The 133,928-nt window shown below is 38.0% G+C and overlaps 1 protein-coding gene across 1 annotated transcript; it reads right to left on the reverse strand.

The window, feature by feature from the left end:
* Window positions 1–21,805: 21,805 nt before the first annotated feature.
* TTC27 (tetratricopeptide repeat domain 27) lies at window positions 21,806–118,578 on the reverse strand. The gene is made up of 20 exons (XM_058164227.1): window positions 117,847–118,578; window positions 116,316–116,496; window positions 114,125–114,254; window positions 109,199–109,339; window positions 108,209–108,311; window positions 100,798–100,962; window positions 89,961–90,097; window positions 88,615–88,727; window positions 87,785–87,851; window positions 73,356–73,469; window positions 64,618–64,713; window positions 60,124–60,246; window positions 52,992–53,219; window positions 48,950–49,048; window positions 47,291–47,343; window positions 42,604–42,769; window positions 40,952–41,149; window positions 29,997–30,108; window positions 27,493–27,593; window positions 21,806–25,491 (listed from the first exon to the last, which is right to left on the reverse strand). Exons 1-20 carry the CDS (start codon window positions 117,935–117,937, stop codon window positions 25,369–25,371), a joined length of 2,541 nt encoding a protein of 846 aa, XP_058020210.1. The 5' UTR covers window positions 117,938–118,578; the 3' UTR covers window positions 21,806–25,368.
* Between the last annotated feature and the right edge of the window lie 15,350 nt (window positions 118,579–133,928).

Below are 133,928 nucleotides of genomic sequence, written 5' to 3' on the forward strand. Positions count from 1 at the left end.
TATTGGAAAGACTTACTTTCTCTATATCATCCTCAATATCAACCTTCCAGCTATGAAACTTACTGGCAACCATGTGTCACTCATCCTATTTCAGCCTATCTTATGCATGAGGTTGTTTTGAACAAAACAGAGGATGAAAATGAGAATCAGACATGCCCAACCAAGTTTCATAAATAAATAGAGGGAGTAGGAATATAATAAATAAATGCATATGGTTTAAACAAAAAATGCTTCAGATCTTTAGCAAGTAATGGAACCTGCAAGCAGCCAAGCTATTTTTTTTCTACTTTCTTGCCAGTAAGACTATTTTCCAGCAGAGAATAAACACTGTCTTTTCCTCATAACATAAGAACCTGAATCCCAGTGGTCATGCAAGGCCAAAAATTAACACGACATACCATTTATTGGCATTGAAAGATTCAGCAATGTTACACTAGTGGCCTAGGCTGGGATACAATTCAGTTGTTTCAAATGACCAAAAGTTTCTAGGAGAGACACAAAAAGAGGAAGGGCAACTGTCTTCCAGTTTGAAAAAACAGGGTAGTGGACCTCAGATCTTCTATTAACAGATACATTAATCAGGACCTCTTTGCCTCCTGGCCATATTGTTGTAGTATATAAAAAGCAGAACAGCTGTGAATATAGAGAAAAGCTATAGAGAAAAAATTAAGTGGTCCCAATACTTCATTGGTATTTGAAGTTTTATTTTAAAAACAATTGTACTACATCAAGTTAGGGTAAAACGTAAATATTTCCAGTCTGATATGTTTGAAGAGCCATAATCCCTGTCAAAATAGAAAGCATTCAAAAGATCTGTATTTATATCTCAGTTATTTCTGGGTTCTAGTTGCATAACCGATAAAGAAGTCAAGGGTTTGGTCTTATATTTTCAGATACAGTAAGGTTCAGAAAAAGAAGTATGTAACTATTAGATTACAGTGACCAGCATAAGTATTATAAATTACCACATGTATCTGGGGTAGGTGGCAAAATGCACATCATGATATTATGACATAAAAATTGTGACTTTTGTCAGCCTTGGGACACAATTACCTAAGATGGGATTTGCACCTTGTGTTATTCTGCATGTATCTCATCTGTTTGACATACTGCAATTGCTCTTTGCTGCAGACATTTATGTAAACTTCAAATTTCCTGATTGCTTAACTGTAGCCTAAGACTATTGTTAAGTGTTGTAAGTGTTGTACCTTGATGAAGGTATATTTTATGTATACTGAGAGCATATGCACCAAGACAAATTCCTTGTGTGTCCAATCACACTTGGCCAATAAAACATTCTATTCTATTCTAAAAAAAAAATCATCACCAAACTCCAGTGATAAATGTGCATGTATCTGTAAAGCATAAGCCTTATTTTCTTTGCTAGCACATAAAGATATAATTGAAGACAATAAATGAAATTTTATTTTATAGAAAAGGAAATAGACTGCCTATTCATCTTCCAGCAAAATGGAACTTTAAAGTACAACTTTATCAAAAAATGCCTGATCACTTAACCCATGACCAACACATATATATATAACACTTATATATTAAAGGGATAGATTGCCATACATCACAAACATCTCACAAACAATGAACACTCTGTTTTAATCACATGACATTATAGGACACTAAAATCCTCCAAACTAAAATCCTCCAACTAAAACCTTCCAAAACTTCTTAAGTAAACCAAAGGACCCAGTAGCCCAAGAAGAAAAAACACTATTTATCTACAACATATAGTGTGAGGACTGTAACAACCACTATGGATCCAGAAGACACCATAAAAGCACCTTAATCACATGACAGATGGACAGACTCAACAACAGTTTCAACTGGGAAACTGAGAGCATGTTGGACCCAAAGTATTAGGAAATTCCTGGAAGCTTGGCATTCAGACAAATCAGCCATCGATAGACACACAGAAATAAACTAGATTTATACAGCATTTAAAAGACACAACATAAATCTAAGAAGGAAACAAAGCAAGAAAAGACCAGAACACATCCTCTCCAGCAGCCAAGACACCCCTATATGCATGGATTAAATCTAGACAAACAATCAAGAAGAAAACAATACCCTAATTAAGGAACTAACAAGGAGAAAATCATACTTCCGTCAAAACTGGCAAGGCAAGGCTACTGTATATAAACAGGATGCAAATGCCACACTCACTAGCACTGATGATATTAACTTGTTGGATAACAAAGCATCTGCAAGCAAAATAAAAACCAAGTTCAGAGAACATGAAGGACTGCTCAGTTCAACCTTGAGCTACATATATTCTCTTCTGTTGTTAGTGCACTTTTAATTATATATATATTTGTTTTCTGAGGTTTTCACGGGTGTTTGTATATAGGTCTTTGGTTGTTCGGGTTTTCTCCCGTGTAAAATTGGAAGTGTCTTGGCGACGTTTCAACGAAGTCTCATTCGTCATCTTCAGGCTTCAAGTGCTTCTGGGAGCAATGCTCCCAGAAGCACGAAGCTGAAGCCTGAAGATGACATCAAGACAGCATCAAGACAGCATTCTGCACAAACAGAAAAATATCCACCATCCTAAGAAACCCCAAAGACAAAATTGAGTTAGAAAATCAAGGAGTATATGAAATCCCATGCACCGCCTGCCCCACCACATACATTGGACAAACCAACAGAAGAATAAGTGCACGCATTGAAGAACACAAGAACTCATTCAAAAAAGAGGAACCAACTTCTTCCCTGGTCCAACACTTTAAAGTCACAGGACATGATATTGACTTTAAAAAGACCAGAACTATCGCCAAAACTGAACACTTTAACAACAGAATAATCAGAGAAGCCATTGAGATAGAAATACGCCCACACAGCATGAACAAACGAGATGACACCTCCCGCCTACCAGCCATTTGGAAACCCGCCTTATTGACAAACGAGTCCCTAACACGAGGAATGACACCAGACCCACACTCACAAGGTCCACACAGGATGTCACCACCGCACATCCACCCAGAAAGCAGACCCAAACCCACACTGATCATGAAGCACGACCAAGGACCAGAAGCCAGACCGCAGCTGCAACATTAGCCATTTCAAACCCCTCCAATCCATTCATGCAGCAGACTGACACCCACTATGAAGATGTAGCACGACCACAAAGCCAAACAACAGCTATGCAGCTCACCAGCTCAAATCCCCCTGCAGCACAGACTAGACTGAGCACAACCAAGCCCCCACCAACACAGGACACACCCCAGCCAATCAGAGCACAGAAAACCCCATCCAATCAGAGCACAGCCAAGCTCCCACCCAATCAGTTCAAACCCCACTAGCAGTTAAAAGGAAGAAACAGCTGCGATCACACATTGCTCCCAGAAGCACGAAGCTGAAGCCTGATGATGACGAATGGGATTTCATCGAAACGTCGCCAAGACACTTCCAATTTTACACGGAGAAAACCCGAACAACCAAAGACCTATATATATATATATATATATATATATATATATATATATATATATATATATATATATATATATATATATATATATATATATATATATATATATAAAATTCTTTATTGTTATTATATATATGTTGTTTCTGCATCTTACTTTTTACCACCTAGGGTCCATATGGATCTGGGCCCATTCGTGTCAGAAGCACCAAGATATTCCGAGTTGAAAGGATTAGTCAGTGACAACGCCAGTTGCCTGGGAAGCCCGGTTTGGGGCTCCTTTCATGTCTCTCTTAATGTGCCTGAGTATGCATGCTTTCAAACTGCTAGGTGGGGAGGAGCTGGAGCAAATTATGGGAACTCACCCCATCACATAGCAGCACTTGGGTTTTTTGATTGTAAATCCAACATTCTAATCAAGTGAGGCACTGCACTCCTCTCCATTATGGCTTGGGTCAGCATATAAATATTGTGAAATAAATAAAATTAAGAAACATGGCTCAGTCAATTCAAATCTTCTAAATAAACATCAGACTGTATAGGTTCATAAACCCTTAGGACATAGATCCTTTTTAAAAATTTAACATGGAGTTCACATATTTCTTTTCAATCAAAATGTTATAATCTTGGAATTGGAAAAATTGGAATGTCACCACATGAATGTACATAATTTACACAGACTACTAGTATTGTTGAAATATTTATTGGCTCAGAAATGTTTATATTTGAGTAATGTTGCTTTCCAGATGTGTATTCAAAATACATGGGCTAAATTGTAAGCTTTTTTAAAAAGCATAGAATGATGTGCAACTATGATAAAATGAAAGTGTTAGGATGTTGATATTGACTAGTTATAGACTGATCTGTATATTCAAGTCTGCAATTATCTTGAAACCCATTAAATCCTGATGTCCCAAAGATTCCCTTGGCATAGATCCTGAAATTCCCAGAATAGTCCAAGTTGATTGTGTCCACAAGATCTGCAAGATCACTTCTATGAGATGAAGTTATTGGGCTAAGGATTTAACTGAGATTACAACTCTGTCTTCCTATCTCTTTACTATCACTTTATTATATTTATATATTTAGGACAAGGTCTTTCAATATGGGAGTATAAACAAGATTAAATGCAATCACTGACATGGAGAAAATGGCAATCAATAAACCTGTACTATGAACTAAAATTGTTCTATTTCAAGTTGACACAATAGGACAAGAAGTATACTAAGAAAGTTAGGAATTAAAAATCAACAGAGTAATGACAGCAAACAATACAGCCAAACTCTGATCCAGTGTTCAAAACAATAAGGTTCAGTATCAGTAGTAAATTATCAAGTCTTATTAAATATCCAGTTTTCCAAGATTTTACAAGGCACAGCATTAAAGCATACTTTTTTTTTTGTTTACATTTGACTGCTTTCCAGTAGCAGCTTATATATTGGCAGCTCCATACTTAAATACAGATGGTACTAATCAGAGCTGATTGCAAAAATTAGCCTACTTTGAGTGGTAATCTACTCCTGGATTGAATGTAATTTCAGAATAGGCCATTTTCCTAAAATGCCTTTCCAAACAATTTTGCATTCCCTAATCTTTCTTTCTCTTGGCTCTCAATTTTGAGGTCAACTTGGAGAATGTCCTTTTGTGTAACCATGTGCAAGGTTAGAGAATTGGTATAGTGAAGGATGACTCCTTCAGGTTCTCAGTGTTAGGCTCTGGAACCACAGATTCAGCTTTTTCCTGCTGTTGCTTCATCTCTTGTATATCTTACTTCATCCAAGAAAAGAACTTGTCCAGCAAGCCATGATAACAGTATAGCAAAGTCTACAAGATAAGAACCCAACTACACGTTACAGAAGATTTTAGGTAACACATAGGATTGCCGCCAAAGTTAGTTTGGATGTAATCCTAAGCGTTGCCTAAAAATACATTCAATACAGGTATATTTTCACATAGACATTATGGGATTTTTGTGGGGGGAGGTGCCCTATTTTTAATGAAAGAAAACCAGTCATTAAATGCTATCGGGTATCAGTTTGAGCAGAAAATGACGCAAACAAGAGCAAATACATTTCCCCTTCCTGTCATGCGCGGAGCTTTCTCAAAAATCAATAATTAGTTAAAAAAATAATATGTGTATAGAAGACGGACAAACTGAGAGCCAAAACAGTAGTTTCAGCAATGGAGTAGCACACATCCAATGACTGTTATTTTACAAGGACAAACTTAGAAGCACAAGCATAACTCAGGCAGTTAGTGTTCCCTGCAAATATTGCTCTATCCTACTCTAGTGATGCAATGATCTATATGTGATAAAGCTAAAGCAGCAGTCCTCAATCTTTCCAGTTCCATGGACCAACAGTGGCGGTGGCAGCCGGGAGGAGGGGATGGTTTCACACACACAAAGTGGAACTTTGTGCGCTCATCTGCCACTTGCGCGGCCCAGTTCCCAACATGCCACGGACTAGTACTGGTCTGTGGACCAGGGGTTGGGGACATCTAAGCTAAAGGATATGTCACTATGACCATGCTACTGTTTTGATCAGTTCAAGAAAAATCCATATTTGTTAACTATCTACTGTGGTTCCCTGAGCCACTCAGTGTTGTCCCTTACCTTTATGCCTCACTGGGCTGTGTGCCACTCATTATTCTTCTTTTCAATGTTCAGTTGTTACAGTAATGGCAAAATGTTCTGCACATAATAATTGAATCTTTCTTGACGGTGGATGCAACTGATAAGAAAAGTATTATTTTGTACTGGAACATTCTAATTGTTTGAGACTTTTTTCTTTTTATAACTTTGATTTTTTTTGGTTATATTTCCCCCCATCCAGCAACAGCCAGTATGCTGAATAACAGAATAACAGAGTTGGAAGGGACTTTGGAGGTCTTCTAGTCCAACCCCCTGCTTGGACAGAAAACCCTAAACCATTTCAGACAAATTGTTGTCTAATCTCTTCTTAAAAACTTTCAGTGTTGGAGCGTTCACAACTTCTGGAGGCAAGTTGTTCCACTAATTAATTTTTCCATCTGGAAATTTCTCCTTAGTTCTAAGTTGTTTCTCTCCTTGATTAGTTTCCATCCATTGCTTCTTGCCTTGCCTTCAGGTGCTTTGGAAAATAGCTTGACTCCCTCTTCTTTGTAGTAACCCCTGAGATATTGGAACACTGCTATCATGTCACCCCTAGTCCTTTTCTTTTCATTAAACTAGACATACCCAATTCCAGCAATCGTTCTTTATATGGTTTAGTCTCTGGTCCCCTAATCATCTTTGCTGCTTTTCTCTGCACTCTTTCTAGAGTCTCAACATCTTTTTTACATTGTGGCAACCAAATCTGGATGCAGTATTCCAAATGTGGTCTCACCAAGGCCACATTTAAAGTGGTATTAACACTTCACGTGATCTTGACTCTATCCCTCTGTTAATGCAGCCTAGAAATGTGTTGGCTTTTTTGGCAGCTGCAGCATACTGCTGGCTCTTATTTAAGTCATTGTCCATTAGGACTCCAAGATCCCTCTCACAGTTATTACCATTGAGCCAGGTACCACCTATACTATACCTGTGCAATTGGTTTTTCTTGCCTAAATGTAGAAACTTACTTTTCTCACCATTGAATTTCATTTTGTTAGAAAGCATCCAATGTTCAAGTCTGTCAAGATCCCTCTGGCTGAGGATTATTGCAGCAGCAATCCCAACACATGTAAAAGATTCTAGCTTGAGGAACATCTCATCAAACAGCTATCAGTATAAGCTATGGGTGTCAAACTCGATCGTGTGACCTATTGTGACATTTTTTGCCTTTGCAGAGCTGGGGCAGGCGTGGCCTGCACGTGACACATCCGGCCGGTGGGCCACCAGTTTGACACCCCTGGTATAAGCCTTCTGACTACATGAAACCACATTCTAGCAAAATCAAATAAGCTTTGAGAACTTATTGTCCTGCAGAAATTGTTAAAGAACTGGTCAGTCTGGAGTGGGAAGAAAAGGAAAAAACCCAGAGACATTTCAATTTCATTTATTATTACAGTTCTTACATATTTTAGGTGTCCATTAAAACAGAACTTGTAAAATACGTACTTCATATTTCATCCCATTGGTTGGTTGGTTGGTTGGTTGGTTGGTTGGTTTGTAGTTACAATGAATAGTACATGCTTAAAATGTTGTAGTGAATTTGCAGACATTTGCAGCAAAATTTGCAATCTGATTAACCAAACAGTTTTGGGAGATAATCATTATCCTATTGAAGCCATAGGAGAATTTTCATCAGAACCCCAATCTTTTCAAATGAATTGAGTAGTGAACTGAGGCATTATCAATAAGGAGTACAAAGCTGATATGAAATTAATAACATCATTCACTTATGAAGAACTAATTAAACACCAGTAATTCTCCATCATTTCTAACCAGTAATTTTTCTTCCCCCTATCCTTCAGCAGTTCCTAAGGTTTTAACTTAAATGAGTTGACATGGGTGTGGTGACTATTTAGAATGACTAAATAAACAGAAAAGGCCAAGTTACAACTCTAAACAGAAATGTAACTTAACATTCAAAAATGCTAAAAGAGTCCTCTTTGTAGTCAAATCAACAGAAAATACATGCTGAGACTCAATATTTCATCCAGGACTCAGGGGAATTCCTCACAACTCAAGTTCTAACGCTTGATTCAGAAAACAAACAAAAAGTGGTTTGAAAAATAATATTAGAGTCGTTATAACTCTATTGAATAACATCAATTCTGATTATCTTGCTATACCTCACAGATGTGACAATTTCCTCTATTTGCTTCTCAGTCTGGAAGCCATACGCTTGTGCTCTCTTCCCACATTACAAGTAATATAATGTGTGTGTCTTAGAACAACACAAACAAAAGTGTGTTAAAATATCTGAGGGCAACAGCTTGGTAGGCTGTGTCCAGATTTCCCATCTTTCCATCACTTCCTCTGCTGAATTCTCCCAGAAGCTAATGCTGCGCAAACTATAGCAAGGCTAATTGTCATGATATGACATTGTACCCAAAGACAAAAGGTCTTTCCTAAATGCCAGCTTCCCAATGGCACTCTACGGCCTAGTGACCTACTTCATTGGTACAGTAATTAATTTGTGTCTTATATCAGCAACAAATCCCAGCCAGGCTGTAACTTCTCTCAAAGCAGGAGAGCCAGCCATTCTGATTCTGCTGGGAGCTTCATGCAATTCGGATTTCCATTGGGGATCAGCTTGAACAACCATGAGGAAAATTGGCAGAAAATAGGAACAACTGTGTGAGTTTCTGGTCTGTCTGTTTTAAATGTCCTTTTTTTTCTCTACAGGAGGAGAACCCAGGAAGACGATTCAGACATGCAGTAATTTTGGCACCTATAACTGCAGAAGAAGACGACTCTAATAGTTCCAGTGGGATTTCTTTCCTCCCTCCCTACTTCGACTAAATTTTCTTGCCACCAGGGATGGAGCCTGTGGTAAGTTTCCCTCCAGAAGGGCCTGGTAATGAGCCTAAAATTTAAGGTAGAAATAGCCTGAGGAAAATAGGCCAGGCCCAATAACCAGCCATAAATCTCTGAACAATTGGTTCCTCATGTTTGAACATGGTTCCAAATTTTGTCCTATTATAAACATTCTCTCTTTGGTTGTTCTTTCTCCCGTCTTCCTTTAATCTAGTGCTGTAACTGATCCAAGGCTATTATCTGTTCTTTGGCAAATTAGAAAAACTGAAAAGAGTTTAGAGGAGAGTATTAGCTCTGCCAAAGCAACTCCAAACCCAACTTCTTACAAGCTAACACCCATCTCTTACAGATTTCAGAACTAGCAAAGCAGTTGTGATCGGTAAGGCCAACCAACGATTGGATTTGAACAGCAATATGTTGGTCTGAAATACTGTACCGGGTATATTATATTCTGCAGTGAACTGCTTTATGAACAGACACCAGCAAACTGGTTAAACTGACATTTTCCAACCTCAGCAAGTTCAAAATGAGTGGACCATATGCTGCCTGGGGAATTCTGAGAGTTGAAATCCACCCATCTCAAAATTGCTGAGATTAGATTACTGAGATCCAATGGGTTGTTGTCCAAAAGGTGTGACTGCAACAAAGGGGAAACAGGTCACATACCCTCAGGAACATGGACCAAAAGAGGTTAAAGTTTAGCTTTCATAAGCAGTTATTTGATACAGAGCTTTCTGATTAAGCTTCATCCCAGGCAGGGAATTCCATGGATCAGTCCCAGCAGTATGTAAATAAAATGTCTTAAATGGAACGTTCTACACCTGGCCTCAAATTGTTTATGTCAGGCTATGTCCTCCCACTAGGGTACAAGTATTTTTAACAAGTCATGTTGTGATAAATACAGTAGTCAAAATACACCTTATATTTAACTCAGCCAGTTGTTTTCTATATACAAACATCCAATGGAACACCCGCTTGGAGATGAGTGTGCTGCACAGCTAGGCCTGCTACTATTCCAGCCTCTCCTATTTTTGCACAAGCAAAACATTTCAGTTTCCATAGCTACAGTTCACTGGTGAGTGGTGGCAGGGATCTAGAATGCATACCCAAAGCACAAGTTACCTTATTGCTGTTATACTGCATCTTACAAACCTCTAAGTCTCTTTTCAGAGTTTGCAATAGGGCTGGGAAGCTTTGCTCAGGGCAGAAGAAGTTTTAATCTGAAACACCTAATAAATCATAATAAAAGCAGGAACATATTCTTTCAAGAATAAGAAAATGTTGGATCACCATCTGACTGAGATGGTGTAGGGTTTCCTGCCTGGGCAGGGGGTTGGACTAGAAGGCCTCCAAGGTCCCTTCCAACTCTGTTGTGATATTATATCAGAAGCACATATATCTGAATGGAAAGGAAATTACATAAGTCTATGTTGGTTTAGGTAATGTGACAGGAAAAATATTCTTAAAGTGGACTTTGCACGGTTACCAAAGACCACTAGGTAACGTTGAAAACAAAACACAAGGAAGTTTCAGAAGCTTGTTTTCCCCCATTTAGACTCTTACAAACTCCAGGCAGTGAGAAAGGCACTGGGGAAGCATTGTTTGTTTGGCTCATATGCAACCAGTGGTAGATTTCAATTTTTTTTACTATCTGTTCTGTGGGTGTGGCTTGGAGGCTGTGGCTTGGCTTGGTGGGCGTGGCTTGGTGGCATGGCAGGGGAAAGATACTGTAAAATGTCCAACCTGCTGAAACCCACCTCTGTGTGATACTCACCCCATGTTACAGATGACATCCCCTCAGTAGCTTCATGTAGATAAGGACTGGAGAGTTGGAGTTCGACTCTCAGAATTCCCGAGCCAGCAAGGTTGTAAAGATGCCGTAGTCACCGATCCCAGATGTTATATAGAAGCAAGGAGAGAATCAAGTCCTGAGATACCCCACAACACTGTCTGGAACTATACCTGGAGAAAGGAGGAGAATCATCATAACAAGGTATCTCCTGCTCCTGACCCCTGGACCATCCCAGAAGACCATGAGTGGTGCTGTTAAAACTTGCTGAGAGATCAAGGAGGACCAGGAAAGATGCTGTGCCCCAGTGGTGGGTTTCAAAAAATTTTACTACCAGTTCTCTGTGTGTGGCTTGGTGGGTGTGGCTTGGTGGGCGTGGCAGGGGAAGGATACTGTAAAATCTCCATTCCGTCCCAACTCCAGGGGAAGGTTACTGCAAAATCCCCATTTCCTCCCGATCAGCTGCGAATTGGGAGGCAGAGAATAGATGGGGGTGGGGCCAGTCAGAATTTTTACTACTGGTTCTCCGAAGTGGTCAGGACCTGCTGCAACTCACCTCTGCTGTGGCCCCATCTGAGCCCCACCAGAAGTCATTTGGCAAGCAGGATCAATTCTCTTGATGTGTTATAACCATGCTTGAAAAGAGTGCAAGGCAGTTTACTTCTTCCTCTAGCCCTCTGGAGCTAGATGCCAATCCCCCTCCTCAATCACATTCCCTTAAAAAGGGAAGGGTGAAGGCTGGACAAAAATTGTACAAATCTGTTTTATTAAGGAGGGAGCTACAATTACTATTATAAAAGTTTGGAAATGCTTTATAGTCATTTCGTTAAAAGTGGGTAAAAATGAGATACTGATTTCAGGGTTTATTGGTTAAAGCTCTGTTTACGGGAAGAATGGAACTATGATATAGTATGCAATAGGCATACTGCAAGGGTTCCCAAGTGGGGGTGCAAAATGATATTCCAGGGAGTGTGAAAACTTGATTTTAGAATTGTTTCAAAATTATAGTTTATATGTATAATTATATGCATATAATTATTTTTACGGGGTGCAAGACAGTGGTGGGATTCAAATGTTTTTACTACCAGTTCTGTGGGCGTGGCATGGTGGGCGTGGTGTGGCTTGGTGGGCATGGCAGGGGAAGGATACTGTAAAATCTCCATTCCCTCCCGATCAGCTGGGACGGGAGGCAGAGAATAGATGGGGATGGGGCCAGTCAGAGGTGGCGTTTACCGGTTTTCCGAACTACTCAAAATTTCCGCTACCGTTTCTCCAGGACAGGTCAGAACCTGCTGAATACCACCTCTGGTGTGAGAATATATCAGAAGTGTTCTAGGGGTGAAGGGTATAGAAAAGGTTGGGACCCCTGCAATAGGGGAAGGTGGAGATGGTAATTACTGCTTTTTTTTATTTATTTGCCTTTATATCCCTCTCTTCTATGAAGACTCAGGGCGGCTTACACTTGTAACTGTTGCAAATAAGATTGGAAGTCACTTCTTTAGATAGCTTTCTTTTTCTTTTTCTTTTTTTCTGTTATTACTCACTTTTTCACCCTTTTATAATCTTTTTCTGTTTCTTCTATTCTTCTGTGTTAAAGCATCTATGTATAATCTATGATGAAGATTGGGTATCTGCAGTTAAATATGTAAGCATCAGAAACTGTATTACTAAGTGTCACAGCATTTTGAAAATTGCCTGTGGAACACTTAGATCTCGACAGCTTTTCTGCAGTGATCTGAAAAATAGAGAGTCATGTGCACCAACTAGTAGATTTTGAAAAGCTAGGGAAAGGAAATGTGGTGTAAATTGATATATGCCTAAAAGAAGCAGCCAAAAGCATGGGTTGATAAACCAAATCAAATGTTGAAAATATGGGTTTTGAACAGGAAACACTGAGCCACGTTTATAATAAAAGAAAAAAATAATAGAAGTTGAATGAACAGCCTGTTACTTTTTGATTTAACTGTACATGCAGAAGACAAAAAAGATAGCTTAGAAATAATGAACAATCAAAATAAAGAAATGGAAGTAAAACATCTTGGAAATATTAGCTTCTGTTTTGGAACTGATTTTTTAAAAAGGGAGAGTATTTGTTCAATCAAACCTAAAAGTTAATAGACTTAATAAAGTCTGCAGATGTAGCTTCTAGGCAAAGGAATCAAAGGAAGGTGAAGGATCCTGTAGAAATTGGATATTTAAACAAAGGAAGAAATCAAAGCATGTTAGCAGGTATGAGCAGAAGCTGTAGAAAAGCTACTATATATTATAACTGTGAGTAGACTTGACATAGTGAATGCAATTGGGCTGCTAGATAGAAAGGTCAGTAAATTAACACGAGGATTGGGCAGGTGTAAAAAGATTAGGCAGATGGTTAACAGGGACTATGGACTTTAATTTAAAACTGTCTGTAACTAATCCTCCAAAACATTTCAGATATAACATCAAAAGCATCATCAAAAAAGGACAACAAAGAATGTTCTTTCTGCGCCAACTCAGAAAGCTCAAATTGCCCAAGGAGCTGCTGATCCAATTCTACAGAGGAATTATTGAGTCTGTCATTTGCACCTCTATAACTGTATGGTTTGGTTCTGCAACCCAACAAGAAAGACACAGACTTCAGAGGATAATTAGAACTGCAGAAAAAATAATTGCTATCAACCTGCCTTCCATTGAGGACCTGTATACTGCATGAATCAAGAAGAGGGCTGTGAAAATATTTACAGATCCCTCACATCCTGGACGTAAACTGTTTCAACTCCTACCCTCAAAATGACGCTATAGAGCACTGCACACCAGAACAACTAGACACAAGAACAGTTTTTTCCCGAAGGCCATCACTCTGCTAAACAAATAATTCCCTCAACACTGTCAAACTATTTACTAAATCTGCACTACTATTAATCTTCTCATCGTTCCCATCACCAATCTCTTTCCACTTATGACTGTATGACTGTAACTTAGTTGCTGGTAATCCTTATGATTTATATTGATATTGATTGTTCCTGATTGCTTATTTGTACTCTATGATTATCATTAAGTGTTGTATCATTAAGTGTTAAATTGTACCCTATGACCACCATTTGTGTTGTAAATGTTGTACCTTAATGAAGGTATCTTTTCTTTTATGTACACTGAAAGCATATGCTCCAAGACAAATTCCTTGTGTGTCCAATCACACTTGGCCAATAAATTCTATTCTATTCTATTCTATTCTATTCTATTCTATTCTATTCTATTCTATTCTATTCTATTTTATATACTGTATGGTGGAAAATTATTTTATTGAGTTGCACCCATTGCCTGACATAGCAAGAAACAAAGCATGGTAGTCTTATCTACAAAGGCTAAATATTGCCTGGCAGAATCAGCATGCAGGGAGTTATTATTAGACTCCAAATAATTCCGCCTCTTATGGTCACATCTACCTGACCCACCAGAGCAGGGAGGCAGGGAATGTTGCGAGTCCCATCCCCTAGGGAGATATACCTGGTGGGACCCAGAAGAAGAGCCTTCTCCATGGTGGTTCCCTCTCTCTGGAACATCATTCCCCCAGAGATTAGAATGGCCCCCACTCTTAATACTCTTCTGGAAGGCACTGAAGACCTGGTTCTGCCAGCGGGCCTGGGGAACCCAGAGCGGGATGGAGCCCATTAAATGCTCATGTGATGTGCTGTCACCAGGGCACTGGGTGGGGGTGGGGTGGGGGGATGATTTTATTATATTAATTTATTTGATCCTTTTTTATTAGTTTTATTGTTTTAAATTAGGTTTTATATCCTTTAAACCACCTTGAGCCGCCATGTGTGAATAGGCGGAAATATAAATTCAATAAACAAACAACCTAGTTCCAACCATATTATTGAAAGACGAAATGTATATTTTAAAACTGCAGACACAAAGCACTCCAGACCCAATATGAAGCCTTCAGACGTTAATCTGCATTATGAGAAGGACACACATAAAAAGGGGCAAGAAATATGGACAGATTGCTCAATTAACAATAAAGGAGAAATGCACTTACCAAACCACTTCTAAGGGACCACTTTCTCAGGTTCAGACAGTCAGTTAAGTGTTGTATCTTATGATTCTTGATGAATGTATCTTTTCTTTTATGTACTCCGAGAGCGTATGCCCCAAGACAAATTCCTTGTGTGTCCAATCACATTTGGCCAATAAAAAATTCTATTCTATTCTGTTCTGTTCTGTTCTGCTCTATTCTCTATTCATTTAGTGCCTGAAAAAATACAGGATGATCTGACCCAGATGATGCACAATTTGGGCAGAGCTGATGAGAAAGAAAATGTTGACTATGTCATCCCCATCCACCAACTTTTTTCCTTCATGGTACAGAACAGAGGCAAGATCACCTAGGTTCTTACTTTCCATTTCTGATCAGCTTCACTGGGTACATAAGAAGGGATAACCAAAGGCCACATCAGACTATCTATTTCAGACTATCCATGATAATTAACTTCAGTATTGTTTCCAGTGATTTTGGAAAGCTCCGGGCCTTCTGACATATAGTGATATATAGATGCTATTTATTGTTGTATCTTGTTCCTGTCCCTCTTGCTCTCCCTCTCCCCCTCTATACACAGACACAAGCAAACACAGACACATACGCTGGCAGTGCTAGGTGCAAACTAAAAATTCCCATAGTACTTTTCCAAGAGTACAAACATGAGATCATTTCTTTTGGGGACAATTGTCTCGATGAGCTGGATAGTGATCTACAGAAGAAAAAGACTGATTTTTATCCAGTCCAAGATGAAAACACCATTTTATTCCATTTTTTAAGGTGAGGCCTCCCTTGAGTATTGCAGGAAAAAAGCCAACATTCTTGTAGAATGTTCAAGAATAATAGCACTAAAATCATTTTTTTTATTTCAACATGATTTCTGGTAATTTCATGGATTCATCCATTAAATTTTCTTGGCAACAATATTTTTAATATTAATATTTATTATTTTTAAGAATAACTTAAGGTAGAAAAGATATCTAATACTCCCCCTCCTTTCTCCTATTTTCCTCACAAAAACCACCTTGTGAGGGGTGTTGGGGAAAGTAACTGGCCCCAAATCACCCAGCCGGCTTTCATGTCTAGGATGGGATGAGATCGCAGTCTCCTAGTTTCTAGCTTGATGCCTTAGCCTGGGTGTCAGTAACGTGCGGCTCCCGACCCACATGCAGCTCTTTCATCCCGCTGCTGTGGCTCCTTGATGGCTGAGAAGGTAAGGGCGACGGCGGGGATGGAGACTCACACCATATTCCAGAGTGGGAGGGAAGTGCCCCTGTACTTGCCTCTCATCTTGCGCGCTTCTTGGTGTTGCGCACACCTTGGTCACACCTTGGTCACTCAGGGAGATGAGCGACTTTCTCTCCGTCCTGAAACACTGGCCGAGTCCTGCTGCGGCCGATGCTCTGCATCGTAATGGGCTCCAGGAGGAGGATGGGACGCCATCTCCCCCATTGTGAAGCACGCTAAATTTAAGTGTGCAAGGTGCTGAGAAAGCAGTGAGCAGGCCATGGAGGCAACAAAAGCAAATTGCAAGTCTAGCGCACTGGCCCGCCTCAACTGTCTGATGCCGCAGCTCTCGCCCAACCATGGCAGACCCCTGCCTTAGCTACTATGGAATATGAGAATAGGGAAATGGTTTGCTATTATCTGCTTTCAGATTTTTAAAAATGTACTACTTTGTTGTATAGAATTCCCAATAGATTACCAACGAAATCAGCTTTGATTGGTTGGCTTCCAACAGATAGACACATAGATATAGACATATATACTACAGGTAGTCCTTGATTTGCAAAAGTCGTTTTAGTGACCATTCAAAATTATAACAGCCCTGAAAAAAGTGACTTATGACTGCTTTTCACACTTACGACCGTTGCCACAGTCCCATGGCCATGTGATCAAAATTCAGATGTATGGCAACTGGTTTATATTTATAACGGCTGCAGTATCCCAGGATCATCAGATCCCCTTTTGAGACCTTTTGACAAGCAAAGTCAATGGGGAAACCAGATTCGCTTAACAACCATGTTGCTAATTTAAAAACTGCCATGATTCACTTCACAACTTTGGCAGGAAAAGTCTTCAATTGGGGCAAAATTCACTTAATGGCGACAGAAATGTTGGGCTCAATTGTACTCGTAAGTAGAGAACTACCTGCAGTATGAATCAAAAATAAATAAATGAAAAGTACAAATATTTGCAACACTTGCTTCTTTCTCTTGATTACCTCTGAGAACTCAACTTCCTCTCTGTGAAAAAAAATGGAATTGATAGGGCAATTATTTTTTAACTTCAGTAAAATTAATGTATATTGCAGAACCACAACACAGGAATGTCTCTATAGAATTCAATCTACTTTTCTTTTTTTCAGAGTAAAATATTTGGGAATAACCCCACATAGAAATGGTGGAGAATTGATCAGAAGCCATACATTTTACTATTACACACAAAAACTGTGAGTGAAAAAACAATGGAATACTACTGAAAAGAGCCAAACAGAACAAGGTAGATTTTCACCAATATAATAAGCAACAATATTCTTTGGAAATGAACATAACCTTTCACATCAAACATATTCACTGGATCTTCATTTTGCCTGGAAATCTTAAATTCTGTAAACCCTGAGATTATTTAGAGATAATCTAAACCATTTTCTCAGCCTTGGTTTCCTTTATCTTCAAAAGAATCCATGCTGGACATAAATTTCTACAAATCCTATTATGCAACCTAAGTGTTTATTCAAGAACCCTACATGTTTTAGAAAATGTGAAGGAGAAACTAATGCAGGTAGCAAAGCCTCAAAGGAGTCTGGGAATTCAGTACAGTATGGAAATCCATGTCCATAGCTATATAAACTTTGCTTTATAGCTCCTGTTGTAGTTGGAAGGGCCTATTGGAAAAGGAAGAGAAGAAATCTACACAGGAACTCTAGGTTGTGTCTCATTTGTAAAGGTCTGCAAAAGAAGTCCTGTAAATTTTAAGGCATGTTCACCATGGTGGAAAACTATAACCATTTCCGGTAGATTGCCAAAAAAGCCAAGTTTTCATTCATCCTCTTGGTTTGATGAAGGCTGTTTCCAACAGCCATCTCCAACAGCCATCTCTGAGCATGTACATACACACATGTATGATAAAAAGTGCAGGATATTTGCAACAGTAGCTTGCATATTGCAATTTAACAATGCACTATGTTACAATCTACAGCAGATTTGCTAAATTCAATACTTTGTGGACACCGCATCCAGAACAAGCACAAAGATAGGTATACCGTTGCTAATAGAACATCTCCGTCAGCATCGAGCAGTACCTGTGAATTTGCCAATAATGGAAGAAAATTGGGAATACTCGCATTGCTACCAAAATTGCTGAAAGCACTGTAGCTAAGCTAGCTAAGTTTGACAAGTATATCAGGTCATAAGACTATTATGGAACCATTTTCCAAAGCACGACCTAAGGAACATTTTCACCATAATGACCCATTCTATGTGCTTATCCTCATATCGCCCTTTCAGTTAGTTTACAAGCAGTGCTTTTCCACTTCTCCCAATACAGAAATAGAAATTTTCCTGGAAATAACATATGAAGCTTCATGGAGTAGTCTGGTGATGACAGAGTTTCTGGGCCCTACCCAGCTAGTACTGGCCAAAACCATTCCAGGTTTGGAAATGCATCTTTTTTGAAACATTGGACTACTCTTCCAGGCATCGTTGTGATCTTAAGAGATGTCATCTGCGAGAGCAGCACTGGCACAAATAATAAAAATAGATGCTCAGTCATAAATCTTTGTGAAAAGACATATATTTCTCCCTTAAATTCTTACTGAACATTTTGTTTTCTTCAAGCGAATGGGTAAAAGCACTCCTGTTTGCCTAAATAACTGGTCCCATCCCAAACACTTAATAGTTTGTACGGAAACACAGTTTCCTAGAGCAAATAAATACCATTTGTCTTTCTTTTCCTTGTTCTTGGTCCCAGAAAAAGAATTAAATTAGGCTAGGACTGGCATCTTCTTCTCTGGCAGTATGTGGTAGGAAACACTGACAAGTTTCCAAAGCTAAACTACAGCTTTTTTGGAGAAACATAAACTATAAAGTTCCCCTCTTCAGTCTTCCGTAATGCACACAACACCCAGAATTAGTCTGAGATCAACGGGAAGAACCAAAGAAGAAAATTAACAAGCGAAGGATGCTCTTAGGCCCTAACTACCCAGACAGTGTTAGCTTAACTTCACGCAAGACTGGATTTAGGGCTAAATTTAGTCCAAGTGACTAGAAAAATTAACACTTGGGGGGAGCAGAGGTTTCTCATAATATACTAAATCCTGCTCTGTATTGGCTTTATTAAGCATTCTATAGGAATTGGGCATAAAATTATGAATACACTAGTTAAGTCAGAATCCTTTACCTTTATATTGGATGTTGAACAAAATCTTGGTTTGCAGTGGATGAAAAAGGATTTGTTCTCTTTCTGATATTGGCTAGATTACAACTTGTCAAGCTTCAGAACTAGGAATACATTGAAACAAATCCTTAATTTCCTCGAGTATCCCATATGTGAAATTATTCACTTATATTACGGAAATTCTCTACTGCCCCACCCTGGGTGGGTAATTGTAAGTGCCAGTGTGTATTTGTGTGACCAAGGAGTTCAAAAACATCTATCAACCCATGTTGGATCAGCATGGCACTTTATGGTCTACACCCTTCAATAAGGCCTTCATCTTTGGGGCAGCTTCTTTTCAAAATAACAGCTGAAACAATGGCAATGCTTCCAGATAGATGATATAATTTCCTTCAGTTTGGGGGAGGTCTAATTTATTTTTGGAGGTGCTGGCGAATGCACTTTTCCTATGTTTTAGCCTCTAAAGGCTACAGCTACTGCTTTATATTGATTTTTGGGAAAATGACAAATAGAACATGAGCCTCAGGAGACCTAGTCATATAAATCTTCCCACCTGTTTTTTTTAATTGGCTCCTTGGGTACATAGCATAACAGTTGCCACAAAAGACCATCATAATCAGGAATAAAATTATGTGGGCTGGTAGGAAGCAAATGAGAGAGTAATGAATACAGGAGCCATAGGAAAACCCAAAGTTAGTTGTATGTATCCTGTGATTGAATATTTAATTCATTGGGAGGTGGAAGATGATAATTCTAATTCCAATAGTTACCCAATACTAATTCCCCTGCTCTTTTAATAAAACTGTTAAGTTTTAGCAGTGATGCCAATAAATAGTCCAAATCTCTTTTATGTGAGAGAAGGTAGCTATATAAATTGGAGAAATAAGTAAATCTGTACTGGCTGTTGCAGTATTTTGGCTGCCATCGTTTTACAGTGCTCATGGTGTTGTTTTTTGGAGCAAAGGATGGTATAAATGACTCAGGCTTGCAGCTCAGAAGAGTTTCCTCTAAACTGGAGAAAAGGGTGCACTGCATGCCACTGTAACATCTTTTGTGATGATGGAGGCAAAGAAATTATATTTGGGTGGCAAGAAACTAAAACCCAGAGAAAATCTTTGCAACTGGCAAGCAAAAGGCAGCAATCCATTTTAGTATAAGTATAAGTAGGGCACAGATTTATTCAATTTAAAACATTATGAAGTCAAAGATGGAGCACAAAGGGATTTGTCCCCTTGTTTACCAGAGGATCTGGCCTGGCTGAGTTTTCTATTATGGGAGGCCCTAACTCTGATTTTACACTGGGGATGAATTGTGGTTCACAAAACTAGCTGAAAAAGTCAAGGTAATCCCAGCATCTGCTAAGGTACTCACAGATATACAGTAATTTCATATGTGTGTCTATTAATTTGAATGAATCGAACACTGACAAAACAAAAGAGGAGTTTACAGTGGACATTAAAATAGCTAAGTTATTTTTCTTGTTGAAAATATTCTGTCCAACTGCAACAGGGGATGATCAGGAACTAATAATCAAACGCTATGAAATGACTCAAGGGACTAGGAAATGTTTAGCTTTCAGAAAATTCTGGGGGATATGATAGCACTCCTCAAATACTGGATTTCATACACAAATCTCTATTGTTCCGTAGTATAGAACATAAAACAGTGGAATAAAGACAACTATTTCATAAAGCAATTCAAGTGAAACTGATTTGTTGGCTACATTCAAGTAAAATTTAGACAGACATTAGTTGGATATGCTTTGCTTTAGATATGTGAGCATTGGGTAGAGTTTCGACTCAGTAGCACCAATGAGCCAGTTCAGTTCTATGATATCCCAAGGAACACAAAACAAAGTTTATTTTGTAATATTTATAACCCATCCAATCTTAACAGATCCTGAGTTGTACTTCATTTTCTAACAGAAAATTAATCTTCAGCCAGTCTGGATGGCATTAAAAAAGTAATTCTTGTCTCCAAAGGAATGGATATTGGAATAATCCCATGATTTCAACAAAGGGTTGGGTAGTTCAGCTAACTGCAGTCAAGATACGTATGATTAGGCTTTATATCAGTGATAATGAACAATAAATACAACAATAACATCAACAATGAATGAAGGGTCACGGATTTCCTGTCTTTGTCCTAAACTGAATTCACCAAATCACATTGTTATTATGAAGTAGCTCTGGAAATGGAAAAATCCGAGTATAGTAAGATTTTGAGCCAGGATGATGTCCTAGGATGAGAAGGATAAAGTCTTTCGCATCTCAGGAACTTGAACCCCTAGGTACCATAACTTCCTCCTTTTTGCTTTGTACCCACCCCTAGGACCTTCGTTAGAAATTCAGAATGCAAACTGTGCAGCGCTAGAAAACATAGGTTTGCAAAGCAATTAAACAAGCAATAGAACCAAACATATACAGCATTTTAAGAGCTCCCTGATCTCAGTTCGAAGAACAAACTCAGACATAGTAAATATTTGCAGTAGTGAGACAATTCTGTTATGTTTTTCAAAATTGAATGAATGAGTTTCCCCACACCTACTGTCAAATTGAGGAGCTGGTAGGCAAACTTATACTGCTATTAGTATAAAGCTCCGATAGTAAATATTGCCTTATCTGTCCATTGCTTTGGTTTTCCAACCAACACAATATAAGACTTTTTTTTTCATATAAAGACAAATGCAAAAAAATACATTCATACATTCTCTTAAACATATTCATGATAAATGAATCCTTTTATTTATTTGTATCCTGCCTTTATTATTTTTGCAAATATATACAACACACCTTTCTTCTCCTATTTTCCCCACAATAACCCTGGGAGGTGAGTTGGTCTGAGAGAGAATGACTGGCTCAGGTGACTTTCATGGGTAAGGCAGGGCTGGAACTCAGGGTCTCAAACCTCATTGACAAACAGCTATTCAACAGTTTAGGATATTTCATTTGCAGAAGAAAAAAATCACCATGTTCTGCAGATTTCAAGTATGGAGTAATTAATGGCAATCTTTCAATAAATTATTTTGCCCGTTTAAATTGCCCTTATTAGGATTAAATTACATCATGAAGGAATGCCATATACATTCAATTAAATTCATTTTGTGGGTCAATTTCTTCACCAATACTCTTTTGTACAACTACTTTTATTCATGGATGTCTTTTTAAAATATAAACATAAAATTAAAAAAAAAAGTCAATGCCTTATTTTTGCACATTTTTCCACTTCCCCTTTAAAACATGTAAGATAATGTTTGAGCATCAAAGCTCTGCCAACTATCTATCATGCTCAATGTCTATTCTTGGCAGAGATGTGAAAGATTTAAAACCATTATATCACAATAAAAAGGAAATGATCCTGCTTCCTTTGTAGACTTGTGTAACACATATTTCTATTGTTGGAACCTTACTAAAAATGAGTTCACCAATGATAATGTAACATAATCATTCTTGCAAACGACAATCAGGAATGTTTGCACACTGCGCCTAGCCTAACTTTATCTAAAGGTGAATTATTTATCAAGAGATCCATCACCAGATAAAGAAAATTAAGGTAGCTCCATTTAGAAGGGGACCATTCACCTCCTTTCTCACACCTTGTGACTTCATTTCTTTGTTCTGTTATCTGGAAGCCAAAAGAGTCAGTCACACTGAAAGAAAATGCAGTTCAGACAATTCAGGATTTTAACCAGAAAAGTAATTTTGCAATTAATATTGAGTATAAAAAATATTTCATATTTTTGCCTTAATTGTATTCTGTTGTATTGTTTTTCTGGTCACCTGTTAATGCTTAGACTACTGTTCTATTTAACAAAAAGTTCCAAAAGTTTTATGAAACTAATCTACCTTTCTAAGAATTAACAACTAAAAAGATGCCCATTTGGCATCCTATTCAACAAACTAAATTATAGAAATATTTGCTCAAAATCTAAATTGAACAATTATGATTAGCCCTATAGAATAGGTGCTGAATGAAAAATAGAATTATAGTATTTCTAACTTTTTATTAGTATCATAAGGAATGATTAGCAAAAATGTTTCTATAGTGAGTAGTACTGCAGCATTTGAATCATGCCTGAATTTCTTATCGATTGAAGCAACTATTTATATATCATTCTAAGTATTTATGGAGAAAGTTTCCTATATTTTATAGTATGACAGCTTGGGCTGTTTGATTTCAGCTATTCAAATTTTGTAGTACTCGTCTAAATTCTTCATTTAAGGAGAAGAGCATAAAGTGAAGAATATTCTATGTATTTTCTACTGGTTTTCATTAAAAGTAAGACAAGTCTCTATTATATGCCAAGTATCACTCTTTGGCCAGCCAATCTCCACAACGATGGAGATGGAGAAGATACAAATGAACAATTCAGTACTACAATCAATAAAAATTGTGGGCTTTGATCTATGAAAGAAAAAAGCAACTGAGCTGGAATGGAATATATGAATACAAAATTTGGAACAAACCACAAATTTAGGACGAATATAAAAATTACTTATTTGTACAATGTAAACCCAAGTTACAGAATTGATCACACAAATGCCAATATATTTTTGTAAACAAAGAGGTTACATTAATGGCTGTTAATTACAATAGCATAAAATTTTCCCATTCAGCAGCAAATACAGTTAGAAGATCAATTGTTAGAAATAAACAAAGAGAATCAATGTATCATGCCAAGCATGGAAAAGCTTTCCTACCAAGCCAGAGAGGCAGAAATTACAGCTTGTTGATTGAAGCAACTATTTACAGATCCCACAGATTTCCAGATCAGATTTGTTTCTTGGCATGGGGCAAGATTTTGCCCTTAAAATAGCTACTAGCTATCAGCTCTGACCTGATCCACTTTTGAGGGAAGTTGCAAAATGTACTTGTTACGTAAGTTAGAATTGATTTGGTACATACCACATATTAAGCTAACCCATGGCAACTATATTAAGGCTGAATGTGGTGAACCAGTCTAACAAAGGAGACCTTATTGTCCATTTTGAGATGACTGAAGATACAAAGCTAGTATCCAACTCCAGCCCAGGCAAAGCTACTGGTATTGGTGTTGCTAGGTCCGTGCTTGTGTTCTCTCTGTCTCTCACACAAATACACACATACACACCTAGCTTATGGAAATGAAGCTATAGGTGGTCTTGTATAGGTAGTCCTCAAGTTACAATAGTTCATTTAGTGCAGGGGTCTCCAACCTTGGCAACTTTAAGACTTGTGGACTTCAACTCCCAGAAGTCCTCAGCCAGCTTTGCTGGCTGAGGAACTCTGGGAGTTGAAGTCCACAAGTCTTAAAGTTGCCAAGGTTGGAGACCCCTGGTTTAGTGATTGTTCAAAGTTACATCGGCACTGAAAAAAGTGACTTATAGCCCTTTTCCACACTTATGACCAGTGCAGCATCCCATGGTCACATGAACAATTCAGACTCACATAATCAAAATTCAGATGCTTGGCAACTGACTCATTTTTATCACGGTTGCAGTTGTCACCTTTTCCAACCTTCTGACAAGCTAACTTGTCAGGGGAAGCCAGATTCACTTAACAATCTTCTTACTAACTTAATAACTGCAGTGATTCACTTAACAAATGTGGCAAGAGAGGTCGTAAAATGGAGCAACACTCCCTTAAGAAATGTCTCACTTAGCAACATAAATTTTGAGCTCAATTGTGGCCATAAGTTGAGGGCTACCTGTATTCCTAAACCTGTGTTTTGAAAATGATTAGTGCTAACATTCTTGGCAAGTGTTACTTTGTGTGTGAATACTTGCATTTGAAAAGCCTAAGCTAAGAAAAATACAACTGGGTCCTCTTGCTTTAAAAATCCTTTAAAAATCCCAGAAGACAGTTGTTTCCATTTTTTATTCCCCCTTCCCTATTTGCAGGTTCCTGTTGACACAATCAAATCAAATAGCCCTTTCCTTCCCACTTCCACCACGAACAGAACTGTTCATAGCCAATTGTTTATAGCCATAAAGTGCACAACTATGGACAGAAGCCAATTACTTTTGCAGAGGGGCAGATCTAATCTTAAAGAAAAAAGGATCCTAAATAAAAAAGCAGGCATAATTTGTTCCATAAAATCCAAGCCAACATAAATCACACATAACTGAGAAAGAAGAAATATTACCAGAAAAACTTGTAAGCAAATAGTAATGGTTGTATGGTATGGAGAAATATTTATTTAAAGATGCCTTTGATTTACTGAATGCTCATCAGTACAAGCTAAAACTGGTGAAGCGTGCCAGCCTTGCCCGTCCTTCTTTCCAAGAAATCGGATCTTCTTTTTCTCAAGTCTGATTCCTTAGCTGGTTGTTAAGTTCTTGCAATTCCATCATCAAATTCTCCATTGCTGCCATTTCTTCAGCGAGGTCACTGGAAACTTCATCACTTACAGCGTCTGCAAAATTTTGCTACACAAGAAAGTTGAAAGCAATTTTTACGGGAAACCTTAGTCTAAGTAAGGCACAAGGTTAAAAAAAAAATAATTCTAACCACAATCGTTTCCATAAGTTCTGTGATCTCATTTCTTTATGGCATCTACACAAGATTACTCCCATTCCAAAGGCAGCATGCTGGTGTTCCTCTGTGGATAACAGATGAGGAATATCTCCAGTGATGGGTTTCAAATTTTTTTACTACTGGTTCTGTTGTGTGGCTTGGTGGGCGTGGCAGGGGAAGGATACTGTAAAATCTCCATTCCCTCCCCAATCCAGGGGATGGATACTGCAAAATCCTCATTTTCTCCCGATCAGCTGGGACTCAGGAGACAGAGAATAGATGGGAGCAGGCCAGTCAGAATTTTTACTACCGGTTCTCCGAATTACTCAAATTTCCGCTACCGGTTCCCAGAACTGATCAGAACCTGCTGAAACCCACCTCTGAATATCTCCCTATGCAATGTTAACCTGTTAGTTTTCAATCTGCAAGGAAGCAGATTCTAACATTTGTGTCAAAATTCTAAAATAAAAAATAAAAAATGGGGAAAAGAGCAGAACTCTTAATTGCAAGGCACAGTACAACCAGCTTTCAAAACAGATTCTTGAGAGATTTCAGTGCTAAGTCTTGGGCAAGAAAATCTTCTTGATGCACTTTGGATAAAATTCAGGATTTTTATTGCCTAGCAATCTGTTTCATAAAGGAGGTTGGAAAACTGCTTTCTAGGTTTAAGGTCTCGCATAACTTTGAAGTGCTTATCATGGGCTTTGCTATAAAAACAATAGCAAGGCCAGGGCAAACATTAATGTTCAAAATTAAATTAAATTTACTCTCTATAGTTAATAAGATTTGTTCTACAGCAAATTAATAATTAGTTCACTCCTACTATCAATTACACCTTGCTGACAACTTTAGGAGAATTCTGAGGACCTTACCAAAGCCACTGGAGACTAGAAAAATAGTCCTGGGTCTACACATTTTTATAAAGTCCTTGCGTATGCAATCACTGTTTTTGTCAACTGTTCAGTAACCATGCTCTGAACACTGACATCAATGAAAGACAACATATTTTTAAAAATAACAGAATTGGGCATCAAAAGATCCCAATAATGGAAATGCTGGACAAGAAGTAAATCTTATCAATGGTAGAAACATATCTCATCCACTTGGGATTGAAGTGAGAATCCGGCATTCTCTTGGACTGGTAGATAAAAAGGAACATGGGCAACAGTGAAGGGCAGAAACTATGACAAGCTTCAGAGGTGTCATTTCTCTTCTGTTGTAACTTTAGATTGCAGGTCACCTGCTTCTGCTGCTGATAAAATTTGAAAAGTAGGCAAGAATGGATGGGATGAATGTACTATGAGATGACCAATGAACAAATGGAAAAATGCTGCACTCGTGATTTTTTTTTTTTTTGCCATGGAAGGCCACAGTAAGAGATATGCTCCTAAGGGAGCAGTGCCAGAAGTTCTTCCAACTCCTGTGATCCCACCTCTTCTCTTTAAAACTGTCAAATACTGCATTCCTACTCTACTGTATCACTGGAAGAAAACGTCATAATGCAGAAGTCATTCAAAACTGCTTTCTTAAGAAGCAATCAGTTCTTTAAAGATGTACAATAGAAAGGCATTTATAGCTATTGAGTCCAATACAATTCTCACAACTAATTCCGTATTACAAACAGGGATACCTCTCCACCCCACCTTTCAGTGTAATGAAGAGGTAATACAATTCTTCCCATCCTAATGCCTTCCAGATGTGCTATAATGCAGCTCCAATTTCCTAGCCAGTCATTGGCCATCTGATTAGAAATCCTGGGATTCTTATTCTTAAAGTATCTGGGGTGCAAGAGGTTGAGAAAAGTTGAATTAACAAAACCAATAGCTCTTGAAAACATCAGCTGTAGCTCCTGGATCAATCTCTCTCTGTCTCTCTGTTCCAAAGAACCTTTTAATGAAGTCTATCAGCCTTACCTTTGCTTTGGCAACCAAACCACGCAAGTTGAGTCGGGCAGAAGACAGTATTGGCAAGGCTTCTTGGTAATTAGTTTTCATTTTGCTGCATTTCATTGCGACTGGAGTTTTAAAAGGCAAAACAAAGTTGAGTGAGTTCCACAAAAATAACATGGTTGTTATAAATTACTACTCAGCTCTCAGTTAACTTCGATCTGGGGAGAAAAAGCTCCTAATTCATTAAAAGGATAAACATTAAGCATAAGGCAATAATCTGCAATGGTTATTACGAAAGTAATTACTGCCACTACAGCAATAATTTTATTCCCTCTAAAATACGTTGACTTTACATGTAGTCCAGAAGTATCACTGGAATGTAGAACTTTGTGATGTCGTTTAGGGTTGCAGCCTAAGTTGCTGACTTGCAAGAATAGTTTTTTATATATCTTATTTAATAATGCATACAAGTAGATTGCTTGTAACAAAACCTTGCAATGGTCCTATTCAGAATGCCAGCTATAGATAGATCTGTGATCTATCAGCCAATACTGATTGCTCTCCAAATGTGTTTCCTGTCTTTTAACAAAATGTGCCAACTATCATGCCAGTTAATACTTCTCTGTTGTTTGTAAATGAAGCTATTTTGTCTACCTAAGTGTCAGAGCCACAGTATTGGAATCTGCAAGCAAATGTTGCTGTGTGGAATAATCCATGTTATTCTCCCAGTCAGCCATGTTGTTTTTCATAATATTTCATTGTCCTTCTCACCCCATGTTGGTTTTTACTCTTAGCTAGTTAAACTTACAATCAAATGTAAAATGTGTTCAAGGCCTGAGATTATTTATATCTAGCTCTGCTATGGTGTAAAACTAATCTCCCTTCTTCCATCCATCCACTGCGACTTAATACAGCTTGGAAGTGCACATTTCCGTGCTCTCTCTTCTAGGAGGTGTTTGGGATTTTCAATTGTTTGCTTTTTGTACACATCCATGCAAATGCAGAATATAAAATAAGATGCAAGCAATGTGCTTTCTTTCTATTTTTCATTTCATGGAGTTAAGGACATTTTGATTATTGCAGGACCTCTGGTATCTTGAACCAAGAAAGACATACCATATTTTTCGGCCTATAAGATACACTGGAGTATAAGACACACCAGGTTTTCGAAGAGGTAATCAAGGGGGGGAAAAGTTTTTGCCCTCCCCAGCCCCCAGGAGCACTCTGCAGGCCTCCCAAACCCTCTGCATGTCCTGTTTTTGTGAAAAACGGGCTTGTTTTTGGTAAAAATGGAACGTATGGGGCAGGGTTTTGGGAGGCCAAAAATGGCTGTATTCAGTGTAAAAGATGCACTAACATTTCCACCCTCTTTTAGGGGGGAGGTGCGTCTTATACTCGGAAAAGTACAGTATTTTATTTTGTTCTCAATATTTCGAAGTTAGAAAGGATGATGGTACCCAATTCTAAGTAGCATGACTATCCAATTTTTTATGGCTGGCCTATACCATCTACCATTTCATTCACTGTAGGGTAGCCCAATGTTTTGTGATTCTGCATTCTTAATAAATATCAATGGCTTCCAATGGTTGGAAGTGTCATCAGAGGCATCTGTAATTATGATGTCCACTTATCTACTTTATCAGGACTCATGACTATCATGTTGCATCATGGCATTATGTTTTAATATAAAGTCTTATAAATGAGACGAGAAAACCAAATGTAATGCAATCATTTTCGGAATCAGATGGCCATTTAAACATCTACTATGTGCCCTAGAAACACTAGAATCTTTTAAGTTCATTGTCATTTCCCCCTTTTTAAAAAATGAGATTTGGAACTGATGTTGAAACATGCACATATCAAAATCTCTGTGCTGTGATGTCAATATCCCAACATTTAGCTCTGTGATCACACTAGATTTCAGAGTCTAAAACCTCAGCAAATGCTAGAAACTGTGAAGGGCCTAAGTAAAGAAAATGAAAAAAAAGTTTTAAAAAATAGGATAAAGATTCAATGCCTTGATTCAGCATGCTAGAATAAAAATATATTTTATCCATCCCACCCCACTCCCCACTGTATCTTCTGTTCCTAATAACAAGAAAGGACCCAGAACTGTGCTGCTTTCTCAACTTTTTGAGGCCTGGAATCAACTTTTAATTTCAACCTTTTCGTTATTGCTTACTTTCTGAAGTGGTAGAAGAAAAGCAGATAAATCTGCCCTTGAATCAAGCACAACTTATGATGACTACATAGAGAAAATGATGTGGTTTTTATGGCAATGTAAGAAAAGGTTTAGCTGATCTGCTAAGCTTCCAATCACTGACATGGCTGGCCAGTTTTTTATATATATATATATATTTTACTTCAGATAGTGGCTACATCTCCCTTCCCCTTCTCTCAACTATTTCCCCGGAAATTATATTCAGGTATGTGGTCTGCTATGTCCACTGCTTATTGCTTCAATAAAAAGTACTTCAGAAATAGATAATCAGCCATGATTTATGTTAACATTTTCGTATAGGACATACCTTGTGCAACTTCAAGAGCATCTCTGGCTACTTTCTTAAAAGAGGAAGTATCTTTTTCCCAGTCTCCTGATTGGATTTCACATTTGTATGCTTTGGTGAGATACTGCAATGCCTGCAATGACAGAGGTACTGTGAACTTAAAAGTAAAATTGCTTTATTTTATGCGTACATGCAAGTTCCCCCTCTATTAAGCATACTGACTGATAATACTTTATTAGTTCCTCAGCTTTAAAGCAGTCTCTTTCTTTGCAGCTGTAACACAGATGTTTTAGTTGTTGTTTTTTCTCTCAAGTATGACAGACATATAAGTAGCATATGGTTAAGAGACAATTTTTAAGTTAAAAAAATCTGTCTAGACAGATGCATGTGACCCATATTTTGCCGGGTCATCATATTTAAATGTATCTGAAAGTAAAAAAGCACTTGTATTTTCATAATTAGAGCCATTGTACGCCTAAATTTTATTCTGAATTAATTTTGCAATTTGGAAAGAGCAATTTGGACTCTAAGGATAAGTAGAAATGTAAGAGAAAGGTCTAAAACTAAGCAGAAGCACAAATGAAAAAAGTCGCCTTTGGCAAGATGGGCAGCATATAAGTTAAATAAATAAAATAGTAAATAAAAGAACAGCAATAAAATAAGTCTAGCAATTTTCTAAATCTAAACATTTAGTCCCATGATGGCGAACCTATGGCATACGTGCCAGAGGTTGCACACAATGCCTCTCTGATGGCACACAAGCTGTCGCCCCAGTTCAGCTGTGCCATGCATGCACGTGTGTCTTCCGCCGGCTAGCTGGTCTTCAGGTCTCTGCCATGTATGGGGGGGGGCATGTGCGGGGCGGGCATGTATGCATGTGGGTGTGTGTGTGCAGGGAAGCTGTGTGCGCATTGCATTTGGGAGGTTAGGGCGTGGGCACGTGCATTTGGTCCGTAAAATGTTAGCCATCACTGATTTAGTCTCTATGCCAAAAACTTTTTCAAATCCTTCTCGATAATGTTTTCAATTTTGGCAATCTGTTATACACAACAGAATTTGGTATTTGATATCACTGCTGGTTTATGTTAAGTTTTCTTATAATTAATTGAACAGCATGCTGTTCCGATTACTGTGCTACACAAATTGAAAAAAATATGTTTACAGCAAAAGGTTATATCGGTTGAAGGGATTAACTTAGAAAGAAAGTAGGCAAAGGGGAGGCCAGAAAAAGACATATATATCACACAAAATGCAGAAAGTGTGAACAGAGATAATTTTATCTAACTCTCAGTATTAGACCTCCTACTCATTCATCTAAGTTAAATATGAGGAATTTCAGTACGAATAAAAGGAACTTGATTTTTATATCCTGTGCCCAGGTGGTGTTAACTGATGACACAGATAGCGATCACTATGAATTTAATTATGAAAAAAGGGGTGGATTAGGGCACTAATAACCTTGGAAAAAGGCTCTCATCTCTCCATAACTGAAAACACAACAGCAACATGAATTTGAGGGAAATTGACCTGGTTGTGCACTTTATTTATTTATTTATTTATTTATTTATTTATTTATTTATTTAATCACATTTTTATAACGCCCTATCTCCCGAGGGACTCAGGGCGGTTTACAGCCTGATAAAAACATACATATAAATACAAAATAAAACACCAATTTAAAAAACTTATAAAATAAGGCCGAATATTAAAAATTGCGATAAAAATGATAAAACCCCGTTAAAACCAAATTTAAAATTTAAAATTCTAGTCCAGTCCTGCGCAAATAAATAGATGTGTCTTAAGCTCGCGGCGAAAGGTTCGAAGGTCAGGAAGTTGACGAAGACCTGGGGGAAGTTCGTTCCAGAGGGTGGGAGCCCCCACAGAAAAGGCCCTCCCCCTGGGTGTCGCCAGTCGGCACTGCGTGGCTGACGGCACCCTAAGGAGTCCTTCCCTGTGAGAGCACACAGGTCGGTGGGAGGCATTCGGTGGCAGCAGACGGTCCCGTAGGTAACCTGGCCCTATGCTATGGAGCGCTTTGAAGATAGTTACCAAAACCTTGAAGCGCACCCGAAAGGCCACAGGTAGCCAGTGCAGTCTGCGCAGGAGAGGTGTCACATGGGAGCCACGAGGGGCTCCCTCTATCACCTGCGTAGCCGCATTCTGGACCAACTGGAGCCTCCGGGTGCTCTTCAGGGGGAGCCCCATGTAGAGAGCATTGCAGTAATCCAGACGAGATGTCACGAGAGCATGAGTGACCGTGCATAGGGCATCCCGGTCTAGAAAGGGGCGCAACTGGCGAACCAGGCGAACCTGGTAAAAAGCTCTCCTGGAGACGGCTGTCAAATGGTCTTCAAAAGACAGCCGTCCATCCAGGAGAACGCCCAAGTTGCGCACCCTCTCCATTGGGGCCAATGACTCGCCCCCAACAGTCAGCTGCGGCTGCAGCTGACTGTATCGGGGTGCCGGCATCCACAGCCACTCTGTCTTGGAGGGATTGAGCTTGAGCCTGTTCTTCCCCATCCAGACCCGTATGGCCTCCAGACACCGGGACAGCACTTCGATAGCTTCGTTAGACATTAAACTATGAATTGGTAAGTGGTTTTTGTGCTGTTGTTATCTGGTTTGCACACTTTAAAGCACGGGTGTCAAACTCGATCACATCATGTGGTGTATCGCAACATTTTTTTGCCTTTGCTGGTTTGCCTGCGCATCACGCATCCAAACCATGGGCTGCCAGTTTGACACCTGGGTTTTAAAGTATAAAAAAGTATGTTACATTTTTCAGAACCTAGCTAGGTTTTTGACTCCTGCTTATAGGGACATTTAAAAATTCCTGTGGCTCCCCCAAAAATTCCTGAGAAGGAATTTTCCACTGTGAAATGACTTCATGTTCTTCACACTGGGGGTTAAGAATACCAACTTGTTCAGTTTTAGCCTGGCAGTTTCCATCTGGAATGTGACTGCTGACATACCCAAATGAGTCTCTTATTTTATTTCTTTAGCCTTAAGTATGAATAGAAAACTATGGTTTGTATCTTTCCTAATAAGCAGTTTCATAAACCAAGATGAAATCACAACATATGGCTTTGACTTGTTAAGAAAGAAACAAGTCAACAAGTTCCCACTTCATGCATACTTCTAAACATACCATGGTTGGAACATGTCAGCTGTATCTGCTGGCAGGAAGACCCAAGTGGGAGCAACTGGGCAATGTGCACAAACAGCTTACTCATTAGAAATGTCGCACATTGTGATAACTTAATGTAGCCTATTAATTCCATTTCCTGATGTTCTACATGCCATCAATATTTGAGAGATGGAGATGATGGCAGTCAGGATACAGGCATTGGAAAAGCAAACAGTGACACAATCTTGCATCGAAGCAAAACAGAACAAAATCAAACAAAACAAGAACTTACAGTATTATGATGTAAGCCACACAGCCATTTCACACTTTCAGTTGACACATTTTGATGCTCAACTAAATACAGAAACAGTCCGAGTGGCAAAAATAAACCAACCCTTCTTTAACAAAAATAGCTTGGTTCCAGATGCTTCCCTGACTTAAGAAACATAAAATGACATATGACTTTGACTCTTGGGAAATTGTTCCCTGAAATGGAATTTGCAAATCACCACGGAGGGTGTCACTTGGGGGAGGATTAGGCAGATTGGCATAGATCTCTACGAGGAACAGCCGCATGGCGTGATACAGATGAGAAGAAAGAGTTATGTTACCAACATGAAACTATCTGACAGAAGATTTGAATCCAGGTAAAAGATTCAGGATGTGTATAAACAAACACCCATCAGAGCTCATTATTTTGGTGACACAGAAGGGTTTCTCCTCCCCTTCTTATTGCATAATATATTTTATTTTTTTATTTATCAATCATATATAAGATACCAGGTAAAAGTATAAACATAATCTGGATACATGAAAAGAGTAAGTAAAAAAGAAACATTAGGACAGGGACGGTAGGCACACAGGTGCAATTATGCACGCTTCTTACAGACCTCTTAGGAATGGGGTGAGGTCAACAGTAGATAGTTTAAGCTTAAAGTTTTGGGGGTTTGGGGAAGAAACTACAGAGTCAGGTAGTGCATTCCAGGCATTGACCACTTTGTTACTGAAGTCATATTTTCTGCAATCAAGTTTGGAGTGGTTTACCTTGAGTTTGTATCTATTATTTGCTTGTGTATTGTTGTGGTTTAAGCTGAAGTAGTCATTGACAGGTAGGACATTGTGGTAGATAATTTTATGTACTGTGCTTAGGTCAGACTGACGTTTGCAAAGTTCTAAGTTGTCTAAGCCCAAAATTTGGAGTCTGTTGGCATAAGGTATTTTATTGCGAGCAGTAATAACAGATCTTGACGAGCAATTCAGAAATTTTTGCAATTGGATCTAGGGGAACGATTCATGGACTCTTTGAAATGTCATTGAGACATGTTTGCAAGTCACTCAGATCCTCTCTGAAAATAACAGTGATAGCAGAGACCTTCAGAACAATGCCTGCTCCTGCTTTATTACGTTTTCAGTCATTGGTGCCTGAAGATATGGTCAAGGGGGGTTCTGAATGACCACTTATCTCTTCCTGTCCTTTCTCTTGTGCCTTATATTACCGAGGGGATGAAAAACTGATTAAAATGGAAATAGTACAGAGAATGGATCTATTACAAAACATAGCTGCATGATTATTAATGGATATGGAAAATGAGATCAGATTATGGCAGTAAAATTATGCCCTTTCTGGGTTTAATTCAAAGCACTGGCTTTAATCCTTAAAACCTCTTGCAGTTTGGGACCAAATTACCTGAAAAACCAATCCACCCCCACAGATCTGTTGAAACCTTAAGAATCTCTGCTGAGATCGTCATCCAGGCCATCTCATAAATATTTAAGGTGGTTGAGTCCTTCATATTCTCTCACATTTTTAAAAATTATGATTTTAGGGCTGTAAATTTAATCTACAATTTAAAACCTGCCATTTAAAAAAATAATGATATGTAATGAGGGAAGGGGAGAAATCTGCAGTCCTCAAGCTCTTCTTTGTGGTCACCATGGCTGAAAATTGATAGAATTATAACTCATTATGTTAACGAAGGAAGCAATATGAAAACTGCAGCAAAGGTTCTGCAATAGACTTAACTAGGTTTAAAAACATGTCAAAAACAAGGAAAAAGGCCACATTTGCATCCGTGTCCTGCCTTGTGGCCCTTATGATCTTAAAAAATGTTAAGTATGCCCCAGACTATCAAAGCTCACTTTATGATTTGGTTAAGTTTTCCTTAATGCTGCATGCTGTAATGTATTGTTTTTATTGTTTATTTTATTTTGATGGACTTTATTGCCCATCAGTCCTATATAGCCAAACAAAAGAAGAATGATACTTCATTATCTGTCGGTACAGATATTTCTCTTCCCTGTTCTATTGTAATGGAATCAGATAATTTAAACAGTGTTTCTCAACCTTGGCATCTTAAGCTGTGTGGACTTCAACTCCCAGAATTCCTCAGCCAGCACAGCACAATTCTGGGAGCTGAAGTCCATACTGCTTAAAAGGTTGAGAAAAGAGTTAAGTTCCACAATATTTGAACGCTGCAAACATCACTTTACATTCAGTTTAATGCTTCTTTTATATCAAAACTGTGAGGGAGTAACAACTCCCCCCCCACAAGACTTAAGGAAAAATTTGAACATGTCCTGTCAATTTGGTTAGTGGGCAGAGTCTATTAGAACTCAAGAAAATCAGATGTTCAAGGCTCAATTCCCCTTCTCAGGTGGTCTTTGAAAAAGAGAGGAGGAAAATTCAGATTTTACTTTTGATGTTTTGTCTTTCATTCCAAGAATAAAAAGGCTCTCTTCTCAGTCTAATTTCTGCCAAGTATGAAAAGCAGCCCAGCCCAGAGGAAAGTTGGAGAATCATCAGAAAATAGTGACCTAGGAAAATGTGGAGCTAATTCAGATTATGATAATTTTCTTTATGTTACAGATTGATCTGAGCTGTTTCTCTGCATCCTTATTTCTATCTGAATGTTGTGCATGTGTGCATGTCTATTTCTGCCAGGAAGATTAGCCATTGAGTTAAGGTCTGTAGGAGTAATGATAATTTGTCACTTTTCTCCATTGTCTTTAACACTTATTTAGTTCCTTAATCTTAATACTGAACAGGTAATAAAGAACTCTGACTTTACTCAATTAACCTATTCATTCTGAAAGATCTTTAACTTTAGAAATGCCCTGTCAAATTAAGTTCCTGAGAAAAAGTGGGGATGTTTTCCTACTCTGCTGTCTGTAATTCAAATCAAAATAAAGGGGACTTGAACTTGTATAAGGTGGGTAATGACAACAAACCAAAATGGCTCTCCATTTGAAAAAATAGGGGGGGGGGGAACGAAGGAAAAAAATAGATGCAGGAAACTACAGACCCATCAGCCTGATCTCAATACCAGGGAAGATTCTGGAAAAGATAATTAAGCAACAAATCAGCGAACACCTAGAAGCAAACAAAGTAATAACCAAAAGCCAACACGGGTTTGTCAAAAACAGATCATGCCAGACTAATCTTATTTCATTCTTTGACAAAGTGACAAACTAGTGGACCAGAGGAATGCTGTCAATATAGTTTACTTGGACTTCAGTAAAGCATTCGACAAAGTAGACCATAATCTACTAGTTGATAAAAATAGAAAAATGTGGGTTAGACAGCATCACACCAGATGGATTCATAACTGGCTGACCAACTTTACTCAACGTGCAGTGCTCAATGGAACTGCATCTACATGTAGGGAAGTACCCCAGTGGGTTACCCCAGGGCTCTGTTTTAGGCCCAGTACTCTTCAACATATTCATCAATGATTTGGATGAGGGAATAGATGGGGAACTCATCAAATTTGCAGACGACACTAAGCTAGCAGGAATAGTCAACACTCCAGAAGATAGGCTTAAGATACAGAAGGATCCTGACAGACTTGAACATTGGGCACTATCTAACAAAATGAAATTCAATGGTGAAAAAAGTAAGGTTCTACATTTAGGCAAGAAAAACCAAATGCACAAGTACAGTATATGTGTTCCTTGCTCAATAGTGGAGACTAGTGAGAGGGATCTTGGAGTCTTAGTGGACAATCACTTAAATATAAGCAAGCAGTGTGCTGCAGCTGCCAAAAAAGCCAATACAGTGGATTGAACCAAGTTTGTTGTTTACTAATTTGAGGATCTCTATTTCTGAAATAAATAAATAGAAATGACTATTTTAAATTACTAAACTAAATTAATAATTCTCTTGGTTTTATTTCACGGAATATATGTATGAAAAGAATGCTGGAATGGGATTACATGACTGCATCACTTAGCAAAGACAATTTTTTGCAGTTTTGGATGCCAACGTTAAGCATTGACTGTGTGGGTCATTAAGTAAGGACATCACATGATTGGGACTTCTGACTTCCTAACACATTTTTCATTGACTTTGCTTGTGGGAAGCTGGAAGGGAATGTCGGAATTCACAATCAGAAAACCACAGATCATTGCGATGTCATAATCACAAGCTGGTTGCCTGAATGGCGATCAAAACAAATTCCTTGTGTGTCCAATCACACTTGGCCAATAAATTCTATTCTATTCTATTCATGTGACCACAGGGATGCTGCAATAGTTGGAACTCCAAGGACCAGTTATAAGTCCTCTTTGTCCAGCACCACTGCAAGTTGGTATAGTTGCTGAACTATAGTCACTGAATATAATTTGACTACCACCTCTAAAGTCTATTATAGTATTTTTATTGCTGTATCCAAAGCTGGGCTTTATGGTAATACTGAAAGCTAATTATATTTTCAGTAGCTTCAGTAAAGCTACTTATGACTTCATGACTGTAACTTTGTTGCTTGTATCCTTATGATTGATATTGATTGTTTCCTAGTATGATTTGATTGCTTATTTGTACTCTATGACTATCATTAAGTGTTGTACCTTATGATTCTTGTACCTTGTCTTTTTACGTATACTGAGAGCATATGCAACCAAAGACAAATTCCTTGTGTGTCCAATCACACTTGACCAATAAAGAATTCTATTCTATTCTATTCTATTCTATTCTATTCTATTCTATTCTATTCTATTCTATTCTATTCTATAGCAATGGCATTATTGAATGCTTGCAAACACAAAGACAGAGAGACAGCTAAATTGAAAGAACATTAAAACATAATATAGTTTCTATGCAAGAAATCAAGAATAAAACTTTTATCTGTTATTACAAAACACTCCTTCAATAGATTCAAGCTCACTATCTGATGTACTACTGAATACTTCTAGGTGACTTATATACAAGATGGAAATGAACTTTGTTTCCATTCCCAATCTCAGTTTCTGACCCAGATAATATAGCAAGAATGGATAAAGAAAAAGAACGAAAAAGAAAATAAAGAAAAACTTACAAATTTCATTCTCTAGTGGTAATTATGAGAATTCATGCTCAAGATTTCAACCTGTCATTTTCATGTATTGGGCACATGGGCAATGTTAACTTTTAAGATGTCCACTCTTTATTATGGTGGAGTCTACATTCTCACTGCAGATTATGGGGGTTTACTACTAATCCTGTTCTTTGTGTTTTGTGTCTTCTTGCACAAATGTCAAAATAATCTTAAATACAATAAAACATTTTCACAAATCAAGGGTGAACTCTTTTGCTGTTCTCCATAATGGGCCCCCAAGAACTCACAAAACGGATTAAATAATATACACTGTCGGATCAATGATTTCATCGATATTTAGGGAAATATTGCCCAGCATAAACTCATGATCATAAAACAATGTTTTGACAGTGTTGCAGTTCTAAAATTATACAACTGAAGGAAAAGGTTTTTTGGAACCCAAGAGTTGAAATAAGCCATTTAATCCAGCAAATTTCAATGCAAAAATACAAATTAATTTACAAATAAAACATCTTACAAATGCCTATCAAACCTCTGACTGAACATCTCTCACTAAGAGAACCCATTAGCCCATAAAATGAATGTTAATCAGTTATAGGAAAGATAAAACTATAAACCATTATGTCTGTCCACTGCGGAACAACATCTGCCAACAAAATGGATGACTTCTCCTGCTGTTCGCACATATACCTAAATCTTCTCCAGATGGTTGGGAGATTTCTGGAGTTGATTTAGTGGATATTGGAGGATACAGTGGTCGGGTAGGGAGAGAACAATGGAAAAATTATTTTATCAGTAGAAATTCACTTGTGTAACATTGGATATAGGCCACAAGCAGAAACACTCCTTGTTTTAAAATAATATTTATTATTTCCTCTTTTACATGGGGAAGTCTCTTCCAATGGCAATTCTGTTGCCTCAAATGTAGCCTAGGAATGCATTTAAAATGGGAGGGAAAGGGAAATTACAGAGAAAATATAATGAATTTCTAGATTAAGACTTGGTGCAAAAATACCAACTACTAACTTTATTTACTAGGTTATGAAGAGGGAGAAGCTCTACAGTTTGAAAGGGAAACCAATCGGAATAGTGAACAATTTTATTTTCAGATTGTAACCACCCAATGGTTTACCTAAAATCAGGACAATATAGTTGCATGATTGTCACCAGGAGATAAGAAATTACATGGGGAGAAAAAAAATCCTTTCCTTGTGGCAAGTATGTATTCCCCTACCCCCACAAGAAAAGAACAGAAAGGAAAAGACAAAGTAAATATAAATATATGATTGTAAGAGAAACAAAGCAGGGGTGAAATCCAGCAGGTTCTGACAGGTTCTGGAGAACGGATAGCGGAAATTTTGAGTAGTTCAGAGAACCGGAAAATACCACCTCTGGCTGGCCCCAGAGTGGGATGGGAATGGGGATTTTGCAGTATCCTACCCCTGGAGTGGGGTGGGAATGGGGATTTTGCAGTATTCTTCCCCTGGAGTGGGGTGGGAATGGGGATTTTGCAGTATCCTTTTCCTCCCACGCCCACCAAGCCACGCCCACAGAACCAGTAGTAAAAAAATTTGGATTTCACCACTGAGACAAACTAATATAATAAAGAATTGGAAAAAAAATTGTATAGTAAAACACATACAAACCTTTCTTGTCTTTTTCTTTTTCCTGATTAATCTCTTGTCCACCTCCCACACAGGACTCCCATGTCTACCTAGCATTTTTAATGTTATTTATTATATGTTTCCTTTCCATTTTCTGCATTCTGCTAAGCATCTCGTTCTACTCACATGTCTGCTTCTCACTCATCTTTCTTATCTTTGTTCTTTTTTTTCCTATAGTTTTCTCAGTCCTTGCCATATATGGAGGAAAGATGTCTCACACACTAATCGGAGGAAGGTACAGCTGCAGTACAATAGTTATGTGTCGGTAATGCTAAAGGATCAGACTGACCTCATCAAACAGCTTAATAAATGATCCCATACGTGGGACTTCTATTCGCCTTATACTAAATGGTAACAGTTTAATAATTGGAAACATTCTCTTCCGCCAAAGGCTGCTGCATTGAGATAATGATTGAGCTATTGAAATTCCAAAGGAAGCCTGAAATGTATAAATCATTCTGCAGAAGACATATTGTTTAAAAGTGATATTTAGCACTTAGGTACAAACACTAGAATGAAACATTAAAAAACTAGAGAGACCATACCCTCTGTCTTATAAATTCTGTGATTAGTACATCTAAATAAATAATTATCTTAAGCCAGTCTGGAATCACAAGAAATTATTAAAATTCATCTCTGCCTGAATGTGTATTTTTCATGCAAGAGGGAAAAGTCTATTATTTTATCTCGCTGCTCCCTTAATTGTTTTTCTCTTTTTTATCAATCTTTAAAATAAGTAGGCTTGCTAATCAAGTTACCAACAAAGAACCAATCATATTCTCACAAAGGATACATCCAAAACCTTAATATCACCATGAAAACACATGTGTGGCTTTTCTAATACGAGAAGCATATTCTGCCATTAAGGTTTACCTTTTCTATGTCTTCGCAGTTCTCATTCTGCCCATTTTCGTAAAGCCTGGCATATAATCTCCAGATTTCTCCATCACTTGTCACTCGAGAAGTCACTCTGCCAAAGAGGGCCTGCAGTTTTCCCTTTAATCCTTTGGCTGTCTCCCCATTTCGGTCACTTACTCCATCCATGACTACTTTTACCAGAATCTTAAGCACCTTAAAGACAAGTAAATTGTTAGTTATAGTTGGAGTCCCATAAAGTCGAGTGGTGTTTCCAAAATGTTTGCTAATATATCGTTCAATTGATCAGAGCTGGAATGAATATCTTAAATGACTGGATTAATGTATTAAAATAGTAATCTATTTGAAGATGGAACAAGATGTTATAATTGCATTATTTAATTATTTCCTCTGAAGATGCTTGATGAATATTATAACAAATATAATTATAAAACAAAGGAGCTATCTCCTTAGCTGCTGTATTTAACAATATTTAAATCTGAATTCCATGTGTCTCCTTGAGGTACAAAAATATTGAACTGTATGATAGCATAATTGCTCCTTCCTTTGACTTTCCAAAATATTACTGCAGAATTGTTTCTGCAACATTAACATCCCACACTCCCCACACTAACATACTTTTACCCCACTAGAAAAGGCAAAATCAGTATGGAAGCTGGAACGCTATCTATCCATTATGAATGGGGGTGGGAGGACCAAGTACTGGCTTGGCTGATTTCCATCCCCTCCAATGCCTGTACTGTCTAAAGCTGTGATGGTGAACCTATGGCACGTGTGCTGGAAGTGGCACGCACAGCCATCTCTCTGGGCATGTGAGCCTTCACACGTTGCTCTTACGAGTTCTGGCGCACCATCCAGCTGGTCTTCATGTGCATGGGAGCGATAGAAACCAAAAGAGCAACCATCTAGTGCGCATGTGCGCGCCGGGAAGATGATCTTCCGGTTTCTGACACACATGAAGGCCAACTGGCCAGTCAGTGCCGAAAAGGTTTGCCAACACTGGTCTAAAGGAATACACACACACACACACACACACACACACACACACACACACATACACTCTGAGGGTGCTGTAAAAACATGCACTGCACATCTGGTTACTCAGGGCCCACTGCATTGGCTTGCATCTTCAGGGGTTCTTTGTACAGAGGGAAAGGGCATGATGCTACAAACATAGTAGCTGAGGACATCATGTGCATTTGAGGTGACAGCTGAGAGGAATTCCTGGGTAGTAGTACACTGTTACTTTTCAGATCATAGGGCTAAAGGGTCCCCAAAGAAGACAAATACTAAGAAAAGTAAAAAGAAAGAACAAGAAGAAAATAGAAATTTTGCAATTGAGGTGGTTAGTGGAGCTCAGAAGTATATTTGTTTTCTGAGGAAAGCCAGGCTAAACTGGGTAAATTTGCTTACTTCCTCCCATCAAAATGGAGGAGAAAGAAGTATCCACTGTTTATGCTGTAAAAAAGGGTCATTTTTACTAGGTCTTGATACAGCTTGAAAGTTATGGCAGCAGAAAGAGTTATATTTTTAATTGCTTTCTGAGAAATTCTAAGGCAACTTAAGATATTTACCATGCTTTATTATTCTTTGTTAAGAAGCACATTATTTAAAATTAGACACATGAATAAAAAGAATGGGCACTGTACCTGGACATCCTTATACTTTTCTTTTAAGTCCATAAGCCTGTGATAAGCTTTAATGGCTTCCGAAAATTCTCCAATGTCTGTACTGGTTAGAATGTAATTTTCCCAAATCTGCCAATGCTCATAATTACACTTGAGAGCTTCCTGAAGAGTGCGGAATGCTTTAATTCTAGTTTTTTTTTTTTAAAAAGAAAAAATAGCAAGAATTAATTAATCGTAAAATGAACACACTTTGTTTTTCCATTAAAGGCTTCCCCATTTGCTCATTTAGAATCTTTTTATTTTCTTGTCATATTGAAAAGAAAAGTGGTGAAAAAAACTTCTTACTTTGCCACAAAGCCATCATTAACATGGAGTGGGGACTTTTATATATAATTTTATATATAATCAAGTGATGTGAGAAATACTTCATCTAATGTCGTGATGGCGAACCTACGGCACACATGCCACAGGTGGGACGCAGCACCCTCTCTGTGGGCATGCGAGCCATCACCCCAGTTCATTTCTGCTGCGCATGCGCGCGGACCTCCCGCCGGCCAGCTGGTCATCGGCTCTCTGCTGTGCATGCATGGGATATGTGCAGGAGTGCCACGCGCACATGCAGGGGGGCCACGCGCACAATGCAGGGCACATGCACTGGGGCCACGCATGCATTGCATTTTGGGGATTCGGGCATGCACATGCATTCTCATGTGTGTGTGCACGCTTTGGGCACTTGGTCTGGAAAAGATTAGCCATCACTGATCTGGTGGGATCCAATACAGTTGATGAAGCATATCGACAAAATCATTTAAAAGGTGTCCATAACAGAAAACACAATAATTGGACTTCCTCATATGGTGGGATCATTCATATTAAGAACAGGTGGACCCACACCTGCCTTTAGCTGTGAAGGCTCTAACACCTCAGAGGGAAACAACATGATATCAAATTTATCCTTAGCCAAATGGAATTTATCCTTTGCCAAACATTGAATAGAAATGGAAACCAGACTCCTAGCCCAAAAGAGATGGCCATCTCAGCAAGATGTTCTGTATAAATTGGGGGATAGTAAGAGGCACAAAAGCATGAACACTGATTTCACTAATACATAGTCACTGGAATTCTTTCATAATGGCTTAAACTTTTCTAAGATGAATATTTGTCAGAACTTCCTGGGTTATTGCATATCAATTTAATTTGTTTCTCCTCACTTAGCAAAGAGAAACCCAACAGCAGAGCCAATTCATTTTTGCTGTCCTAAAGACCCTAAAATCTTAAACTTCATGCCTGCCAAAAAAGAAACCAACCAAGCAACCATATATAGTTACAAAGCCAGAAAAAAATACTGTCCCAAATCATGCCATCCTGGAATTTGAGACTGATTGGGCGCTAGTTTAGTTATGGTGGTTATGATACTCGCCAAACCAGGAGACTATGAGTTCTAGGCCTCCTTAGGCATGAAATCCAGGGGTATAATTTTGAGCCAGTCACTCTCTCTCAAACCAACCCACCTCACAGGGTTGCTGTTATGTAGAAAATAGGAGGCATGTTTGCTGCCTTGAGTTAACCGAAGATTGTTTTTAAGGCAGGAAATAAAAGAATAGCGACAATGATGATGATGATATGATAATCATAAACATAGTCTTTTGAAATACATTGTCATTGAATCATGGACTTGTGGCACCTGAAGATCTAGAGCTGCAGCCAATGAACTTTTATCCTAACAACTGAACTGAATATCAGATGTGTTCTGTCCCCCCCACAACCACAATCAATTAAAAACGCAAACTGACTAGATGTGCCAGCAATTTAATCTTGCCAAGTCCTCTTATCTATCAGAGCGACTGCAGTCCGAGCTGGAACAATCCCAAAGTTCAGAAGGAAACGAAACCGAATCCAGGAGCCAAAGTACAGCCAACGTTTTCAACAGTCAATTGTTTGTTTGTCACAAGAACTACAGGGCAGCCCCTCCTGCTTTTATATCCTGTGGGGTGCGGCTCCGTGACTCAGCACTCTCTAGGCCTGCCCCACCCTTTCTTTTGATGTTGCCGTCTCTCCTGTCTGCGATACCAGGGGTCCAGCCACGACTGATTGTCAGCAGCTGGGTCTTGAGGCATGGCCTGAGAGGGAGGAGATGCAGGAGACAGAGGCCTTGTCATCTCCTCCACCTGGCCTGCCTCTGGGACTTGGAGCGGAGCCAGAGAAGGAGGCTCCGCAGAGGGAAGCCCTGTTGGCTCTTCCCCCTCGCTCTCTGAGTCACTTTCTGCCAGGAGGCCAGGTTTTGGGGGGGAGGGGCGAAGACACAACAAGATGCTTCCCTGTCATATTCTCAAAGATTATCACAACTGGTTTGGACTCAGCAAATAGAGGCATTGGTTCAAAGATATCTAATGATTATTTCTAAAGAGGTGATTAGCCAGAAAGTTTCTTTAAGCTATTTCTATATTAACATTGAAAGTTGCTGAAAAGGACATTTGTTTCAAGAGGACACTTGAGCATCTTGGAATCTCTTTGCATCTATTTTCTGTTCCCTGCAATCTCTGAGGCAACTGCATCTTTCAGTCTGCTTATTCCATAAATACGTCTAAAGACCTCTTGAACTTATTTATGGCTTTTGGTACAATGCACCCTCTTAGCAATTTGTTTCCTGCGTATACAATACTTTGTAAGCTCCCTACTGGTTTTCTCATTTTTAGTTTCTTTTGAGAAAGCTGATAAATTGTTTTTCATGATGTAAAGGAAAAAAAAAGATAAAAAATACCCTTTAGAGTGTTTTCTGAAGATGCATTCCTTAAAGAAGAAGATTAATGGAACACAGTCTAAGCAGCAAAAATTATCTTGACAAGTGAGTTATGTTTCTGAAAAACTGAAAGCCCTTTTATCAAGAAGATATCCAACCGAATTATTGTTACAAAAATGAAACAACCATACAGAATTAAGATATCAAGTCCACTCATAAGATTTATGAAAGGTACATTTCTAGGAAAATGAAAAGATAACTTAATATTGAACAGCCAATTTTTACAATGTATATTGGAATAACACTGCAGATGCAAATCATCTGTTTAAATCGCCTGTTTAAAACAAGATACAGTCTTGTTTTAGGACAGGATTCTGGTTTAAATAAGAATGGTGCTATGCCTTTAAATATCAGTAGTCAGTAGTCAACTCCTCTTGCCAGCTGCACATTATTTGACCTATTTCCTAGCAAAAATAGGACCATGAAGTACACATTAAACTTCAATAGCAAATAGTCAAATTAATCAGCTAACATGAAATGTAATTACAACAGTTCATTTAGTGACTGTTTGAAGTTACAACAGCACTGAAAAAAGTGACTTCAGGTCAATTTTCACACTTATGACCATTGCAACATCCCCATGATAATATGATCCAAATTCAGATGCTTGGCAACTAGTTCATATTTATGATAGTTGCAGTGTCCCAGGGGTCATATGATCATCTTTTGCGACCTTCTGACAAGCAAACTTAACAACTGTCGTCATTCACTTAACAACTGTGGCAAGAAAGGTGGCAAAATAGGGCAAAATTCACATAATTGTCTTGCTTAGCAACAGAAATTTTGGGCTCAATTGTGATCGTAAATCGAGGACTACCTGCAATGGCAATGGCAATGATAATGTTGTACAGTACAACTAGAAGAGGCATTGGCTCCAGATATGTTGATATGACAAAACATTACTTCCAAATTGGTTATGGGTTGGAACTATGGGAAGTTTAGTGCAACAAATCTGGAAGAAACTATATGGGGTACAGTCCTGAATGTGGGTGCTTCTATAATGCTTTGCTTCCTGGCCGTTTTTTTTTCAGATTTGTTGCACTAGAATTCCCTTAGTTCCCACTCATAGCCAATTTGGAAGTAATGTTTTGTCATATCAGCACATCTGGAGCTAATGCCTCTTCTAGCCTCTTCTATATGTGTGATGTAGACTCTGAGCTTGTCGATCGAAAGGTCGGCAGTTCAGCGGTTCGAATCCCGTAATGGGGTGAACTCCCGTTACTTGTCCCAGCTTCTGCCAACCTAGCAATTTGAAAGCACGTTAAAAAATGCAAGTAGAAAAATAGGGACCACTTTGGTGGGAAGGTAACAGCATTCTGTGCACCTTTGGTGTTTAGTCATGCCGGCCACATGACCACAGAGACGTCTTCGGACAGCACTGGCTCTTCGGCTTTGAAATGGAGATGAGCACTGCCCCCTAGAGTCGGTAACGAGTAGCACATATGTGTGAGGGGAACCTTTACCTTTATGTGTGTGTGTGTGTGTGTGTGTGTGTGTGTGTGTATGTCCATGAATATGTATATGTATATGTATATGTATATGTATACATACATAAAAAACATATGCCGGGTACAGATAGCCCTCCCACTATCAGTTTCACTGTGAACCTGAAATCCTAATTAATTGTACACTGTGCAATAAATTTTTTACTGTAACATTTGTGAGTGCGGTGAGATCTAAAGAGCTGCATTTCTTTTCAAAAGGTTTTTTTCATGATATAATCTCTGACATTCTAATGATATTTATGGTGGGAGGCCAAATGAGAGAGCTTGGGTTTGTGATGATAAAGAGGATCCTGAAGGCAGTATGTTCAGAAGCTGAATGTTATTCCGGAAAGGCCAGAGTGAGGGGAAACCAGGGCTGTTTACTTTGGAAGGAAGAATTACAAAACCACTTTGATGCACTTACTTCTGTTTCAATCTGATATATGCCGTAGATAGATTGTTCCAAGCCTCCGCATTCTACAGTCGGAATACACACAAAAGTGTTAGCATTAAACTTTCACAGAAGGGATAAACATTTAAAAGCAAATACATAAACACACTTTTTTCCACAAGCAATGCTGTGCTAATAGCTGATATTTATGCAAACACCAATAATGAATTTATACCATCCATCAATGTGTGCAAACCAACCATTTATAAGAGGAGAGTTTCAAACATGTATCGCTGACACCTGCTAGGATATGCAAAGCTCAAGTACCCTGAAGGAGTTCCTGATGCAAGCAACAGATATTGATACAAGCACAACAGATCAGTATAAATAATGGCAACATGGCCACAGAATATTTTATCATCATTTCTCAAATAATGATTTTGAGAAGTCTTTTTACAACCGATACCAGGCAAAATGAGGTAGGGGGAGACTATTACCTAGGACTTATGGTGCAATATCATATTTCTTATTTAGAAAGAAAAAAGTCACCTAAAACCAAGGAAGAGCAAGCTTTCAAATAGTGAGCACCATCATGGAATTTCTAGAACACCATAGGCACCAAAATATAAGATTAAAATTTTTTTAAGTAAGTTTTTCAGTTTTAACTGACAAAATCCCATATGAGAACACAGAGTTTTTAAAAAGTTTTGGCTACCCTGTGAGCATTTGGCAGTTTTAAATTTGTCCATTACACAGGTGTATGTTGTACATGCATATACAGTGCATCTGCACATAATTAGGGCACAGGTAATAACATTCTGTAACATATATGCACTATGTAGTTGGGTAGGTACAGTGAAACCTGAAGAACTCAACTGAACTCTACAGCTAGTCCTTGACTTACGACCACAACTGAGCCCCAAAGTGAGTTTTGTCCCATATTATGACCTTTCTTGCTACATCTGTTAAGTGAATCACTGCAGTTGTTAAGTTAGTAACACTTGTTAAGTGAATCTGGCTTTCCCACTGACTCTGACTCTGTTGGTCAGAAAGTTACAAAATGTAAATCACATAACCCCAGGAGACTGCAAATATCATAAATGTGACACTTGCCAAGCATCTGAAGTGAGCATAGGGATTGCAATGATTGTAAGTGTACAAAATGGTCATAAGTTACTATCTTCACTGCCATTGTAACTTCAAATGACTGTATGACTGTGACCTTGTTGCTGGTATCCTTAAGATTTATATTGACTATGACTATGACCCTATGACTATCATTAAGTATTGTACCTTATGATTCTTGATGAACGTATCTTTTCTTTTATGTACTATGAGAGCATATACACCAAAGACAAATTCCTTGTGTGTCCAATCACACTTGGCCAATAAAGAATTCTATTCTATTCTATTCTATTCTATTCTATTCTATTCTATTCTATTCTATTCTATTCTATTCTATTCCAAATGGTCACTAAACAAATGGTTGTAAGTTGAGGACTATCTCTACAACAATTCCTCCATGGTTGTTAACTGCTGCTTTTTTTCTGCAATGAACCTTTTTCTGACTCTCAGACATAAATTCATAGAGAAATCCACTAACTTTACATACGCCATACAATGTAGGAAATGATAATAAAAGGCTATTTAATCAAAGCACACCTAAGTGCTGCTTTTCCTTCATTTACTTACATCAGGTTCCAAGATCACACAGCGCTGAAAAGCCCGGGAAGCACCTTCATAGTCTTCCAATGCTAAATAGGCACAACCTAAGGAAAACCACACCCCCAACTGAAAGAAAAATAAAATGAAATGGATCAAAGAAACATTTTCCAATTTAACATCTCCCCGCCTTGTGCATAGACTACAAGATAGCCAGAACCATATTGACTGAGAATTACAGAAGTGATATGGGGAGGACTGAGAAACTATAGGACGGTATTTCTCAACCACCTTAAAGTCAACTCCCAGAATTCCCCATGCTGCCAAGTTGACAAGATTGAGACAGACTGCTGTAGGATAACAGTGGCAACTAAATTTTGACATAAACCGAGCAGGGACATGTTCTAAAGAGGACACTGGATATCTTTCCTGTTTTCTTCTCCCAGATCATTACCCTGATTAAAAGATACTGAAACTCAGGAGCACCACAATGATTTGTAAACTTCAATTGGCTCTAGGAGTTTAGGTTTGCTTCCCTTCATAACCAATAGCAAATGTTTATACAAGCAAGATTAGGCTGATCTTGTCTGGGCCCTCAAGCTAAAAGGACAAAAGCTGAAGAGGAAGAATTCTCTAAGTTTCATAACAAAGTCATTTATTTGTAAGTAAGGGATGGATGGCATAAACCTTCAAGGCAAGTCAATAGCTATATAACTATTCAAACCTTCAAGGAAATCAGCAACTACATAACTGTTGAAACAAATAGATGGGATAAAGGTGACTAGCATTTAAACCTGGAGGCCAATATACGTAGCAGATGCTTTTCAAAGGACAATTAGGGAAATTATCTAAAATAAACCTACTTATCTTACTTTGTTATGCCTAATTTGGAATGAGGAGGAACCACAAAGTTTAATGCTATACTTGGTGCAAAGTCTTGACAACTGAGCCTGGATAATTCTTGGATGGGCAACTATTCAAGCAATACTAAGGTTAGAATAAGAAGTGACAAAACATGCCAGAAGAGGCCCTACACTTAATCAAGAAAATTGCTTGGAATTATCCATGGAGTCACCAGGGGTTGACCATGACTCAAGGAGACATTACCTTACTTTTCTGTAAACGTAAATTCAAATAGTCCTTGTATTTTTTTATTTTTCTTAATTTATATATTTCCATGTTTATATTTTATCTTTGTTACAACTTCTACTAAAATTTATATATGTTTCCCCGAAAATAAGACCCTGTCTTATATTTTTTTGAACCTTGAAATAAGCACTTGGCCTTATTGCCATGCGCTCGATTGGGCTTATTATCAGGGGATGTCTTATTTTGGGGAAACAGGGTATCATGTATAATGTACATGATATCATAGCATGTTTGGAAATAAAATGGAATCTGTAAATCAAATATAAACTAATTGAGGACATTTAATTTTGTAACTTCAAAGGAAATTGTAATCTTACTAACTATCCTATTTTTTTTAAAAGTCAACATACATGGGCACAAATAGGTCCAATAAAAAGACACCCCCTGCACTCCTCATTCCTTGAGAATGGCTTAATATGGATTTCCCCATTGGACAAAACTCCCCTATTTGAAGCATAAATTTCTAGATGCAGAGCTGGTTTCCCCAGAAGGGAACATTACATATATATTCAATTTCAAGTTACATAATGAAAAGCCTAACATTTTATAGGCAGAATGGCCTGGTTCAGATATAACAACTGGGGTCTAATAAACCAGGAAAAGGCAAGTTGTAGGTTAGTCAGATCCACTTTGTCCTTTTTCTAGAATATCTAGATGATTCTTGAGTCAAATGCAAAAACATGCATTTAAAATTAAAAGTGCTCTGGTTCCAGAAGTTTGCTCTAAAAAAACCAAAACTTCAATGGCACTAACATTTTTAGGGAAAGCATTGTATTTTTCTTCAGAAATTTAATTTAGAACAAAGTGATGTTATCGTGTCATTATTGTGAAGCTATTTAGAATTTTGAAAAAGACCCTTAACAGTACTATATATTGGAAATCATACAGAAATAAAGCAGAAATTTCCAGTCTACTCTCTGCAATAAATCTTCACATCTAAGCCATGGAACAAGTATGTGTTAGCCGGTCCCATCCCTCTTTTCATCTTCCTACTGGTTGTCAGCTTTTTAAGTCATTGCTTCTTATAATCTCCACACTGTAAAGCTAGGTTATGGCATCTTTTCACATCAAGAAATTAAACACTGAAATCCTAAAGTAATTCGTGTTAATTATCATGGAATTGGACTAGGGTATGCACCTTACCTTTGCAGATAGTAATGTGAATTTGAAAATAAATTTCTTGAGATGTACAAAATTATACCACTGAAAATTTAAGAGGGGGGGGAGGGGGAGGGAGAGGAAGAGAGAGAGAGAGTAAGTGTGTGTGTGCACGCGCGCATCATATATGGAGTGCATCATCCCAGATTACTATCCATGCCAGGTAGCACTGATGTAAACTGTAATACAGTAACGTCTGTAGGTTTCATCCCATTCTACAATCCAAGACTTGAAGTGGTTCTAGTTCCTTGCAGATTTATACCACTTTTTTTTACTCCTGAACTGACCTCAGCATCCATCAGAAGGGAGCTTGCTTCAATCACCTTAATTATGAAACAGACAACTGACTTTTCTCAGGCTGTTTTATTTGGAAATGGAATCCAGATTAAAGGACAATGCTTTTCTTTCTTTCTTTTTTCCCTTTTGGTACTTTCTATCTTCTTAGAAGAGGCAGGATTAGAGTAATTTTATAGAAATATGGGCGTTTTTCCCATGATAAAAAGGGTATGCCACAGAACTGCAGGATGTGTGTTTAAGTTATCTTTGCACATTTCAGAAGGAGGCCTTAGAGAGGGCCAACAGAGAAAATTGCAGAAGAATATCAGAGTGAGAGAAGCCATAACTTCCGGAGGCAATTATGGAATGAGATCTGGTAAATCACTCAAGAGCTGTGAAAAACCAGAGGCCTTTCATAACCACAACTTTTAGAGAAAGGGTTCTGATAGCAAGCTGTTTCCCTGAATCTCAATAGCCAGCATGAGATGTTATTTCCAATAAAATCCTCTTCCCACATCTTAATCTGTTTGTGAAAAAAATGGCTTAATATTAAGATCATTGATTAAAGCTTTCTCCCAAAACTCTTGTTCCTGCTTTTCAGACTGGGAGCTACTTTAAGAAGATGGCATTAACAGCTTGCTTGCTTGCTTATTTATTTATTTTAAAAATTTATATTGCTGCCTACTCACTAAGTAGAGTCAAGAAAATTTACAGGAAATAAAAACACAATTTAAAATAATAACAAAAAATAATAACTCCCCCAATCCACTCACCCTGGCAACAACATACACACCAGCCATTTAATGGGCTCCATCCCGTTCTGCATTCCCCAGGCCCACTGGCAGAACCACATCTTCAGAGCCTTCCGAAAGGGTGTCAGAGTGGGGGGCCTGTCTAATTTCCGGAGAGATGATGTGCCAGAGGGAGGGAGCCACCATGGAAAAGGCCCTTTTTCTGGATCCCGCCAGATGTATCTCCTTAGGGGACAAGACTTACAACATTCCTTGCCTCCCCTGCTCAAAACATCTGCCCACAAAGGCCAAGGGCAGCTGTATTCTCAACATACTTGTCTGTATTTTCAGTCTTAAAATGCTGTCAAGGCACACCTGTCTCTCACCCTCAAGAAGGTACAGGGGAAGAAGGCAGAACTAGAGGCTGCCCTTTCCTAAATGGTACCCTTGGGAACACTGAGGAAATAAAGGCTGAGAACAAGATATTCAGCTGCTACAGTGCAAAAGAATGGCAAACTTTGAACTGAATGCTTTGAGTTCAGAACTGAAGGAACAGCATTAAAATTTAAGTTTTTCAACAAAAATTTTGAGGATGAAAAGGGGGCGATGATTCTGGCACTTGTGCTTCTTTCTTTACAAAATGTATAACACCTGAACTCCATGAACCGAAGAAATTCTGTGTTATGGAGCTTCAGTTATCAGGCAGAGTATTCACGAAACCAAGTTACAAATTGTTTTAAGGAGCTGAAGTTGCTTACCTGCATTGGGTTAATCTTTACAGAATGCTCAAAGCACTCTATGCATTCTCTGAAATTCCGGTTGCGAAGGTAAAGGAGGCCCTTTGAGCGCTGAGCCCTGGCACTGCGGTGATTGGACAGTTCCCAAGCTCTGTCATAATATGAATGGTCTTTAAGAACATCTCCAAGCAGGCAGTATAATCCTATCGTCTCTTTCTTCTCTAGCTCCTGTCTTAAAATTTCTTCTGCCTATGGAGAAAAAAAGAAAACAGGGAATGGAAGAAGAAATGGAAGGAGGAACCTAGAATCCAGGCACTGTTAGCATTCTATTGTTAGCCACAAATGTAATTTATTTCAATTTTTTTTGCAAGATCTTAGGCTGGAAATGCCAGAAATTGTTGCAGAAGACACTGCTTATCTTACCCCTCCTAGCATCCATTTAAGGTTGCTGACGCTGTTTAGTAGTTGTTCCACTTTCAAGTCACTATTGAAAATCTAACCAAGCACTGAATTGAAGTTACAAGTAAAAGGACTTACAAGAATCTTACTAGGAGGAATTGGGGCAGCATCTTCAGATACATGACTTCCTCTCCCTTAGCAGCTATTGACAGTACTTCATATTAGCTTTGAATTCATAACAGTATCTGTAACTGTTAGACTCTATCTTCGTTATATTGTCCCTTAATAAGATGGTTGCAGAAATGTGTTGGCCCTAAAACACATTTTGCAACTAAGACAACTATGGAAGAAAAACAAGCAGAAAATGGGATGCAAAGCTTACAAAATAAACAGAAGGATTATTAAATATGAAAACTGCATAATCTGCACCAGATTTACTTGTCAGGAAGTATTATTAAGCTTTGCAATCAAAAAGAAAGAAACAAACTCCAGCATGCCAGTACTGTGAAGAATTTAAAAACCTACAGATAATCTTTTTTTTCTTGTTTTCTCTTCTGCTTCAGAGGCATAGTCTGCACTGTAAATAAACACTTCACAGGTAAAAAGTGCACTGGAAACTGCTTCTTTGTCCCATCTTTGTAAAAGACTTTCAAATTTAGGTCAGTGTATTTTGAGCCTGCCAACACAGTAATAACGTTTTATGTTCAGGTTCACAAAACTACATTTTCTAAATTGACCTGGAACTAAAGCTCTGTAAATTTATTACCAATTCCAAAGGAAAGAAAATAGGACATAGCTCAGTGGTACAGCTAACAGGGATTAAGAAAATGTCATCCTTTGTCTTGGCATCGCCAAGTAGAAGGTGATGAAAGCCAGAGTGAGCCCAACCAGAAAGAAGAGGAAATTTACAAGATTATTTGGCAAGAGAAATAATCATTCTTTGGTAATATATTTGTTCAATACAACACAGGAACACATTCTCAAGTGGCTCAAAACCTTGCTAAGCTTGACTTGTTGAGTGATATAAAAGAATGTAATGAAGCACTTGGGAAAATACTATTCTTCCTATATACATTTATATTTGGATGGCACTAATTCAGCAGTTTCTCACTCATCTCCCTCAGTTTGCCACCCTCCTCTCTTCTCTGATGGACAGGTCAACACTGCTTATAACTTAGAATCAAGAAGGCCACCTCTAAAACCCCACATAGAATACTTGGCACTAGAATACTTGCTGAAACAACTTCTCCCCCCAAGTTCTGATTTGTCCAACTTAAACATACTTTGGGAACCTACTTATGATACCCGACTCTCCCTTCACATACTTCTGTAGGGTAAGGATGCACCTAAGTTTTGGTACAGTGTCCCTAGAAATTCAGTTTGACTCCTATGTGTTGGATTTGTAAACTTATTAAAAGTTGGGATAGCTCAGGCTGTTAGAGCCTGTTATTAGAACACAGTAGCCTGCAATTACTGCAGGTTCAAGCCCGGCCCAAGGTTGACTCAGCCTTCCATCCTTTATAAGGTAGGTAAAATGAGGACCCAGATTGTTGGGGGGGCAATAAGTTGACTTTGTAAAAATATACAAATAGAATGAGACTATTGCCTTATACACTGTAAGCCGCCCTGAGTCTTCGGAGAAGGGCGGGATATAAATGTAAACAAAAAACAAAAACAAAACAGAACTGCTTCAGTGCCTTTGGGGAAAGGGATTGACATCATTAGACTGACTGATTATTGTGTTGCTTTTGACTGATTTGTGCATTCTTTTACATGAACAATTTACTCTATTCTTATTGATATATGTCAACTGCTCTACATCTTTTTGATCAAGTCAATCAGTTAAATAACAGTTGTGAGAATACTTAAATGAATTTAACAACTGCTTAGCAGTTTGCCATTATTATTACTATTATTATTTTTAATAAATATTTTTATTTTATTATTATTTTTTATTATTTTATTTTTTTCTTTAATATATTAGTTCATGATAGCTGAGGAAGCTTCTTGGATGAGAAGCGAAACATCTTCAAAGAAAAACCAGGAAGTCCAGTTGCCTCTTGAAAAAGGGACAACCATGACCTGGATAACTGAAAATCTCCATAGATAATATGAATGTAACGCCCTGCAACAGTGTCCACATGCCTGTCTCACCTCATCTATGCATAGCAGCTCTTGTCCTGCATAATGGATGCCCCAGAAGCTGGCTCGGGCAAGGAGGAGGACCAGGGCACTGAGGAGCATCTGGATTCTGATTCAAGTAGGGTCGGGAAAGAGGAGGTCAGGAACCTTAGAAAGGCTGGAGGATGATCAGATGAGCATCTAGCAGATACAGCGTCTAGCTAATACAGAGAGGGTAGAGACAAAGCTACAGCCAGGAGCCTTGGAAGACCAAACAGAAGAAAAGAGCAGAGAAGGGGCTCAACTGCAGCCATTCAACAGGGATGAGGAGGAACTGCCTTCCCCACCAGATCCCAGGATATGCAGGAGTGAGAGCACAGAGATGCAATGGAGGTCAGCGAGGCTACTCATGAGGAGGCAGCCTTCTAATGCACGCCACTGGCCGGTGGCTATTTTAGCCCAGCATGCGGAGCAAAGTGATGCTGCAAACAATTCAACAATTTCTTGCCATGTGTCTGAAATGCAATTGTGCCTCTTGCCTTTGGAATTAAGCTTTGTCCCTGTGACTGGACTTTGGATTTTGCTTCTCAAACTTGGGCTTTGGTTCCGTGATTTCTGCTCAGACCGTGGACTTGGCTTGAGACTCTGAACCTGATGGGTGACTTTAAGGATTTGCTCTGTGTTCTTGAGGATTGGACTCATTGGTTTTTGCGCTGATTCCTGCATGGGGCGAATCCTGGGGAATACTATCCAAGGCTGGCGAAGCCTCAATAAAGACTTCAAGCCCTCGTGGTGTGTGTGTGTGTGTGTGTGTGTGTGTGTGTGTGTGTGGGACCAGACATGGGGCTATAGAATCATCAGGCCATCGATAGTCTCATCCAGCTGCCACTTCCTCCAGGCCTCTGCTTCAGCCATGTCTATTTCTAAGCAGTACATATTGAATTTATCCAAATAAAAAGAACTCCTAACAAATAGGAAATATATGGCCTTCATGTTGACAGGATTTTCATGTTGGCATTTTAACCTTTTCACGAACTTTTTGATGAAAGAGCACCATAATTTTGCATTGACATGGATTCTTTGGTTTGTAATTACCATACTTAGGTATTGCAAATAATGGCTACAGTATGTTAGGCAGAGTTATATGGTTGTCAATAAGTATGTTCTTAAAACCAACAAGAATCACCCGATGTCTGAAGTATGAAAATGCACACTTTGTTGCTCCACATACCTAGTTGTTTGGAAAGCAAATTGGGTGGATATAGATGACATTGGATGGGTGCCTATGACATCCTGTCTGGTTTCCAAACAGTCTACTGTTCCTGCATTTGGGGATTGTTGGGATGGGATGGGGTGTATTTTTCTGTAATGTTTTAAACATCACAGAATTTGGGTTTCTTGTTTTGGTGGTCTGCAACAGTCAGGATGTTACATCCTAAATATTTGTTAATTTCTCACCCAGCACAGTCTAGAAGGTTGGTAAAAGATGCTGAAGGAAGTGCTGTGTCTGGCAGCCCACACTAAACATTTGAAAGTGGTTTTTAGATTACTGTGGCAGCCACAGCATCGTCTAACTCTGACCAAATACCAGGGATAACATGGAGCACTTATGGTTCTATGGTACGCCTTCCAACCATAGCACTGTTTAGAAATGGAATTTGAATCAGCAGTCCATTGGGAGCAATTGGACAGGAGCATTTTTCATATTCAGACTGCCTTTTTCATTTCACTGTTCCTTTCTATAGGAAACTTGGAAATACTGCAAGTATATATCTCGAGCTTCTAATTCTTGCAGTGATCTTGTTAAAAAACCTATGAGGTTTAGAGCTGTGCAATAAAAACACTGTTTAAAATATTAACTTTCTAAGCACTTTTAAAAATATAGCATAGCTGAGGTTATTATGGATTAATATCAGTACCAGCCTTCTTCATATAACTTGATGATGGCAGTAATATAATTCAATGTTGGTGAGAAATTGAAATTATCATGAGCCTAGAATTAATAGCAATAGCAATAGCACTTAGACTTATATACTGCTTCACAGTGCTTTACAGCCCTCTCTAAGCGGTTTACAGAGCCCAACAACAATCTGGCTCCTCATTTACCAACTTTTATTTACCAACAATCCTAGGCTTAGAAAACTTGGAACTCCATCGCCTTCGACAAGACCTAAGTTTAACTCATAGAATCATCTATTGTAATGTCCTTCCTGTTAAAGACTACTTCAGCTTTAATTGCAATAATACAAGAGCAACCAATAGATTTAAACTTAATGTCAACCACTTTAATCTAGATTGCAAAAAATATGACTTCTGTAACAGAATCATCAGTGCTTGGAATACTTTACCTGACTCTGTGGTCTCTTCCTATAATCCTAAAAGCTTTAACCAAAAACTTTCTACTATTGACCTCACCCCATTCCTAAGAGGACCATAAGGGGCATGCATAAGCACACAAACGTGCCTACCGTTCCTGTCCTATTGTTTTGTTTTGTTTTTTCCTTTTCTTCTTCCTATATATATATATGCTTATACCTCCTAATATTTACTCATATATATGTTTATATACTATATAATCTTTTTATATGATGTTGTGACAAAATAAATAAATAAAAATAAATAAACTTCGGAAAGATGGAAGGCTGAATCAACCTTGAGCCAGTAAGAATCGAACTACCAAACTGCTGGCAGCAGTCAGTCACCAGAAGTAGCCTGCAGTACTGCATTCTAACCATTGTACCACAGTGGGTCATTAACCAACTAATTCTGAATATAGGTCTAACGTGATATCCTATCAAAACATACATGCTAAGGGAACACTGATTACCAAAGGTAACTAGGACAAAAGTACAGAATTAAGTGGAAAACAAGAGATAATATTAGAGAAAAATAGCAAGATGACACCTGCAAACCAATCTGGAAATGACTTACATACACACATTCCAAATCCATCAAATTCCTTTCAGGAATCGTATGAGAATATTTATGTAGCGTTCTCTTCTCTCTCAGTTCTCTATTTCTTTGCCTTGACCCACAGAATCACAGAACTGGATGGGGCCAATTAAATGATCCGTCCCTTGTTCAGTGCTACATTTTGATTTAAAGCAACCCTGAGAGACAGCTCTCTACTTCTGAATGAAGAAGAATCTGTTACCTCCCTTGAACCGCTTCTGCATTAGGAAGCTATACCTGCCATTCACCCAGAACCTATTTTCCCATGACCTGTTCTGTGTTCTGGAACAACAGAAGACAGGCCTTGCCTTTATTCTGTGGGAGTCCCTGCCCTGCCCCAAAATTTGAAATGAGCTATAATATATAACCCCTCCAGTGTCTTTTCTGAATTCTTCCAAATTGTCTTTTAAAACTTAGTTTCCTATGTTCTGATTTAGTCTTTTTTAGTATCCATCTGAATTTTTTTTAAAGACTGGTGTTCAGAATAGTATTTTAAGGTGGAGGCTGATCAATGTAGAAAAGAATATTTCAGGGGGCCCATGAGAGAAACGAAGCACATGCAGAGACACACAAAGGCACAGCCTTCAAAGGCACCACGTTGGCCTCCCAAACAACATAGTGCCTTTAATGTTCTGTGAAGGAGTGCTTTGCTCATCCTGGCATCAATTGTGGAGTTCCCCTTTTAAATACTTTGCTCAGCCCTGGATTGAAGCTTCCCAGATCCTCCTTTTTTCTCTCACATAAAGGAGGAGAAACATTATTCCTTCTCTAGCCATCTGGTACCTCATTATCTAGGATTTTTCAAAGAGAGTGAGTAGAAGTTTGGCAAAACCATTAGTAAGCTTTTTCAGTAAGCTAGGAGGCAAAATCTCTTTTCCTGGAGATACGAACCCTGACTATGTTTTTATCAAGCTAACATTAGAATCCTGCTTCTCCAACCTGCTCTTAAATTTGTTTGATGGTATCCCCTTTAGAGATGGAGCAAAAACAGGTTTTGAATGTTTTTACTATGGAATTTATTGCCATTTTCAAATGTTTACTGAGCAGATGTTATTTCCTTTGCTTCTTTTTCTTATATTGAAATATATTTGAAGAAAGCAGTTTTGTTTTTAGCATACCTGAGCAAATTTCTAACACCCGATCTACCAATCTAGCCCTTCCACAATTTTTCTTGACAACATCTCCCCTTTTTCATCGCCTATATACATCCTTTCTGATCTTCAAGCCTCCGTTGTGTGTGTGTGTTTGTATGAAGCCACATTAGCTTCATTTGCTCCCAGCCCCCCTTGCTGTTAGTGTCTCCTTTTTTTGGAACTCCCACCCAATTTCTGCTCATTTCCTCAAGAATGCCTCATGCCATGGAATCCTACTTATCACCAAGTTAATTATACTTTTTTTCTTGAAGACTAATGTAAACATGTAGCTACATTCAGTTTTGGTTCCCTCATAATCAAGAGATGTAATTTAAAAATACCTGTCCTCGTTTTTCTCTTCCCCCCCTTCATTTTCTTTGATCATCTTTTTTGTCTTAAATGCTACTGCATTATTTTTAGTGCAAGTAACATATACAACTTTAGATAGTTTTGGAGTGGTAGATGTTGACGGGAAGAAAGACATATATGTACAAAAGGTACAGCATGTTAAAAACATAAAAACAATAATCAGAGTAGAAGTAATCTACCTTCCCATGCTGGCCTGCTCTTTCATAACAGATAACAGCATCTTCCCACATTTCAAGCGTTTTGAAGAGCTGCAGAGCTGAAGCGGTACATCCAAGGTCAAAGAGTAAACTTGCAAGTTGACGCTTCAAAGTAGAATATTGAAAAATTCAGTTGCACATTTTTCTTTAGAACAACATTTAGCAGTGCTTTACATGAATTTAGATTATAAAATAATTCAAAACGCTCAAGACATTTTTCAAAGGTATGGAAAGTTCTTTCTTTCTTTCTTTCTTTCTTTCTTTCTTTCTTTCTTTCTTTCTTTCTTTGAAATCTAGAAAAGTCTATTAATCTCTCACTTGTAAAAATTAGTAAAGATTGGCTGTGGATTTTAAAAACTTTACTCACTCAAACTTACGCTAAACATGAAAGTAATGGCTCTTTCTCCATTTCCAGATACCGGAACAGAAAGAAGAAACCAGGATATTCACACAAATAACCAACAATAAGGCCCACTGATACTGGCCAATACTGGACTTTATCCGTCTAGAGTCTGGGTCACACTGACATTCTGTGATACAATCCAAAGACAATTAAGAAGGCTAACTGGGGACAGAGTGAAGAAAGTCTGTATATAAACTAGCTATCAGTTAATGAAACAATTGAAATGAAATCCTGGACAACACATTAGAGGGGATTAATTCCAAGTTTATGTAGTAGTTACTTCACTTCAATATCTAGCCTTAAAAAGCAAAGGAAATCTGATTAAGAGACAGGGAAATTAAAGCAAAAGAGCAGATAGGACATGGGCTCATGGCGCATTTTGTTTTAACAATTACAAAATATGCTCTTAAAGAAACCTAATAACAAATAAAGTTTTACATCTGTCTTTCCCTAACAGATATGCTTCTGATGTACTGAGTTGATAGACCCAATATATTTAGATAGGCTAATTTATCCAATTGCTCATTGCTGGCATGAGGCATGATGAGAATGAAAAATATCTATCATTTGAGCTGCCTGATAATCCCGCCTCTCAGCAATGTCATTCAAATGGGGACCCAATGGGGAAATTCCCTGCAGAAGGTGGCTGGTGGATTGATGGCAGACTCCCCCCTGCCCTCCTCGCTCTCTGCTCTCCACCCTTCCATCTTTTTCTTATCCTATTGCTGTTTTCTTGTTGTTTTCTTTTTCATAGTTTATTTTATTGTTCTATTATTGTACTTCGGTTTTGTTTACACTCCTTTCATATCTTCCTTTTCATTGCTGTAAAGTAGCCCCATGGTGAGATACGCATGAACAAATAAGTAAACAAAATAGAATGACATCACCTTCCTACAGTCACTCACCCATTCTGGGCGAAATGCTGCAAGAGAGAAATTTCACCAGTTATAACTATGTGCAGCTAGCTTCAGTGCTACTTTGGAGCTTGACAGACTTGGACACCTCAATCCACAACCGAATATAGCTGAAATTGATCTAGCTGCTGTATACTGTACACTTGAGTTCATCTCTGTGGGAAAACTGTTGCCAAGTTTTCCCACAGCAACCTCTAGTTATTTGAAACAGATTAGTACTGAAGCATCTTAAGAATCTCCCTAGAGTCTTAAATGCTTTTTAAATGCCAAATCTTTCCATTCCAACTTAATCAACTTTCATCTTTTACAATAATCTCATTTCATTACTGATTCAGTGGCCATGAAAAGCCTGAAGTTTAAGGCCTACCTCTCCAAAGAACTGACATTACCTGTCTTTTGTTGAACTATTGGTTATTTAGTACCCATAGGACCCATAGGAGAATCGTTCTCCATTGACCAGTAGGGAACAAAAAAGTGCACACACTCACATTGGCCTATAAAGGTCCTTTTCTCTCAGAATCCTTATATGTTTATTTTCCCCTCTTACAATTCTCTCTATGGGGCTTTGATTCCACTTTCTGAGCCTGCCCTTGTACCTCTAAGATTTATTAATTCTTAAGACTTTTTTTCTCCAAAAAACCAGACAGAACACAAAAACAAAATTTGGAATCTTTCCAGAAATCTGGAAATTTCTGAATTAGAAAATGCAAATTAGTATGATTCAAATTAGCATATTTGCCTCGGTATTCATAGTCTGTGCAACTATGCTATATTATTTACTGTGAAAAAATTAGATCTAGCTTTTTTATGACATCTGCATACTCAAACTACAAATCCTGATGTGTAGTGAAACACTGTTTGAAACAATGTTGGGCAAAAGGTAATAAAATAATAAAGAATGAATGTTTTCAATGCCTTCAATGAATGTTTAGCTTCTTGGTTTTTTAGAATAAATACCTGGAAAGCAAACAACTTTGAAACTGCCAGGCCAGCTGGAATTCACATTTTTCAACAAAAATGTTGAGCCCATAAAATTGGGCTCTCATGGCAATGGTTCACTTCCATCTTTTTCTACATTATCCTGCAATGTCTTCTTCCCTCTCTCTTTCTCTCTCTCTCTCTCAAAGCTCAGATTATCTTGAAGAATTACACACCCACACAAACACCCACTCACACACATCAAGCCTTTAATCTCTCTCCTTCTCACTTTTTTCTCTTGGGAGATGACTGCATACAATGAAATTAAACTGTTTAATTTTACTTGCTTGATAAATACTTCGGTTTTAAAATGAACATTTCTTCTTTTTCGTGACCTTTTGAGGACTTTATACAGTACAGGATATAAAATTTAACCTGACCTGTCCCGGCTTTGCTAGCCCTTTCTCTCAATTGGTGACTAAATGGACATTGTTGTTTGGACACTGGTGCAGCAGTGATTGGACACTTTCTTCTTGTAGAATGTTTTTTTTCAACTTCCCATCCTAGCTTCAAGCTTGGAGATTTCATCTCAGTCTCTCATGACATATTACCCAGATTCAAGTGTGATTAGCTTTTCTGAAATCAGCCAAATTTGATTAGAAGCTGCCATCTGCTATGACTTCATTGCAACCTTCACCCCTGCCCCAACATACACTGTGTGTGCGCACATGCACACAGGCACAAAATCTGTTCTGGAAACAGTGGAGAAAAAAATCTATACCAAAAATAGATAGCTCAACTGGACATAGCTCAGAGATTTTAAGATGTATTAAATGTTTGAGGAGAAATTAACATTTTATCCAGGTCCATAAAACAACAACAGATGAATTGTCTTCCAAATAGAAAAGGTAAATGCCCCCCAAAAATCACTGACAACTCTAATTGTAGTTTGTTTATAACAATAATATATTCTAGTCTCTATTGCCAGAGTACAAATCTCCATCTGTTTGAGGACCATGCTAGCTCTGAGCTACCCATCCAGGACTTTTGAGGGTGGGGTAGGGATTTAGATTCAGAGTTCCTGGCTGAAGAACTCTGGGAGTTGAAGTCCACAAGTCTTAAAGTTGTCAAGGTTGGAGACCCCTGATTTAGATAACTAAAGTGAATTGTGACTGAATAATTCTCTAAACAGTTTCCAAAGCTTTTAGCTTCACTCATCTAGGTAAAGACTTGCAGATGAGCAGATTCTAGATGAAGAAGAGACACATATAAATTATATAAACGCATCTTAGCAAGCTGACCATTTTTACTTTAACTATTTTCAGCTGCTCTCTTTTAGTACATGAATGACATCTACAAACAATACAGTTGATCTAGGATTTACCCAAGATCAAGGAAAAATTATGGGCTGACAAGTAGGACACAAGCAGACTGACAAGACAGGATTTCTGGAGACAAAAGAAACACCAAGATGAGTAAGATAATTGGATCACAGCCAAAAGTCCTAATGGATGCTGCTGACAAGATTTTGCTAGTCCTTTCCTGTGTTGTTGTTGTTTTTGGTTTTGGTTTTCCCACTTTGGGCTTCTGGGAGGCTACAAGAAGAGACAGAGAAGAGCCTGCTTACCCAGGTCAGCATGAGAAGACATGGCCCTTCACAGCAGCAATTCATATCTATGATTTATATGTAACAGTTTTGAGGGTAAGTATAAGAGAAATAAATGCAAGGACTGTGCTACTTAAGACAGCACTTCAACCATTGTCAATAATAGATCACCAACAGAGCTCACAAAATTGGTTTGGTCTGGAGGGAAAAAAAATCAAAGTGAAAACCACACTGGGTTTTGCGAACTGGAAAGCTTTCTGAAGGATTTTAAAGCAAAAAGAATGCAAAAATGGTTTCTCCTGCGTCAAAGACAGACAAATGTGTTTGAAAAATTAAGGTCAAATTTCAAGGAATTCTCTTGGCCAATCTCTTGATAACTGACCAAGATTTTGAGCAATTACAATTATAATTGGTGTGGTGACATTTGGTAATGTGGTTAATGCACAGTTTAAAAACACTGCCAGCTGGAATGCACCATATTAATACAGAAGCCTACTATTTTTTATATAATAAGCCAGGTAAATAGATTTGCTATAGTACTTCATATAAAAATACAACAGGAGAAATTTTCCCATTCTAGCATCTCAAGTTTCATGCTTCATACAAATAACATCTACAAATCAGTTATTTTATACCTGAATGGCCCAGTGTGGAGGAACCTGGCAACTGTAAAATATCTTCATACGTTCACAAACTGATGTTGTCTTCTCTTCAAATTGGTCTGCAAGTGCCTGAAAATCCAAAACATTTAAATATGTAACGCAATGTAAGATTTTAGTAGGATCTGGCTAACACAGCAACTGAATAAATTAGCATTATCTGCTTAAAGCTACTAATGTAGAAAGCCTAAACACATCAGTGTTTCCAAACCAGTATAAGAGCAATAGACTGAACAGACTAAAGGGCTGGTTTGGTGTAGTGTTAAGGTGCTGGCCTAGAAGCCAAGAGATTATGAGTCCTAGATCTACCTTAGGAATAAAAGCCAGCTGGGTGACTCTGGGCCAGTCACCATCTCTTTCAGTCCAATCCGGCTCATAAAGTTGTTATGGGGAAAGTAGGAGGAGGAAAGAGTTTTATACATGTTTGCTGCCTTGAGTTATTTACAAAAAATAAAAATGGAATAAAAATCTAATAAATCTAATGAATGAATAAATAAATATGATGTATGTCACTGTAAATGTCAAAATTTCAAAAGGCCTATGAAATAACAGACCACTTCATAGACAGAAAGCTAGATAGCACATGTACAGTAGTCCTTGACTTGTAACAGTTCATATAGTGACTATTCAAAGTTACAATGGCATTGGAAAAAAGTGACTTATGACTGTTTTTCACACTTATGACCATTTCAGCACGTGATTGTTGTTGTGTCCCAACAATCTTTTGCAACCTTCTGACAAGCAAAGTCAATGGGGAAGCCAGATTCTCTTAACAACTGTGTTACTAACTTAACGTATCTTTTCTTTTATGTACACTGAGAGCATATGCACCAAGACAAATTCTTTGTATGTCCAATCACACTTGGCCAATAAAAAATTCTATTCTATTCTATTCTATTCTATTCTATTCTATTCTATTCTATTAACAACTATGGCAAGAAAGGTTGTAAAATGGGTTAAAATTCACTTAACAACTGTGAGGCCTCCACGTTGCATCCGGATCGCCTGCCTTTCCCCCCACCCCATGCCTCTGCCTCCATCTGCTGGTGGTGCCACTATGCAAAGACGAGCCTCCCATGGTTGGCCGGCCGCTACAGCCCACCAATTCTTGGCTTTCCCATGGCCAGCACGGCATGTCCAGATTGCCTGACTCCCCCCACCCCTCTGCCTGCTGCTTAGACAGGTACTCAATTTACCTGCATTGCACGGGCTGCAGCTGCTGCTGGACACTGTCGGCCCCCATGCTCTCTCACCTCCATTGCTTGCCCCGCCCTCCTGACTGATGATCACCTTAACTGGGGTTTAGTTTGGGGTATATATTAGGAGCATGCTAAAAAATCAGGCTAGGTCTTATTTTCTGGTTGTGTCTTATTTCCAGAGAAACATGGTATATTTAATTTTAATTTAATTCAGTAGTGGCAGGCTCCTTGTATCCCTCAGATTTTTGGCTTTCAGTGTCTACACAGTGTAGGCAGCCTGAAAAACACCAATTAGCTATAGAGCCATGATATAAAACTCTGAAAAGACTTCAGCTATTGCTATGTCCTTCTAATTTAATTTTCATATTTCACTTTATTTTTAAGCCATTGCTACTCATTTCCAGATCCTTTCTTGATATATTCAACTGTAATTCCTAATTTTAGGATGATGGAAACTGTAACTCAACATTTATTGAAGGCATCTTCAAGGGGATAAAAATCTAGTCTAAAAAGTATAGATCAAGGATAATTTCTAGTTGTTAATGTATATAAAGCAATCAGGTAGTAAATAATAGTGATACATAGTAACATGCTGTCTTTTATCCTAAGGATATTACTGTTTATTCCTAGTGAAGAGCAGTACTGTGAGACCATCTGACAAATTGTTTTAATGAAAGCATTTCTCATCTTAAGTTTATCATCTGAAAATAATTCTTTTATGTTTCTTTTAGTGTGCAATATATCAACTATTACAGCCATTCCTAAACTGACACTACCAGATGCATTTGCTGGAAGTTGTGGGAATTGAAATCCAATAAATCTAGTGGACATTAAGTAGAAAACAGGATTAATAAACCTAGCATCAGAGGAAATTACATTACGTATTTTAGAATTCCACATGGATATGACAAATTAATTCACCTTATAGAGACATCTTGGTTTACATAGAAAGTTTTATCAATTGAAGACTCTACCTGCAAAAAAAGAGTTCCTTTTCTTATTTGCAAACCCTCTCAAACAGTTTGATATGTTTGATCTCTAATAAAATCGGTTGAGGAACATTGTTGAAAATTAGTTAGCAAAAGGATCATTTAAATTTATCAGTAAGTTTTAACTGTTAAATCTCAAGGAAATCTGATAACAATTTAAATTTAAATGATCCCCCTGCCTCACAGAATGCTAATATTTGAGAAATAACAAACCTAATGTTCTCCTAAGTACTCTAAACTAATTTTTAACAATGTTCTGAAACCTGGACATTAAAACAAAGGAAATTTTGCTCAACTAACTGCTGGACGTTTTTGTACAAATATTGGTAAAACTAAATGATAAAGAAGGCAAAGATTAATTAGAGAAAGATATGAAGAAGAAATGATGCAAGTATATGCAAGAACTGCAGAAAATTGATTCCCAAATTGATGATACTGTACTTATAAAGGTTTTGATTAATGGCCACCATTTTGGGAATTAAAGTTAAATCACCCCTAGAAAATATTGCTAAAAAAAGCAGCAGGAATTGCTGAAAGGCTAACAGAATTTTTTAACACTTACTAAATGATACAATTAAAATAATTCATGCAGCATGTAAGCAGCTGTAAAAACACAGAAATAGTTAAAGGATTGGAAAATGTCAATTACTATTCCAATACCAAAAATGAACAGTACAAAAGAATGCCCGAAGTATTCAATAGTTGCACTTATCTCTTATGCTACTAAGATAATGCTTAACATTGTGTACTTCAGATTTCAATAAAAAGAACTGCCAGACAAAGAAGATGGATTTAGAAGAGGCAAGCATACCCAAAGTAACGGTGCTAACATTCAGTGTATGACATTCAGTGTATGATGGAGAATGAAGAAACATCTACTTTTGCTTTATTGATTGTGCTAAAGTTTCTGATTGTCGAGATCACAACACATAGCACTTAAAATATGGCTGTAGTAGATCAATTCATCTACCTATTGAAGAATATGCCTGATGACCAGGAAGCAGCAGAGAACAGAAGGTGTAGCAACTAAACTGCTTAACAACTGGAAAAGAAGTCCACCAAATCCACAAGGTTATATAATGTCACTTATTTAAGTTACATGCTGAATACATCATGAGCAATTCTGAACTAGAAGAAAAATAGGAAATAAAATTGCTGTGAAGATCATCAACAACTTCAGATATGTTGATGATACCATTCTCCTGGTGGGAAGTGAGGAATCTCTTGCTGAAGGTGAAAGAAGGGAATGTAAAAACCAATGTGCTACTCAGTACTAAAAACATCCAAAGATTATGTCAACAGTTCATTTCCATCCAATACAAATATGAGGAGAAGAAGCTAAAAGCAGAGTTTATCTCTCTGGGCTCAGTAATTCACAGGGATGGTGACTACATCTCTATTTGCTAAGAACAACTCTATTTGCTAAGAACAACAGGACAGCCCGACAGTTATTCTTACGCTATGCTTGTAGCAACCTGGATTAGAAATGGCTAGTCCCAAAGGACAAGTTTCTCAGAGCTCTAATTATTAACATGCATTAAGAAGATATTTATTCCCACTTGCAATGTATGGCTGTGAAAGTTGGACCGTAAGAAAGGCTGAGCGCCAAAGAAGTGAGGCCTTTGAACTATGGTGCTGGAGAAGACTCCTGTGACTGCAAGTCAATCAAACCAGTCAGTCCTAGACGAGATCAACCCTGACTGCTCTTTAGAAGGCCAGATCCTAAAGATGAAACTGAAATACTTTGGCCACCTGATGAGAAGGAAGGACTCACTGGAGAAGAGCCTAATGCTGGGAAAGATTGAGGGCAAAAGATGAGAGACGACAGAGAAAGAGGTGGCTGGATGGAGTCACTGAAGCAGTAGGCGTGAGCTTAAATGACTCCAGAGGATGGTAGAGGACAGGAAGGCCTGGAGGAATGTTGTCCATGCGGTCGTGATGGGTCAAACACGACTTCACAACTAACAAGAAGAAGATATTTTAGGTAACAATAGCAAAATTCCATCAAGTACTGTATTTTCCAATTAGAAAACTGAATATAGGCATATTAAGACAGCAAGTTTCTGGGTTTTTTCAAGCTCTTTTACAATAAAGCGGGGAAGTCTACACCTATTAATTTAGAAAAGTCTGTTAGACTTCTCGTGAGAACCATCCCCCACAGTTATTCACTTACAATGTTCTTTCTGGTCCTGCTTTTGCAGCATTCTACCATATATTTATATTTCAACATATTACTATACTGAAATTAAACAAACCTGAAATCTGTCTTTTGCTCAAGCTTGATGACTACTCACTCCCCAAGTTCCCCTTCAGGTGCAACTATTATGCAAAGATACATATAAAGTAAAGGAGACAATTCTGCTTTTAGGTTGTAAATGACAAGAAACTGTCATTAAAATGGTATATCTAATTACTAGCTCTCTAACAGTTTTACTTGGCAGCCAGTTTGAATATTGCCCCGCAATTTAAGCACTCAATAAATCTCCTTGGATTCAGACAGCTTAATTATCCAGCTCCTTGTATAAAAGTTTGCTCCTGATAACTAGAAACAGCTTTCTGAAAGTAACTCTGTAGCAGAAGATGAGCTATTACAACCCCCCCCCCAAAAAAACCCTGCTTTTACAAAAGGGGGACCAACCAGTATTCTGCTTTACCCAAAAATAATAAATTACAATACATGTAAGCAAAAAAGAGATTAAAAGCCAGTCTGATATATGTAATTGCAATGGATCAGACTGGCTTCTGCAAACACAGATGAAATTCTTCTAAGGGTATCTGGGAACAACAACCTTAACACAAATATTAGCAATCTGAGAGTAACGCTACCTGGCTAGACTGTAAGTTCCTAACAAATCCCAATGAATTCAAAGTATGGCTGAATGTGTGCCTGGAAAATGGAGCTTCATAGCCATACTGTGTAAAGTTCTCTAATTTGAATGCAATGCATATACTACCTAGGATACAGATTAGCAATATAGAATATTAAATAATGAAGTTCCAATGACAAAAAAAACCCCTGCTGGAATGACTGGCTGAGATTGAAGTCCTTCAATTATATGCTTAAAGGGCATGGAAGAAGATACACATTTTTTCTTCTGCCTATCGATACAATAAATCAATTCTATTCTGAATAAAATTACAATAAATTTAACCTCTGATCACTAAATATTTGTACTGCATGGAGAGGCTCCAAAAATTCAGAATATTTTAGGGCTTAAGGGAATATTGCTTTCCTAGTCCCAATTCTAGCTGTTGTTTTGAAGACTTTAGTAGACTTTTTATTGAAAATCATATTCAGAAATTAGCTTTCATTCGTATTTCTTCAACTGATTTCGCCTAGTAAGAGCTATATAAGAACTGCAATCAGCTTTAGCTTCTTCCTTCCATGTTGGTCTTAACATGGCCTAGGACATATTGAAGGACTAGGCACAGGAGATTCTTAAGTCAACCGTTGTGATTAAGAAGCATGCCTTGTTTAAAAATACTATAATGGTGGAATTAAAAAGTACAGTGGAATCCTCTGCCATGTGCACAGGATGAAAAAGCACTGCCTAAGGCATATGAATTGAATCAAACTATATACAAATGAATAGCCATAGTCACATTAGTCATGGCTTAGAAAGTTATCAAGACTTTTATGGACAATCTTGAAGGAGCAAAGAGAACGTTGATTAACTTTCCAGTTCAAGAAACCCTACGTTCCTCAGTATTAATCACAGAATAAGCTGCATATGATACTTTATTTGGTATCGTGTCTGCTGATGTCAACCCTGTTCACATTTTAAAAGCAACAGATTCCTGATGTCTGAAGGAATCGTTTAGCCTAAGTTCTTAACCCCAGAGGTCTTCTAATCAAGGCTGTCAAGAAAAAGACAAAATTGAGCTTTCAAAAACTTCTTGAGGCCAAAATATTGGCATTATCTGCCTTTCCTCCACTAAAAAGAACAAGAACATGATAATAAAGAGAATACAAGAACTATTTTGTTAAAGGATATGATTTAATTACTGGCTAACAATACATGGATAAAATAGAAAAGATAAGGAAAACTACTTAAAATAAAGTACATATTCAAATTATGAAGAGTAATATTTCATGGGAACTTCTCTAGTAAAAACAGCATGCAAGTTTATTAACATAAAAAACAGCTCTCTTCCCGATTCTTATTGTCGCATGCACTACATACTAAATCTTTACACCTTTAAGAAAGCTACCATACAAAGCATAATTGCTAATTAAGATGTATATCCATATTAAAGGTTAAGGGAGAAGCTATATGATGAAAACTTATGATAATTATGGACAATCATGTTAGTGGGTGAATTAATGTGAAGTATAAGATAGTCAAAACAAGGCAGGGAAGAATGACTGGCAGTTCACAAAAAGAGAGCAACTAAAAGGCAAATAAAATCCATGGTCAAAAATCAGCCAGGGTTGGGAAGAAGATGGAATGGAATGGCATAGAAAATAGAATAGAATAGAATAGAATAGAATAGAATAGAATAGAATAGAATAGAATAGAATAGAATAGAATAGAATTCTTTATTGGCCAAGTACTGTATGATTGGACAAACAAGGAATTTGTCTTTGGTTTATATGCTTTCAGTATACATAAAAGGAAAAAAAGAAAAAAAAATACATTTATCAAGAATCATAAGATACAACACTTAGTGATAGTCATAGATTAGTAATAAGCAATCAAATCATACTAGGAAACAAACAACAATATAAATAGTAAAAATACAAGCAACGTGGTTATAGTCATAAGTAAGAGGAGGTAGGTAATAGGAAGGATGAGAAGAAGAATAGTAATACAGTCTTAGTAAATAGTTTGATAGTGTTATGGGAATTAGTTTTTTAGCAGAGTGATGACATTCGGAGAAAAAACTGTCCTTGTGTCTAGTTGTTCAGGTGTGCAGCGCCCTATAGTGTCGTTTTGAGGGTAGAAGTTGAAACAATTTATGTTTAGGATCTGAGGGGTCTGTAGATATTTTTACAGCCCTCTTTTTGACTTGTGCAGGATATAGGTCCTCAATGGAAGGCTGGTTGGTAGCAATTGTTTTTTCTGCTGTTCTAATTATCCGTTGAAGTCTGTGTCTGTCTTGTTTGGTTGTTAAATGTGAAGATTAAACTGATTATGAAGCCCTGGATCAGTTCTGACAAGCAAAAGAGCCAATTTTAAACAAAAAGGCCCACACAGGCTGAATACAAGACCATAGAATAGAGGAAATAGTCAGTTTCAGATTGTTGCAGGAAAAGATGACACTAAAACTTTACTTAACTAGGGTAAAAATAGAAGGTGGTAATAAAAGTCCAAAATGAGTATAGGGCCAAATACTGAAACTCGAAGTACAGGAGACAAACAGAATCAAGAGAATGAAGAGATTTAGAGAGTTAAGCGTTTGGTGGGATGGGGATTGCATTAATATACATGAAGAGGATTTGGGTTTTTGAGTATAGTGTTTCTCAACCTTGACAATTTAGGATTCTTGGAGTTGAAGTCCACACATCCTAAAGTGTCAATGTGAGAAACATTGTTCCAGTATATCAAGTGAACATGAGACAACCTTGTGATGCAGCTACTAAAAAGACAAATGCTATTTTGGGATGTATGAACAAAAGCTGAGCGTTCACAGGGAATAATTATCTCATACTTTCCGCCTTAGTTAGGCCCCACTTGGAATACTGTGTCTAGTTCTGAACACCACAGTCTGGACTAACTGGAACGAGGAAGCTACCAAGATAGTGAGAAGTCTAGAAATCAAGTCCTATGGAGGACAGTTAAAGAAACTGAATATGTTTAGCTAGGATTTTTTATTTCAGTCTAAATACAAATGTTGTCTTCAGTCAAATACACATTTCAAATGACTCATTTAAACGATACATTGAAGATAAATTATGACATAAGTCAGCTTAACCACAACATCACTTCTCCTTTGAAGAAGCCACAAGAAAGAGCCAGCTGCGGCTGATTCAAAAGAAAAATTGGCTAGCATAGGTTGCAAATGTTAAACTACTGGCACCCTCTCAAAATTATCCATTAAGAGTTTTTCATTCAGCAACAGGAATCAGATGGTGGCTCAGGTATTTGTCAATGAAGGATTTTTCAGTGGTTAATTTTATTTCATTGAAGCACTGGAAACACATCAATGGGGATCCAAACCTAGCTCATTTCTTCTCTTGTACTTTGCAATGTTCACTATGACTTTTTTTGTCCCATTTCCTCTGCAGATCAGGCCCTCTGCAGCTTCAGAAGTAGTCTCTCTTCTGAAGTGGGTTCATGAAAAAAATAAGTTGCTCTGATCAGAAGATAAGGATCTATTAAAACATTCTAGCAATTTTCCCTACTCCAAAGTAGAACCACAAAGGGAATCAACAAAACCGCGCCCACCAATTCAATGTTCTACAACTATATTGAACTGAAACTTCCATTACCACTGATTGCCAATGCTGGTGATGAATCTTAATAAATTGGATACTAAGATTAACAGTTTGGAGAAAGAGAAGAGAAACCAAGAAAAATGTTACCTGGGTCTGCTTCATTGCCCGTTCCATTCGACGAACACTTCCCTTCTCAAGTTTTGTTCGTAGAAGAAGAGCAGAGGTTTGGATTGCCCAGAACTTTGGTTGTGAGAGCAGATACTGAGAAAAAGGAAAGAAAAAGTATTCACTTATTCATTTTTTTGAAAAAAAAATATTTTTCAGCATAGTACTACAATCCTATTATAATATATTATTATTTTTGATAAATAGTTAAAGAATTGAAAGACCTATTTCAATGCTATCAATTCAGTTTACAGCAACATAACAACCATCCATTTGTATGAGAACAAGGAGGATGAACTGGCTACGATGCCAAAAATGTCACCAGTTTTTACACGAGTTTTCCTATATAAATTTCTGGGGGAAAAATTAGAATATTGGATTCCATGTATTATTGACAAAAAAAGCAGCAAACCAAATGTTCAAACAAATGTTTCAGAATCACACTGGTTTGGACCCAGCAGGATTCTACAGAAATGGAAAGGCATTTCTGTTCCAGCAATGTTCCATTCTCTCAATCTCAAAATTTTTGGTGAACTTCTTTTTACATGGCATCCAAGTCTTGATATAAAGATCCAAATAGGAAAGGCAAAAAAAGCCACAATGCACAAGAGGCATTTGGTTCATACTTTTTGACATTCTAGCGATTTTCTCAAAAGCACTTTAACTCTCCCATGAAATATGACTTTAAAATCTGACCGAGGATAGACAGTTTGGTGTTTTTATTGACCGAGGACTATGATAGCTGCTGTATCACCCAGAGATCTATTATATTGTAAAAAAATTCAAATAAAAGTCTATCCAATATTTATTGCATTCACTGAATTATGATATTATAGCCTTCATCTAATATTTAAATCATTATAGCAATCAACAGTAACCACAGACTGCATCCTTTCACATATCTTTTGCTAGTCATATTCTGCTATATGCTTTATAGCCAGAGTAAGTCTGGAGGATAACGTGCACTATATTTGATTTCCATGCCTAGGATTCTGATGGATGGAACAGGAAAGTCTTGAAAAATTATTTCAAACTTTTCAACTTTTTAAAAAGGGAAAATATATGATCATGTCTCTAGACTGGTTAGGCCTTCTAATTATCTTTTAATAGACTTTGTAAGAGGAAGAGAAGTATTTTAATCTAGGCAGCAGGATGACAGCCAAGTTAACAGATCAAGTAGAGGCAGAAACCTCTATTAATGAATAAGAGAAGATTATTATGAATTATTTCATTTGGGAAACAAATTTTATTAATCTTAACATGCATCTGTACTGGGGAAGAATTTACTGGCCAAAACCATCAGTCATAAAGAAGCTAATCCTACAAGCTCCAGATTGTCCTGTTTCTCAGTTAAAACTAGGAAAGATATTCTATATCTTAAATCTTGTAGGATCCCAGGGGGGCATTTCTGGATGTCCAATTTCTCTGCCACTGCCAGATTCAAAGTAGATCAAGACTTCCCAATTTTATCACAACAATGGTAATCTGGAATTGAGGAAATATGTATCTATACTGTGATGCAACTAGCTGATTTTGGAATCTAAACTCAATGGATGTGTCTTTAATCCAACTTTAATAACTTTATACTGTATTTGGAATTAAGCACCTTTTTTTTAGAAAAATAAGAGTTTTTAAAATAGACCATCTTCAATACATCATAAATGTTCTGATTCTTTATTTCTCTTTCTCTCTGTAAACAGAAAGGATTGTGTGCTGGACCATAGAATGATCTCAACAATCCATGTATCAATGGCTGGTTGTTTGTTACTGCCTGCTGCTCTCTAGTGGTCAAGATCGATCTAGGGATTTAACTGAAGTTGCACCATTATATCATCCTATCATGGCTGTATGACTTTCTACCAACTTTTAAGTTGGTGCTTATCTTCTTTGCAGACTAAACCAGAAAACATAACTGGAATTCTGAGAGCAGGTTTTGGCTTCATTCCTAAAATGGTAGCCATACTTGCTATGTGCAGTCACTGAACAATAACTGATCAAAAGACAAACCAATAAAAGAGCTCTCCATAAACCTCTCTGGATTCTCAAGGTATTTTCTTCTTCCCTAATCCCTTTTTTTTGTCCTGAGCAAGTTCTCATGCTTCTAAATTATCTAAGGAACATTTATAATTGGATAGTATATAAATACTGAAAAACATACACACAGTTCTTTGATTACTTTAACTATCTTTAGGTTAGAGTTAACTATTTTTTAAATTTAATTTACATCTTTGAACAACTCACATGTAAGAGCTTTGGAAATAAACATTAAGAAGAATGTGGGAATTTGGCATTTCCACTATTCAGATTTTATATATTCCACAGAATGAATGCAGTAATTGCTGTTGGTTAAAGATTTATGTCTTCAGAGCTATTTTATGAATACATAACATAAGATACATTTGGAAATAAAGTAGAACGGAACGAATATTAAATACTGTAATTTGGGCTCTTGTATTATGACCATATATAATTTAGTGTAATAAGAAAATTAGACATTTTAAAAGATGAAATCAAGTGAGAATCTAACCTCCATTCAGTACTGATGATGTTACTTAGTTTGGGTAATGAAGTGTCTGCAAGAAAACAACCAAGCTCAGAGAGCACCCAGGACCGTCATGTCAATCCTGAACCTCAAATATTCTCCTTTATTGGTTCCATTCAGATAGTTAAGAGAAATATGATAGAACCATGGAGAAAATATGTAATTAGCGATAGTTCCGACTTCTTCAAGATTGAGACAATTTAACTAAATTAAGTCGCCTAAGGTCCATGTTTATTAGAAAATATCACAGATGCAATTTTATCATTTTTCCTGCGAAGGATTATAAATCAGAGCAGCACTTTTCAGTGAGTTCTCTTAGAATGCAAGGTTTTTGCACTGTAGCAGGGTAAGTCTTAACTATATCAGTGCTGGAAGAAAAAGGGCACTCTTCAACTTTATTTTCCCCCCAAGACAAATGCTACTAACATCGAATCAGACTATGCTGCTATTTCTGCATCTGAAGCCATGCTCCTGCATTGAAACAGCTTTTTTTTTTATACAGCAGGAGCAGCGTGCAATTTGCTACAGCTAGCTTGTTCGATGCTAAAAAGCAAACCCAAGCTAAGTCTCCAGCCTAATCTGCACAAAGGGACAGTTTAATTAGAAACAGTGCTTTTCCAGATTTTGCTTTATCTAATCTTATAGCCACTGTGCCAGACTTCTAACATTACATCATTAAAAATAAATCATAAGAATTGCCTCAGTGGATTAGACTAAAGGGTCTTGCTATTCCAGGACTGCAAAAAAAAAAAAAAAAAAAAGGAAAAGAAAAGAAAAAAAAAGTTCAAGAGGAATTTTTTAAAAATATCTGAATGTATATAGATAAAAAATACATATTTCTAATAGTTTCAGATTAGCGACCTATTTGGTTTTTTTTTTAAGCATTTTTTTTCAGCAAATGGTTTCATTTGTAAATTTATCCAAATGAAAATGATGTGTACGTGCAGGTTTCCTGAATCTATAGCTGATAAATATAGACTTGAACTCATTATGCACAACATTCAGTTCCACGTATCTGTGACCTGATGTTTTGAGCACATTTCGCCACATTTCACGAATATGCAGATCTGATACTGATCCCACTCAATTCCCCAGTGACCTGCAACTTTCTTACCCTATATGGTCATCCTCTACCTGCCTATTACTCCCTCCAGTGAGAAGATGAGGAAGCAAATAGTCTGGGCTCAGTATATTCGATCAATCTTTGGGCATTCTGCAACTGTCTTTAGAAATAATGAACCAAGCTGAGGATGTAATACGGGAGGGCTCTGCTGAGTAAAACGGCACATTTGTGAAAACTATTATCCCTGTGCGAGACATATTGTCTTGTGGTGACAGTCCAGTATCCATTGCATGATATTACAGAATTAAAAAATCTGCTCTCCACTCTGTACAGGAACAACACCCGATACCTCTGCAAGTGTGAAAATCTCAAGGTAATTTTTCATTCATGCAACCCCCACCTGAAATGGGTGGAAAAGATTCAAGCTCCGAGGAATGTATTTTTAAATGGCTATGGGCAACCCATGATAGGCTTAACCTACATACACCTTAAATTTATGGCAGCCAAGTATTTTTCATTATAATTCACTGCCTAAATATGTGAATCTTCCCACTCCACATACATAGGATATCCACTCCGACACAGGAACTTTTCAAAACGATGCTGAATTCCTCCTTGTTCATAAGTAGATAGATGCCTTTGTTCTTATGTACAGATTCATTATTCGGTTCGCTATGTAAAACAACCGAGGGAGAAGGCCAATGTTGTCAAGACAAATCAATGGAGGTGGCCATGAACTCAGCAGAAGTCAAGCTCAACTAAACAGAAACATTTACTGTTAACTCTTGACAATCTTTGAAATAATGATTGCTTATTTCAATAATCACTAGGAGGTTTTCTTTCAAGGACTTCTAAAATCCTTCCTAGGCAGCCAGATCCATACCCAGTTTATGGGCATTGACAGAAGCTAAAGAGGCACTGCACATATTTTTATTTTATTTCTCAGCTAACTAGTATAGAAACTAGACTATTAAGAATGGACAATTTGTCCAGTTTTCAACACTTACTTATCTATTTAATCAAATATTTACTTAATCAAAAGAGATATGCAATTAGCCATTTTTACATAAAAAAAGAGATATGCTTTACTATTTCGCTTTAAAAATGGTTTTTAGTAATGAATTAAGTATAAAACAGGCCTTTCCCTTTTCCCTTCAGCTAGAACAGAGTCATGCTGTTCACATGTACCTTATTTCAAACATATCATTTATTCTGTGTGGTGCCAAAAACTGTTTCAATTATGTTTGATTGAAACACTGTCCTTATACTCAATTAGGTGATTGGACCAAATCCTTAAACTAGGGACGTATATAACATTCCATACCACATAATAATACATTAGTATGTATTTCTGAGTGCCTCATCTCAATATCCATAAATCAGGAATTTGGAATATTATGAAAAGGGCTTAGCTTCTCAGTGTCAGTGTTCAGGGAATTTCAGATAATAGCTGGCAGCATAACAACGTCTGATAGAACGCCATTCAAGTACTAATGTAAGATTTATTCCTTCGTGAATTTACTGATAAAATAACGAAGCTATGGGTTTAGAAAGAAAATGCTATCATATTAAAACTATTAAAATTAAGTGGTATTTTTTGAAATATAGACAGAAGGTTCTTGTGTGTCTTGCAGACAGTCAACTGGAAAAATCTACACGCATATGCATTCCAAGGAAATAAGCCATATTTCATGTTCAACCTCTACTTGTAAACTTTTGGTGCAAGCCGTATCTCCTCCTTGCATTTATAATTATTTATCATAATTTTATCCCATTCTCTCATCAAAAGGGGACTTGCATGATAGGAACCTATGAGTTTCTAACAGGGGATATTGTCAGTTTATTTAAACGGGTATTTGAGATAAGCTGGCAGTAGTACCTAAGGAAATTGTGAGACCAAGGAACAGAACTAGAAGGAGATCATGGGAATAACAAAGGCATTTTAGGCCTTCCTAGCTATACTTTTCTAATAGCACATTATGGGCACCTACACAAACTGGAGTTCACAAAATACATATTTATCAGAAGGCAACCTGGTGAGGTATTTTGCTGCTAGACTCTTCAGATTCTAGTTTCTATTTTGCCTACCTTAATTATGTCTTATTTAAATTCTGTGCGGGTTAGCTTTACAAATGAAATTATTTTCTAAGAATAGCTCTAGAGGCATTCTTAATGTCCAGGTCTGCAATTACGATTTATAACATGCTAGTTTCCATATACGTTTTTATTTTTATTTTTTTATTGTGAAAAGTAAAGTTTCCCTTTAACTCAAGCATCACTTCTGATGAATCCATGTTTAAATCCATGTAGTTTTCTTGGTTACAACACATAAATACTAAACGGGTCTATAAATTCAGTGGAAAGTACTTTCTTCCTTAGTAAGGCACGAACTGAATACAATGACTAGTTCCACACAAAACACATACTCCTTACAGTATATAACTCTACTGTCTTGCAGGTTACTAAAACCTACATATAAGAGATGCTAGTTTCCAAGCCAATAGCAGTGGAATTTTCATAGGAAACATAGAATGTTCAGGAAACTGCCGAGAAAAGCCCTCAAATTAAGCATAATAATGTTATTACTATTTAAATCTAATTTCATACTGGAACATTGTGGCTTTAGGCTTCCTAATATAATATTGTTTCCTGATTGCTTATTTGTACCCTATGATTATCATTAAGTGTTGTACCTTATGATTCTTGATGAACGTATCTTTTCTTTTATGTACACTGAGAGCATATGCAACAAATTCCTTGTGTGTCCAATCACACTTGGCCAATAAAAAATTCTATTCTATTCTATTCTATTCTATTCTATTCTATTCTATTCTATTCTATTCTATTCTATTCTATTCTATTCTATTCTTAACTGTTATAACTGTTCAGTCTTCCCATCACTACCATAAGAATCTATTAAATTCAAATAGTACCTGGATATTATTCTTCCAAAACCAATTTCAAGAGGCTTAAGTCTATTCTTCCCTCCCCCCCCAAAGTGTGAAGCTAGAAATACCTACATTTATGGTATTTTACAAACTCTCCATAAACAACAGTTTTTCTGATATAAATTTTCATAGCTTCCATCACTAAAATTTAACACTGATTTGATGGCCCATAATCAATCAATTCCTTACCTAGCATATCCTGTTTTCCCCACATTTGACATTTTCTCTCTCTAGTATTAGAAGGATTAGAAATGTATGCGATAATGGAAATTCAAGCTAACAATCTTTTTCTTCCTTCGTTTGCTTACGTTTGTGATAAAGTCCTTAATTTTAATTTTGCGCTAATTATTCCCCATGTTGAAAGCAGTCATTGTCACTCGCTGAAGTATAATACACAAATCTGCTATTTCACACAGTAGCTCCAGCAAAATATTCCTTGTTTCAGTGATTCACAGTAATAATACAGATAATGGAATTAAAAACTTAGGAAGATGAATAGATACATTGTGGACCCATCGTCACATTCGTCAGTTTAAAAAAAAATCTCAATATGAAGAAATATATTCCCCTAGATGAACTTTATGTACATTTTGCTCAATTACTGAAATAATTGACTATTTGATGGATGATAGACCACCAATGGTAATTTGGTAAAATAATAAATATGTGACTCAGTCTCACGTATCCCGGTAAGATGTCAATTTTCAAGACAGGACATATAAGCTTATAGTTTCACAGCAGGCTAGGTAAACTAAGATGAAACATTGAAAAACAGACATTTTATAGAACAAACTGTTTCAGTATTCTAAAATCATATGCCAGATCAAACACCAATCTGTTGTAATCCTGCTTTTGTGCCATAAAAAACTCAGTCCTCCTGACCAAATGACTCACAGAAGATACAGCTGGCCAAAGACAAGCAAGGGAGACAATCTCTTTGGGCACTCACCACCCAGTTGTTAACAAGGCTGCCAGAAAAAATAGCACTGAGATGGAAAGAAAGAATGAAAAGAGGGAGGAAACTAAAAGTTTCATCTGAGGAGTTCTTATTTCACATACCAAAATGTTCTACTGCTAAGATTTGTAAAGTATAAAACTGCCACTTTTTTTTTTTTACTGGCACAGCATGTAGAACAAAGTATAACAAAGATGAAGGAAATAAAGCATAAACCAACAGAATGCAAAGATGGTAGATAAGGTTCGCTGGTCCCTCCTTCATAAAACTTACTATAATAGAACACCTTATATTAACAATCCATATCATATCAACTTTGCAGGGAATAGATTGTTATATTTTCTGAATAACTTTTAATTCAGGGTACCCTGACCATGATTGTAAAGTACACAAAGAAATATAATAATATAAGAATTGGCTAATTCAGATCTGAATTTTATTGCAAAAGAACTTCTACAGATTATTCTATTTTAAATAGTATTAATAACTCCTTTTAATCGAGCTTGATTCATGGACATAGAATTTTCTCTGCAAGAATAAAAAAATGATTGTCATCATTTTTTTAGCAACTATCTTACTTGTCTACAGATCGGTATTTCCTAGTCATGTCCTGCTTAAGGAATAACAAAGTTCAATTTTTTTTTCCGTTTTATATAGTTTGATTTTTCAAAATCAAGCCAACTCGTCTAGATGCTACTACTTAGGCAATATACTGATGTCAAGATAAATAAAGAATAGAATAGAATAGAATTTTTATTGGCCAAGTGTGATTGGAGACACAAGGAATTTGTCTTGGTGCATATGCTCTCAGTGTACATAAAAGAAAAAATACGTTCATCAAGAATCATAAGGTACAACACTTAATGATAGTTATAGGGTACAAATAAGCAATCAGGAAACAATCAAAATTAATATAAATCGTAAGGATGCAAGCAACAAAGTTACAGTCATAAGTGGAAGGTGATGGGAATGATGAGAATATTAATAGTAGTGCAGACTTAGTAAATTGTTTGACAGTATTGAGGAAATTATTTTATGGCGTTCAGGAAAAAACTGTTCTTGTGCCTAGTTGTTCTGGTGTGCAGTGCTCTGTAGCATCGTTTTGAGGGTAACAGTTTATGTCCAGGATGTGAGGGGTCTGTAAATATTTTACAGCCCTCTTTTTGACTCATGCAGAATACAGATCCTCAATGGAAGGCAGGTTGATAGCAATTGTTTTTTCTGCAGTTCTAATTATCCTCTGAAGTCTGTGTCTGTCTTGTTGGGTTGCAGAACCAAACCAGACAATTATAGAGGATGCAGATGACACTCAATAATTCCTCTGTAGAACTGTATCAGCAGCTCCTTGGGCAGTTTGAGCTTTCTGAGTTGAAGCATGCAAGTGCTTATACAAGCTCTTTCACGACAGCACTAAAAACTAATTTGTTCATGGTTCTTTGGAGTCAACCCTAAACCATTTTCCTTCTAACTTGCCTATAATAAATAATTCAAGCTTCAAAGCCAGAGCCATAGGGGAAATTATGAGATGTGTTAGATCAGATGAGGTGCAGAGGTGAGAAAAAGGATGAAATGACCTTTCTCCTTTCTTTACGCCAACATGTTCTGAGCACTTATAAGAAATAAGGATAAACAAGAATGAAATGCAGAGCATGCTTTACCATCTGGAAGGTTTTCACCTTCAAACCAGACAGTATTCTTTCATTTTTTGACAGCATGCCACTTCCTTGATCAAATTAATCCTGTTTTTCTGATTTTGTAATGTTTTCTTACTTTCCTCCAAACAAATGACGGAAAGCAGCAAAAGATGAACAGAAAAATTATTTCAGTGTAGGATGGTTACATGTTTCTTCTATATCTTGAAAATATTTGAGGAGCAAATATTTGCAACTTGTAATATGAAAGAGAATTTATCCAAAACAACAGTTTTCATCCTCTCCTCTATAGTCTAATGCTTTAGAAACTGCAGAAAAGGCTAATATTAATTATTAATTAATCTGCATTTCTGCATTTTCACTTATAGCCGCTTTGAGCTAACCTCTCAGAGGTTCCCAAAACAAGCTATTTTTGAAGTGAAGGGCAACTGTAAAAGCAGCTGTTGTGGTGATAGTAGTATTCTAGTGTTGTCAAAATCCATCTGTTAAGCCTGTCCTTGAATGTGCCTTATGTTGGTTTTAAACTGTGGCCAAAGGAAGAACCCTGTACAGTCCAAGAATTTGTATTCAGCATCTTTCAGAAAATCTGAGTCAGGTAGATGGACTGTACTTCTGGAGCTATAATCCAAAATATCTGTAAAGCAGAGCTTGGGAAAGAGCTTTCTCTTGAACATGAATGTAATTCTAGAAAGTCTCCACTGAGAAATTTTACTATTAAGAGCTGTGGTTAGTACAGTGGTTAGAATGCAGTACTGCAAGCTACTTCTGCTGACTGCCAGCAATCTGGCAGTTCGATTCTCACTGGCTCAAGGTTGATTCAGCCTTCCATCCTTCCGAGTCGGTAAAATGAGGGCCCAGATTGTTGGGAGACAATATGCTGACTCTGTAAACCACTTAGAGAGGGTTGTAAAGCAGGGTGAAGCGGTATATAAGTCTAAGCGCTATTGCTATTAGTTGAGACTATTTGTGTACAATTGAAGCAGGAAATATAGGTAGTCCTCAGTTAATGACAGTAATAGGGATTGGAATTTTCATCACTAAGCAATGCAGTTGCAAAGTGTGATGACACATGACTGTTTGATCTGTCCCGCTCCGCAGTCCGGGAGACACGAGCGATGACTTAATTAGCTGGCAACTATCAGCTCTGGCAGCAAACTAGCGAGCGTATGCCAAGTGTCTCTGTTATCTCTCTTGATGCCAATGAGTCAGCCAGCAAACCAGGAACAAACGGGACTTCAGCTCCAATTCTCCCTCTAAGCAGTTGATTTGCTTGCCACGAAGTGGTATAGCAGCCCTTGCTGCTTTTATATCCTGTGGGGTGTGGCTCCATGACTCAGCACTTCCTAGCCTGCCTCACCCCTGCTTCTGTTGTTCCCGCCTCTCCTGCCTACGAAACCTAGGGTCCAGCCAGGCCAGATTGCCATCAGCCAGGTCTGGAGGCATGGTCTGGGGGGGGGAAGAGTCAGGGGACGGAGGCCTCGTTATCTCCTCCACCTGGCCTGCCTCTGGCTCCTGGAGCTGAGCCAAGGAAGCTGGTGCTCCAGAGGTAAGTTCTGATGCCCCTTCCCCCTCACTTTCTGAGTCACTTTCTGGCAGGGGGCCTGGCTCAGGGGGTGCAGACACAACACTGTTACTGAGCAAGGATCTGGGTTATTAAACGAGTTTCAGATGCCTTGGAAGCAGGCCAGGTGCCTTGGAAGTAGGCCAGCAGGCAAGCCAGAATGCATGAGTATAGGAGAGGTGGCTTGCAAACAACTTATTGTAATGACTTGCAACCTTTCATGCTGGCTTCCCTATTGACTTTTCTTGTGTGAAGCTGGTAGGAAGTGTTGCAAAAGTCATATCACTGTGGGACACTGCAATCAACGCAAGTGTGAGCCAATTGCCTAGTGCCCAAATTGCGATCACATGACCACAGGAGTGTTGCAACAGCCAAATCTTTGAAGACCAGTCATAAGTCTCCTATTTCAGTGATGTTATAACTTAGACCAGTTGCTGAATGAATGGTTTGTACTATGGTAGATAAAATTTATCTAACACAGTACCGACCATTTTTTTAAAAAAGAAGCTGATTTAATTTTTTTAGAATGTTATAGTTCTGCTGAGGTTTTTATTACTTTAAGTTAGGTCACCAAGAACAACTATAGAGACACCACAGATGATACGAATATTTTAAAGAAGAGTCCAAATTACATAATACCCTGTAAATACTTGACAGCCTGTTTTCAAGTGAAGGCATTCAACACATTAGCACAAATGCATATTTTAAAATGCAGTGGGTCCCCAAAAATACACTACACTCCTTGATCAGGAATTTCTGAGATGATAGATGATTATTAGGACTCTGACCTAAAATGCCAATGCTAAGATTACTTCAAAGTATTGGGAAATGTCTCCTTTCTTGAGAATAAGTATATTTTAGCAGATATCTGATGAATGTATGACAACCATCTAACCAGCCTGCAGATTTAAGAATCCACATGTAGGCTGAGAAGATGCCTGCTCACACATACACATAACAATATGTTGATAGAGGAGAAGAGGTCAAACATTGCATTAACTTCATTGACCAATACTCCTTCCATATTTGGGGGATTTTTTTTCTATAAACCAAGCAAATGATAATTTACAAATGTTGAAGAAGTTCTTGACAAAAAGGTACCTCAGGGCTTGAAATTTTAACTCTACTTTTGCGGGTGAGACAAATGTTCGGAATTGCATTAAGAGTTAGAAAATTCACCCAAAGCTACGACACTTTAAAACTATTTTGTGTCATTTTTATCATAAAGCACATTCAAATAATAAATATTCAGTATTAAACCTATCAGTGAATACTATGGCCCATTCTTAGCAACCTGTAAACCATGCATACCTAATACTTTGGAAAGTAAGTGACACTACTGTAAAATATCATTTTTTAAAAACAATCAGCCACTAGATGGCAGACTAAACTCTTCCACTTGCTTCCTTTATAGTCTATTTGCCCCAACAAAAAAGATGAATGACTTCAAGAAAATCCAGAACATTTAGTGGCGGAACATATTTCAAAGCTGCTCTTCAGCCACTAAATGCACATAGTGATTATAGTTCTTCTCTGAATGTCCCAAAAGCAGTGCTCAAATCTAAAAGACTTGAGGTACCAAATTCAACCAAGTCTTCATAAATCCAGATTCTTAATCAGGCCTTCTTAGTATAATAAGGAGTAGTATATCTTGGGAAGAATGGATTCCTGTATTCTGGTGATGGTCTTGATTATATCTCCTGAAGTAAGGAGGGGCTGAGCTAAGATGGTGATGGAGCAACTACTCATCAGCTGAGTTCCTTATGATATTTTCTTTGTCTGATCTATTTTACAAATAGTCTACCTACACATCCTCGAGTAAATAAAAGGATATCAATAGAATAGCTAGAAATTCAGACAAAGAGAAATTCCTGACTCAGCAATTCTTCAGAAAAATTAAATCCATCTTCCACAGTCTTCTCCTCTCCATTAACTTAGATTTCAACCTCCACTCTCTGGAAAGAATGTAGCCGGAGAAGCCTGCTCTACGTATTTCAGGATTTCAGTCATGAAAATAAACAATTTTTAACGAGAATTTCTGAAAATAAGAATGGTCCTCAACTTAAGCCTGCTCAAAGTTAAAATGGACCCCTCCAAAAGGAACTTACAATCCAATTTCAAAGATCCAATGGCTGTACACACACCCAGTCATGTAATCGCATTTTGGGTGCTTGGCAACTGGCTCACCGTTACGGCCGTTTGCACCATCCTGCAATTGCATGACTATGATTTTTGATGTTTTTTGCTGGATTCCAGTATTCACTTCCAGTTTTCAGCAAAATTCACGCAATGAATAAAACAGATTCATTTAACAATCACCATATTCGTTTTAACAACTACTGTGTTCACTTAATGACCGCTGCAATCGGTTGTTAAGTGATAGTTGCAATTTACAACTATCAGAAAAAAGTTGTAAAATCCATTTAATAACCACAACACTTAATTGCAGGCTCCATTACTGTTGTAAGTTAAGGGCTATCTGTCATGAATTCTAACATATTAGATGTATTAATAAATACTTATATTCTATTAATATTTTATTATTTTCTCAGAAACAAATAAAATGAAACAAGGCATAAAATTTGTATCATAAACAACTGCCTTGCAACCCTTATAAAATGGCTCTGGAAGCATGTCAAAGTGATCCAAGGAACCACTTTGTGAAGGCATGGACTATATTTTACTGACCAGAACAGTTTTAATTCAGCAGCTGTTGATCAATCCCTATTGTTTATCATAATTTGTAGTCTTGGTCAGCAGGGATTCAAGGGCTGAACTACAGTAATTTATTCAAAACAATTGTATGAGAAGACAATTACCAAAACCATAAAATTATGGTTTCATAGTCAATACAGTAGAAATGCAGCCTGAAACACTGCAAAGTCCATTTTATTACTTTAGATAACGTTCAATTCGCCAGGCAGCCTGTTTCCATCTGTGTAACCCATAACAAATTGCAAAGCACAAAAAGTTGTTTGTATGAAATAGTGGATAAAAATACCACTATTTCACTTAAAGTCAGCTTAAACCAGTTTAATGAAATACATGCAGCAGAAATACAGGCATTTATGGCAGTAACACAATTTAAGTTCTAGCAAAAAGATCAAATAGAAGCATTTTTTATTATATATGTTGGGGACACTGTTTATACTATTCTAGTCACTAAATCTCAAAAAGAATATTATGGATTTGGAGACGATACAGAATATGGTATCTCACATCATTATGGCCAAAGCAACTCTTGCTCTGAAGACAGATGGGGGCACAACAGAAGCATGTGAAATTATACGGAAGGTTTAGGACAAATTAAATCTTTCAAATATCTTCATACAGAGTACAGCAGACATGGGGAGTATGTTACTGTAAGATTTCCTGGGACCAAAAAGGGAGAAAGACAAATTTATACAGAATAAGGCTATTATTCTCTAGGGATAAAGGCAGCAAGCCTCTTGATATTAATTGCGAGAAAATATGAATGGAAGGGAGATAGCACACTTATGTCCTGTCTGTGGACTTTGTATTTGCACCTGGATAGGAACCAGAAAATGGATTAGGTAGGTCTTTGCTTCTTTCTATGTAATATTCCCCATGTACATAAAAGCTTGAGAAACAGCAAGTAAATCAATATGTGATCCATTCAATAAACACATGAAAACATTTTTAGAAGAAAAAAACTGGTCAGTTACTTACTGATGTAAAAGCAAGCAGCTCCTCTTCTGTGAGCTTATGGACAGGATTGTTTTTCTGAAAGTCTATACTGTAAAAAAAAAAAAAAAGGAATATATTTTTATTCATGTAGCTTTCTGAAATTCCAAACATTTAGTTCTATTCAGCTAAGCATTTAAGAAAGAATGTTTGTGTGTGTGTGCGTGCGCTAGTACTAAGTTTGCAATCCTTGCAGATGGTTAATTAGAGGCTCAAAACATATAACAAAGCTACCAAAACTAATGTATATGTTTAATTTTGTTCCGGCTATCTTGCCTTTCCTCCAGAAATTCAAGGTAGTATCGATAGCACTCCCACATCAGACACACAAGTCACCCCGTAAAGCATCCATAGAGAAAGTAGTCTTGAACCATTGCTCTTACCACAACAACTTGTGGCCAAGACTAGATTGACAAAATATGTGCTAACTCTCAAAATATCATCTTTTACACACGATAGTTAAAGATCTGAACCTCCTATCTGTCTCTTCAAAAATAGGCCATTATATATTCCTTATTCCAATCATTCTGGATTCAGAAAAGCATCTAATTATTAACGTTTTCAATTCCTCCCATGTTTGATGGCTTCAACATCAGCTTCTTCCCTCAAACCACACACATGGATATACCCAACATTTTTATATTATTTATCATCACATAATTTAAGAGGTTTTAGAGATTTCAAAAGCTTATACACTGTTTCCTTGCCCAATAGAGATATTACTTTGATGTGTGTTTTTAGCCTTTTCTTAAAACCAGCCTGGCTACTTTTGCTTTTTCGCTATGACAATGATGGAACCAAGTTTATCATCTTACCAAATGCCAAGAATTACAGCAAGTTCTTCTGCACAGAGGTCAGGGATCTGGTTTTGATGAGATTCTTCAAACTTTATTTCATTTAGTACGGTGTCATCATCTAAAGCATAATTCTGTGGGGAAATATACACAAGTGATAAATTACATCCAAAGTTGTTCATCTGTTTGGAAGTTGCAGTAATAACATAAAAAATATCTTGAACAGCAGCATTTGATTTTAGCTTTGCCAGGAACATAAATTCTCCACTTGACTAAGCTACAGAGAAGGATTCTCTTGGCTAGCACAACAGCAACTGTGTTGAAGATGATTTAAGCAAGAACTAGGAGAGCTGACAGAACACCAGGGCTGTGGCTAAAGAATAAAAAGTTCCTTGAAGAAACAGAATGGTTTGGAAATATATTCCAGTTAGTGGTCTTCAAACTATACTCCAGGTTTTCTTGAAAACTTACGAAGAATTTCTCTTGAGAAAGATCCTATTGCCACAAATAAACTTTATTGGAAGGCGTTTACCACATTTTTCCTTTGTAATATATATCCTTCTCTCCTTTAAAAATGTAGCCATTGTGTGCACAATAATTATTGGAAATTCGGCGGGGGATAGATACTTAGGATTTTTCTTTCCACTTGTGCCCTTGATGAATACAGTTCTTCTGAAGTTGAAATCTGAATTGAAAGGAAATCTTGACTGGGGTCTTACTTGAATGGAGGTTGGTTTAAGGGGCCTGATATGATTGTTGATTTAACTGTCCATTTTAATGACATGTAAATCACTTAGAATTTTTTGGGTGAGGGGGATGCAAACAGATGCGAATACATTCATACTTATTTCCAGGTGCAGAACAGACTTAATCTCATAGGCAATTAAGTAATAGTTAATTAAAGGATGGGGAAAACAAAACTGTAATTGAGGGAGTGCAAATAACTCACAAAACAAACACACAAAGATAGTGTTTTGCCCAAAATACAACCTACCCTGAAAGTAAGTCTTAGCTTGTTTACACATGCACCCAATATAAGCCCTACTCCGCCCCAAAATAAGCCCTAAATAAGACCCCGCTCACTCCAGGTACATGGGTAAAAATTAAACTAGGGTGGGGTGGGAGGGGTGGAGCTGCCCTACTACTTACCTTTGGACAGTTGCAGCCAGGCCTCACACACCCCAACACTTAACTTGCCGGTCCATTTCTTCTGCAGCCGGCAAGGCCAGCGAGGCTTCCCTGAAGGCCTCTCTACCACGCAAGTGAGGTGAGTCAGAGCACAACACACACACACACCCCAACAAATAAGGTGTCTTTTTTGTTGGCAAAAGGGAAAACACAGTAGTACTTTTGTTTCATTTCAATACCTTAGTTAAATCTTCTAGTGGAGTAGGTGCTGGACTAAGTTCTCGGTAAGGAAGGAGGATGTTATCTTTCCTCTGAACATCTAGTATCAGTTGTGCTACATATTTTTCCTGAAATCTTGTTCTTTTTCCCAGAGCACCTGCAAAAAACCATTAAAGCAAAATAGAAATTCATCATTGAGTACAAAATAAATGGATTTGAGATATGCCTTTTATGCATGCAGAATTATATGGGTGTTCTCTGAAGGCTTCTGATCAAAGAACTTTACTTTTTCCAACTTGTTAAAGACAATAATGCATGTCTTAATTTTAGGCCATGTTAAATGCTACCAGAAACTTACATTGTAAGATAATAACTGGGCTGAAAATAACTTAAACCATTTTGAGTTCCAGGATATGTGAATGATGATGATGATGATGATAAATCATAAAATCTGTATAAAGTATATTAATAGACTGTGCTCTGTATTTCATGATTTAACAAGCATGGTTAAGTAAAATAATTGAAGATTAAAGGCATATATACTTGTGTTTGCCCAAAATAAGACCGGTTCTTATTTTCTTTTGACCTCCGAAAAACTAGGGTGTCTTTTTAGGGGGGGTCTTATTTTATCCTCGATGTACCCAGTATGAGGCGGGGGCGGGGTGAGCAGCCCCTTGTGCCAGGTGCAGGCTCCATCTGCGCAGCCATGAAGTGGGATCGGCATGGCTGGTTCTTGCCCACAGCTTTGGCGGCCAGGATTGGTTCGGAGCTGTCACCAGCCAAGATCAGCAGGCCACACTCAGTGTGTTTGGGGCATTGTGTATACACAGCCGCCACCCAGGAGGAGAAGAGTGTGTCGGAGCCCAAACTCTGAGCCTCACCAGCCTCAGAAACCAGGGATCTTGCAGGCATACTGGCCACATAAAGGCTGCCCAAATCCCCAGATTGCTTGCAACTCGAGTGAGCCACGCAGCTGTCCGCCCCAAACCAAGTGGCAGGGAGGCTTCAGGAGGACGCTTGGGACTGGCCAGCCGAGGACACCACCCTTTTAGCACCTGCCGCCCTGGCAAAGGTGAAGCAGGCACAGGTGGGGGCCACACAGGGCTCCTCTGATGGTCTCCCCAGCGCTATGCAAGCCCAGGAGTAGCGCCAGGAAGCTGAGGGTATCCCAGGATTGCAATGCTGAAGGCTTGGGATGGAGCCTTTTGTGCAACTCGAGCAAGCAGCACAGCTGCTGCCCCAAACCAAGCGGTAGGGAGGCTTCAGGAGTACAGGCAGGAAAAGGAGTACAGCAGGAAAATCCCACTTGCAATTTTCCTGCCAAGCCTTCAGCATTGCAATCCTGAGATACGCTGATGATTTGGTGGGGATGGGGAGAGCCTTTTTGGCAACCGGAGAAAAGTTGTGAGGGGGATTTTCCTGCCTGTACTCCTTTTCCTGCCTGCTTGCCTGGCCACACTTGCTGGAGGCAGCTGTTGTGGTCTGCCAGCAGCCTGCAGAGCTGGCAATGGAGTCAGACAGCGATGAGGCTGAGGTGGGACCAGGGCCATCGGGGAGTGAGGTGTGGACTCCAGAGCCTCCAGAGACAGATAGTAGTGAGGCAGAGGAACAGGAGGAGCCTGATCCTAATGCACACATGAGAAGAGCTGCCAGAAGGCAAGAGCAGCTCTAGCAAAGAGGACAACTCAGAAGTAGGGCCAAGAGATAATTGGCCCCTCCCATAAAGCTTAAAACAGACCAGCAATGGCGTTTTGGCTTTGCCGGAAAACAACGTTGATAGCTTCATCTTCTTCTTCGTCTACGTCTTGCATTTATTTCTGTATCAGTGACTTCTGAACGTTTGCCAAGAAAGGCCTTTGGCAGTTTGCCTAATTGGACCAAGGTTTATGATAGGACTGAGGAATGTGTATTGGGAGGAATTTGCTTTAATTTAGTTGAACTACACTGGGAATGAAGTAATTCTCAGCTGTTTGAATAAAATTTGTTTTTTCACTATCTGAGTTTCCTACTACCTACTTGGGCCTGGGTCACAACAGTGGTGGCTGGAGCGGCACCCACGAGGCAGTTGTTCCATGGATGGAATTGCCTGCTGTGACTGTCACTGTTAGGTAACAAGGGCGCAAAGCGTGTGGGGTATGTCGCTTGGCCTCCAGCTTGTTTTGCAGCCGCAATTGGCTACAAAAATGGCCACGCTTACTGGAGGCAGCGGCCAGAACAGAATAAACTCTTTCCTAAGCTCTTACTCACCCGATTAAGGAGCCAAGCAGCCCTGTGGTGACTGGGGAAAGGAAGGGTTTGGCCTGTGCTGGCCATGCCCACTGACTTCAATAGGGCTTATTTTTGGGGTAGGGCTTATATTAGGCCTACCCCCCCCAAAAAAAATCAGGCTAGGGCTACGCCTTACTTTTTGAATAGGTTGTATTTTCGGGAAAACATGGTACATTTTTATGTTTTTTAAGAAATGCACAGCATTGAAGAAACGGAGGTTTGTGTGTGTGTGTGTACAGGAGAGAGAGAGAGAGAGAGAGAGAGAGAAGAGAGAGAGAGAGAGAGGGAGAGAGACGGATGTATATCCATATATAAATACAAATGTTATAGAGATATAGAAATTTTAAATTTCATTTATTAATACAGGGTCATAAAAAGGGAGGGTTTTTTAAACACCCTGTTTCCCCTAAAATAAAGACAGCCCCTGATAATAAGCCCTCCTCAAAAATATTTAAACGCATGCACAGCCGGTCCCCACCAATTTCTCTGGTTTAGGGTTAGGGAGACAGAGCTAGAAATCAGGTAAGACAGCAAGAGGAGCCCCATCTTGCTCCACACACCCCAAAATAATAAGACATCCCCGAAAATAAGGCCAATTACTTATTCCAGGGTTCAAACTAATATAAGACAGGGTCTTATTTTTGAGGAAACACGGTACATCTGTAAAGATGAAGGTAACTCTTAGGAAATATTTTGTTAATATAACTAGTACAAATGGAACCAGTTTTCAATAATTATGAGAGTCAATTTATTGCAGTGGTTAAGGCACCAGGCTAGAAACCAGAAGACTGTGAATTCTAATCCCTTCTTAGATATAAAGCCAACTGAGCCCTGGTCTGTTTCTCTTTCAGCCTAGAAAGGAAGCAATGGCAAAACACTGTTGCTGTTGTGTTATTTTTTCAGTGACATTTCCCCATTCAATGATAACAATTCATCAGAAAAATATGTACTTAGTTTCCAATAATCTACCAAACTGAGTCTGAAAACTAATTAAAAATATTGTGTTCCTTCTTTATGTTACAGTGCTTCAATTTATTAGTCTTTAAAGATATTTTTTTTTTTGATAAGCTTGAATTGCAGGCAGAGTTATACCAATGTGGCCCCATGAGAAACTCTATGGTTTAAGATTGGACTGGGCAATCTACACATTTGCTCCCTTCCACTGGAGTCTATTATGCAGAGAGAAGCACCTGGGGAGTCAGTCTCTCCCTGCCTTGTCTCCACAGGTATAACATGCCAGGAGTGAGCAGGATAGCCCCATATGGCATCTCTTTGCTGGAGCACGCCCTACAGCTGCTTTTCTGGTGCCCAGTTGACCAGCTTTTGACCAGAGATTGTCCGTCCAGGGTTGTGATTGCTGCTACATTTTTTTGCCTTAAAGCAGATTTAGTAACAGTATGGTGTTGTTTTTATCATGTTCTCTCTCTCTCTCTCTCTCTGATATCTTGCCCTCTTTTAGTTCTTTATTGATCTGAAAAGTAGTGATTAACTTAAAGTCTTTCTTTAAAAAACAACAACACAAAAGATACAGGTTTAATTGGTTTAAAGTTGCCAGGGATAAAAATTCTGATTAAAAAAGCAAAAAGCAAAATGTGAGATAAAATGGACTGACTTTTGTGTAAATGCTGCTGTTGTTTGCATCATTTTGTTCAAATCGAAAAGCTGTGCAAGCAATTTGTTCAGGCTGAAATATGGATAAAAAGCTGAACACATTCATTTTCAAATCCTGATGAGCCAAATTTCAGATCTCTTTGCACATTGAGCTGCTAGAGTGCTCCCAATAATGTTCAGCAATGAAGCTATTTTAGAATGCTCGGTCTTGGGAACTTAAAAGCAATAGCCACAGTTCCTTGGTCCCAGCCACAGTTCCCTAAAATACTGGTAGCAGCTAGAAAGAACACCAAGTTTGGCAATTCAACTTCAAATAAGGCAAGGAAAAAATGCTTACTGGGGAGCAAAGCTTATAAAATAATATTACAACAATAATAATAATTCTGTCAAAATTTAACTGCATAGTAAAGAATAAATCATGGGGCTAATTATAGCACCACAAAACCCTTGAATTGTAAATTTTACTGCTTTCATTTGAGTTCTTTTAAGTACAGATTTAAAATAAACTTTTAAAATATTTACACTAACAAAGGTTGTTTAAAACTGAAATTGTAAAAACACTTTTGTCCCTTTTAATCAGGTTGCTGGTTGAATACTACTGTATACACCTTCTCTGTCAAGCAGTTTAACCACTGTGTTACATCAAATAATCTAATAATGACATATCCCATTTAATTTCCTTAATCAAGATACCATCATCACAATTAATATTTCTATTTTCTATTGTTTTGAATAAAAATGTATGGATCCTTGATCCAAATTTAAAGTACAATTCTATTTAATTTTTGATGGTATATTTCAATAATATGGATAATCCACAAGGCATTCTAGCTAAAAACATAAATTTGAGATTCCACAGTTGGGAGGTACAATGTACTTCAGTACAATAGCCCTTACAGTATACTCTGGGTTTACCAACTGTGGTAATCCAAAACTTGTCTATCCATAGTTTATTTGAATAACCGTAATCAAAGCAGTCTATATTAAGATTTAATATGAGTGATTCCAATCAGAATAGAATATGAAAATGTTAAAATATTCCACACTAACTACATTACTGGTTCTGAAATCAAAGGAAAGAGTACTATAATGGTATGTTTAGAAAGCAAGAAGAAAAGGAAGCGGAGAAGAAAAAATAGGAAGAGTTAAAAAATGAATCTATGTGTTTCAGAATCTAAAGACAAATACTGTTCAAGGAACAGATATTTGCCTTTAAAAACATTGACTGAAGACTCACCAACTCTAGTTTTAGAGCCAAATCATTTCAAGCCTTTATTATTTCCAGAGATCCATCTCAGGCATGATAATTATAAAGATTACATCAGAAGAAAAAAGTGTTAACCCTTTCCTCTGCCTACTGTAGTTCTGCAGAACATCTTTTCCTTAAGTACAGTATACTGGGAAGAAATCCCCATTGTATTATACCAAATACAGAGCATTGGTGTATACCAGTTTGCCAACTTCAAGGAAATTTTTTGAAATCTTGTAGAACATTAAAATACTAAATGCTGCTTTTTTAAATATAGTTTGTGTAGGAGATTGAGATCTTCACAGATTAAGTTTAGCTTCCCACTGTCTACAGTTTTAATATGCAATTCATTTTATAATATCACCAAGAACTTTTGCATAAATTGTCATCCGAAATCAACACGCTAAATAATTTAAAGTACAGATGGTACTTTACACATGCTCCTCAAATTAAGTTACATAATTCCTAAGATTTACTTTTCTAGCACAACATTCATACAGTAGGTGATGATACTATAATAAAATGAATATCCTTGTAACTTATTCAAGACAAATTTAAACAAAGCAAAAATGCATAAAGACTATTTACCTTTCTTTGGGTTTCAGATTAAAGCTGTTCATTAAAGAAGAAACTTATGCATGAAAAGTGGGACCAGTTTTTAGATGTACATTAACTTCACTAAATGAAACTCAAATACTTTGGCTACCTAACAAGAAGGAAGGACTCACTGGAGAAGAGCCTAATGCTGGGAATGATTGAGGGCAAAAGAAGAAGGGGACGACAGAGAACGAGGTGGCTGGATGGAGTCACTGAAGCAATCTGGCGTGAAATTAAACGGACTCCGGGGGGGGGGGTAGAGGACAGGAAGGCCTAGAGGAACATTGTCCATTGGGTCGCGATGGGTCGGATACGACTTCACAACTAACAACAACAACTTCACTAAATAAACTCTAATAAAGCATGATAACCATTGTGGTCTAAATAGTTCATACTGGGATGGGGAATCCTTGGTTCAAATCTCCATTTGACCACAAAGCTCCCTGTGTGACATTCGAGGCTCTGTCTCTACCTCTCAGAGTTGTTATGATGATAAAATTGAGAGGCCTTACCCTTGTGTACTACCTTAAATTCACTGCGAAATATAGAACAATAACAATTAATAGATGGATAAAATATGGTTGAACCGCGTGTATAGAGGTCAGCTGCTCACATTCAACCATATGTAATGTATTACAGAATGTTTAATCCAACAAATCATAGGAAAAGATAAAAGGAAGCCTGCATATCATCTAGCCAGACAAAACATTGGCTCTTAGAGCCTTCTAATCAGCAAAAGAATGGCATACACACAGAGAGACAGAAAAAAATATTTCAGTTAATATATCATTAGTTTTATTCCTTGTCTTAAAATAAAGAGTCAAATCAATAATGAGGCACTTTCAAAAGAATAGGGAGCTTTGTGCTTGGAAAAAAATTGTACGTAGCTTTTTGTGCCAGAGAAGCTCCAGTTCTGACAGAAAATATACCATAAAAACAGAAGCAAATAAGCCCAGCAGAAAAATGGCTTCCTGAATAAACTGCCTCAATCCAAATTAAATATTTGCTGTAGTTAAGAACATCAATCTCTGGGTATTTTATGCCCCAGGATTCAAGGTATGATGATAACTAACAAAACAGGTTTCTGCTCCTATAGGCAAATGATTTGGAAGGAGTAATTTGGACCTCGCATGACCATACCATCTCATTTCAGACTTCCATTGTTTTAAGTAGTTGGCTCATAAGGCAACTTTCAAAGCAGCTGCCACTTTTTCGTGCTGGCACAGGAGAGCCTGGGAAAAAAGGAGGTTTTTTTTAATGAGGAGAAAAGTACTATGGTCTTGCAAGGTCCAATGAACTTCTTCAAAACAAAATTGGGTATGTAGCCTTACAAAATGAGGACCTAGACTGTTAGGAGCAATATGATGATTCTGTAAACCACTTAGAGAGGGCTGTAAAGCACTATGAAGTGCTATATAAGTCTAAGTGCTATTCTTCATACACCATTGTCACACAAACATTAGATACAATAAAATTGCAAAAGTGCCCATTAGGAAAGAATGGCTGTAAGTGGGCATCCAGTTAGCTAGGCATCATCAAGAATGGAGACATAACAATATACTCAAACATAAAATACTTCCCTTCTAGCTCATTTCTGTCAGTAATATCCTCTGATTGCAAACCTGTGTGATAAGTTACTTTGCACTTGAATGTGACATCTATTTTTCAGTGCTTGGACCCTGACTTTCACTCTTTGGAACCTTGACTGGTATGGACTATAACTTTGGAACGGTTGCTTTTTGTCTGTTTCCTGGCCATAAGTGATCCTTTCATGAAATTAGTATATCTATAATCTGGATATCTATATTTTTCCACTTTCAATTCCAAGAAAGAACATTGCTATATACATCCAAAAACTATTTACAGAAATATGTTGAGTTTCTATTAGCAAGACACCTGGAATCTTCAGAAGATGCCCTAGTTTTCTCTCTCTCTCTCTCCCCCACTCCCTCCCTCCCTAATAGGAGACTATTCTATGCTACTAAATACAGTAGATGTTTTCTCTCTATCCTCTTGCAGTTATCTTGTGAGAATACTGACAATAAACTCTCGACATTCCAAATATGCGTGCAGACTAAAAAGATTGAGAATCCCTAGAGAGCATTACTTCTGTTTATTAATGAGTATCTAAAGATCAAACTCATTCCAATACTATCTAAATCACTTTATCTTAAAATTCAACTATTGCAATTGTTCTACAAATATCAACATCCATGATATATGATTCAATTTTATAGTTTAAACACACTGGAAACACTGCTGGGAATAAAGGCACATCTATCTTATTTAGCTTCAGGCTCAGAAAATAAGCTTTTTAAAATATCAACAAACCACCAGTAGATATACTGGAAGAAGAAAATATTTCATTGGAATATCAGAAATAACCATAATAAATGCAACACAAAAGAGTAGTGTCTATGCAAAATTATCTGCTTTTCCCACTATAAACAAAAGAAGATAGATTTCATGTGATCGTCTACAGATGTGTTACATTAAAAACTACTTATTTTTATAATACATTAGCTCTTTTATACTGGAGCCAATCACATCTCAAAATGCCTCCAGATGTAATTTCATACTCAAGGTAAGTTAGAAAAGGTGCCAGAAAATAAGAACCTCTCTACATGTCTATGCAAGTTTGAGAATTCCAGGCATATTGCTAAACCAACTTTGCTATTTTGTTAGTAGTAACTGGGTGAAAAAAACTGTATTCACAGAATCGTTAAACTGGAAGGGACCTCAGAGATGAAGTCCAATTTTCTAGTGTAAAATCAGCTAAAACATTTCAAATATATGATTTTCTACCTTCCTTTAAAAACCTCCAGTAAAGGGGAACATGCCATTTCATAAGGCAACTTCTTCCACTATATCCAACCTAAATCCATCCAGCTTTAGTTTATTTGTTTTGGTTGTGGCAGAAAACAAGTGCAGCTCCTCCATTACATGACAACTGTTTCGACGTCTCAAAACCACTGTCACATCTTCCCTTAATCTTCTTTTCTGCAGGCTAAATACACCCATCTTCTTTGTTTCTCACAGGACTTTGTTTTCAGCCCTCTCACCAACTTAATAATCCTTCTCTGAATGTATTCCAGTTTGTCCAGATTCTTTTTAGATTGTAGTATCCAGAACTGAACTATTCCAAATGGGCCCTCAACAAGACAAAGTACAATGGGACAATTACTTCCTGTGGCCTGGGCTCTATATTAATACATCGCGATCTACTAGAATGTGATTATTTCTACACAGCAAAAGCTATTCTTCTTCCAGATAGCTTTAAAATTGAACTCTGTTAGGAGAGAATGGAATTCATTTAGATGGAGTCATAAACTCTACTCTCTGCCACGTTAAGGTCAATTGACAAGGATAGCCCTGCCAAGAATGCCTGGTGGAACAGGCGGTATGCAATGCAGGAGGCAGATCAGGTACAAACGGGAATCAATGACACCTCTTTTATAACTTCTGCTATAGATGAGATTATGGAGAGCTTTTCAAATGAGGATTCAAGTCTCAGCACTTGTATAGGTGAAGGGAAAACACTTATTTGTTCCCCTGAGACTTATTTCACACCTCTAGCCTTCCAACCCTATCTTCTGATTAATGAGATGTATTGGTAGCATGTTGTCATAGTTTCTCTTTTGCATGCTAATCTTTCCCATTTTCCATCTTTTCTTCCCTATGGACTGCACTTTAGAGAAATATGCATATTCTTTTTGATTTTCCTATAAAAGAAACGCTTTGGTTATTATCCTTAATGCTGTTTTTCCTTTTATATCAGGCAGCCATAAAGTGCAGAATGGCTGCCCCTAGAGCTTACAACATTGTCAGCATAATGTGTAGCAATTTAGGTGACATAGGAAGGCAAAATCTTGCTATGTTCAATTCGGTTTCTAAGTTTTAATTTGGTTTTCAAGGGTTTTTGAGGCTACAGACTGTAGATAAGTGTCTGGATTATTATTCCAATGGTGTTTTTCACAATAGCATTCCTTTTCTCCAGGTCTAACTAGAAATATGCAATGCACATTACATTGCTCTTACGACGGGGTATCTGTCTTGCATGTCAGTGAAGATAAATGGCATAAACTGAGTCATGGGGACTTCATTAAACTCATTAACCCTTGGAAAAAATACCAAGAAAGAACAGATTCTGAATAGGTGTTTATTATTATAGTGCTGGAATTTTCATAACGGATACTGGGTTCAAGCAAAGAGAGTTTGGAAAAATTAGAAAATTTGCAACTTTGAAGTCACAATACCATATAGGAAATTATGTTTCAAACAAAGGGCTGGATGGTTCCCTTCCATTAATGAAAGGAGCCTGGTTCAGCAGAAGCTTCTATAAATATAAGGTGGATTTTCTGCTTTCTGTGCCTTCCATTATGTTACACAGGATGATTAAACAGGTGGTACAGAGATCTAAAACCACTTACTTCTCCTGAATGAGATTCTATTCAGTCTCTCTTAAGTGAATCTATTCAGCTTTAAGGTTCTGCAAACATCTGAGACAGAGATTCAAGGGAAGACTTTCCTTGTCAAGAGGTCAGCTAGCTGTCTTTTAACAACTTTCCCCTCAACAACATTTAAACACATTTAAATTAGATTATGAGTCAAGAAACAATATGCAAAATTATTGCTATAAATTGTTTTATTAATTTTTGTAATGCTTGTGCCTCTTTTGGTTTTATTTTATTTGGCCTTTATTGCTGTTTGTTGGTGTATTCATCTTTTGGTGAAGAATAAGATGAAACTTTAGCAAATCAATACAATTCAAAGGAGGGATGGAGAAATGCCATTTTCTATTACAGAGTTCACATAGCCACAAAATTTACTCCAAAGCATTTCCAAGACAGATTTGAGAGAGTACATGGGGGAAGATAGCAACAGAAAATCCCCCTGAGTGTATAAAAGACTTCAGCCTTCCAAAGATTTTCAAAATTTTACTGCAATTTTAGTAAACTGTTGAAACTAATCTAGAATTTTAATGAAGAAGATTTCTCAGAGGCACACCAAAAGTATTATACAGACTGTTGCCCTCTTCAGTGTTTTGCCATTTTTTCTTTTTTAAACTGTCAAGTGATGAAGACACAGTTAGAGTTAAAGATTAATATTCAAGAACTTGGAAAAGAACTTACCTGTCAACTCAATCTGTAACTTAGTTATGTCTTTAGCTGCAAGGAAATGTTCTTTGGCTTTTTTATACTCGTAATAATTCAAAAATGTGTAAGCACATTCTAGATGAAATTGAACAGCAAGATGCCAGCATTCATCATCATTGAATAAAGTCTCAATTTCAAAAACTGGAAAAAAGGAAAAGAAAGATTAAAAAACAGAATGTGAAGAAAACATAACAAAAATCAGAAAAATACGTATCAGATTCATTAATCCCTAGGGCAGGGGGTCTGCAAACTTGGCTCTTTTAAGACTTGTGTACTTCAACTCCCAGATTTCCTCAACCAGCAAAGCAAAGCTGGCTGAGGAACTCTGGGAGTTGAAGTCCACAAGTCTTAAAAGAGCCAAGTTTGCAGAACCCCTGCCCTAGGTAAATAAACTAAGTTTAAATTGAAAGCAGACCTGCTTAATCTGCATTTTCATACACTTGAGTTTTAACTACAAACTTCCTAGTTTGGCAACCCCCAAACCTCTTGTGAAAGATGATACATAAATAGCCAAGAGCCAAACACACTCACACACACACACTTTTTTCTGTTTTAACTTTTGATGGTCAGCATTTATAAGATTAAGTCACCTTAGGTTGAGGCCTAGTTTGAATACTATCTTATTCAAATCCACATTCCATTTTTCTGTATAACGTTAAATATTTGAGTAGATGATGTAACTCTTAGCCATATTTCCATCCGTCTCCTTCCAATATGTACTACAGATTTTTGCTTAAGGGCAAACATTTCTCTCACTGACAGATGGAGATCCTTATTTGTTGAGACCAAAACCAGTGACTAAGATGCTTGGCAGTTGGTCCGAAGTTGGTTCTCTAAACCTGGTTTCAGAAAATGACAAGTACAATTAACCTCAGAGCAAACAATTCTGAGTATAGAAGAGACCAATATATTAGTGGTAAAATATAATCATAAGCGAAGGTGAATGGAAGGGGGGAAAACTGAAGGGAGAGAAAAAGAGAATCTATTCAATAAATGTAATATTCCTAATGTCAGTCTTAATCAATAACTGACAACTACTTCATTACTCTATTGGACAAAAACCGACAACCTTGAAAAAAGGCATTATTGTCCTGCTTAGAATTTTTTCTTCAAACCACATGCAATCCTTTGTACCAGAAGCAGTATTTTTTAAAAAAAAAATAGGTTTTAAGAATTAAACACTTGACATAAAGTTCACATCTCTAAGAAGATGAAAAAAGGCTTATTTTTAGACCAATTTAAAAGAGTGGATGAATTACAGGCATACATTCATCTCCAAATAATCTGTTTTCCCAGAAGTAAAGCAATTTATTTTTAAAGGGTTTAAAAAATTTTCATAAACATTTGTCAAGGACACAGATAAGATAAAGAGTAATAAAATTTTACTGTAGTCAGAGAATAGAAAACATGTGGCTTTGTATCTGTTTTCAAATCTAAAGGGGAGCTGCATGGGTAAGCATACAACACATGCATACACACACACACATATCAGCTGGATAGGATAGTCAGTTTTTTATGCAGGAGACTGAAGTTCAAATCCTGGGTGGTACTTACTTTACCTGCCTACTTCAAATATGAGAGTAACTTGAACTAAGTGAATCATGCCAGCTCAGTCACCACCAGTGGTGGGTTTCTACCGGTTCGCCCTGGTTCGGGAGAACCGGTAGCAGCAGTAGAAAGCTCCACCCACCCACCTGGACGTCATCACAGATGCTCTACACATGTGCAGAAAGTTCTGTGCATGCGCAGAAGTGCCATGCATGAACGAAACAAGCATGCACATGCGCATGCTCATAATTCCAAACCGGTAGCGAAGGTAAGTGAAACCCACTATTGGTCACCACCCAGATTTAACAAGGTTTGCATCAAACATTTGGAAAATAGGATAATCTGACAATTACTGGGCTACTGAAACAAACCATACATGGACGAGACAAGTGAACCTGGACTTGATAGAATGCTACCACAACAGTAAACCTAATGAGAGAGGGAATATATGAAACCTATGAGGGAACTATAAAACGATGGAAGACCTACAAACACACTAAAGGAGAGACAGCTAGTTAATCAAAGCTTCAAAATAGTGAAGAGCAAGCTACATTCACAATTTGAGATAGACCAACTATACATTACATACTGGGCTGAAGATGACCTGGAACAATAACCACATGAAGCAGCCACTTGTTAATGCAGCCAACATCACTGCCTCCCCCTTCATTACAAAACACAACTGCCTTTTGAGGTATAAGTTCCTGGACAAACTACAATAGCTATAGCGAATCCTCAAAACTGATTACCAAGACTCAGGGGAAAGTACCATAAGACAGTATGCTAGAACAAGGGTCTCCAACTATGGCAACTTTAAGACTTGTGGACTTTAACTCCCAGAATTCAACTCCCAGTTTTGCTCGCTGAGGAACTCTGGGAGTTGAAGTCCACAAGTCTTAAAGTTGCCAAGGTTGGAGACCCCTGTGCTAGAAGATGCCAACAGAGCTCCACTGTAACTCGAACCAATGAACTGGCATATGCTATTGCTGCTGTAACCCTAGAGATGCTTGGCTATATAATCAAGAACAACAGTATATAATGTCCCTGGAAAATGAGGTTAAAATTAAATTTAAAATTAAAATTAAAGCAACTCAGAGAATAATTACTCAACTTGTAGAACAACAGAAGGGCGTGGAAATTAAGGATATAGTCTCACCTACTGAAAAAAATATAAGGACCTGACTCTATCTAAAGTCCTAGAGACTGCTAAATAAAAACTCACAGCACTGGTTACCAAACTAAGAAGATACGCTAGAAAAGCAGAGGCCAATAAGATAAATGCCCTGATCTCCAAAGAACCATCCAAGGTGTACTTCCAACTGCAATACAACAACACAGTAATAGCAAAGTCACCAATAGCAGAAACTGAACAGTACCAGAAGAACATATGGGAGAAAGAGAAGACACATGATACCGTCAAAGTGGCTGCAGGACTTGAAAGCAGATCACAGCAATCTCCCAGAAGAGGAACCACTCACAATCACAGTAGCAGACATCCAACAAAAGATCAAGAACATTAAAACTGGGCAGCACCTGGGCTGAACATGATCCACATCTCCTAGTTAAAGAAAGTAATGACAGCGCATTAATGTCTAGCGGCACAGATGAGCCAGCTACTAGCAGCAAGCTCCCACCCAGATAGGCTAACACAAGGAAGGACAGTGCTGATCATGAAAGACCTCCACAAGGGAACAGTTTCTGTCAACTACCAGTACCAGCTGACAACCAGTCTCCCCACAACATGGGAAGTCCTATCAGGCATCATAATAACCAAGTCACAGGACCATATGGATCAGTACATGAACACAGCTCAGAATGGCATTGGGAGCAATATCAGAGGTTGAAAACACCAATTGGTCAGTGTTAGACAAGTCACCCAAGATTCAAGATCTAGACAGACAAATCTGAGAACAGCCTGGTTTGACCTTAGGAAAAGCCTTTAATTCAATGAGCAGTAACTCTTAAGTTAAGGGAGGGGCTTCAAGAGATCCCAGGAACAACATCAGAACATTCTGTCCAGAAAAGTGAAGTGCTAGGAACAGCTAAGATACTGCACAGAACCCTCAAATTCCCAGACCTAAGAGGACCCAAGATGGAGGAAGACACATACTACACACAGGGTGAGAAGGGATTTATTTTTATTTTTATTTTTTGAGAAAGAAAGAGAGGAAAGAGAGAGAGAATAAAAACTGGATGTTTATATATAAAATGTATAAAAGAATAATAATTCTGCACTCATGAACTGAATGACACATCTATTAAATATTTTCTATTTATGAAACAAGTGTTTCATGTTTTTAAAATGAAAGTCACAAGATATTAGTAATAGTGCAATGATGTAATTTCTATAAAAAGATGCTTAGTATACTGACAAATCTAATATTGTTATGATATAATATGCTTTTAAATATGAGAAATCTTGGTCTAAAGTATAATGTATTATCTTGCGAACCTAATTTGCCTTATTTCTTAATTTGCTTCATAGAAGCATTAGTCAGCATTACTACACCTTAATTTAAATCAAGATTAATGTTATTTTGTAAGAAGAAAAATAAACAAGTAAATGGTACATTATCTCAAGTAGCAGCATCTTATTTTTTTAAGAAAGTCAATTTTTAAAGTTTATCATCCTGTAAGCAGAACCAAAAGGAAAATATATTTCCCACCCATATAATGAGACCACACAGAGTCTTTTATCAACTGTTTAAAAATTACCAAAATCCAATATTGAAGACTCCGTTATTTGTGCAAATCATCACTGATTTGAGATAAGCCAAAATGGGATCAATTTTGGTTTGTTACTATTTTCTTCTCGGTCACTGTAGGAAACAGCAGATAGGTCTTAGAACTGATCTTGCAGCACTTTCAAGCCTAAGGAAATGTAAGTGGATAATTATTCAGTGATCCAATTTTAAAGATTCAGAGTAGACCTAGATATGCATGTTGTACCTGCCAGCCATTTGTTAATGGACCTGTATCTTCTCATAAAATCATGGTGGAGAAGCCATTGATTTAAGGAGAAGCAATATGCGCACATATGCATACTTTAAATCAGTTTTCCCCTTTGAAACTGGAACACTGCACAGCCTTATTATATTGCTTAATTTGATACAGAACAGACCTGGTTTACACAGAATGCTAATCCAGGATTTCATCAGTTTAACAGGAGATTAGTTGAACCTCAAATCATACTTTTAATTTTTGTCTTCCTTTTGCACTTGAGTTTATAAATCTCAACTTGTTTTAATTATGTTTTTATGTCCAGGAGCAGATCTCTGGCTTATTTCTGGTTTCTCTAGATGTTCTTATTAAGTCAAAACAGCAAAAAAAATACAGCTAAAAATAAGACTGCTGAAAATCAGCATAGGTTCTCTTGCTTGTCTTCCCCACCAAACTTCTCATCCTTAAAGAAATAGTGACAATTAGGTTTCCAACTACAAAATTGCACATTTGGTCCCACAAAGCACAACCATTTTTAATTCCATAAATAGGGAAGTGATGTTGCTGAGAAAGAGACTCAACATCACAGAGATAAAGCATGTTGCATCAAAGATCTTTCTGCACAAATACTACTCCAAACCATGGTATTCTACTCAGCCAAAAATCTTACCAATGCTACCCAAAACATTTCTTTTTTAAAAACAAAAAAACAAAATAGACATTCACTACAAAAACCTGACAGCCAGTGTGAGGTAGTGGTGAAGGCATCAGGCTAAAAACTGGGGTAATAAGGATTCTATTCCCACTTTAAGCACAAACACAGCTGGACCAGTGCCTGTCTCTCAGCCCTGAGAAGGCGGCTATAGCAAACCACTTCCAAAAAAGCCTTGTTGAGAAAACTGCAGGGACCAATCCAGGCAATTGCCAAGAGTCAATAATGACACAAAGACAATAGCAACAGCAGTTGGACTTATATACCACTTCACAGTGCTTTACAGCCCTCTCTAACCAGTTTACAGAGTCAGCATATTGCTTCCAACAATGTGGGTACCATATTTTACTGACCTCAGAAGGATGGAAGACTTAATCTGGTTAGGATATTCCTGCTAAATCTGTAAGCTAGTAAACTCTGTAAACCAGTGGTCACCAACTGGTGGTCCGTGGGAAAATTTTGGTGGTCTGCAGAAAAATATTGCACTAAATCAGGGGTCCTCAAACTATGGCCCCTGGACCAGATATGTGCAATGAACATTTGTGCTGCTGCAGAGAGTATCCCACTTTGGGGTCTTTTTGTGAGGGTTGAAGGGTGGCAGAAATTCCAACTTGGGGTCTGCTTTGCCCTCCTGGTGCGGGGCTTTGGGCGAAGGCTGGAGGGAAGCATCGCTGGTGGCAAAGAGCCAGAGGGCCTTGTTCCACTGGGACTGCATCATGGCCTGGAACTGGCTGACCATCTCAGCCCACTGAGCCTCCAGGTGCCTGTACCTGGCTTTGCACTCCCGCAGGTCTTCCCTCTGCTTGGAAAACTTGTAGACTTCAGTGAGGTGCTTCTATTGAGCCTCCTTCTCGGTCAGATCCAATTTGAGCTGAGCTGTTTGGCCAACTCTTTCTTGTGGAGACTACTTAGCTCCAACAACTGCTTCCTGTTGGGCCCTAAGGAGCCTGGGCGGGCAGGAAAGGAGTGGCTGGGAGGGGAGGGGTGAGTAGAGGCCAGTGAGACACCTAGCCACACCCACCCAGCCAGTCACTAGGCAGATCATATTAGTGATCCGCGGGATTTAAAATTATGAATTTAGTGGTTCCTGAGGTCCAAAAGATTGGTGACCCCTGCTGTAAACTATTGTAAGCTTGAGGACTTACAATAGTTCATTTAGTGACTGAAGTTACAGTGGTGCTTAAAAATGGGACTTATGACTGTTTTTCACACTTACAACCACTGCAGCATCTCTGTGGTCACGTGATCAAAATTCAGATGCTTGGCAACTGACTCATATTTATGACGGATGCAATGTCCTGGAGTCACGTGATCCCCTTTTGCAAGCTCCCAACAATCAAAGTCAATGGGGAAGCCAGAGTCTCTTAACCAGATCACTATCTTAATAACTACAATGATGCACTTAACAACGGTGGCAAGAAGGGTCGTAAAATGGAGCAAAATTCACTTAACAAATGTTTCACTTAGCAACAGAAACACTGGACTCAATTGTGGTCATAAGTCGAGGACTACCTGTACTGCATTCTAACCACAGTGCCATCATGGCTCCTTACACACAATCACACACACACACTCTCACAGAAATGCAAATGCATAGCTACTTTGTCCCCATAAAAACAATAAAGAAAAAAACCCTACCTCCCCATACACTGCTAAAAATACATCCCCAAAGAAACAATACCAAAAGGCAAATGTCCACAAACATAACCATAATAGTCCTTTAATGCTGCTGATCAGGAATGTAAAGAAATTACCCTAATATTGCTGAACCACCAGCATATCTCAATATTAACATGGTAGTTTCACAACATCTGGAGGGCTGATTTTCCACTGCTACACTATGACATTTAGGATATTTCTCTTAGGCTTACTCTAAGTGGAAGAAGCCAAAGTCCCTAGCTCAGATGATATGCTAGATAGACAATCCATGGACAGAACTGATTACAGTTCATTAGTCTCATCCACTTCTAAGAATAACCAGGGACTATGATTTTAAACAAGATGACCCTCTGAATAAGGAATTCCTAAATCAGAAACAAAATGCATTGAAATTCATTTGCTCCTAGGATTTTCTCAGATTAAAGAAAATCCTAAAAAATAAGATAAGAACCTTCGAGAGGCAGCAATTCAATCCCTATAAACTAAGAATGAATCTCCATTAATAGTTGATAACAATGTTAATTATACCTTGTTGTATACAGGCCTGGGCAACAGCAAAGAGTTCAGGTGACTTTTCTTCTAGGAGCTGCTGGTGGAGATTAATACATCGCAGTGTCCACCAGGGCAATGTCTAAAAGTAAGAAATATATATATATATTCAAACATCAGGTCAACTTATTTCTATTTGGTTTTATTTCATGCACATGGCAGTTAAACAGTGTTTAACAATGAGAAGATCTGAAAAAAGATCATGGCACCTGTAGTCTAGATTAAATATGGGGTGGGGTTTTTTTAGTATTTGCCATTTGAATTGTCGCTACCTTTTGTTTTAATTAGTACCTTTGTATTTTTGCATTAACGCCCTTGAGCAGTCCCTGATCAAAGAAGTGGAATATAAATCCAATCAATAAATAATGACGCACAGCTCAGGGGCAGAACAATTGCTTTTTTGTCAGAAAATGCCAAGTTTAGTCACTGCCCAGGGAGAACTCAGAAAATCTCACCAGGATATGAGGTATGATAGTGAGCTGCCAAGGCAAACGGATCAACCAAATTTAAAAGACCTTCTAATATTCAAAACACTGGCATTTATTATGGCATTATTTGACATTTACATACTTGCATTAGTTTTCCTATGGCTGTGAGAGAATAAAATAACATCTAAAAGAAGAAAAGCCTGAAAAATATGGCCTTGAGCCTTTAATGGTTCCTAATCTGGAAAGAAGAACAATTATTCAATCATGTTTTTCTTTACCCGAATAGCTCAATAGCTTCTAGCTATTTAGCAATAGCACTTAGACTTATATACCACTTTACAGCCCTCTCTAAGCGGTTTAGAGTTAGCATATTGCCCCTAACAATTTGGGTTCTCATTTTACCGACCTCAGAAGGATGGAAGGCTGAGTCAACCTTGAGCTTGGTGAGATTTGAACTGCCCAATTGCAGGCAGCTGGCAGGCAGCAGAAGTAGCCTGCAGTACTGCACTCTAACCACTATGCCACCACGGCTCATATTTACCTGAATAGCTTCTAGCTTATTTCTGGAATTCACAAGGATGACTCTAGCCAGCATCAACAAGATAGGTTGGGAGGCCAAGCTGTATATTGATTCACCATCTAGAACCATCATCCCTAAAATAGCAGTTGACAATGCACTGGTCTGGAAATAGTAAAAAAGAAAGACATATTAGGGAGCTTCACATTATTTTAGAGGACTCAATCCATGTTAAAACACCGCAGTTTAGTGGCTGTCTATAGGTAGTCCTCAATTTATGATGGTATTTGATCCTGGAATTACAGTTGTAAGTCATGGCATCACTTAACCAGATCTGATTTTTTTTTTGACATTCTTTGCAGCTACTGTTAAGTAAACACCATGGTTTAATTGACCCAATTTTCTGCAATGGGCGTTTTTTGCCAGGAACCAGCATTGGAAATAAGCAAAACAGAATGCAAATCACAGTCGCATGACCGCAGGACACTGCAAACAATCATAAAAATGAGCCAATTGCCAAGCACCCAAAACGCAATCAAGCAACTGTGGGATATGTATGTGAAGCCGTCGTAACTGCAAAAATGCAGGGATGAAATCTAAAAATTTTCCCTACCGATTCTGTGGGCGTGGATTAATTGGTGGGCATAGCTCGGTGGTCAGATGACTGGGTGGGCGTGGCCAATAACAATAAATAATAAAAATAATAAATAAGGTATACAAAACAATAGAAATACCAAAAACCAACTTTCACACTTTACACACACACAATACAACACAACTGACTCACACACAATGTAAAAGCAGCTGCACTTCACCCAAAATGGCCCCTGCAAGAAGCAGGAACCCCACACTTTCACACTTTACACACACACAACACAACTGACTCTCTCTTTCACACACACACACACACACACACACAATGCCACATACAGCTTTGTGAGATTTTGTGTGTTTGTGTAATTAGAGTGAAACACTACAGAAACACACCAAATCTCAGAAAGCTGCACAAATGTTTTATTTTATTATTTTTATTTATTTTTTTACAACAGGGGTCTCCAACCTTAGTAACTTAGTTTGTGGACTTCAACTCCCAGAGTTCCTCATTCAGCAAAGCAGAAAGTCAAAGCAAGCTTTTTTTCCCCTTCAGTAACTGAAGAAAGCATGGCGTTGCCAGCCCGAAAGAGCAGTAATTATAGGTAAGTGAGGAGGGGGAATTGGCTGGGCATGGGTGGGGGCTCTTGTAAGTGGGGGCTGTTAAAAAGTGAGTTTAAAAGCCTGTGAGGATCAGGAAACTCCTCTGGGATCGCCAGAGGAGGCTTTTAAAACCACTTTTTTTCCTTTTTTTTTTCCCTTTCGGCTGAAGAGGGTTTTTTTAAAAAAAACTTTTAAAGGGTTTTGATGATTTCTGCTCAGCCCCGCGATCATCAGAGGTTTTTTTTTTACTTTTAAAGGCATGTTTCAGCTGAAGAAAAACTTTTAAAAGTAAAAAAACAACAACCTCTGCTGATGGTGCGGCTCAGCAGAGGCAGGGGGGGCAGGGCCAGGGATTTTTGCTACCAGTCCTCCGAACCAGCAGCTGCCATCGCTACCTAATCGGGCAAGCCGGTGCGAACCGGGAGCATTTCACCCCTGCAAAAACGGGTTGTAAGTAGCTTCTGGGAGCATCCATTATAACTTTGAACAGTTAAGTGACCCGTTTTAAGTCGAGGACTAACTGTAATGCTTTGGATTCAGTTTCAAAGAGATCCTTTGGAGCAACTGGAAGACAAAGGCAGCATCTGTCTGCAACTCACAAATGACATGCAACTGCTTCATATTGCTAGATTACTATGATAATTACTACAAGTCATCCTCGACTTATGACCACAATTGAGCCCCAAATTTCTGTTGTTAAGCGTATTTTGTCCCATTTTACAACCTTTCTTACCACAGTTGTTAAGTGAATCACAGCAGTTGTTAAATTAGTAATACGGTTGTTAAGTGAATTTGGCTTCCCCATTGACTTTGCTTGTCAGAAGGTCATAAAAGGTGGATCACATGACACGGGACATTGCAAACTTCATAAATATGAGTCAGTTGCTAGGTGGCTGAATTTTGATCACGTGACCATGGGCTGCAACAGTTGTAAGTGTGAAAAACAGTCGTAAGTCACTTTTCAGCGCCATTCTAACTTTGAATGGTCACTAAATGAACTGTTATAGGTTGTGGACTAACCATGACAATTACTATATTCTATAATATTACAGTTCAATGGCAACTATTATTTTATCACAATTGTCTATACGCTGTGCTCTATACTATTTCTAATAGGCATCAGTGTTTCTTGCTTGACCTTGTTCTGCCTTAAATCCCCTTTCTCTGAGATATCTTTTTCCTGTTAATGGCCAGCATATAGAACTCTTGCCTCTTTTTTATGTTGTGCTTTTGTCTCACTGGGCTTTTATGCTTCTTTTCCTGTCTTTTGGACCATCTGCTCTTTCTGAAAGAAAAATACCATCATTCAAGTTTGGCTGCTCGATGTCGTGTCCCACTCCTCCGCTGACAGCCGGGTCAGGGAAATCCGAATCAGGTGTGCCTCTGCAGCTCTGCCAAAGTCCTAGCAAAGTCCTCAAGGCAGGCAGGAGACCAGAAAGTGACTTCAGCAAGATATGTTTAGACTTTGCCTGACTCAGAGACTGCCAGAAAGCAGATCCTTTATATAGGCCATGGGGTGTGGCTCCATGACTCAGCACTTATCCAGGCCTGCCCCTCCCTTCCTTCTGATGCCGCCGCCTATCAATTCTTCTGAAGCGAGGGTCACTCCAATCGGCAGCTGTTGGTAATTGACCTTCCTCAGGCTCACATGCTGTGGAGGAGGGGGAGGGGTCTAGTTGCTCCGTTTGCCTGGGCATGGAGCCAGAGCTGGGGGCTGGAGATACTTGCTCTTCTTCAGCCTGTCTGGGCATGGAGCCAGGGCTGGGGCTGGGAGATGCCCCCTCCTCAGCCTGTCTGGGCATGGAGCCAGGGCTGGGGCCGGGAGGCATGCTAGGACATTCTTCAGCGTTCGGAAGCAGATAAGCAGACCCCGGCTGTGGTGGTGAGATCGGACGAGACACAACACTCTACTCAGTGGTTGCAAGGGTCCAAATGAGGTGTCTCCTCCCACACCTCTCTCACGTTGCAGCTTTAGTGGCATCTCTGCTATGCTGGAGGGGAAAGCCTCATATAGGAGAGGAACCACATTCTCTGAATGGCTCACTTTTATGGCTGCTTCACAGCCATAAACTTTATTAGAGTCTGCACAAGTAATACATGGCATAGGACCGGGTTACTTATGGGACCGCCTACTGCCACCAGCAGCCTCCCATCAACCTGTGCGCTCCCACAGAGAGGGCCTCCTCTGGGTACCGTTGGCCAAACAATGTCAGCTGGCGACCCCCAGGGGGAGGGCCTTCTCTGTGGGGGCTCCTGCCCTCTGGAATGAACTGCCTCCGGGGCTTCGTCAACTCCCCGACCTCTGGACCTTTCGCCGCGAGCTGAAGACGCTTTTGTTTCAGCGTGCAGGGTTAGCTTAAAAGTAGTTTTTTAAATGGGGTTTTTAAATGGGGTTTTTAATTTTATTCCAATTTTAGGCCATATATTGAATTAGTTTTTTATATTGTTTTTAACCTGTGTTATATGTATTTTTTGTATTTTTATTGGCTGTGAACCGCCCAGAGTCCTTCGGGAGAAGGGCGGTATACAAATCAAATAAATAAATAAATAAATAAATAAATACATACATACATACATACATACATACATACATACATACATACATGATAAACGGCAATACTTTCACCACAATAGTTATGTTTGAGCAGGATTAAAGAATCAACCTGGGAGACTTTCAAAGCAGCTGCACCAAGCTTTCTAGAGGAGGGGACTGTTAAAATGCACTGAAAATGGGCACTTTGCAAACTATCCCTGCAAGTGCTCCGCATAATCCAGTGGTGTCAAACTCACTTTGTCACGGCAGCATCATGTGACTTATTGGGACTATTTTCCCCTTCACTAAACCGGGCATGGGTGTGGTCACATCCGGCCTGTGGGCTGAGAGTTTAACCCTAACCCTAATCCTGGCATAGCTTATTACCTGACTTACTCTGAGTCACCTCGCTTTGACTAAATCCAATATTAGTTAACTTCCCCTTGCACAACAGCAATCTCTTTGCTCCCCAAAAGACAGATTTCACAGGGAAGGAGAATCCAATCCACCACCAATGACTGTTCACCTAATTTAAATGTTGGTGGTGGGGGAAACATACCCAGATGGCATTAATTAAGAGCAAGAAACAATGACAAATAGTGACAATGAAGGGATTGTACAGTTAAAAGAAAACTAAACCTTCTATTGCAGGAGTTTCCAACCTTGGTCGCTTCAAGACTTGTGGACTTTAATTCCCAGAGTCCCTCAGCCAGCTTTGCTGGCTGAGAGACTCTGGGAGTTGAAGTCCACAAGTCTTAAAGGGACCAAGGTTAGAGGCTCCTGTTCTATTGCATATTCTGAGACAATTCAAAGCTAATTAGAATCAGAGAATTCACCCAGAAGAAGCACCTGTCCCACCAGAACATCACTGGATCCAATCCAAATTATTTGGTCAACAAAAACAGACCAGGACACTGTCCTATATACCACCAATTAATAGTGCACATAGGAATTGTAATAAACAAATTGTGACATTAACAACTAAACCTTCAAATATAACCAAAGAAGAATGTACTGTAAAGACCAAAGATCAATCTACATAACATTCTTATAATTTATGTTTATGACTTTTCCTTCCTTAGCATCATATATAAATTTATGTTTAAAATCTGAAATAAATAAAAAAAAGGTATGCATAACATTAGCCAGCAATTTGCCATTTCTCTAATACTAAAAAGAAGCATTTTTCAGTCACACAACTATTTGGAGTTGGGGAAAAATACCTCATTATATTGTTGCAATATTTCAGGTGGAAGAAAATCCTGAGGTTGTAAGTCAGCAGGAGGTCCAGTCCAGTTGCTCTGCGCAAACAGCTGTAAACTCCCTACACCAAGGAGGAACACCACACTTTGCCTACAATACACATGAAGATGTTATGTTTATATACACACGAATACAGAACAGAAATTTATCATTCTATAATAACCCAATCTATAGTTTACACAGAATATTTTAGAAGATGTTGACAAAATAAAACATTTGGTGAGTGATTAAGAGCAGAAAGTCAGTTTGAGTAAATACAGGTAGTCCTCAAGTTACCATTCATTTAGCGGGCATTTGAAGTTACAAAGGCACTGAAAAAGTGACTTATGATTGGTACTTGCACTTAAAGCTGTTACAACATCCCATAATCACGTGATCAAAATTTGGGTGCTTAGCAACTGGCATGTATTTATCATGGTTGCAGTGTCCAAGGGTCATGTGATCTTCATTTGTGTCTTTCCCAGCCATCTTACGACAAGTAAAGTCAATGTTCCTCTTTAAGTCTGATTGCTGAGAATGGCTTGAGGAGAAATCTCTTCTGGCTTCCATTCAGGTATCCTTGGATACAGTTGATTAATGACAAGGAATACAATTTCCTAAAATTTCAGAAGTACTAGAAAAGCCAACAATTATTTTGGCTGTATCAAGGAAATTGAAGTCCGTCTTTCACTAATTAATGTGGAAGAAGAGCAGGCTAAGATGGAAGGTGGGAGTTAGACCTGTCAATAAGTTTGGAATCTGTTGCACTGCCATGATATTTATTGCATTTGAAATTTTAAAGCAATCCTAGCTCTGTGCATGTGATCTTCATTTGACTATACTTCATTAGACTATAATGAAAGATGATAAATGAAATTTAGGATTTCAGAACTGGCAATATTTTCATATGCCTTTCTTTGTGGTAATCCATGAAGAATTACTAAATCAGAATGGTGAATGCAACTAGGCAAGGCATAAAAGGAACCTTTGAAAGTGTGTGAAGACAACACATCTCTTATCTAAGTCTCCCTTAAGAGTCCTTTCAGACATACGATTAATATCTCAAGTTACTATAATTACTACAATTCATTCAAATCATTAAACCACCAAATACTAATTTGACAGACAAAATTCATATCACACCTAGTTTTGAGTTACTGTGAAACATGTGACTAGCCAATTAATAAACTGTGATTAAACAAATTATGTCTTGATGTCATGCATGAACCCAGCCAAAACATCTATCTTTGATGTGAATTTTTTGTTTTGGTGAGAACAGAGGCTTGAATGTACAAGAATGGCCAGCTGAAAGATGAAAGATGAAAATGAAACTAAAGGGAAAAGCATCATTTTTTTCAGTAATGTTACAGGTGAAATATCAAGCCCCAACCATAAATTGAACATACAATATTAAGAAATATAAACAAGGAATGTTTGTTTATTCAATGGTATTTTAATTACAACTAGTACAATCTGGGCAAACACCAACAAATGGATATAATGACTGAAAAGGCACAAAACTCAGAAACCCTACATTACTAAAGTTTTCAGGTACAGTTTCCAGTCAAATGTGAAGATATGAACATGGAGTAGGCATATCTCCTTTCAAAATTTCTCCTGAAGCTCAGAGTATTAAAATAGAAGAAAAATAGAAGAAAAAAGCAAGATGGGAAGCCTACTTTGGATATTTAAAACAAACACAATTTTCTATTATGGCAAATCTTAACAATGCATGTCCTAATTCACCCCATGAAGCTAACACCTTGGCATATTAAATTTTTCATTACTATAGTAACAACAGAGAGGGAATGAGCTACTCCCACGTTACAGCTGAAGCCAATAAAAAACAATACTGAACACAATACTTATACACATTCTGAATGTCCCAAAGGTGCTTTTCCAAAAGGAAACTGGACTTTCTTGTTTTTTTTCCTTGAAAATGTTTCACTTCTCATCCAAGAAGCTTCTTTAGATCTGAAGAAGGAAAAAACCAAGGAAGTCCAGTTGCCTTTTGGAAAAGCATCTTTGAGACAACCATGACCTGCATGTTTGAGAATCTCCATAGAAACACTCTGAATATTTTCTGAGATCATTTGAAATTGGGCTTTGGAGGGGGGATGTATTGTGGTTCAAATGCAAGCAAAGCATTATTCTCTTTCCAAAACAATTTACCTTTCAATAGAATCAATGTCTGCTGAAGAACAATCTAGGTAAGCTTGTATCTGCTTTTCCAGGTAGCTTTCAATGGTGTCCTCTTTTCCTGAAGATGTGGTGAAGACATTCTGGACTGCTTTACTTAGAAAGATGGACTCATAATTCCCTTCCAACAACAACTGCAATAATGATCCACTTTCTAAAAATTAAAATAATGAGAGTGGTTGATTTATGTGTGTCCTGCATTTTACATGGTTATCTGACATTTGGATTTTTCCTAACAGGAAAAAGAATTGTATATAGTTCTCAAAAATGTCCATTCCTGTTAACTCTATTAGAAAACTAGTCATATCTAATTTTTATCCCATATTTACTAAACAAGTACTAAGGCCAAAAGGAAGTAGTGGATAAACAAGAGCATCCATAAATAACAAGAAGTCTAACAAATCTGATCTGTCATTTCATTTGTTCTTAAATGTATTTTGCAAGATTATTTTTTCAAGCTGTATTATTCCCTTCCCCCATAGGGGAAAATCTTCAATATAATTAAGAATTATATAATCAAACACAATAATCAACTAGGTCTGCCAATGCTAGTACTCTGGAAAAAGTGTAGATGAGGAAGTTTGCATTATGAAAACAAAACTACATTAGAAATGCAGCCTGAGAGCCAATTATTGTCTTCAGAGTTGGTGCAAAAGAGTACTGTAAACTAGCCATACTCAATACGCCAAGTCCAACCCCATTGGTCCGTGGTGTCCAACAGAAGAGTGTTTATTAGATCTATTAGAACTGGAATGAATACATTCATCTCAGTCAAGAAGAATCAAGAACAGTTTGGATTTAAAAGAGATTTCTATCACAGATTCAGTAAGAGGAAGACAAATGTTTAAATGCAAAGTCGAAAAGCATTAATACGTATTTAAAAAAAAGGAGGGTGGTGTTATATAGGTTTAGAAATCTCAACGTGACAGTCCTATTAGTCACTGAGGCTTTGGCACATAAATTGTCTGTCTTCTTTATGGGAGGAGGAAGGGAAAAGAGAGAGTGGTATAGACCCTGATGGGCTTGGGCTTGGCTGGTACAGCCTCCAGTATATACTGGAATAGAATATATTCTATAAATTATATATATACATACATGCATATATGTATGTATGTATGTGTGTGTGTGTGTGTGTGTGTGTGTGTGTGTGTATATATTCTATTCTATCTATCTATCTATCTATCTATCTATCTATCTATCTATCTATCTATCTATCCCCATCCCCGTTCTATCTCCGTAAACCTTCCCAACTTTCAGGGGAGGGATTAGTTTTCCCGATGGATTAGCTGCCTTTTAAGAAACCACAGAAACCTCTTGCCTCGGCAGGATGCATCGAAACCCAAAGGGGTATTATGGAAAGAGGAAACGGGAGGGTGGTGGTGGGGGAATAGAAAGAAGAAAGGCCCTCCCTCGCTTCCTCCTCTCCTGCCTAAATCCAGAACAGCTGCGGAGAGCCACCGCAGCAAGCAGGCAGGCAGCAAGGAAGGTGCCCGTTCTGGCTTACCTGCCGCCGAAGCCGCCTCGCTCTGTTTCCACCGCGGGGATTCCGCCGCGCTGGGGAAGCCCCTGAGTAACACCCGCTCCAGCGCTCGCATGTTCCCCGTTATTCGATGCCTGGAAAGGGAAAGGAGGCGGGGAGGGGGAAGAGAGAGGGGAAAAAAAAACACGGCCGCTTTTCCCTAAGCGAGGCGAAAACCCATGTGCGACCAGCGGCTGCTGGGAGCCGCCATGCCGAGCCGCGCTAAGCTCCCTGGGAGAAGGAGGCACCTCCGTAGCAACCCTGAGCGGACACGCAGTCTTGGCGGAAGAGCTGGAGGGCTCCGCGCCGGTTTTTTTGGCTTTTGTGCGTGTTTCCTCCGAAAGAAAGTCGAGCCTGAGCTCCTCCCGGGGACCCCGGATTCCCAGGAAGCGGGACGCCTTGTTCTGGAGCAGCGTTGCCGTTCCCTCGTTTAGACAGCCCTTGCGGTGGTATTTCTCTTCGAAAGCGCGGCGGCACGTCCCTTGCTCCCCCACTCCTTTATATCTGCTTCTGCCTTTCTTGATATATTAGTAAATACCAGTTGATATATAGGCAGCTCCACAGCCCTAAGCAACTTTTCAAGGTATTCCGCTTGGGGTATTTGCATCCCCCCACCACCTAAATTTATAAATTTACGATTTATACTGTTATTGATTGTTTCCTGATTGCTTAATTGTAGCCTATGACTATAATTAAGTGTATCATTAAGTGTTAAATTTGTACCCTATGACTATCATTAAGTGTTGTAAGTGTTGTACCTTGATGAAAGTATCTTTTCTTGTATGTACACTGAGAGCATATGCACCAAGACGAATTCCTTGTGTGTCCAATCACACTTGGCCAATAAAAAATTCTATTCTATTCTACTCTATTCTATTCTGTTCTAAAAGGAATACATTGGAGCTGCATTGAGGGCCAGCCTCTATTGTTCCTTGAGGCACGGTTGTTGTTCTAAAAATATAACTAAAATCAGCGTCAGTAACGTAATATTGTATATATCTGCCCCCAAGGGCTCTGCTATATTGTTTTTCTAATAGGAATATGCGATGTCCAATAGTGGCAGCGACTGATAACTCAGTAGCATGTCTGAATGCATAAAATGAGGGGAACTGTCTTCACTTATTGGAGAAGGGCTCCAGTAAATTTAATTAATAAATTTATATGCCACCTGTCATACTGTCCAGTGACTCTTGCGAATATCAGTGGGGAAGTCCTCTCGCAAACACACAAAACCTGAAGCAATTATAATTATGCTTAAGGGAATGAAATGTGTTCATCTATTCTGGATTGTTTTTCTCAAGCCTCTCAAGAAGAGCCAGTTTGGTCTAGTAATTAAGGCACCAGACTAGAAAGCCAGAGACCATGAGCTCCCCTTTACCAGGGGTTGGTTCCACTTACCTTTACTACCGGTTCGCAACGGGAAGCTTCTGCATATATGCAGATTGTCAGTGATAACGTCGGGGCAGGTGGGTGGAGCCTCCTGCCGCCATTACTACTGGTTGGCAAGAACCGGCCCGAACTGGGAGCAACCCACCACTGCCCTTTACCCATGAAAGCCAGCTGGGTGACCTTGAGCCAGTGACTCTCTCTCAGCCCAATCCACCTCACAGGGTTGTTGTGAGGTGAATAGAAGGAGAAAGGAGTATCATTTTCACATGTATTGCTGCCTAGTGTGATTCCTCTGACCCCAATCTTTTGATTTTAACTTTCTTACCAAAATAAATACCCTCCTGAATCTTGATAATGTGCTCCATGGTTATTTGTTAGCATCTTCCTCTCTTTCTCTGATCTGCAAAGTTGATAATCCTATTTTCTAACCCTCATCCAAACGATTTATGAATTTTGAACAGCATTCATAGAAAGAAGATTTATTGATACTACTCTTCATCTTGACATGAAGCGGTATGTACACTTTTTGGGCACAATGCCTTTAATGGTAGCATAGTGCAGCCAACTTTTTCTTGTTTTCTTTACTAGGATCTCATGGGAGACATTGTTGAATATTTTGGTAAAAACAGGGTATGCTGTGTCATTCTACTGCATTCTGATAGTTAAATAGTTCATTCTGTTATAAATGTTCAGGTTGGTTTGACATAATTTATTTTCAATACTGGCTCTCGCTAAGTATTACATTCTTTTTTTAATGCTCAAAAGTTGACTGTTTAATAATTTGCTTCACAGATGAGCATTATTAATATTAAGCTAATTACTCCATATTTTTCAGAGTATAAGATGCACTGGAGTATAAGACACAGCTTAGTTTTTGGGGAGGAAAATGAGGGGGGGAATCTGCCTACCAGGTATTCATCTGGCTAGCGTCCTTAGTCTGGTCAGCTTCAGCACATTAATTTGCTGGTTTTTTATCCCCTGCTTGGGGGATAAAAACAGCACACAAAGATCGCTTCACTCGCCAGCGCCTTGTTAGGGCTGAAAAAAAAAACTTCACAGCTGAGAGTCAGAGGGAGCAGGCAAAGCACGGAAGATCGCTTCACTGAAAAAAAAACTTCTAAAGCACAGCTGAGAGTCGCAAAGATCACTTCACTCGCTAGGGCTTGTTAGGGTTGAAAAAAAGCTTCGAAAATGCTACATTCGGAGTATAAGACACACTGAAAGTTTCAGACTCTTAGGAGGGGAAAAAGTGTGTCTTATATTCTAAAAAATACAGTAGCTTGAATTACCTGGATTCAGGGACTTTTTCCTCCCATTTTTGAAAATAGAAATATTTGCTTTTTTTCAGTCACCTGGCAATATATTAATAATTTCTGAGAGATCTCAGATGAAAGAAATAACTGAACAAAAAATTTCATATCATGGCTGATTAAATTAAATTTCTTATGACTTATTGCCATTTTCTATCTTGGCTATACAATTTGAAATCAGTTATAATGAGAAATGTAATCAAACTGCTTGGCTGCTAGGCATTCATGAACCAGTTTATTAATATAGATGGCAGATCTACTCTTGGAAGCTGAGAGAAAATGAGGAGGGGGTCTTGCAGATGCTGAAAAGCAGCTACTGGTGATGAGAAATGAGGAAAGCAGTATTGTCTATATGCACCATGAGGCCTGTTCTGTAATTCCAAACCTTGTCCATTGTTTTCAGTGTTGAGCCCTATTCAAATGCCTGTCTGATCTGATTCTGCAGTTGTATGCACATCTTGGTTCTTTTTTGCCTCAAGCAGGAAAATTCAGCCAGCCCTCAACAGGAGTTGATATTTGGAAAGGCTATAACATTCCATCTCCTGTCTTCGGAGACAGCATGAAAGAGCACGATTATTCCCTACTCCCTCTCCATTACCAAAGGAAGGTCTCACAGGGACAAAGGAATCAGAGCATCTGTTACATGTGGCCAGAGGAAACATTTTTGCAAGAACTATGGTACTAGAGATTAGAAACCACCTTAAAGCTCTACAGCTTGAGCCAACTGAAATCAGTTAATTTAAATCAGAATTGAATTTATGGCTTTTATCTATGTAGCAATTTTAACACACAAAACAGAACCTTCCCATACAGAGGCATCTGCAACATTCAATGTTTTCTTCGAAATGACAAAAGCAGATGAGGTTGGGCCATCATGACACAAGCTCCACCTCTTTTGGTACATATGTCATGGCTGTGGTAGAATGCAGTCCAGATTCCAGGAGAGAGGAAGTGCATTCCAGAGGCACAAGAGACATTGAAATTGTGTGAGAGAAAGAGAGTCAAGATAGCTCCTCCCTAGAAGTTCTCAGAACATATGTTTAATGGTGTAAGTAATTGGGTTTTCTTTGGCAAGATTTCTGTCTATAGGTGAGAAACAATAATAAAGTCTTTTGTATGCAACGACATGCATACAAAAAGAATGAAGATTGCATTGTGATGATGCAATGCAGCTTTGGTCATTTGATTCCACCTCTCCAAATATCTCCTTACAGAATCCTGCATATCTTTTACTTTCAGAAAAACATGAAAGAGCCTTAATATAATTTCATCAGATGCCAGTCTCACAAAAATGGAACTTGGAAGGATTTGACCCTCTTCAGTCTGGCAGATGTATATAGGAGAAGATGATCTCTTAGATAACCAGATCCAGATCTATGCAGGACCTTAAAATTTAATCAGCACCCCAAATTATACATAGAAGCCAACTGACAACCAATAAAAGTCCTGAAGCAACCTGGTATACTTATTTATTTTTATTTTATTTATTTATTTTGTCACAACAGTATATATAAGCATAAGCATGAAAGTAACTATATAATATATAAGCATATATATAAGCAGAAGTATGTAATAACTATATTAATTGGATATAATGAAAGGAAACAATAGGACAGGAACGGTATGCATGTTTGTGCTCTTATGCACGCCCCTTACAGACCTCTTAGGAATGGGGTGAGGTCAATAGTAGACAGTTTTTGGTTAAAGCTTTGGGGATTTTGAGAAGAGACCACAGAGTCAGGTAGTGTGTTCTAAGCATTAACAACTCTGTTACAGAAGTCATATTTTCTGCAATCAAGATTGAAGCGGTTAACATTAAGTTTAAATCTATTGTTTGCTCTTGTATTGTTGTGATTGAAGCTGAAGTAGAATACTCCCATCATTCCCAGGCCACTGAAATCTTTACCAGCTATCACTTCCACATGTTCCTCAAGGCAGCAACATATAGAGTACAATAATCCAATTGGGAGTAATGTGTGAGTAATTGTTAGCAGTTACAAAAAGATGTAACTCTGCAAAAACCACATCATTATATTTATTCACCAACCAGGAGCTATGAGTCTATGCCCCTAAATTATTAACCATTCATGAATGAAGGAATAGACCTCCATTCAGAATCCAAAATGGTATTTCTCTGGAGTTGTTTGGCCCACAGCCACGAAGCCACTCTGTCTTGGAAGGTTTGTTTGAATCTGTTCTTTCCCATCTAGACCTTGACAGTTTCCTGGCACTGGACCAGCACTTGAACCACACCACAGATTTGGCCTGGGATGGTACTGAACTCTTTGCTGATGAATGACCTCCCCTAGCAGTTTCATGTATTTATTAAGAGAAGTGGAGATAGGGCAGATGTCTGAAGCATTTCACAAAGTAAAAGTCTCTAGATGGATCCTCATTCCCATAGCCAACTGAAGGAAATAGGAGAACCTACAAGACCACCTAAATCCCTAGAAGCTTACCATGGTTTATGATATTGCAAGCCACTGAAAAGTCAAGGAGAATAGGAAGAGTTGCAGTCTCCCAATCCCAGTCTCTCTATTGATCATATGCAAATGCAACTAATGCCATTTCTATGCTATACCCTGTCCTGAAACCTGACAACTATGGGTTCAAATAATCTACTTCCTCTCTGGAGTTGGAGAACCACTGCCCTCTCTACAAACTTTCTTAGAAAAGAAAATTGGAAGCAGATCTAAAGGTATCCAAAAATCAAGGAAAGCTTCTTGAATGGGAAGCATGACGCCACCTTTTTTATGGGAGAGAGAAAGACACTCTCACTCAAAAAGCATTCATCAAGCATCAAGTCTAATCTGCTCTCGCCTTACAGGAGAGGCAGAAATCCAAATAGAAAGTTGTAGAGCTAACCCCTCAGAGGCTTCACTGATGCTGTCTAGCTGGAATCAAACTCCTTTTGCATCTGATCATTTTATCCACCAAGTTGCTGTGAAAATTCATTAACAGCTTTCAGATGGTTTTAGCAATCATGTTTTTCTTGAGCAGACGATCTGCTGGGCAACATTCAGTAGATGAAATAACAGCAGCAAACATCTCCTTTTTGCTGCTTGAATTGCTCTATATAAGCTTGAACATGTACTTTTACCAATCTGCCCAAACTCTCAAACAGTTTTCCTCCAGCAACGCTTCCGCTAATTCATCTCTATAGGTTCCTCGGTAAACAAAGAAGCTGCAATGGATCTTTGTGGGGGTGAGGCTGCTCTTGTGCTATTGAGTCTGTGCTCCAGACACCCCCTTATTCCAGAGTCTCAGTCAAATTGCAGATCTAGACTGTATTAAAAGGGCCAAGCAAACAGACTCATGTTCTTGCAAGCCAATCTCCAGAGTTATTTCAATGGCACAGAGAGTCTCTACCATAAAGTCTGATTATGGAGCTTGTAATCCTCAGTTAGTCCTGTACTAGCAGCTGCCATCCTAAACCTTCCACAACCAGTCCAATACCATTTTGGAAGTCCCATCTGCTTTCATTGCTGGTAAATTCAGGCATCCCAGGCAAAGAAACTTCCAGAATGGTGACCATCAATCCAAGGGCACCCAAAACCTCCCCACCAAGAGTCTCCTGGTTCAATTCAAAATGCAGCACCACATTATTCGGGAGGTAATCAGGCCATCGATGGCCTTTGGAGATCCACTGCTATGCCCGTCACTTTGTGCACTGCCATTGTTATATTCTTACTGGTAAATGGATCAGTGCTCCATTCCAAATGCTGTCCAGAGGTCCAACCATTCTTCAGAAGCTCCACCAGATCTTTGCACTTAATTAAAAAAAAGCTCAAAATAACCAAGAATAAAGAAAAAAAAATCAGTTAAATAATATATCTAATTCATTTAAAAACCAAGAACAGATGATGTTCAGCACAAATGTGGACCTTAAACAATAACAATTAAAATAATGCACATAATAAAAAAAATTAAATATTAAATATTTTAAAAATAATTTAAATAATGCAGACCATTGTTTGATTGTTCAAAAGACTACACTACAAACAATAACAAGTGAAATTCAATGACAAATTAATTACATGCAATAACCATATCAAATCTGAAAGACGGGATTTTTAAAGAAAGTTTCACTTGGCACCAAAGAAAGAACAGAAAGATCTTATATTGTGAAAGAGGATGTACCACCTGCAGAGTTCAATTTGGATGAGAATACTAGAAAATCTAATGCAGAAAATCTCTAAGAAAAAGCATTTGGTGACAATCCAATGAAATGACAGGCAAATTTGACAGAAAACAACTTACAGTCATTAGTCCAACTCTGAACTATATTAGTCGAAGAGTGAGTTAGGGAGGATTATAAAACCAGATGAATTTTAGATAATGTAGATAGATCTTTAGAAAGTACAGAGGAATTGTACAGATAGTTCACAGTGATTGGTTTCATGCAACATGGTAAACAATAAATCACAATGACAGACTCTTCTATTGCACAAGTGAGTCAGACATTAGAATAGAATAGAATAGAATAGAATAGAATAGAATAGAATAGAATAGAATAGAATTTTATTGGCCAAGTGTGATTGGACACACAAGGAATTTGTCTTGGTGCATATGCTCTCAGTGTACATAAAAGAAAAGATACGTTCATCAAGGTACAACATTTACAACACATTACATTATTGTTATACTTACTTTAGAGTTAGGTCTAGATGTGTACATTCAATACATATCTTCCTCCTATCTTGTGGTCTTTAAATATAGAATTTTTTTTTTTATTGGCCAAATGTGATTGGGCACACAAGGAATTTGTCTTGGTGCATATGCTCTCAGTGTACATAAAAGAAAAGATACGTTCATCAAGAATCATAAGGTACAACACTTAATGATAGTCATAGGTTACAAATAAGCAATCAGGAAACAATCATATACTTAGATTTCTTGCTAGACCTGGCAAGTTTATTAGCTGTTTACTTGACTATGAATCTAACGCAGTGGTGAAATCCATTTTTTTTTACTACCGGTTCTGTGGGTGTGGCTTGGGGGGCATGGTATGGCTTGGGGTGTGTGGCAAGGGAAGAATATTGCAAAATCTCCATTCCCACCCCAGTCCTGGGGGAAGGATACTGCAAAATCCCCATTCCCTCCCCACTCCTGGAGGAAGAACATTGCAAAATCTCCATTCCCACTCGACTCTGGAGCCAGCCAGAGGTGGTATTTGCCAGTTCTCCAAACTACACAAAATTTCCACTACCGGTTCTCCAGAACCTGTCAGAACCAGCTGGATTTCACCCCTGATCTAACGGGTTATACCTGAGGAGATTTTGACTAAGAAAGCTATCAAAGCTTGAAAAGTGTCACACCAAACCCTTTCCAACTTAAAGAATTATTATTATTTATTATTATTTATTTGATTTTTATACCGCCCTTCTCCCGAAGGACTCAGGGCGGTGTACAGGCAAAAGTAAAAACAAACAATACAATATACAATTTAAAATACAAGTTAAAAAACTTATTATAATTAGCCTAGAAACTTTAAAATATATAAAAACTAAAACCCCATTTAAAATTAGTAGTAAGAAATTTAAAATCGATAAAATTATAAAATTTATAAAATTTATAAAATTTAAGCCAGCCCCGCGCGAGTAAAAAGATGTGTCTTCAGTTCGCGGCGGAAGGTCCGAAGGTCAGGTATTTGGCGTAAGGCCGGGGGAAGCTTGTTCCAGAGTGTGGGAGCCCCCACAGAGAAGGACCTTCCCCTGGGGGCTGCCAGCCGACATTGCTTGGCGGACGGCACCCTGAGAAGTCCCTCTCTGTGAGAGTGTACGGGTCGGTGGGAGGCATGCGGTAACAGCAGGCGGTCCCGTAAGTACCCAGGCCCTAAGGAATGGAAACTGATGTCAAGTAAATCCAAAGGAATATATAATAATACAATAGTATAATGTAATAAAAAATTGACAGATAAAATTGCAAGGGAATAACAATAGTAAAAAAAAAATTGTGACAGATAAAGGAGAAAGAGGTGAGAATTAGAAGAGGAAATAAACTCTTTTGCAATGCTTAATCTCTATGTAAAGAAACCCATCCCCTCTCATTCAAAAGGACATGTGTGCTGGCCGTTTGCTTGGTTTATGCTTTATTTGTGCATAGTACTTGTAAAGAAAGCAAATATTACAGAGAAGCTAAAATTGCTTACTTGAATACTAGCTGAGATTAGCTATTACAAATGAATTAGACAAAATTAGAGAAAATAAAGATCTATCAGTGGCGAGGCTATGAAATGATGAAGTTTTGTAGTAGAGGACCAAAGTAGCCAGACTCACTCTCAGTAAATGTTTCTAAGCAAACATGTCATAAAAATTCTGTTGATATTTTAGATGAACCAAGAAAATGAATAAAAAAAAACAGTGATTACATGGATCACAAATCAGTCAGTCAATCAATCAATCAAACGTGAGCCATTGTAACTCATTTTACCTATCAGCTCAGATTTATTATAATCTTATTTTAATTTTAAAAAATGAAATTAAATTAGTGAGCAGGATGGCGTCTGAAACATTTCATGATAAAAATTACCAATAAGTTTATCATAAAAAGCTGGGCCTCTGGCAAAAAATACCAGTTTGAATCTTTAGTCCCAAGGCAGTTTCGCTGATCAATTAGAATGCAGCTTTTGTTCGTGTTAAAAATAAAATTTCCAGAAGAAACACAGATAGGGTAAAAAAAAGAAAAGAAAATCCTCTAATGGGTTACCAAGTAATCTTGAAATGAGAACATTGCGTCTTGGGGGGAAAATGATGACAATGAAGCCAAAAAATCCACATTCCTGGGCTCAAAACAAAATTAAGTACTGACCTTTGTTGATACAGTAAAAAAAAATCATAGCAACTTGTATTTTTTTAAAAGAGATAATAGTACATAATTTATCCATGAAAGCAATATACTCTTGCCTTCTGGACAAAATCTCAAAAACAATTTAGGTGTGGGAGGGGGAAAATAAAGTTCTATAGCTCAGTAATAAAACAGCCACACATTTTACTAAGCTCCAAATGTCTCTTTTGATTCAGCTTTCCTCATTTTCTAAGGACCCAGTTTTCACAAAGGGCTGTCTTAGAAGAGTCTGTGACCTCTGTTGTGTTCCACATGTGCCCTTCCCCCCACCCATTGAATATATGGCTCATTAGTCAATGATACCAGACAGCCAACCTTGAGCTGCTCTCATTTAATACAGAGTCATCTCCCTATCAACAGGAGGAGGCCCTAGACATCTTCTTGTCCTTCTTTAGTCTATCAAAAAGGACAAATAAAGATTGATTGATGTAAGTTGGCTGAATGTCAACAAAGCTGGCTTTTTGCCAGGGACAGTAATTTCTGACCTTCATTCCCATCTAGAGTTTTTGACAGAAAATTTTGCAGATGCGCAACAATAGGGCAATTCTGACTAAGGCACAGGAATTCACCAAGACCTGGATACGTGGAGAAAATAAATCAGTGTTCAGAAGACAGAAGACCGCTTTCACACTGCCCAAGCGCAATTTCAGCCCCAATTACTAATGTCTTGTTTTGAGAGATAGAATGTATGCCATTGAGGCAGGGAAAGAGAAAAGAGAAAAGGAAATTTGGGTCTTTGTTTCGGAACCTAATAGAGTATAACAATAGAGTTAATTCAACAGCCATGCTTAATGTATTTGCTTCTGTGTTTCTTTTCCAGTCTTTCTCAGCTAATGTGGCTATGACTTACTGTGCCACACTTTTCTGAAAGTGATTAAAATGGATCAGCAAATTTGAATACATAACCACATCTCTTTTTCCTACACTGAAGTGTTTTCCTCTTTGCATCTTTCACTCATTCTGCATGGCAGATTAAAAAAAACAACTAACTAGGCAAGGACTTAAATATTCTTGATAGCCAGATGCTCCTTCATTGTGCATGCAGAGAGCTTCCAAGTCTTGTCAACTTGACAAATGAACTTAGTACTAAATGTGTCCTTCGCTTACTTTAACAACAGTTTGTTCCAGTACTCCAAAGTATGTGTTCCTTTGATGCGCTGAGTCTAAGAGATCTGCTATCAAAAAAGGTTGTACATTTATTCATTGAGTGTATGCTATATTGTTGTGGTTTTTTTGCTATCGGAAATTGTTAAAACAATAGCCATAAATCAAGACATTGCACTGGTAGCTTTTCTTTCTCTGTTACTGGCACCCACAGTTTGAAGAACTGGTTTTAGATTACAAATTGATTTAATGCTGGAAATATTGTTTAAAATATTTTTCCAAGCTTCTCTTTCTCACACCTAGCAATTCATTATACAATGGTTGCCAGCTTCATAGGTCCCAATTCTTTTTGAAGAAGCATGGCCAAGATTAGTAGAAGATCCAAAATGCAATGTTCCAGATTCCACAGAATAGACATTGTATCATTTCCTACAATGAGGAACAAATGGAAATGTATTTGCTGTGCTAGGACTGGGCAAGAAAATATGTGCAGCTGTATGTATGTAACTTGCAAGGCATATATTTTACAGAACTAATATAGGATTTTCCCCAAATATATGATAGGATGCACATGTTTATTAAAGTATAAGCTGTAATTTGTGGTTGTTGGTTTTAATCCAGGCTTTGTGACAGATAGATAATAATGTGTAGTTTAGGGGGATGAGACAAAGGAAGAATTGAAACAAACTGTATCTCAACAATGTATGAATCCAAACACTCTGTAATACTGTGTGTCTTCAAACAAATTAATATCTTGTTTAACAATAAATAATAATGAAAAGAGGCAAAATATGTAACTGCACTCCTAAACATATTTAGTAGGAAATATATTTATTGAAACCTACTTAATCAATTATGGCTGATTCCCAAAAGATAAGTAGAACCTAATCTGGTTAGAATTTGAATGAGAAATCACAAGGCTGTAGAATAGTTGAAGAATAAATCAGAAAAAGAAATGGCAATTTAATTTTCTATTATTTAAAAAAAAACCTAAGACAAGTGTGTTCATACTGAGTTGAGCTAACCACACAATATTCTATGCAAAATGCAAATGTGAACAATGTACTATATAACACTGAATTTTCCTTACAACAAACTGCATTTGCTTATGAAGACAACTAAAACCAGCATAGACAGTGGAAACCAATCCACAGATCTTAAAGTTGCCAAACAATGGGTTAAACCATTTGTGTAGTTGACCAAGTAATGAACAATCCATTGTTCTGTTCCAATTATATGTACTTATTAATGGACCCTGGGTTGCTTTCTTTTAACTGAATGCACTTAATTTCCAATCATTTTTGAATACTTACCTTCAACACAGATTGCTAGCTAAGTGTATATGAACAATTGTTACTCATTCCTAAAATATAACTCAGATAACAATGCATGGCTTTTATATTATTTAGAAAATTCATATGGCCTGCGTTTCTCCTTTCTTATGGTCAGTTGTGACTCTGGCAATTGGAAACTATATTGCTTCAGGTTGGGGAAATTGCATTAGCTACACGCAAGTACATCAGAAAAAAAAGAGAGAGGAAAATAGTAAATTATTTCATTGATCTATCACATTTGGTAATTTAAAAACTGTATTTTGGGACGGCTTATGAAAGTAGATGAATAAAACTGCTATAAATCTGTTAGCCACTATCAGGAAATATAATCAGTATATTATTTAAAACATTACATAAATAATTTTGTTACAACTATACTTTCTTTTAAAGGAAAACGGATAGGGAGAAATCCTATAGGACCAAATATTAACTACAGTATGTCTGTGCCAAGGGACAAACTGGAAGGTTGCCATTTCATCTCCAAGAAACAAGTTTCTTGACAGACAGTAAAAGTTATTTTCACAATCAATTTTGCTAACACCAATGCATACTACTGCATTGCTTCGTATTCCAGAGTACATTTCTCTGTTACTCATCATTGTTAAATAAACCCAGCAAAAGCAAAATATTTTCTTTAAAAAATCAGAATAGAATATGTAAATGATTTTTGCAACTAGAGGAGGATAAGGTTGTCAGTGTAAAATAATAATGTCGCAATATGGTGTTTCCAATCTGAGAGGCACTTATACTGCCTCATCCTGCTTGTGATCTTTTATTTGGCCATAATTGGAAGAGAATGTTAGAATATACTATGTATATCTCTAGCCTGATCCAGCATAACTCACATGTTGTATGTTGGTGACTCTCCTTAAGATTTCAGTTTTCAAAACAGTGAGGAGTTTCAGAAAGCGGTTTTCATCTGAGGTCAGGTTTTTTTGGAGCAAAATCATTGATCTTCTATGCCATTTTCAGTTCTCCATCCCAGAAATGTCGGCCACAAAGGACAATCACTAATATTCACAGGGCGCCAAGTGGGGAAGTCTGTTGTATTCTTAGACCTGCAGAGTTCTGAAGCCTTTTACAAATGAGGTGGGTTTTTTTTGAGAAAAGTAGGTAGGTCAGAAGGGTGGGAGAGAGAGAAGGAAGAGAACAGTTGCATTGGATTACAAAGATTGATAACATATACATATCCTGAATCCATTCCTTAATACCAGGAAGATAAGTTTCCTTCCATTTATCTAAGATAAATGGATTTGCCAACCCCAAGATAAATTCCATAACTTAGGAACATGGAATTGAACATCACATTTGCATCTTTAATTATTACATTTCTTTCCATAATTGTATTAATATATGCTATGTAAGATGAGTATCATGTTGGTCAATGATGGCAAAAAATTGGGAGGAATCTGATGGCACCTTTTTGGACTAATAAACCTTATTAAAACGCATAAGCTTTTGTGAGCTTCAGCTCATTTCTGATGATAGAAGCTACCACCATATTCCTTCTGATTAATGAATGCTGTAACTCAGGGGTGTCAAACTCATGTTGTCACAGCATCATCATGTGATGTATCGGGAGTTTCCCCCCCTTTACTAAACCAGGTGTGGGCGTGGCCAGCGCATGATACATCCAGCTGGGAATTTGACAGCCCTGCTGTAACTGAAACCAAGCTGAGCTAAGGCTGGAAAAGACCAAATCATAGGAGTTAAAGAGCCCTCTAATTTCTTACTATCTCAACACACACACAAATATCTCATATCCAACCTTTTTCATATATTAGAGACAAATTCAGCTGGTCTCTCAGTGTGCACCTTAGATATGTCCCCAAACCTGTATCTCTCATTCTTTCCATTTCAAGGCTGCACTGATATAATTCCTCTAGCTCAGTGATGGCAAATGTTTTTGGCTAAGCGAGTCAAAAATTCAGAAAATGCCTAACGTCACTCTGCTGGTGTGTCACCTAAACAAAAGAGAAAAAATTCTCCCCTCATCTAGGCCACCCTGAACTGCAATACTTGGGGCAAAATTGAGAATAAGCCCTAGCATCACCGCTTAAGCATCACTTAAAAAGGACACGTTCCCCAAGGCAAGCGAGGGATTGCCCCTGTGCCAAGTGCTCCCCAGGATCTGCTGATTACCACTTACCTTCAGGAAGCGTTTAGTTTCTCTTGACAGGCCCCTGCGGCCTACCTGAGGCTGCTCCAGATCACGCAGGGCCTTTGTTCTTGAAGCGGCTTTGGAGAATGTGCTCCTGCAATCTTTGCAACTTTTGAAAACTGGTTGCGCACACTGCACAATAAATGGGATGTACTCTCATGCACTCCAAAAGACGTGTGAGAACAGGGCATGCTTTCAAGAATAGTTGTTGCTGCATGTTGGTAAATGTTGGTGTGTTACCCAAAATGTTATGGTGTGCCACTATTGACATGCATGTCATAGGTTCACCAGCACTGATTTGGTTTATACCATTCATACTTCTTCTTTCGTGGGACAGAACAACTAGTAGGAGGTTTTTTCTTTCAGTTCCTAGTTCATGAGCAGTTAATCTAAAGTAAGAAAATGTGTTGAATTTTACTAGCTATGGTTAGAATTTGAGAATTATTTGAACAGAAGTCCATCTCTATTTGCAGATGAAATTAAAGTATAATTAAAAAGAGATCGACTCTTTTGGATGTACTAGGAGAATGGCTTGACTCATGCAAAAAGGATCAAAGATTAATCCTTTGATACCTTCACAAACAGCTGATATCATTTGTATAACCATGGTGGAATTCCAAACATTTGTACCCTGCATGGACTTAAGAACAAGACAGAGTAGAATTAAACTAATTTTAAATAAAGCTGATGCTTTATTTGTTGTCAGCATATACTTTACAGCTATAATGAACCATATGTCCTTGACAAAACAAACTTTATATTGGCAGGGCTTCATCAAAAAATCACTATTGTTCAAAAAACTCTTTCTGAAGAGACTATTAGGAAGTTACTAAAATAGAGGTTTCTTCTTTCTTTGATTTTATGAAAGAATCCATACATTTCAGAGAAATTTCTAAAAAGTATAGGGCATGAAATTTTTATTTTCAAATCATGAGCATGTGCCCTACAGCATCCTAGACATTCTTGGAAATATCTTTATGGGTGTGTGTGTGTGTGAGAGAGAGAGAGAGAGAGAGAGATTTTCTATGCCCTCCTTTCTCCAGGAAATTAGGACATCTTACATGGAGACCTTCAATTTATCTCCACTTCCCCCCTATAATGAGGGATGACCTGCCTAAAGGGACCTAATGCATTTCTTGATTGAATATGGACTTGAGGCTGTATATTGCTTGTCCTTAAATCCTTTAAGCATTTCACCAAACTAGCTCTCTAGCTACGCCTGGAGATTAGCACTTATGCCTGCCTCCTGTGAAAAGCATCTCCATCTTTATTATATCTATATTAGCTGTCTTCTTTTTTCCTCCTGATGTATTTTCTTTTCTTGTAATTTTTATTTAAAAGCCACACAGATTTGGGGGTGGCCTAAAAGGGAAATAATATCTATAAAATTGAATTGGTAGGGAGCTAGCAGTGACCAAGGGAACTCCGTTGTAGATCAAGAGTTCAAGGAAGATTAAGTACCAGGACATAATAGCTTTTAATTGGAATCAGTGCTATTAAATTGTATCTTTGGGAGGTTTTCAACATAGGGAAATCTGGAAGACTTTATATGGGGGGTGGGTGTCTGCTGAAGGGCCAAAACGAGTCTAGATGGCGGCTATGATTACATGATTGGAACCACTTCCCTTTTTTATGTATGTTGTAAGAGAGCTTTGGTTATATTGTCATGATTGCCATCTTTTTTTTAACGTGTTCCTGAAATGGGGGAAAAATATTTGGGGCATACTGAAATAATAAAATGTCATATATAGATATGTCGTATATAGATATCTTTATAGATATTTCTCTTAGGCAGTTAATTTGTTTACTGAATTGATAGGGTGTCTTTTTCCTAAACTTTCATCTATGTTTCTTTCTCTGAAAATTTTTTTTAACCTATCTTCAATAAATGCTGTTTGTCATTTTACCATTCCTTTCCCTGTT

Source organism: Ahaetulla prasina, chromosome 1, assembly GCF_028640845.1.
Source record: "Ahaetulla prasina isolate Xishuangbanna chromosome 1, ASM2864084v1, whole genome shotgun sequence".
NCBI lineage: Eukaryota > Metazoa > Chordata > Lepidosauria > Squamata > Colubridae > Ahaetulla > Ahaetulla prasina.

Coding starts and splice junctions, on each gene's coding strand:
- TTC27 (XM_058164227.1), bottom strand. CDS start 117,937: ATGCGAGCGCTGGAGCGGGTGTTACTCAGGGGCTTCCCCAGCGCGGCG. Junction 27,594..29,996: donor TGCTCTTGAAGTTGCACAAG/GTATGTCCTATA, acceptor TTAAAACTCCAG/TCGCAATGAAATGCAGCAAA. Junction 25,492..27,492: donor GTTTGGTTGCCAAAGCAAAG/GTAAGGCTGATA, acceptor TTTCTTGTGTAG/CAAAATTTTGCAGACGCTGT.